This window comes from Ovis canadensis, chromosome 8 (assembly GCF_042477335.2).
Source record: "Ovis canadensis isolate MfBH-ARS-UI-01 breed Bighorn chromosome 8, ARS-UI_OviCan_v2, whole genome shotgun sequence".
Lineage (NCBI taxonomy): Eukaryota > Metazoa > Chordata > Mammalia > Artiodactyla > Bovidae > Ovis > Ovis canadensis.
In genome coordinates this window covers 69,014,206-69,158,384 of record NC_091252.1, presented here as the reverse complement: position 1 = coordinate 69,158,384, position 144,179 = coordinate 69,014,206, and the positions used below count along the sequence as shown (strand labels likewise).

The 144,179-nt window shown below is 39.2% G+C and overlaps 2 protein-coding genes and 4 non-coding genes across 8 annotated transcripts; 1 reads left to right on the top strand and 5 right to left on the bottom strand.

The window, feature by feature from the left end:
• Positions 1 to 49,666: 49,666 nt before the first annotated feature.
• On the bottom strand, positions 49,667 to 85,537 carry RPS12 (ribosomal protein S12). 2 transcript variants are annotated; one of them, XM_069599265.1, is made up of 6 exons: positions 85,365 to 85,537; positions 85,189 to 85,239; positions 84,887 to 85,003; positions 83,882 to 83,984; positions 83,337 to 83,438; positions 49,667 to 49,687 (listed from the first exon to the last, which is right to left on the bottom strand). In XM_069599265.1, exons 2-6 carry the CDS (start codon positions 85,200 to 85,202, stop codon positions 49,682 to 49,684), a joined length of 342 nt encoding a protein of 113 aa, XP_069455366.1. In that variant the 5' UTR covers positions 85,203 to 85,239; positions 85,365 to 85,537; the 3' UTR covers positions 49,667 to 49,681. The 2 variants fall into 2 exon arrangements, with proteins under 2 accessions (XP_069455366.1, XP_069455365.1); XM_069599264.1 differs by lacking the exon at positions 49,667 to 49,687 and adding an exon at positions 82,072 to 82,164.
• LOC138445444 (small nucleolar RNA SNORA33) lies at positions 82,294 to 82,423 on the bottom strand. The gene has a single exon (XR_011258884.1). It is a non-coding gene; the product is annotated as a small nucleolar RNA SNORA33 (small nucleolar RNA).
• Positions 83,092 to 83,199, bottom strand: LOC138445466 (U6 spliceosomal RNA). The gene has a single exon (XR_011258900.1). It is a non-coding gene; the product is annotated as a U6 spliceosomal RNA (small nuclear RNA).
• Positions 83,520 to 83,596, bottom strand: LOC138445445 (small nucleolar RNA SNORD100). Its single transcript, XR_011258885.1, has one exon. It is a non-coding gene; the product is annotated as a small nucleolar RNA SNORD100 (small nucleolar RNA).
• Positions 84,597 to 84,666, bottom strand: LOC138445489 (small nucleolar RNA SNORD101). The gene has a single exon (XR_011258917.1). It is a non-coding gene; the product is annotated as a small nucleolar RNA SNORD101 (small nucleolar RNA).
• An 11,027-nt stretch (positions 85,538 to 96,564) lies between the features above and the next one.
• SLC18B1 (solute carrier family 18 member B1) lies at positions 96,565 to 131,405 on the top strand. 2 transcript variants are annotated; one of them, XM_069598464.1, is made up of 15 exons: positions 96,575 to 96,802; positions 97,705 to 98,047; positions 98,442 to 98,581; positions 109,712 to 109,807; positions 110,122 to 110,195; positions 110,911 to 111,058; positions 113,640 to 113,796; positions 120,078 to 120,214; positions 124,277 to 124,378; positions 125,690 to 125,781; positions 127,257 to 127,352; positions 129,014 to 129,088; positions 130,404 to 130,497; positions 130,592 to 130,644; positions 130,879 to 131,405. In XM_069598464.1, the coding sequence occupies exons 2-15, from the start codon at positions 97,987 to 97,989 to the stop codon at positions 130,943 to 130,945; spliced, it is 1,392 nt and encodes a 463-aa protein (XP_069454565.1). In that variant the 5' UTR covers positions 96,575 to 96,802; positions 97,705 to 97,986; the 3' UTR covers positions 130,946 to 131,405. The 2 variants fall into 2 exon arrangements, with proteins under 2 accessions (XP_069454566.1, XP_069454565.1); XM_069598465.1 differs by lacking the exon at positions 97,705 to 98,047 and having other exon boundaries at positions 96,565 to 96,802.
• The last annotated feature ends 12,774 nt before the right edge of the window (positions 131,406 to 144,179 follow it).

Here is a 144,179-nt window from a genome sequence, read left to right as displayed (position 1 = left end):
CCCCATCCCCAGAGCTTCTGTTGTAGCAGATGAATTTGCATTTCAGGTGATGGTGATGCTGAGGCTGTGGGTCCAAGACCACTATCCTGTGGGTATTAGATTAATTTTGTCCTTAATTTTTCAAGTCTTTTATTCTTTATTTTTCAAAGTCCAGTCTTTCCCAATTTAAAGCCTATACCTTTCTTATTCAAATGAAATTGATATAGTGAAGAGAAAGTCACTCAGTCATGTCCAATTCTTTGCAACCCCATGAACTATGCAGTCCATAGAATTCTCCAGGTCAGAATACTGGAGTGGGTAGCTGAAATTGATATAAGGCATCCAATTAACATTTCAATATGTAGAGTAAAATCTCTGGAGACTTTTGAGTTTAAGCTGCTCAGTCCTGTTCAACTCTTTGTGACCCCATGGACTGTAGCCCACCTGGCTCCTCTATCTGTGGAATTCTTCAGGCAACAGTACTGGAGTGGGTCGCCATGCCCTTCTCCAGGGGATCTTCCCAACCCAGGCCTCCTGCCTGGCAGGCAGATTCTTTACTATCTGAGCCACTGGGGAAGCCTGGAGCCTTGAAGACCTGAGATTTTTTTATTTTTTTCTTGACTTCAATAAATTTCTCTGCCTTACCACAACAGAATTTCTCAACTCAAAAATTCTCAGAATCATGTGAGTAGGTTAAAATTTTTTAAAAAAGAAAACAAAGAAACTAAAACTCCTGAAAACAAATTATCTTCATCATCGTTCTTATTTACCTGAAAGCTTAGATATCTCTCATGAATGGAAATGCTGAAACTCAAACAATTTTCCCCAAAGCATTTAAAGACTCTGGCAGATTTCATAACTAGTGATAGAACAATTGTATTCGAAATGAATTAGCACTCGTTTGTTTAACAAAATTATCGGCAGCAACATGAAAATGGCATATTCTTGCAACAACCTTAATGTTTTATTTTCTTAAATATTTATTCAGTTAGCAGTTACAAGATGTGTTGCGTCTGTAAGGTAGAAATATACCAGTTTCTCAGGAAAACAGCTTTTCCTGGCCTAGGCTTAACAGAAATATCGCTCTGAGAACTCATAAAGAAGACAGTGATAAACAGCACACTTAAGAACATCATTTCAAGAAAGCCTACAATCATTTCCTAAGACTGCTTCTTCTTGCCTGCCTCAATGCTTACTGAGGACAGGATGCCAAATGCAGTTCAGTAAATTAAACACAGGGACAAAGCAATTTGGTCACAGTGTTAACTGTGTGGTAGGCTGGAGACTATTAGAATAATTGGAGACATAGATAAAATGCATATCCTTTCGGCTGTCATGCTCAGTCGCTTTAGTCATGTCTGATTCTGTGGCCCCATGGACACGGATCACACCAGGCTCCTCTGTTTATGGGATTTTCCAGGCAAGAATACTGGAGTGGCTTGCTGTGTCCTCCTCCAAGGTATCTTCCCGACCCAGAGACTGAAACTGCCTCCTGCATTGCAGGCATATTCTTCACCCACTGAGCCACCTGGGAAGTGCATCCTTTTGGCTCTGCTCTCCAAATGTTATTTCCTGTGACAAAAAGCCATGCTAAGGGTTGGGCAGCTGGAAAGGAAGAGGGGAGGCAGTGATAAATGCAGCGAGAGAATAAGGGTGTCTGTCTTCCTGCTGTGCTACTGTCATGGATGTGGGTGTTGTCATCATTGCTGCTGGAGGTGTTGCAATAGTTAGCAGCTTGGAGTGAAAGAAGAAATGATTTATTCCTCTACTTATCATCATTTTGCAAATGTGCAGGCAAACCTGGCCTTGTTTGGAGTCTTTAGCACCAGCTGTGTGTATTTGCCATGGGAGAAGTGTTTAGTTTCAAGCCTGCGTGAAAAAGCTCAAGCTGGTTCAGTTCAGTTCAGTCACTCAGTCATGTCTGACTCTTTGCAACACCATGGACAGAAGCACACCAGGCTTCCCTGTCCATCACCAACTCCAGGAGCTTGTTCAAATTCATGTCCATTGAGTCAGTGATGCAATCCAAACATCTCATCCTCTGTCGTCCCCTTCTCCTCCTGCCTTCAATCTTTCCCAGCATCAGGGTCTTTTCAGTTGACTGAATTCTTCTCATCAGGTGGTCAAAGCATTGGAGTTTCAGCTTCAGCATCAATCCTTCCAATGAATATTCAGTACTGATTTCCTTTAGGATTGACTGGTTGGATCTCCTTGCTGTCCAAGGGACTCGCAAGAGTCTTTTTCAACAACACAGCTCAAAAGCATCAATTCTTCAGCGCTCAGCTTTCTTTATGGTCCAACTGTCATATCCACACAGGACTACTGGAAAAGCCATAGCTTTAACTAACTTTTGACCTTTGTCATCAAAGTAATGTCTCTGCTTTTTAATATGCTGTCTAGGTTGGTCATAGCTTTTCTTCCAAGGAGAAATCACCTTTTAATTTTATGGCTGCAGTCATCATCTGCAGTGATTTTGGAGCCCAAGAAAATAAAGTCTGTCACACTTTCCACTGTCTCCCAATTTTTTGCCATGGTGATGGAACTGAATGCCATGATCTCAGTTTTATTGAATGTTGAGTTTTAAGCCAACTTTTTCACTCTCCTCTTTCACATTTATCAAGAGGCTCTTCCGTTCCTCTTCGTTTTCTGACATAAGAGTGGTGTCATCTACATATCTGAGGTTATTGATATTTCTCCCGGTAATCTTGATTCCAGCTTGTGCTTCATCCAGCCCAGCATTTTTACATGATGTACTCTGGATAGAAGTTACATAATCACGGTGACAATATACAGCCTTGACATACTCCTTTCCCGATTTGGAACCAGTCTGTTTTTCCATGTCCAGTTCTAACTGTTACTTCCTAACCTGCATACAGATTTCTCAGGTGGCAGGTCAGGTGTTCTGGTATTCCCATCTCTATAAGAATTTCCACAGTTTGCTGTGATCCACACAGTCAAAGGCTTTGGTGTAGTCAATAAAGCATAAGTAGATGTTTTTCTGGAACTCTCTTGCTTTTTCGATGATCCAACGGATGTTGATAACTTGATGTCTGGTTCCTCTACCTTTTCTAAATCCAGCTTGAACATCTAGAAGTTCACAGTTCACGTACTTTTGAAGCCTGGCTTGAAGAATTTTGAGCATTACTTTACTAGCGTGTGAGATGAGTGCAATTGTGCAGAGGTTGGAACATTCTTTGGCATTGCCTTTCTTTGGGATTGGAATGAAAACTGACCTTTTCCAGTCCTGTGGCCACTGCTGAGTATTCCAAATTTGCTGGCATATTCAGTGCAGCACTTCCACAACATCATCTTTCAGGATTTGAAATAGCTCAACTGGAATTCCATCAGCTCCACTAGTTTTGTTCATAGTGATGCTTCCTAAGGCTCACTTGACTTCACATTCCAGGATGTCTAGTTCTAGATGAGTGATCACACCGTCATGGTTATCTGGCTCATTCAGATCTTTTTTGTATAGTTCTTTTGTGTATTCTTGCCACCTCCTCTTAATATCTTCTGTTTCTGCTAGGTCCATACCATTTCTGTCTTTTATTGTGCCCATCTTTGTATAAAATGTTCCTTTGGTATCTCTAATTTTCTTAAAGAAATCTCTAGTCTTTCCTATTCCTATTTCTTTTCATTGATCACTGAGGAAAGCTTTCTATCTCTCCTTGCTATTCTTTGACACTCTGCATTCAGATGGGTATATCTTTCCTTTTCTCCTTTGCCTTTAGCTTCTCTTCTTTTCTCAGTTATTTGTAAGCCCTCCTCAGACAACCATTTTGCCTCTTTGCATGTCTTTTTCTTGCGGATGGTCTTGATCACTGTCTCCTGTGCAATGTCATGAACCTCTGTCCATAGTTCTTCAGGCACTCTATCAGATCTAATTCCTTGAATCTATTTCTCACATCCACTGTATAATCATAAGGGGTTTGATTTAGGTCATACCTGAACGGGCTAGTGGTTTCCCATACTTTCTTCAATTTAAGTCTGAATTTGGCAATAAGGAGTTCATGATCTGAGCCACAGTGAGCTCCCAGTCTTGTTTTCATTGACTGTATAGAGCTTCCCCATCTTTGGCTGCAAAGAATATAATCAATCTGATTTTGGTGTTGACCATCTGGTGATGTGCATGTGTAGAGTCTTATCTTGTGTTGTTGGAAGAGGGTGTTTGCTATGACCAGTGCATTCTCTTGGCAAAACTCTGTTAGCCTTTGCCATGTTTCATTCTGTACTCCAAGGCCAAATTTGCCTGTTACTCCAGGTATCTCTTGACTTCCTATTTTTGCATTCCAGTCCCCTATGATGAAAGGACATGGTTTTTTCCAGGTGATTAAATGGCAGATTTTCTGTTCACCTACATGCTTAGCCCAAATCCACTCCCTAGGAAGAATTTTTGCCATGTAAACCACAGGAACTGCAAGGCAACTAAAAGGGCATGTTGTATGACTCTCCAGAGGCAATTCCACTCCCATGTATTGAGTTTTGCAGAGACGCCTGAAGACCTGCTCCACACACATTTGAATACCACTATATATAACCTGAGAAACATAAAGAGGAAAGAAAGAAATGCTATGTTCTGTCATTGTTTACATACACCCTTAAATGTTGTGTGTGTTGGAGCGTAGAGAGGTGAGAGTGTGTCCAAAAGGTACTATGTGTCTTATAAAGAGAATACAAATGGATCCAGAAATGTCTGTGAAGAGGGCCCAAGAACAAGGTGCTACCAAATAGTGCATCCTAAAAGCAAAACTTTTTACTACCGTCTCAATCTTTCCCTCTCAGCCATATGGCTATAAACAGGGAAATGGAATTTAAATAAATAGGGAAGTACAGTTATCATGAATGCCAACTTGGTCCATTTATTGGCACTTAAACAGAGGGATCAAATGCCCAACCCAATTGCTGGTGTCTTAAATATTCCTTTTCCTTTGAAAAAGCTAATAGGAGAGTTTCTTTAGGGTGTGATTTTCTTTCTAATTTGCATTTAATAACTACTTACTTTCTAAGATAACAAATAGGAATTTCTTAATTCTTTATTTAGGGAATTGAAAAATATAATTTGACTTTGACAACTTTTGATTAGATTAACACTGTATCCCAGGAATAAAAAGAGAGGGAGGGGGAGAAAGAAAGGAGGGAGGGAAGGAAGGAGAAAGGAAGGAAAGACAAACAACTTACTGCTCTGGAAAGACCAAAAATTAAATTTTTGTCTCTTTAAATTGTAGTCTTTTGAGTACTGTTTTTGGTTGAGATGAAATATACACATTTATTGTTCACACTATTTAGATATGGAAAGTAGATTCCAAATTAAGATTTTAAATGATATTATAAAATTCTATGCAGAGACAGTTAATATGTTAGCTTTTGAATTGATGTATCATGTCAGGGCCACTATATATTGTGTGGTAAAAATATTAAGCAAGATAATAGAACATTTACTTTTAAGTTCTCCTTTTTATGGAATTTATTTCTCTTAAACATTTCAAATAAAATATTGTTAACTAGAAATTTTGTTTTAACAGCATACATTTCTGAAAGTTAGGAAATTTAACCCACACTTATTTGCATCTTACACAAACCTGATACAAAACAAAAACTTTAGAGCCAAACTGCCTACAATTTTTCCCTAGCTATGTCATTCTCTTGTTAGTGGGGCTGCTGCTGCTGCTGCTAAGTCACTTCAGTCGTGTCCAACTCTGTGCAACCCCATAGACGGCAGCCCACCAGGCTCCTGCATCCCTGGAATTATCCAGGCAAACAAACTAAATTCTTTATGCCTCAGTTTCCTCCTCAATAGATAAAGATAACATTAGTGACTACCTCATAGACCAGTAGGTGGGAGAATTAAACATTTTAACTCATGCATGTAATATATTAGAGCAATGTCTAGCACTTGCTCAAAAATTTCTTAAAATAGTAACTTCTTATTTCATAATAATATTTTATTATGTGTATGTTCTTTAGACACTGTATCTTTTTGTAATATATTTGTGTGAATACTTTTTAATCCCACAATTTTGTTATTTGGCTAAAAATAGAGATAGAGCAGATAAAAAATAATTAGAGCAGATGAAAAATAAATTCGATCATGAAAAATTTATTAGAGCAGATAAAAAATAATTTATAAAAAATCAGGACTCTTAGTTTACTGATAGCAAAACTTCATTTTCCAGAAGACCTTCCCTTAGTCCTGAAGGAGTCTAAAATTTGGCTTTGATACTCAATACAGAGAGAACCTACATACATTTATATAAATAGAGAAAGTAGACATTTCCAAGTAGGCAAACTTTTCAATAATCTTGTTCACAATCACAAAATGCCCTTAAATTGGTCTCTGACTCCCTAAAATCATGTCTGCTTGAATGGAAAAGGAATGCAAAAATAAGAATTCCAATTGAAATGTGAAAGGGAAAGAGAGGAACTCTTCTGATTACTTTCATTAGTTGTTAGATATTCATACCAATATTATTGCCATCCTCTGCCCTCCCCCTGCCTCAAAAGAGGAAAGAAAAAGTTAACAAAGGTAGAGAATTGCTTCTGGCATTAATCCCTCTAGCTGAGATCAAGAATATGGATATCAGTAATCTCCTCTGGAATCACCCCTGTTATTCATTTCAATACCATGATGAAAATGCAAAGGGGAGGGAAAGGCTGTGGGCCCCTTACAAAGAAACTCACAGAAGAAATAAAATGAATGAACACCTACGCCTACTAAAACCCCAATTTCTTCCCATTAGATTAGAAAGCAGAAGCAAGGCCTGTTTTTCTTAGAGTATTTATTCCCTTGGGGGTTTTGCCAGAAGGCAGACTCCTAAGTTATCAAACTCAGAATTTTCCTCAATTCCTTCTTTTTCCAGTTTGCTTCTTGCGGTTAACTCCATTACTACCTTATAGCGATAAACACCTGGAGTCTATCAAAAACAAAGAGAGGTTTATTCAGCGGGTACAGCCCTGCTTGGTGAACACCCTGAGCAGAAACAAACTACATAATATAAGACTTGAGCAGGAATATGTTTTTTATGATGTGCCAGCATAAAGGGGATCAAAGGCTAAAGCCAAATAAATAGCAACTGGGCACCAGCAGAGGAAACATATTTAGACTTTAAAATAATCAAAAACAAACCCAAAGAACACTAACACCCTCCACATTCAACAGTCATATTTCCCCTCTTTTTATACAGGGCTTAAACCTGTCAAGAGTTTTTGAAGCTAATCACTGAAACTCAAGTAGAATCCTGCCTTTCACTGAGGTTGTGACAATACCCAAAAAGACTGGGCATGAATAGATAGACCCTTCCCCCAACCCCACCCCACCTTGTCAAGCCAAGCCCCCCTTTCTCTTTCCTTATTGGTCCATTATTGAATTTACCTTGGCCACGTTATGGAATTTGCCAGCTGACATTAATCCATTTATTGAGCCTGACTCCTCCTTATCTGAAACATCTCTAGGCAAACTGAAACAATCTGTCTGCAATCCACTGATTGGCAGGACAAATTTTTTTCAGTGATACAACCACCTTCCCTCTACCTTGCCAACCTCATTTCATTCTGGCAGAATGATTAAAAGAAGATCAAGATAGCCATTGTTCACTACCATGTTTAATATCTGCAATGTATTTACATAAACAATTTAAAAATATTAGTCTTCTTGGAAGAAAAAAAAAAAATTCAAGAATGAGGGAGCCAGCAGCCAAGAGGAGGAGGTAGATATGAGAGTGGAGAATTGACAGGCTCAACCCTGAGGGCAAAAAGCTACATCTGTATTTGATTTGTCAGGGATTTACATTAGCGAAATTTTAACTCTGCAGATGATACATAAGATTACACTTACAGAACAAGCTTATGCAAATATAGCTTAAACACCATGGTATGTGGCCCAGACAGTGAATTTGGCAGATTTCATTGAGTCTGGTGGCTGGATCTAATAAATTCATTTACATCAAGGATTAGAACATCTGGAAAAGTAGCATGGTGGTTTATTGAAACATAAATAACATTAATTGAAAGGTTACAGGTATGCAAAACACGTCATGCCGGCGATGCAAAATGTTATAAAGCTGCTTCCCTATTCCACTAAAGAAAAGAGAAAAATAACTTGCTAATGTAAACAAAAAAGGGAATTCCCAGGATCCAATTTAAGTGTCCCTTCAGATGTTTTAAGAGTGAGTGAGGCAGCCCAGTTCTTCACCCAGCTTTGGAATGATCCCTCTTTTCCCAACCTGGTCTGCGGTGCCCTCCTGATATACATCTCAGGCACTAATTAGCGGCAGCAAGGTAGTGACATAATTAAATTTATTCTCAGTTACAAATCCCCAAACTGTCATGCCATTTTACCAACAGAAAAGCATGGTTGAGGTCTCCAGCTATTTCTTCAATGAGTTTATTTTTATTTTAGTGCTGTAATGTATACTCACTGGTAACGTGGATTGCCAGTTAATGTCTCGTGGAGTTGGTTACCATGAGCATAATAACAAATTACCCAGAGGAAAATGAGCAAAGATTGATATCATATGATTTAAAAGCTGAGAGGAAAGCTCAGGTGGTTTACAATCAGTTGAGTACCTCAAGATTAATTTATAACTTGGTAACCCATTCAAATTCCCCTTCATCATTTATTCTCAAATAGAAAGATGGCTTAAGCTGTTCAGTCACCCAAAATGCCTCCTGCCTGTAGCAATAGCAAGCCATTCCTTCTAAAAGGATCGTTTTCATTATAAGTCATTATCAAAATGCTGACTTTGAGAACTCATTTAAATGAGGAAATAGGAAATCTAGTATTCTCTCAGGTATGGAGACAGAGTGGAGCCCACTTGAGAAATTCTATGTGGATTTGACATAAAGCAATCAAGCAAAGAATTGTTTAACCAAAATTGAAAGAGAACCCCCAGCAATTTTTTTTAATGAAAAATAAGATTTAAAAGACTTTGGAGAATCACAAGATTTAAAAAGAGAGAAAGAGAAATATTCTAAATGACCTTGTTTCCCATAATAATAAGAAAGTAGACAACATGATTTTTGCCTTTAAAGGAGCTAATAGAGTCAAAAAATAGAAGAAATCTTTACTGACCATGTACCTTTCAACCCTTGCCATCATAAATGCAATCCTTAGAATGTATACAGTTTTGATACTGCTCTTGAAAGTGTTTCTGTCATAACCAGTAACTAAAATTGGTCAAGTGCAATATATTTCCACAGTAAGCTTATTTTTCTATATGGATGTTTAAAAAAGACATTAAAAAGCAAAGATTTTTCTTAAATAGCTCAGTATAATAGACTTATCACAATAAAATAAAATAAGTCATGTCCATTAATTACCATGACTCTCCAAAAAAACAGTAAATTTACTATGTCATTTGGCTGCACAGTGATAGAATATGAATATTCATCAGGGAATATATTTCAAACAGACTGTCCTTACTAATGTAGTTCATCCAATAGGCTATCTCGCTGCCACTCTTCACATGACACAGCCGGCCAACCTGGTATCTTCTGGGGATACCAGGAAGCACAACTTTATGTGTACTGATATTGGCTAGTCTCAAAACTTAGAGAATGGAAATAATGCTTATACATGAATCCAATGCTTAGAAACAGGTTGCGGTCTCCTAACAAAAGGAAGTGTAATCTTGATTATTTTTGACACTGGGAGGGCAGAGTTTAACCAGAAGTGCTCACTGACTCCATTAAATAAAATCACTGAATGGGGTTCCAGTCAGAGTTCCTCCGCCATATTGGCATTTTAGGAGAAAAATACACAGGTGATAAGAATACACTGAGCTCATGCTCAGTCGCTCAGTTTGCAGCCTCATAGACTAACCCACCAGGCTCCTCTACCCATAGGATTTTTCCTGGCTAGAAGACTGACCTGGAGTGCCATTTCCTACTCAGGGGATCGTCCCGCCCCAAGGACTGAACCCATGTCTCCTGGGTCTCCTGCATTGTAGGTGGATTCTTTACCTGCTGAGCCATCTGGGGAGCCCACACAGAGCTCACAGAGGTCAAATTCCAGACGTGTTTCGTGGGACAAGTCGGCCATAGGATTTGTGATTTCGACCTTAGTAAACGAGACTATCTACGGCATCTATGGGCTTCCCAAGTGGGGCTAGTGCTAAAGAACTTGCTTGCCAGTGCAGGAGACAGAAGAGATGCCGGTTCGATCCCTGGGTCCAGAAGACCCCCTGGAGGAGGGAATGGCAACCCACTCCAGTACACTTGCCTGGAGCATCCCATGGACAGAGGAGCCGGAGGGACTACAGTCTACAGGGTCACACAGAGTCAGACACGACTGAAAGGGCTGAGCACACACACACCTGATGGTGCCGCAGTGCCAAGTGACTCCATGCATGTATGTGGCTGCTCAGTCATGTTCAGCTCTGCAACCCCATGGACTAACACACCAGGCTCCTCTGTCCATGGAATTTTTCAGGCAAGAATGCCGGAATAGGTTGCCATTTCCTACTCCAGGCTTATATATATATATATATATATATATATATATATATATATATATATACATACATACATAAAACATACATATAAAACACCCTTAAATTTGTGCTTCAGTTCAGTTCAGTTCAGTCACTCAGTCGTGTCCGACTCCTTGCAACCCCATGAATCGCAGCACGCCAGGCCTCCCTGTCCATCATCAACTCCCGGAGTTCACTCAAACTCAAGTCCATCTAGTCAGTGATGCCATCCAGCCATCTCATCCTCGGTCGTCCCCTTCTCCTCCTGCCCCCAATCCCTCCCAGCATCAGGGTCTTTTCCAATGAGTCAACTCTTCACATGAGGTGGCCAAGGTAATGGAGTTTCAGCCTCAGCATCAGTCCTTCCAATGAACAGCCAAGACTGGTCTCCTTTAGGATGGACTGCTTAGCCATACATAAAAGTCTGTTTACTGCTGTTATGTGCCCAATGGAGCACAGTACATAATAGCTACAAGTTTCTTATAACTTCCACTATCATTTCCAGAAGGAGCTGAATAATGGCAATAGTTATAGAATTATTTAACAATGTAAACTCATTTAATTCCAAAACAAGTAGTAGTAACCAGAGGAATGTGGACAGCTCACCAATACGGGAAAAGAAAACAAGTATTTCTTAGAGAGAAATCTTAAGATGACTAAGAATAATGAGTTTCTGAGACATACAGCAGCATGAGAAGAGCCTTAGACTAAAGATACTCATTCACAAGAGTCAAGAGAATGAAGAGAAAGAGAAAATAGGAGAAAAAAGTTTGTCAAGGGAATGAGGTAAGAATGAGTTAAGAACCATTGAACCTGGGGATTAAGATGAGAAAATATAACCATGAAAAGGATGTGACTTCCCCAAACCACATTAAATATTAATAGAGTTTTTAGGAAGTAAGGTTCTAAAAAATACTGATGTAATGCCAAACTAGTCAAACTGTACAGAATCCTTTTAAAGCTCAATTTTAAGTCCAGAAAGATATATAAAGTACGTAAGAATTACCTTATATAGAATGAAGGAGTTAAGTCCAAACTGTTTTGGATAGAAAATAATGTTAAAGGATATCTGCTTCCACGACTTCCACAGCTACTTCCCTACTGCACACAAACTTCACTGTGACCTCTCCTGGGCATCCGACACATAACAATATCCGGATGTACTTCAGACTCCTCAGATATCACTAGCCAAGTGGTGAACTCATCTCTTTCACTGTCCCCTCCTCCAAAAAGCTCCTCTTTGTCCATAAATGACATCACCATAGTACCAGGTACCTAAACTCAATGCCTCCCTTTCTTATTTTCATTCATGTTTTTGGCCAATAAAACAGTAAATCCTGTTGACTCTGCCTGTTCTATTCCTCTTACATCGATACACCCTCCTAACCACCACCTCGTCTAAGACATATGATCATTTCTTTCACCTGTTAAAGTCATCCACTGGCTCTGCTTTGCCTATAAATAAAAATTCAAATTCCTTGGTGCCGCCTATGTGGTTCTTTACAGTACCCAAGACGGGCATGGGGGTTACTTACTGGGGCTAATGTTTTGCTAGTCTGTGATTCAGAGTGCTTTCGTTCTCTGAAATTTTTTCTCCTCAGTCTAGATTAAAAAAAAAAAAATGACCAGAGCACCTCACCAATCACATTACTCCCCCTGAGTCAGTTCATCAAACCTCTCTATCATATGACATATCATGAATTTTTCACAACTCTGGACATTTGAACATGTTATTTCCTCTCTCTCCAACTAGCAGTCTCCCACCCATCCATCAAGATTCAGCTCAAATATCACCTGCTCTATGAAGCTTTCCCCAACTGCCCAAGGCAAAGTTTATTTCTCTCCACTGCATTCCCATAGCATTTTGGTACTTCTCTCATGAAATATATTTTTCATTTAAAATCTCAATAGCCAGGATCTCCAGGGCCAAGCACAATTCATAGGATATACTTAATGAATGTCTCATGGACAACTGAATCTAGAGGTGTCCAACATGACAGCTCCATCAGAGACAGGTAACAAAGCAAATGTATCAATTAAAATAATTCCTTAAAGACAGATGAAAATCAGTTAAGTGGAAAAAGACTCCCAGAAGATATGATTGGCACAAAACTGAGGTTAAAAAATGAGCTTTAAAAAGGCTCAGAAGAAACATTTTTATTTCAAACCATTACTTACTTTTGACTCTAACCTTGAGAACATTTTTAGCTGAATGACTGTATTTAGACTTCGGCAGGGGGAGGAATCTAAGTTTTTCACTGTTTGTTATAAACCAAGTAGTACACCAACCACCCCTTACCTAGTCTTCAATCTTATTCACAAAATGTGTCCACCTTTCTACCCTACTTCTGAATCCCTTGTTTCTATCAACATTCATGGGCAAAACTGAGTGGCAGTAACTGTTTGGCACTATCACAAAACTGGAGTAGAAACAAAGGAATGAGGGACGAGCTCCTGAGAGCTCAGCCAGCTGAGAACATTCTGATGATCCAGCGGGGATACTGAGAGGCAGGCACCTTCAGGGCTTTGGCAATAGTTTGTTTACCTTCCTTGCTACCACATTTAACACCCAGCCATGCCAATTCCTCTAATGTGTTTCACCCTTTCTTACCTTAGCCTATGTGAAGAATATACTCATCTGTACTCAGAGGTCAGCCCTACCAGCTGATTCTATCGCAAGCCCCAAACATCAGTAACTTTTATTCTAGTCATTTTCATAAGACAGTTCTGTAGTTTGACACCTGTCCTGAGGCTCTGTGATTGACTGTAAGAAAGCTAGTAAGTCAGTTTGTAAACTCTACTTTAGGACTTCCCCAGCAGTCCAGTGGTTAAGACTCCACCTTCCGATGCACAGGGCATGTGTTCAATCCCTGGTCAGGGAATTAAGGTCCCACATGCCATGGGGTGCAGCTTAAAAACATTTTTTAAATTAAAAAATAAAAAGAAACATGGCCCCCAAACTCTTCACATTCTCCTGTTGAGAAGTGGGTCAATGTTCCTTCCTCTTGAATCTAGGCCATCTGATTGCTTGACCTACAGCCAGATGAACTGTTGCTGTGCTTTTGTGTTCAGATCTCAAGAAACTGGAGTTCTACTTCCTGTCTCTTGGGACTCTTGCTGTAGGATCACAGGCACCACGACCCTAAGTAGGCTAAGTAGTTCAAGTAGAGAGGAAGCAAGGCCCCCAGTTCACAGCCTTGACTGAATTCTCAAGCTGACAGCCAGCACCATCTTGCCAACCAACAAAGATTCTTTTCTTAAATGAAGTTTGGTCAGGCTCCTGAAATTTTTCCTAGGCCCATCATCCACCAGATGATGTCTGGCCATACTGGCCTGTCTTCAGTAAGAATCCTGTTAGGTGAGTGTAGCCAGAATCTCCCTTTCCGCTGATGTTTCCTTTTAGTAAATTTCCATCCACTGCCCTCAACCGTGTTCCTTGGCTACAAATTTCCACTTGCCTATTCTGTAATCAGAGTTGAGCCCAATCTTTCTCCCTCTCTGTAAAAGTTCAGTTCAGTGGTCCCTATTCTTATGGTGATGTTCCTGAAAAAAAACTTTGCCTTACCATCATTAATGAATGTCATCTTCAAAGTAAATCCTCCAGACCTCAGGTAACTTCATCATCAGATGCTACATGGAAGAAAGATGAGTTGTGCTTGCTAACCTAGCCCACATTACAAATTCAGGATAAAAATAAATGGCTGTTTTTATTTTAAGCATCTAAATTTGGGAGTGGTTTGGGAAACAACACATGTGACTGATAGAGCGGGTAATTGACTAATGAATGACAAGTGTTCAATTCCAAACCGAGTTTTCATATAAGAAAATCACACTAAACTTAGAAACTATTTTGCTTTAAAAATGTAATTTTAACCTTTTATTCTAGAAAAGTTTAAACCATACAAAAAATAGTGACATGAGTCTATCCACCATGCATGTATCCAAGACCGAGCTTGAATAATTATCAAGTCACAGTAAATCCACCATGAATTTTAAAGCAAATTCAAGATGTTATATCATTTCATTTTTAAATACCTCAGAGTGTGTCTTTAAAAGACAGTAATTCTTTTTAAAACATGACAATACCATTTTCACTCTAAAAAAAATTCACCATAGTCCTTAACATTTCCTTAATACTACTGAATGTCCTATTACTATTCAAACTTCCCCAATTGTTTCTTAAGTGTTTGGTTTGGTTTGGTTTCAGCTTGTTTGTAAGGATCCATACAAATATTTTGTTTGACTCGTCACTTGTGTCATTTTAAAATCTATAAGTTTTCCTTTTAGTTCTATTTTTCCCTTTGTTTTATTTACTGAAGAGCCCTAGTCACTTGTCCATGAAAACATATGTGGATCTAATAATGTTCTAAGTCTCTGCTGAGACACTAGACTACTAGATCCATACCAAAGAATCTAGCTTTTTGGGAAGGGATTCATCTTGGCTGCAAAATTCGAGTCTGGTATAGATTTCTCCATACTACTACAGAATATCTAGGAATAGGACGAGCCCCATCCATAGGCAGAGTAAGAAACTGCTTGTTCAGAATTATTTGAGGAATTGCCTCTACTCCAACCAAATTACCTTCCTACTTGGCCATTGGAATGACACTGTGACTTTCAGATCCATAGACTCATTTGGCTGGGAAGGGATAATGCTCCTAAATCATTATCCTGGAAGAGATTCATTTTTCATATTAGCCATTTCTTACTTCTCAAGGTTTTCTTTCAGTAACCAGATGCAGAAGTCAATTTGATGTTAGGAGGAGGTCATGAACATTCTAAAGCTTGAAATGTTCCAGCAAAACAAATTCATGTGATGTAAGGAAATTAAAGGTAGTCAAAACCCAATGAGTAGCCTGAGATCAGGTATCTCAGAGAGGTGTGAACAGATGTACTGAAGAGACCATAAACCAGCCTAGTTTATGAAGGCTATGTCTTCCTTCACCTTTTGCCTCCCTTCATGCCATTCCCATCATACATGTCCCATTGTGTAGCTAATGTGCAGCTAGTAACTTTTCCCTTAGCAAAAATTATACTCAGAAAAAGCATCTGAGAGGATCTGATACAAACACTTATCTTTTGGTTTTTAAGCCTTATTTTAATTCTAGAGTGAAAGTTTTACTTCTTATTAAAGAAGTTCCAAGCATTTTGGAAGGAGTTAGGCTTGTTTTTATCTGTAAGTCTTCCTTATGCCCTTGTTGGCACAGGTTGTGTTATCTTGGATATTCAAACATTTAAGAAAAATTTGTATGTATATATATACACACATTCTTTATATATATATATAATATATATATAAATATTTATAGAAATATCATATATATATCACTTTGCTGTACAGCAGAAATTTTAAAAAATTACAATTTTTTTTAAAAAAGTTGTAAATTAACTATATTTCAATAAAAATAAAGTTTTCTGATTTGTTTCGATCATAAAATCTACTAAAGGAAGGTAGATGTTATTAGTGTCTGCTTTGGACTTTTTAGGGACTTCCCTGTAGCTCAGACAGTAAAGAATCTGCCTGCAAGCCAGGAAACCTGGGTTTGATCCCTGGGTTGGGAAGATCCTCTGGAGAAAGGAAAGGCAACCCACTCCAGTATTCTTGCCTGGAGAATCCCATGGACAGAGGAGCCTGTGGGGTTGGGGGTCACAAGAGTCAGACACAACTGAGTGACTAACACTACTATTTGGACTTTATAACCTGGGTTAAACATAAATTTTTAAAAACAACTGTAAAATATTCTTTAGAAATTTCCAGAGCCAATCATTTTACTGGCATCTCCTAAATATGGGGGGAAGTTTTGTGGCACCAATTATGCTGGGCTTCCCAGGTGGTTCAAGGGTAAAGAATCTGTCTGCCAATGAAGGAGATGCAAGAGATGCAGGTTCAGTCCTTGGGTCAGGAAGATCCCCTGGAGAAAGAAGCGGCAAACCACTCCAGTATTCTTGCCTGAGAAATCCCATGGACAGAGGAGCCTGGCAGGCTACAGCAGTCCATGGGGTCCCAAAGAGTCAGACATGACTGAGTATGCGCATGCCGGCACAGGCACACACAAGCAATTATGCTACCTAAAAAGTCCTGGAATTATTTTAATGGCAATTAGCCATTCCAGTGTTGGTGGTTATCTCCACAAGGAATTCTATGCTTAGTTCTTTCCTGTCTTTCAATAAGAAAATAATTTTTTTTAATTTTTTTTAAGAAAATAATTTTTAAAGTAACAATGTCTACCCTTGTCTATGTATTTTGTTTAAACTAAGAGTAAGGCTTCTTCCTTAGTTCCTTAGCATTTGCTGGAGTGATGTTGAAATTTTTTATTTATTTTTTTCATTTGTTTTTAGGTATCTAAACTACTAATGAAGAACCAGCAACATACTTGGAGCAAATTATTTTTAACACCTCTCCCATCAACAAAATTATCCCCAGTTGTAATCATGTAATGAAACCATGCAATGAAACAAGTAATAATATGACCAGAGGAAAAAAATGTAAGCAGTGAATTTTTCTTTTACTGAACTTCATGTTAGAAAAAAAAGTTAAATTTTAAAATGTGGGGAAATGTAATGAGTTAATATTTTATACATTAAATACTTAAACATTTAAATGTATTTTTTGAGAAAGAAAAAATTTATACCCACATTAGTCAATTACAATAGTGAATAATAGACAACAAAACATTTTCTGTTTTGGAAGCTTAACTTCTGTAAACTTGTAAATAATTTTATCAAAATCAACCTTTGTATAATCATAGGCAATGTAGTTAGATTCTTTTTATCTATCTTTACTTGTAGTTGATTAAAAAACATTTTTATTCATTTTAAAGTCACGTACGGATGTGAGAGTTGGACTGTGAAGAAGGCTGAGTGCCGAAGAATTGATGCTTTTGAACTGTGGTGTTGGAGAAGACTCTTGAGAGTCCCTTGGACTGCAAGGAGATCCAACCAGTCCATTCTGAAGGAGATCAACCCTGGGATTTCTTTGGAAGGAATGGTGCTAAAGCTGAAGCTCCAGTACTTTGGACACCTCATGGGAAGAGTTGACTCATTGGAAAAGACTCTGATGCTGGTAGAGATTGGGGGCAGGAAGAGAAGGGGACGACCGAGGATGAGATGGCTGGATGGCATCACGGACTCGATGGACATGAGTCTGAGTGAACTCCGGGAGATGGTGATGGACAGGGAGGCCTGGCGTGCTGCGATTCATGGGGTCGCAAAGAGTCGGACACTACTGAGCGACTGAACTGAACTGAGCTTTAAAAAGTGTCTTTCACATAAAGAAAAGTGAAGTTGCTCAGTCATGTCAGACTCTGTGATCCCAAGGACTATAGCCCACCAGGCTCCTCCATCCATGGAATTTTCCAGGCCAGAGTACTGGAGTGGGCTGCCATTTCCTTTTCCAGGGGATCTTCCCGACCCAGGGATCGAACCTCGGTCTTCTGCATTGCAGGCAGAGGCTTTACCATCTGAGCCACCAGGGAAGCCCTTACAAGTTGGTTTGGTTACTGTTCAGCTGTAATTACATATGTATGGGAGCTTCAAATTAGCACATTTTAATTACTTATTCTTTAATAAATATTATTTTATATGTAAAATCTCCTTCAGAAAACTTCCAGTTTTATAGTCTGATCACAAGACACAATGACTCAGCTACACACATTCATTTTTAGAGCATGTTCTTAAAGGTTCTAGATCCTTCTAGCTCACTTTAGGCACAGTTTGTGTTCACAATTCCTGTGATACTATGGCAGTCTTGTTTGTAAAGTACTAGCTTAGAAATAAATAATGAGAGGCTGATGATCACTAAGAGGAAGAAACAGAACTTGAATTACTTTAATTCTGTCGTTCTGTGTATTCACTTAGAGTTTGTATTTATATTTCAAACTTTTCAACCTGTGGAGACATTTGAAAGTCCCTATGCATTGGAGAAGGAAATGGCAACCCACTCCAGTGTTCTTGCCTGGAGAATCCCAGGGACGGGGGAGCCTGATGGCTGCTGTCTATGGGGTCGCACAGAGTTGGAAACGACTGAAGCGACTTAGCAGCAGCAGTAGACCTGATTCCAAAGAAATAAATGCAGCCTACAGTTTCAGCAATGTATTGTGAAATGGAATTTTTATGATTTCAATCAAATATACAAATAGGAAAATTCTTAACCATAAGGCTAAGTGTGACAAAGAATCATAGAAATTCAATTATTTTAAAAACAGGTTGATTAAAAGCTGGTTGTATTGTTTTTAAATTCACTATGGGCAGCACATCTTTTTCTGCTTTCTCTCAAGGCAGACTGCTGCCAGCACCTTGGCTTTGATATGCCACTGAGGAAAGAATAGTAACAATCTGGGAGCTTCACTGGTGACTCGTTGCTCGGGTTCCATCCCTGATCTTGGAAGACCCCCATATGCCATGGAGCAACTAAGCCAGTGCGCCACAATCACTGAGCCTGCGCTCTAGGGCTAGAGCCTGTGCTCTACAAGAGGAGAAGCCACTGCAATGAGCAGCCTGCGCTCCACAACCAGAGAGTAGCCCTCACTCTCTGCAACCAGGTAAAAGCCTGCCCAGCTACAAAGAGACGGCCTGACCACTGCAGGGGTGCTCCGCAGAAAGAGAGAGGCAGTGGAACTTCCCTCAGCAAAGCCGATGGGTCCCCGAGGAGAGGTGAGCCTGCTGTCCGGCAACCCAGCCCCTCAGCCAGCGAGAGACAATCAGACACCACAGGGGTCCCATCTAAGCAGTTCCGCTTTATTGCCACAAACTCTTGGTTTATATAGGCAAGCAAGGGGGTTTTGCGAGTGACTTTCCATAGTTGCACCAATCATGTTAAAGGTCAAATCGTAATATGCCATAGTTGCACCAATCACATTAAAGGTCAAATCGTCATGTGCCTTCATTATAACAGGAGTCTATGGTGCTCAAGCGCTGTCCACGTGCACGGAAATCAAGCAAGCCAATCAAAAACTTTAGCAGATCACGCCCCTATCTCTTCTGCCAGGTGCCATCTTAGCTCTAAACCACAAAGCTAGCCCTTCTTTTTTAAGGTTTCCCATTTAGGGTCCCACAGACCACTGCCTCCTGCTCAATAAACTCAGTAAATATGATATGCTTGAAACATCCTGAAATGATCGGCCCCCTCACCCAGTCTATGGAAAAATTGTTTTACACAAAACTGATCCCTGGTACCAAATAAGTGGGGGACTGCTGCTATACAGGAGACAGTTATGTGTCGACTTGAAGCATAAGCTGGGGCTGTCCAGAAAAAACTTGAAGGGGGAGATAAAAACTGAAATATATGTTCAAAGGTGGCTTGGTGAGGAACAATAGAGTGGTAATAATAAGACTGAGGAATTCTAGTTGGAGAGAGGCAGACAGTGTGTGAACAAAGTGAGGATGTGACACCTGCATGCAAATTCTGAGAGCAATGATCTGATTAAAGAAGACTGCTTATGTGGGGAAGAGAATGTTTGGTAAAATGAGCCAGACTTTGGACAGCTTGAATATTAGAATCAGAAATTTGAGTCTAATATAAAAGAAGTCATTTTAGATATTTGAAGGAAATCCAGGCTGTAAGGAGTCAGTATAAACAATAGTGAAGAGTGAGAAATGGAAAGGCAGGCAAACCATTGTGGTCCAGGCAGGAAATGCTCTCTGTACAAGCTGATTATGGCTGTGAAATAAGGGAGGAAAATAGATATTCATGATGCATAAAGAGATTGATAACAGATAGGATATTAAAAATAAGGGAGAGAAAGATGACTAAATTTCCAAGCCTGGATAAGCATGAAAATCATGAAAAGCCAGCTTGAGAAAAAAGAAAAAAATCTGAGTCCTAAATATTTTAAAAATATTATACAGTAAATGGACTTATTGGTAAGAGTTTAGTCATTAAACATGAGACTTTTCTTGGAATTCTGGAATTAAATTTTCTAGTTCCATGTTTTCAGTATTAAATGCTCAAATAAATGCAGAAAAATATTTGGATTTATTATGAACTCTAGCAAAATAGACTGTTGGTTTGGCACAAATTATTCTTGTTTTTAAAACCAAACAATGGCAGAATGCCATGACTGTGAAACCATTGTGATGCTTCACCAAATCAAAACTGGATGAGAGTGACCATATCAGAAAGCATTGAATATTTATTGTGCCACAAAATTTTCAGTGTACTTACAAAACGTAACTCTTTTGGGTGAAACACTGAAATAACTAGTCAGTCTTATCCTCACTCAGTAATCATTAAACTGTATTAAGTGAAAAAATTGTCAGCAAGTGAATAATTCATAAAATTGAACATAAAACTTATAACTTATGGACCTTTGGATCTACTATATTGCATGTGAGTGCAATCTGAATCCATGTTTATGAAAATAAACTTTCTAATCAGGATTTTACCTTTAGTGATCAACCTTTATATACACTGACTTTTTAAAGAAATTTTTCAGTTTAATTGTCAGTAAATTGTCAGTTTAATCTTCTGATAATTTTTAAAGTGGTACAGTTATCCATTTCCACTTTTTTTTTCATTTATAGAACTTATTTTCAAGATAATTGTACAATATAAATTATAAATGAAGATTTAGCTACTTTGTTTTATTCATTTAAGTTTTCACCAAAGCCACTGTGGGTTTTTTGGTTTTATATTATGTTATGTCTTTTGTCTAAGAAAAATGCCCTTTCATCCCATTTTGTACATCTAAATTTGGATTAGGAAAAGAATTGTGTGCAGATTACATCTTCATTTTTTTCTTATTAATTTCTTATTGAGACATCTTCCAAGTCCAAATAGTAGAGTAAAACATTCTTAAAATGTTGAGATCACAACTTTCTGCTTCACTTGGGACATCCAGAGCAGGGTCAGCACCAGTGGGAAACGTGCGTTTTCTTGAACATGTCTGGAATAGCAGCCTGCTTTGCTCTACTAATCATGAGTAATTTCTTCAGCAGCAAAACTCCTCTTATTTGTCTGATTTTTAATTTTATAAATATTTCCTCATTTTAAAGAGCTTCCAAATTCTGTTAACGTACAACAATATGAGAGCAATGAGCTCTCTTACAAAACTTGCATCATGTTATCATTTCTATCAGAAACTTTGTCCTAATTGTGTTACACGTTCTGCGTAATGACATGTTTTCCTTACCTAAAAACATGGTGATCTCTGAGACTTTTTTTCCACTGCTAACTGTTGAATGAGCTCTGAATTCTGTGGGACCAGCAAAAATGCAAAAGTCTACAGATTTCACCAATTAAGGATCAACTGGGCATGGTTCATACTACAGCAAAATGTTTTGGAAATCTCTTTGCCCTCCTTTCTAAACACCTTCTAGCAAGCACAATGCTGCCTATGACTTTCATTCTCTCAATTATTCATCTGTCACTAGCAAAACTTCTTGAATGTATTTCTTGTCTTTGAGACATAACAAGAGAATATAATGTTTCCTTAGCATGAAGAAATTGGTAGCATGATGGATGAAACTTCAGGAACATTACACTAGCTGGTTGTTTAAGCTTTAATAAAAAACACACTTGGGTCTTCCTTGCTAGATCTGAAACTTTACATGAATTGGTCTGCAAGGAAAACTAAGTACCATTTTTTGGTACATTTGGATTTTTACCTGTAACAATTACTCAGAAAAAGTTATATTTTCTAATTGTTTGCTATTGAAGAGCTTTCTAAATCCTAGAATTGAAAAAAAAAATGTTTCTGAGGTTTTAACATAGTACTTTTCAAATCTGAGCCATATTTAAAACATTTCTCACATATTTTTTAAAAGTTGTTTATCACATCATATAGTTTTATCATAAGTTATTTAACATATATTACAAGTATCAAATTTCAATCTACCTAAAACAGCCCTTCTGTAACTCTCTGTGTATAGACAAAAAAAAAAAAAAAAAAGAGGCCTCAGTTCTATTCTCTAGATCAAGACTTTTGACCCATCTCAACAACTAGACCTGTGGTTTGGTCAATAATTATGGGTTTTTTTATGGGAGCCCTGAAACGTTATATAAAATATGATTCTAGAGGGCAAGGAGGGTGGTCATTAGGTACAAAATATAAAATGAGAACCAAACATGGGCATGAAAAATTTACTGTTTTCCATTTTCACCCCAAGAAAACTTTGAACAATGATGCTTCTTTGTTGTTTCACGTGACTATTATTTAATAATATCTCCATACAGACCATAGCAACTTAAATACATAAAAGATAAAAAATGTATTTGTTTTAAATTATCCATATCAGATAGATTCAAAATTATTAAAGATAACTAGGTGATCCTTTCTTTTATCCAGATAAACATGTCTGTTCCTTAAAAAGTACTTTATTTTAATGTGTAAAGATAAAAAAGATCACATTCATCTCATTGGATGACAATGAATGTATTGTTCACTAATGAAATCAACTCATTTCTGAGATACTTGTGATTTCTTCCCCGATCAGCATGTCACACCAAAGACGGATTACCGTGGCAGCAATTTGTTTCAGATTTACTCTGTCAGTTCAGCCATTGATGACTTGAGACCATCCTTATTTGAGGTTGAAAATAGAGCTTTTTGTTAAGAGGGGAAAAAAAATGTTTGTTTTTTTAAGCCATATTATCTTTCTACTTGACACACATAAGAGTGGTGGATATGACTCTAATGAACTTGAATGCATTTTAAAGTGCTGCTCATGTACACTTGTTTTATGTATTTTTAGTCCCAAGGAGTTTTGATTCCACTGATTACCTTGAAAAAAAAGTCAGAATAAAAATTCAGATACTTCTGTTTCCCACCAAACATTAAAAAGAGATACTTGTACTGAGAACTAGGAAGAAACAATAAAGTAAAGCTTGTGATTTTTCAAATTATATACAGTAGTAGACTGGATCTGCTACTCAAACATTTTGGAAATTCCCTCTTTTTAGTTTAAATGTCATTTTATTTCCAAAGATTTGTACAAAAGCAGTATTTGTGTTACTAGGTCATATGTTCTTCAAACGTATTCTCACTTTCTTTCATCTAATCAATAATGACTCTCAAAAGTTTAATCTGGTACAGTCCAGGTTATTGCATATTAACAATTTGTTAACTAGGTAACATGATTCAAGTCTGACTGTATCTTCCCCCATGTACAGGTCATTGTTTAAATATCTCTTTGGGGTTTTCAAATTAGCCAGTTCTATACTCAGTATTCATATTTAGCTCCAAAGTCAATGCATGGTGGCTAAGTGCTCAGGCTCTGAGGTCCCATGTTAACTGTGTAATCTTGGGCATAAAAGTTAACCTTCTTAAGCTCTACATTACTCAGTTTCTAGGGGCCACTTGTCGTAGTGTCCCCTCACAGAGCTGTGTGAGGATTATATGGGATGTTTTTAAAGAGTTCAGTGCCAGCAATGTGATAAACTCTCAATAAATCCAAATTGCTATTATTGTTGTTTCACATTGATTGCTTTATCCATGATTCTGAAATTTTTCTTAAGCTCCTTTGAATCTAGTAGGAAGTAGTAATTAGTTTTATTATTTCCAATGAGAATGTTTATTTTAATTAGAGTTCTTTTGTGTGCAAACAACAGAGATCAATTTAACATGATAACAAAAAAAGAAAAGAAAAAGAGAGAGAGAGAAAGGAAAGGAGGAGGGAAAAGTGTGTTACAAAAAAGTTCAGGAGTACTGAAGGATTCCTTTCCCTAGAAAGCATAGTCTCTTCTAAGACTTTCTGCCATGTCACTGGGTCCAGTCACTCATCTTCCTTTCCTAACAAATATTTTTTTGAAAGTGGCTCTGCTTCTCATTTTCCAACCCATTGCTTCAATCTAGCTTCTGTCCCCTACGACATTACTGGATCTGTATTGATTTTCCAATTGGACATTTTCCAGTTTTCCAATTGCCACATTTAAGAGAGTTTTCTTCTTAAAATTATTATCTTACTAGCTCTCTCTGCTATACATACACACTGAGAATGACAGTCCTTTTTAGAACCCTCCACCCCATTTATTACCCTTATGCTGCACATTCTGAGTTCTTTTCATAATTTGACACCTCTGCCTTTTATCCTCCTTTATGAGACCTCCAGCCTATGCCTGCCCCATAAATGTCTGTATTCCCAGTAATCTACCTTCCTCATAGTGCTCCACAGGGGTGATCTCATTTTCTGTTAATACTTATCTGCTACTGATTCCCAAATGTAAGTCACCAATTCGACCTTTCCTCATCTCTTCTCTTTGAAACTTTCCTCAATGTGAATCTCCAAGACCTCAGATTCAACACATCCCAAACTATTACATCTTCAGCAGTTAGGGTCTCCAAGGAAATTGCTGATGCACTTGATATAAGATAATTTAAGGAGAGTTGATTATAAAGATACTGTGACAAACATGTTGCTACAGGGGAACCAACAAAGACTGTCCAATAACACATCTTGGGCCAAAGGAATGAAGGGAGGAAAAGTTAATAAAATAATGAAATCTGGAAGGAAGAAAACCTGTACAATGAGAATGTTGATGTCTATGCAGACATCAATCAAGAAGGAAGAATAGGTGGTAGATTTGGAGGAGCAAAAAGAAGATATCCAGCACAATACGTCCTTTTCACTTAGCATCCATTCTCATCTTTTGTTAGGTGAAAAATGTGAAACATCAACACAGGGAATTCAAGAAATCCCACCAGTTACTGTGTAATTGCCAAGTATTATATAATTAGTCTGGACATAACTCCATGTGACTCTTAGAATATTAGCTTAACATGTTCTTCATATACAGTAGTGACTAACGAAAGAATAAAATAAACAGATAACAGCAAATAAAGTGTGCAGAAGTATCTCACAGAATCCAATGAGAGAAATATATTAACAGCTAAGCCTCCAGAAAGAATCAAAGTGGAAACTGGGAGACTCTTGCGAGTTAAGGGACTGTTCTTTCCAGCTCTTCACAGTGTTTTTCTTAGTAGATCTACTTTCTTCTATTTTCTTCTTTTTTGTTGCAGTTCCATCCACCTAACAAGAAATGAACACACGATACATCCAGACTTATACATCTCCTATGTTCAAGAGGCTAACTCAGATGTACACTAACTGTTTTAGCCTCGATATCTCCTGAGACACAATATTATGACCCCAGCTTAAGTCCGTATAACCACCCCTGAACAAATAAGCTCTGCTCATGGACACCTGCTTTGAAACCAGTGCCAGGGAAGAGGAACCTGAAGGATAATCTAAGAATGTCTATTACAGCATAAACTCTAAAAATAGAATCTAGGTCTCATTTATTCTTGCTTCCCTTAGAAGACATAGCTGTTTGGGGGTTATAAAAATACTAAAGTCTGGTTGGTTGATTTTAATTTTCATCAGCAAAGGAAATATTTCATACTTGAGGATTGTGGCTTAATTATTCCCTTAACATTTGCTTCTCCGTTTTGAGTAATTCTGATGTTTCTCCCCGCCACACCCCACCCCGCCCCCCTGACCAGTGTCCTTCCTACTTGTATTTTCCTAGTCTCTAAGAATATATTTTTTTTAATTTCTGATAATGGCTTTACTTGTCTCATTGGAAAAGAACTGGAGAGTATGCATGGCGTTCTAGTTATGATTTCACCATAATGGACCAGTGCAAAATATAGAGGAATTGCTTTTCATTGCCTACCCTATTCCTCACATTGTGCTTAACTATGTAACCATATATACACTTCTGTAGCTCTCTAGAGAATTTTCTCCTGCGCTTGAAAATTCCCTAATTTTATTTTGTAGTAGGTTTTTGTCATCTCCAAGTAACTGAAGAGGAATTAAACTAAATAATAAAAGAATAAAAAGAATCACACATACCACACATATACACATGCATAAATTAAACAATTCTCAGCAATAATATTGCTAGTGATATGGTCAGTATTGTTATTCAGAAGCTGTTATGTTGGCATTATATAAAAGCAAATTAGTAATTAACAAATTAGATCATATTCTAATTCTTTTTTTTTCATATTCTAATTCTAACAAATTCTTGAGAACTAGGAATCACCACCTGTGAGAAAACAGGTACACATTTATCAGAAAGTCTAAAATCCTGTCATCCCGCAGAAACACCAGTATAATTCTATCATAAACAAACTTTCTTTTGTGTATGTGTGTATTGTAGGTAATACAATCCTAATCCTAGATAGGATTTACTTAGGATTTACTTCAAAATAATATGGGAGAAAGAAAGTACATTGGGATATAGATTGAAAAAATACTGGTTTGTCTGCTAAGCCACTTCAGTCATGTCTGACTCTATGCAGCACTATGGACTATAGCCTGCCAATCTCCTCTGTTCATGGGATTTCCCAGGCAAGAAGACTGGAGTGGGTTGCCATTTCCTTCTCCAAGGGATGTTCCTAACCGAGAGATCAAACCTGCATCTCTGAGGTCTCCCACATTGGCAGGCAGGCTCTTCTAGGGCTTCCAAATTGGGGTGTAGATGAAAAAAAGACTGGTTAGGAGTTGACAATTATTTGTTTAATCCGTAGGTTGAATATGAGTATAATCTGAAGTTTCTATATATTTGGAATTAGTCTACCTTTTTAAAGTGAAAATTAATAAATTAATTAAAATGTAGTGTGATGCAATGAAGGAAACGATAAACAGGATGATGGGAAACCTACCTGCATTCTAGTCCCCCATTTACAGTATACAAAAGAAGATGCAAAGTCAAAGACAAATCATTTAACCTCTCAAAGATTTGTTGACTCATTTGTAGAGGTCAGATAAAATATATTAGCCTCAGAACAAGAAAACTAAACCAAATTTTCTATGGATTTAATTATAAGCCCTCAGGACAATTATTTGATAAACATCTTCAAACTTGTCACGACCTCCGTGATTGAAATTATATTACAACAGAACACACTGAAGTTTAATAAGCCAATTCTCCATTGGGTTCAGTGTCAGTTCAAATTATTCAAACCTAACATGGGTAAAATTCATACTGTTAACTGAAAAACACATCTAATAAATAGCCAACCTTTGTAATTTAATCATAAAATTAGGTTTCCACTGATATGTGCGATTACAATCAATTATTGTTTCTAAAATCTTTACTTAAATCAGTATTGAAAACAGCCAATAAGATCTGAGATATTTCCATTCTAATTTTAGGTTAGTTTAATAATTATAACCAAATCCAAATATAATAGAAAATAAAATAAAATAAGCAATGTATTTTTTCAGAATGGAATTTTCAGGATCAACTTTACAAGCAGCCTGTTTTCAAAGATGAATTCTGTTAAAATGAATATTAAAAATATTCTTTCAAATCAGACCTAAATCCACACATATAATGTAGTAAAGAGCTCATCTTTTGAATCTCTCAATTACGTATTTCTGCATCTACTTAGATGGATCTACAGAGCTTGCTTTAGGCTGTAGAATTTTTTCTTGCTTAGTACATTGTACTTACAAATAACCAGAAAAATTTGTACTTTTCCAGTCCAACTAAAAAAAAAACTCATTTTAGGATTTTCCCTTACTCATATACACACTCATTCAACAAGTACACACACATGTGCGAACACACACGCTTTAGTTGTACTAAACTTAATGTGAAATTTTAGATTAGCGTCTCATTTATTGGCAATTCTGGGAAAGGGTTTTAGCTTAATCCTCAGTTAATGAAACCCTTGCTTGTGAATTTCCTTTGTCAACACTGCATTTAATGTATAGTGCTTCATACCTGCTGGATCATCAAAACCTGCAAAGTGATTAGGCTCAATTGGAATGCGAAAGTTGGAAGGAAGGATTTTTGTAATATTTTATAAAAAGAAGTTACATGGGCTGGCTCTATTTAAAAAACTATGCTTCAGCTCCTGTGTTTTTCTGTTAAAAGTAATAAATAGCTATGCTTCAAACATAACAAAGCAGTTCTTAGAAATCAAGCCTGATTGATAGGTAATTCCTTGAGAGAAAGCAACCAGGTCAGATACTGGCTCAGAAAAAGTCTGGCCACTGTTCCTTCTTTTGCTTTGTCAAGGCTGGACACGTATATGGGAATGACTCCCAGAAAATTACAGCAAATGCCTACCCAGACGATTTGGGGAAATGTATATGTGATCATCAAACATTTAGGTTTAAAAAAGCTATCAGTGACTCATACACTATTTTTATATAACCCATTTTCAAAAATATGGGCTATAAGAATATTCAATAAATATGAAATGCCATTTTTTGGAGCTAGAGCAGGTACTTCCAGACTTGGCATTGTCATCCAATAAGGTGCTTCCCAGGTGGTGCAGTGGTAAAGAATTTGCTTGCAGTACCGGAGATGCAAGAGAGGTGGGTTCAGTCCCTGGGACTGGAAGATTCCCTGGAGTAGGAAATGCCAAACTGCTCCAGTATTCTTGCCCAGAAAAGTCTATGGACAGAGGAGCCTGGGGTCACAAAGAGTTGGACACAACTGAGCACAGCACAGCATCAGTTCAGTTCAGTTCAGTCGCTCAGTCGTGTCCGACTCTTTGTGACCCCATGAATCGCAGCACGCCAGGCCTCCCTGTCCATCACCAACTCCTGGAGTTCACCCAGACTCACGTCCATCAAGTCAGTGATGCCATCCAGCCATCTCATCCTCTGTCATTCCCTTTTCCTCCTGCCCCCAATCCCTCCCAGCATCAGAGTCTTTTCCAATGAGTCAACTCTTCGCATGAGGTGTCCATAGTACTGGAGTTTCAGCTTTAGCATCATTCCTTCCAAAGAAATCCCAGGGCTGATCTCCTTCAGAGTGGACTGGTTGGATCTCCTTGCAGTCCAAGGGACTCTCAAGAGTCTTCTCCAACACCACAGTTCAAAAGCATCAATTCTTCGGCGCTCAGCCTTCTTCACAGTCCAACTCTCACATCCATACATGACCACAGGAAAAACCATAGTCTTATAGTAGTATCCAATAAGGGACCCCGGGTTGTTAGCGGAGAATTCCTACTAGCAATGGTGACAATCAGAAGACAGACAAGGGCATTACAGAGATAATCAAAAGCAACAACACTTGGCTGTCAGTCTGAAAAATCTATGATGAAGTTAAAGTTTCATTTTATTGAATAGTATAAAATACAGCTCTTTGATCATAAAGTCTAAAGAAGATTCTACCCTGATCCCTTCAGCGTTGGTGTCTCTTCAAGGAAATGAATCCATAATTTCTACACAGTATCACTTTAAAACCATAATAGATCCTTAAGCAGAATAAAGCAAGAACCTCAGTGTGGAACCAAGAATTGACAGCAAAATAGTAAAATACGATCTGCATCTGAAGTTGGTCTGCTAAAAAGACTCCTTATGTTTCTATGAACAGTTTCCTTATTTAAAAGCTGAAAATAGTATGTCAATGAGTCATGTGCTTTTCAGAAACTATTGCATCTTATCAGTTTGGTAGTTGCCATTTTTATTGAAAGAAAAGCTAGGCAACCGAATAATTATGACTTTAATGCAAAATATTCTATAATTTCAGAGACATAATTACCTTGACTGAACTTCTGCAAACCTTGGCTATGTACCATGCAAAATCTAATGCACACAAGGAACAAAAACTTCAGATGGAGGTCTGCCATTTCCTTCTCCAGGGGATCTTCCCAACCCAAGAATCGAACCCAGGTCTCCTGCATTGTAGACAGACACTTTACCATCTGAGCCACTAGGGAAGAGCAGATGGAGGCCTAACCCCCAGTAAAATGTTTTCCAGCTCTTCAGAAGGACTGGTTAACCTCTTATGCAATGGAACAAGGTTGGATAACCTTGTCTGTCCTTTTAGGAACAAAACCAAGTATTTGTTTCCATGACTTCTGGTCCTGATTTTATCTGCCTATTACTTCAGTTTGTGAAAAGGTAATCTTTTTATTTCTTATAGCAATACTGAAAAAAAAAAAGTGACAGTGTTAGTCACTCAGTCCTGTCTGACTCTTTGTGACCCCATATACTGTAGTATGCCAGACTCCTCTGTCCGGGGAATTCTCCAGGCAAGAATACTGGAGTGGGTTGCCATTCCCTTTTCCAGGGGATCTTCCCTGAACCAGGGATCCAACCCAGGTCTCTTGCACTGCAGGCAGATTCTTTACTGTCTGAGCTATCAGGGAAGTCCCTATAGCAATACTATTTATTAATAATAACAACAACAAAAAATATTCTAGGAAATTTCTTGGCCATCCAGTGATTAGGACTCAGCATCCTCATTGCCTAGAGCCCAGGTTCAGTCTCCAGTCAGGGAACTAAGCCCCATGAGCCATGTGGCCAAGCACAAGACAATGGCGTAAAAATTTTTTTCTAGATTCTTTGTTCTACATGAAGGGATGTCATGATAAATACAACTTTGGGCTTGTTACAAAAAACCGAGAGAAAATAGAGGTATACATACAGGTGTTCACATACCTATGTTTTAGCACCTTATATTACAATGAGGATATTAACTTTTTGAGAAAACCATTCATCAAAAGAGAAAACTGCAGGAAGGGGAAAGGAATATACAGTCCTCTCCTCTGATACATGTGTGTAAATAGTCTCTCATCACTTTATTCTGTCTGATGGCAGAATATTCTGGGACATGTCATGAGACTTTGCCCCACTGTGATTAAAATATCCTTTCCTTTCATGAAGTGAAGTGAAAGTTACTCAGTCATATCTGACTCTTTGCAACCCCATGGACTATACAGTCCATGGAATTCTCCAGGCCACAATACTGGAGTGGGTCCCTTCTCCAGGGGATCTTCTCAACCCAGGGATTGAACCCAGGTCTCCTGCATTGCAGGCAGATTCTTAACCAGTTGAGCCACAAAGGAAGCTGTTTAAATATGGGATCAGAACTCTTTCCCCTCCATGAATTGGGGAAGAGGGAGTGTTGTGCACTCCTTCTTTACAAGAACATTTTGGAATATATAACTGGACTGATTTAAATGGTTGCAATCGGTGCTCTAATATTAAGAGCCCCTGAAGAGCCTTGAGAGTGTGTGGAAGTAAAATCTCCATAAATATTAATGAGGTCAATACTCTCATATTTTGAAGGGTGTGAGTGAAGGTTTATAGGATAAATGGAGCAAAGGCAGTCTAGGCCTGGATGTAGAGATTTTCAAATGTTTACAACACTCCTGCTCCAGTGACAGAGCAAAGCTGTGAACTTACAGTCTCTTTAAAACATGAGACTTTAGCCCATTATTTCCATAGTGGGTATTCTCTCCATTCTTTTACTGCTCCCTGAAATTATTCCTTGGGTTTATAAGTAAGTGTGCATTATTTTAAAAAGCAAAGCAAAAAAATCACAAATAAACCAGTTAAAGCAGCAATTTGAACAGGTAGCACAAACACCCTTTAAATCCAAGCATGTACTCCTAGAAGAAAAGTAGAGAAATTAGGAATTTTAAAAAATCATTCATTAATGGTCAGAGACCTGAAGGAATAAATAAAAGAATGGGGTTCACAAATTTTGCTCTATGATTTCAAACAGCAAAAGTACAAATTCAAACAGTAAACTATAAGATTTAGTATCCATAAGATTAAAACATTACATCTATTTGGAAAAAGTACTCTTTATAGTGAGACTAGAGAGAAAACTTTTCCACAGGTTCTCACAAATAAGACCCTGCATAATGTCACAAACAGCATCCTTAATGTTGATATATCAACAAATTTAATACAGGCATCTTTTTAATAGTCTGTGTTAAAGGCTTCACCTGATGTACAATTTCATAAGCACAGTAAGGGTGAATCTGGGCAGAAGAGAGAGGTAGTAATAAATGTTTTACAGAATTGCAGCGCTCTGTGGCTTCACCTTGGGATAGAATTTAGAACATCTATGAATGGGTAAATAGCATATATTTCAAGCAATATTCCATACATAATCACCTGAGCTTTCAGGGGCTATTGAGTGATACTAATATAAAGACTAACATTCCTGTAAGTACCAAGAGTTACCAAGTAAGAGAAATATGCAACTTTAATGAAAGATAATTCTAGAGGAGTATTGGATTCACAATGAAAATATCAATGTGATATTTTTTATATAATGGAGGGAGAAATTTTAAAAAAACATTTGAGGAACGAAACTTATGTAATAATTTTAAAGTCATTGGAAAATGAGATTACTGATGATTAGAGTAACCATATATTAAAATCCATTGCCAATCTATAATTATTAAATTTATATTGTGCTGGTGCAAGATCAATGGAGCAGAGGAATTATCTAAAACAGATTCTACTGTTCATAGAATATGAATCTGAACTTAATAAATGCTGAATAAGGTCTTAGAAATAAGATTTTAGAAATAAGTGAGAATTTCAAGAAATATCTATAAATTTTGCTGGAAAAAAATAAGCTATTTAGAAAGAAAAAATAATCTGAGATATTCAACAGTCACCATAGCCCAAATAAATTGTAATTGGATATGAAAACTTGTTGTAAAAAAAATTAAAAAATTATTAGAATATATAAGTGAAACCTGTTTAATCTCTTTAGGAGAATGTTTTCTTTAAAAAACATTTAGTAAATGAAAGAGACATACGATAGATGCAATATACGAAATTTGGATTTTGCACAAAACTAAAAGAATATAAGAGGTTTATTTGGGAGACCTAGAAAATTCAAATATGAACTAGATATTAGATATCATGGAATTGTTATTAATCATTTTAATAATATTATAGTTATGTTAAGAATTATTATTCGTAAAATATATACAATAAAAAATTTGTCAACCAAGTGTCTGAAGCTTACTTTCAAATAGTCCAACAATAATAAATAAATCTCTTTCATTGTATGTGTAGATGCACGTGTGTGTGCTTTCAGTCTTGTCCAACTCTTTGTGACCCAATGGACTGTAGAATCCCTCTGTCCATGGGGATTCTCCAGGCAAGACTGCTGGACTGGAGTGGGTTGCCATGCCCTCCTCCAGGGGATCTTCCCAACCCAGGGATCAAACCCAGGTCTCCCACATTGCAGGTGAATTCTTTACTGTCTGTGCCATGAGGTACACATACACACCCCAAAATATACATTCACACAAATACATATATATGTATGTGTCATTTATATGAGGTAGAAAGAATAGGGGATAAAAACTGACAAAACATTGCTAGCTAGTGAATCTAACTGAAGAGCTTATAGGGCTCACTGGATTATTCTTTCATTTTTTCTGTAAGTTTAAATTTTTAAAATAAAGGTCAGAAGGAAAAATTTTTAGTAAGAACAATAGACTTAATGAATTAAAAATGTAAAGCATCTGTATGTAAAATATGATATTTCTAAATCATATGGCAAATGTTATACACTTAATAAAAAGAAGTTTCATGAAAGTTGTCAAGGAAAACAGTAGGACTCTGAAAGAAAAAATAAAATGAGCAAAAGATACAAACAGATGCTCCTCAGAAGAAATCCAAGGGACTAAATATGGAAAAAAAAAAAGTAGGTCAACCTCACTAGTTGTCCAAGAAAATGGAATACTATTTTTCCCTCTAAAAGTAACAGAGGGTTTTGGTTTTTTATTTGTTTTATTTTTAATGATTATACATAATATTACAAGAGTGCAAGGAGAGACATCTTTTCATTGTTGATGGATCTGTAAAATAGTATAGATAGTCTGGAAGAAATTTGGAAATGGTTTCAGAAGCATGAAAAAAGACAAACTTTGATCAAGTAATTATTTGGGGGCACTTTTCTTTATGGTAATAAAAAAATTAGGAAATTGTGTCCTAAAAAATGTCACATATGGCAGTTCTAATGAAGGAAAATATTAAACAACCTCAACATCCACTGTCAGGGTAAAAGGAAACACAACTTTTTCCTAAATGGCACATCCATTTGCCAAAACATTATCACACTATTAAAGACATTTATGAAGATTTTAATGACACAGAAATGTCATATAATAAAATAGTGAGTGGAAAAAACAGAGTATCAAGCTACACATGCAGTCTGACAAAAAAATTCATAAAACCTAATGAAAAATACTGAAATATGATAAAATATGAACAACTGGTACCTTTAAGTAGTGTTATCATCTATGTTTTTTCTATTTTTTTTATAGTAGTTCATATGACTCAAACTTTTCTCTATATCTACAAATGCTGTGAGTGTGATATGAGTAAAATTTATTTAGAAATCTTTGAAAAGACATTAATAAAGAGAAAGAAGAGAGTCTCCAGAGTATTCAGGTAACCGAAAAAACATACTGAAGTCCAATCAATGCTAATATGGTTAACATTTATACATTTATATAGGTGTTTACATAAAAAGAAAAAGAAACAGTTTGAAATAGATCATATACCTCAGAGATATAACTTTTGAAAACTTTTCAGGCAAGCTCTTTTTTTCTGTGTTTTTATAATGGTCTAAATATTTCCTAGAATTTTTTTCCTTGTTTGTTCTGTTTAATTTTCTGTTTAACTTCAGATAAAAGAAGCTGAAAGTTAAGTGAACAGGTGTTACTGAGGCGTTGGGAGAAGGAAGTTGTGATAGTAAAACCTCAAGCACTCTGAACATACACTCCCTCACTGCATCACTTCATACTTCTCTGAGTAAATTAACCTTTGCAAGTCAGAGATAATCAAGTCAATTACCTTAACAATAGAAATGTCTTACATCAAAAATCGGTTTGCTGGTAAAAACAGATGAGCAATTTAAAATTTTCATATATTACATTTTAATCTCCAATTAAAGACATGAAATTAACCTTTGCAAGTCATAGATAATCAAGTCAATTATCTTAACAATAGAAATGTCTTACATCAAAAATCGGTTTGCTGGTAAAAACAGATGAGCAATTTAAAATTTTCATATATTAGATTTTAATCTCCAATTAAAGACATGAACTGGGAAAGCCAATCATTTTGTTTGCATATTGACACTCTTAAAGTGTCCATCTATACCCCATCTCAAAGAGAATGTTCCCTGAGAACCCACTGAATGAGCAGCAAGAAATGAACGATCCATAGCTGATCGGACCAGCGGGACACCTAACCCAAGCAAAGTCTCTAAGATTCCCTTTTCTGGGAACTTATAGTTGAAACACAGAGAGATTGAGTTAGTTTTCTGAGAGCGCTCTACCTGTCCAGTTACTAGATTAGAGACTACCAACTGAAGACTTGCTCTGTTAATGAGCCAAACAACAAAGCCAATCTATGGGGGAAACCTAAAAAATGAATCAGAAACACATAGTGAACATAAGTGTTACACAGGAGAGACAGTTGATTAAGGAGCAGCGGCTTCTGAGGGCCTTCCAGTTCTCTGTTCCAAAACCTCACTCGTGCCTAGTGACACATCGCATCTTTGGTTTCATGAGATATGACTGGATATCTTATTAAAAGTCTCCCTGTATTTAAACACGAAGAAGGCAATGGCACCCCACTCCAGTACTCTTGCCTAGAAAATCCCATGGATGGAGGAGCCTGGTGGGCTGCAGTCCATGGGGTCACTAAGAGTTGGACACGATTGAGCGACTTCTCTTTCACTTTTCACTTTCATGCATTGGAGAAGGAAATGGCAACCCACTCCAGTGTTCTTGCTTGGAGAATCCCAGGGACGGGGGATCCTGATGGGCTGCTGTCTATGGGGTCACACAGAGTCGGCTACGACTGAAGCAACTTAGCAGCAGCAGCAGTATTTAAACAAACTTCAGATGTTATTTTGTTGCTTGCAATCAAAGCATCCCTTGGTAAATAAGTACTTGTCCTTTCTAAATTACATTAAAAGTCGATAAGGCATGTGCTTTTTATCCACCTTTAACAGATTGACTTCCCTGGTGGCTCAAACAATAAAGTGTCTGCTTACAATGCTGGAGACCCATATTCAATCTCTGGGTTGGGAAGATCTCCTGGAGAAGGAAATGGCAACCCACTCCAGTATTCTTGCCTGGAAAATCCCATGGATGGAGGAGCCTATTAGGCTCCATGGGATTGCAAAGAGCCAGACATGACTGAGTGACTTCACTAACAGATTAGGAACTAAATCAAATAATTTAACAGTATGTGATTACTTACTGTAAACCTAGTATTTCAATCCCAGTTCCTCTGCAATCAACTCTTCTGTGTTTAGAAGTAAAGATGGCCAATGCTGTGCTGGCAGCCGATGAACACATCAGCAGAAATCTGCCTACAAGGTGGTATAACTGAATAAGTGCTACATCTAGGTTCTGCTGTAGTAGCACCATGTGGGGAGACCATGGGTGGTCAACTCAGTTAAAAGCAACCGGACCATTAACTTATAGGTCTACCATCGAATTCATAGAAAAAAACAAGGAAATTTTACTTTGATATTACTGTTAACCAAAATGTATTAGGCTTCTATTTTAACCCCACCTACAGTTTCAGTATTGAATGATTTTTGTCATCAAAAGAAAAGCAAATAAAAACACTTTCTAACTCTAGCATTTAAAATTCTGATCTCAGACTTCCCTGGCAGTCCAGTGATTAGGACTACGCACTTTCAACGCTGGAGGTGACGGTTCCATCTCTGGTCAGGGAACTACGATTCCACATGCCAAGAGGCATGGCCAAAAACAAAAAAAAAAAAGAAAAAACAAATGATAAAAAGAGAGAGAGAAAAAATTCTGATCAGCAAACTCAATCAAACATCTTCAATCCTGTCCAATAAAAAAAAAAACAGTCATCTAGGATCTACTATATGCTCTCAAATTTCTATGTGTTGTGTATAACTAAAGATATACAGCTAATTTTCTAATAATTATTTTTTAGATACCATTTATTGGTTGCCTGTACTGGTCTAGGTATTTTACACACATTATTCATTCATTCAACAAGTATTTGTTTTATTGAATATACTGTAGTATACACACTGTTCATATGTGATACTTACTGAATAAAAAGTCCCTGCTCTCAAAAAAATTTTAGGCTTCATTTAATCATCACAATTAACCTGCTGTTGTTATCATTTTTTAAGACCCAATGAGGTTAAATAATTTGCCCAAGGTCACACAACAGATGAAGTATAGCCTAGGCTTCTTAAAATCTCAGACTCTTTCCATTTGACTACAGTCTCTCATTAAATCATTGACTATGGAAAGTGAGCCATATTTATAGCCAGCAGAACACTGTTGAGAAGCTGATAATCACTGATAATCCATGCCAAGACCTTCTCACATATATTAGTTCCTTGATGCATTTACTACAAATGTAGATTACTTCCTGTAAAGTAATGCTCCCATTGAAACCAATGTTTCCTAAAATACTTTAACAAACTTTGAAATTTATCATTGGATTATCACTGGATTGGAATCTGAAATACTCTACCATCAATATAAATAGCATCCCAGAGGTTCACTATAAGATGAATGCACATAATTTTATTAAACCAAATTTATTTTTAATTTGATTCATTCATATATATATACATAGTGTACCACTATTAACTTGATTCATTTGTATATGAATGTACAGTGTATATAGTATACAGAATGTGCAGAATATATAGTGTGCAAGAACATGTCATAGGTGCTGAGATACAGCAGCAATTGGAAAAAAATTCCTACTCTGATGGCATCCACATAAAATATATATTTTGTCATAAGGTAGCAAGTTCAGCAAAGAAAAATAAAGCGTGGAAGAAGGTTGGGCGTATAAAGGACTAGGACTTACAGTTTTAAATAGGCAAGTCAAGGAAGGTTTCATTGAAAAGATGAAATGTGAACAAATTCTTAAAGAAACTGAGAGGGTGAGCCACAAGGAGATTCAAGCAAAGTATACAAGTTCAATATCCCTGACATGGGTGCATCAGTGCTCTTAGGAGTGTCAGGATGAGAGAAGTATCAGGCACCAAACTATATGGGCTTCCCTGATAGCTCAGTTGGTAAAGAATCTGCTTGCAATGTGGGAGACCTGGGTTCAGTCCCTGGGGTGGAAGTTCCCCTGGAGAAGGGAAAGGCTACCCACTCCAGTATTCTGCCCTGGAGAATGTCATGGACTGTATAGTCCATGGGATCACAAAGAGTCGCACATCGCTGAGCGACTTTCACTTTCACTTTCACGGGCCATCGTGGCCTTCTCAGGCAGTGCTAGTGGTAAAGAACCCACCTGCCAATGCAGGAGACTCAAGATACGTGGGTTCGATCCTTGGGTCAGGAAAATTCCCTGGAGGAGGGTATGGCAACCCACTCCAGTATTCTTGCCTGGAGAATCCCATGGACAGAAGAGCCTGGCGATCTACACTCCATGGAGTCACAAAGAGTTAGACACGACTGAGCATCTTAACACAGCACAGCACATAGGCCATCACGAAGGGATTGGCTTTTTCACTCTGAGTGAAATAGGAAGTCATTCGAAATTTTTGAACAGAGGAATGAATTAAATTGCCCATATCTTTTCAATTAATTTTTATTTATGTAAGGCAATTAGTCTAGAACCTTGTTTTTCAAAGTATAATCTCATAGGAATCAGCCATATCAAAATCACCTGCAAGACTATTAGAAAGGCAGAACCTTTGGCCATAGCACAAGCCTCCTAAATCTCAAGGTGATTCTTAGGAAGCACTTATGCCTGTGTCCTAATGCTGGTTTGGTTATTTCTTTAGCATGTAACTCTAGGCAAATCTCTTAATCTCCACACCTAAATTGCTCGTCTCTAAAGTGGAAAGGGTCCCTGCTACACTAATTCAGAGGATTGATTAAAGGATCAAAGGCAATGAATTATGTGAAAGCACTTTGAAATCTATAGAGTGTCATTAGAAGTCTCACCTAAAATGGGCGTTTGCATACAAGGAAAATCCAAGGGGCCAGGGCCGGTGTCTGGAATGTCTTGGCCACAGCCCTCACAGCTGCCTTCACAAGCCCTGTGTATAAACAAAGCTCAGGAAACATCCCACTTGGTAAAACAAATACTCAGGTCTATGAATATGTCATGAATCTGAGTTATCCCAGGAGATTCATGGAGTGCTATCTGATCCAGCTGCTCTCCAGATCAAGCCAAGGAATTTGCCATCATGTCAGTGCACCTGCCACTGCTCTGTGACATTCCTGTTACTTCCTTTCCGTGCTTCCCATCTTTTATCAGCAGAAGACTGTGGGATGGCTGAGGGAACAAGGCAAAGCAGGAGGTAGGCCTTTCTGAGCAGTAGCTTGTCAGGTAAAAGGTTGGCAGGCTCGGAGTGCTCTAATAATGAAAGCAAACTGTCACACAGCCAATTCTTCAGCCCCCTGAGAACTGGCACTTGGATGTTTCTAGCCAGCAAGCCTCCTTTAATGAAAGGCTTAAAGTCATCAAAAATGAACATTCCATTGCTAAAAATTGTGTTCCACAAGACCCTGCTCCTGGAGATGTTTAAGAAAAAAGGATTCTGAGCTCAGGTAAATTGGGACTGTTGCACGCCACCCTGGGTTTCCCAGGTGGCTGGCACAGTGGTAAGGAATCTGCCTGCTCATGCAGAAGATGCAGGAAACCTGGGTTCGATCCCTGGGTTGAGAAGATCCCCTGGAGTAGGAAACAGCAACCCACTCCAGTACTCTTGCCTGGAAAATTCCATGGATAGAGGAGACTGGCAGGCTAAATCCACAGGGTCCCAACGAGTCAGACACAGCTGAGCACACAGACACACAGACACACAGACACACAGACACACACACACACACACACACACACACATAGACACACACCTCACACACCATCACCTCTCCTGGAGCAGAGCATAAAAAGAATCCTGTTGAACTTTGCCTAATCAGCATTTCCCAAATTTACTTGACTGCAGAACACTTCCTAGCAATATTGTCTACTAATACACCACAGTTTAAACAGTAGTTCCACTAAGAACATATCTTAAAAATTACTGCCTTTTTTTGGTTATAATATTTAATGTATTCTTAATAAGCACAGTAAACCATAGCATAGAACTACTTTTGTGGAAATTAAATAGTCGAACCTGGAAGCTACTTGAGTACAGGAGCCATTGTTTTCACTCTCCAACACTTAACAGCACAAGGTATTGAGACAATTCTCAGTGAATGTTTGATAAATTTAAAAAATTCAAAATAGAATCCATTTTTTACATGAGAAAAGATATTCTCACTGTATCATCAAGGATGTGATGAGTATTTATAATGGGTTTTATGTGATGGGTCTGTACATTCAAATAACTTATTTGGGTTGCTGATTTGCTACTACTATAAGTAAAAAAATAAGGAAACATCATCCTTATGATGATGAAACAAGAAATTTATGCAAGAATACCATCAACCAGCACAGTTTCTCAGCATTTATAAAATACCATGTTTCAATATTTCTAAAGAGAAACTTTTTTTAAAAAAGTCTACAAGCAATAAATGCTGGAGAGGGTGTGGAGAAAAGGGAACCCTCTTCCACTGTGGTGAGAATGCAAACTAGTACAGCCACTATGGAGAACAGCATGGAGATTCCTTAAAAAACTAGAAATAGAACTGCCTTATGACCCAGCAATCCCACTGCTGGGCATACACACTGAGGAAACCAGAATTGAAAGAGACACGTGTACCCCAGTGTTCATCGAAGCACTGTTTATAATAGCCAGGACATGGAAGCAACCTAGATGTCCATCAGCAGATGAATGGATAAGAAAGCTGTGGTATAGATACACAATGGAGTATTATGCAGCCATTAAAAAGAATACATTTCAATCAGTTCTAATGAGGTGGATGAAACTGGAGCCTATTATACAGAGTGAAGTAAGCCAGAAAGAAAAACACCAATACAGTATACTAACGCATATATATGGAATTTAGAAAGATGGTAACAATCACCCTGTATGCAAGACCACAAAAGAGACACAGATGTATGGAACAGTCTTTTGGACTCTGCGGGAGAGGGCAAGGGTGGGATGATTTGAGAGAATGGCATTGAAACATGTATAATATCATATGTGAAACAAATCGCCAGTCCAGGTTCGATGCATGATACAGGATGCTCGGGGCTGATGCACTGGGATGACCCAGAGGGATGGGATGGGGAGGGAGGTGGGAGGGGGGTTCAGGATGGGGAACATGTGTACACCCGTGGCAGATTCATGTTAATGTATGACAAAACCAATACAATATTGTAAAGTAAAGAAAAGAAAAAAAGGCAGAAGCTAATGTCATTCTCTATAAAATAGCATGTAATGTGAATTGTAACCCAGATGGTCTACAGGGATTTGGAATCACTATTCAAAATTTATAGTCCTTAGTTATCAAACTGCTAGTAAAGTGGAAAAATACATCCAGGGGGCCTTGATTGCTCTAAATCATGGCTGATGGTTCAGCATCGCATCCCAAACCTCTATCTACACTGTGTCTTGAGAGAGGTGTTTGGAGACTGCAAAACTACCAGAAAAAAGAAAAAAAAAAAAAAAAAACCAGAAAGGGAGGGCTGAGTGCACAGGAGAAAAAATGCATTCAAAACTAAAACCAGAAATGTGGATGCTGATGCTAATAGACTTTCCTCAAGGAGAGAGCCCTGGGTAAGCACGTGTAACTTTGAAGTGACCCACAAACCTCTCCTCTTAAAGAACCTTCTCTATCTCACCCAGATTGTATTTCCCATAACGGGAAATAAAAGCCCTTTGGGTTCTGCTCAAATGAAGGATTTGCCACAGTCACAAGACTAAGTGACTAAATATTCCTAGCAAGTTCATGTATTTATTGCATCTTGCTTTTGGAGAATTTTTTCCTTTTTCCAAAACTTGGCCTTGGAAGGATGAGAGAAATCTAACCTAGGAGCAAAATTCTGGTCTTCTTAGGCTCAGAAAAGAATTTGATATAAATTGCTCTTTTAACAAAATGCCCTTTGTTATAGCCCGAAGGGGAAAGAAAGGTCATTCAGTGCAAAAGCATTTTCTAAAGACTGTTGTAAGGACCCCGTTGGTTTCTCACTAAATCTCAAGGACTGCCTGAGAGTGTAACCCCTTTCCCATTTGTTTAATCATCTATACTATTTTCAAATGTTTCTTCATTGCTACTAATAATTGAACATCCTATTTTTAGTCTAAAATTTCAAATTTAGCATTTCTTTAGTAATTTTATATATTATACCAGATTGTATACACTATTTAGGGAAGCATTTATATGGATACACACACACATATTTACACATAATCTGTCAAACAGTGGTGATGAGAATTGGCTTTGGGTTTTCAGATACACCTATTATCACCATAAATATTTATATAAGACAAACAAAATGCTGATAAAAAACCCAAAGGAGGCTCAATAAAATATACTTTAAGAACATAGCAGACATTTAACTTCTCGAAACTTCAATTTTTCAGATGACATAATTTTAATAACCTGCAACCATAATGTATTATAAGGATTAAAAAAAGATATATTTAAAACAGCCTTATAAATGTTAGCTACTGTTATTGATGCTGCTGTTGTTTTATTATCATTATTATTTTAAACTTTTAAAATTAAAATTATTTTTAGTGAATCCCTATAGATTGTTATTTAATAGAAATTTACCAATTCCAAATATGGAGAAGCAAAAGAAAACAGCTAATGTCACAGCCTAAATAAGAACTAAGAACAAGGTGTTCTATCTGAATTCTGAGCCTATTCTGAGTTCCATGCTAATCTCTTTTTACAATTTAATTAACACTGACAACTCAGCACTTTTGAAAAAAGAATATAACGGAATTCACTAGCAAGTAGGTTACACAAGTTTCCTGGTGACCAAAATTATGTCGTTCATATATGAATTGAATTTATCCAAACCATTGTTTGAATTTGAATATTTACATCAAAATTCATATAAAATACAAATTTATTAAATATGTTGTATGTACATTGTTGTGAATTTCAAGCAGGAAAAAGAAAGGAAAAATGTATATATTTCCCCAAAACACGATCTTTACTTTGTTCTGAATTCTGTTGAGAAAATCAAATAAAAATAACAATATTCCAATCATAAAAGTTTCTCATTTTGCTTTCTTGTTGTTCTAAGATAGTGTCTAAGATTCTGGAATACGGGAAATTTTCACACTATTATTTTGGAAAATAAATACAAAGAATTTTCTACATGTGTGCCCTCTAAGTTGCTTCAGTTGTATATGACTCTTGGCGACCCTATGAACCTTAGCCCACCAAGTTCCTCTGTCCATGGGATTCTCCAGGCAATAATACTGGAGTGGGTTGCCATGCCTTCCTCTGGGAGATCTTCTCAACCCAGGGATTAAACCTGCCACTCTTGCACTGGCAAGTGGATTTTTTACCACTGAGCCACTATAACCTCTGCTGCTGCTGCTGCTGCTGCGTCGCTTCAGTTGTGTCCGACTCTGTGCGACCCCATAGACGGCAACCCACCAGGCTCCCCCATCCCTGGGATTCTCCAGGCAAGAACACTGCAGTGGGTTATAACCTCTATTGAATTCTAAATAGGGCAAAGACCATGCAATAATCTTTATCTTTGAATCCCAAGGCTGAGCACAATAAATATTTTCAGATCTACTGAACTCAGTAGAACTGATCATAAAACTCAGATTTTCAACATTTTTATCTATGACGTGTATGAATACCTTAGAGGTTTAAGATATAAAGTTTTAATGTGCAAATGATACAACATTTGAATGGTTAACAATAAAATGCTATGAATACTTTATAATCAATAGAGCATCTTAATATATATTAAATACAGCAGTTAACAGGATACAGTAGCAGCAATATTAAGTGAGTAAGTCAGAACCATTCGAAACAATTATCCAAAGGTAAATTTAGGAAAAACTGAGTTACCTCCTCTCAAACGAGCTTGTTTCCCCCTTCTAGATACCATTTAAATAGGCAGTGAAATTAAATAGGTAGTGAAATTTAGGAAGAGTCTAAGTAAAGATGTAATATATTTAATTATATCTGATTTTAACTTTTAGGTGAATTAGAAAAACATTGAAAAGGGGTTTTAAAACTTGATCTTAGAGCACATAAAGAGACTATTTCACGACAGTGCAAAAACAATAATAATTTGGCAGAAACAGCACTTGCTGAGCAATCACCAAACAAAATGTGCTGGATGATCATCTAATTTTAAAAAATTGATTGTTCTCTGATGTTGTTAAAATTATAGCAAAAAATAGATTTTGATAGGCCTTTGGCTAGGAATGTTCCAAATTAGAACACTGGCAATTTCTGATCCTTAGACGGGGCCATGAAAACCAGGAGACTCCACCTTACACTTGGCAGCAATTCTACTTTCTAAGCATGAGGATCTCAGGAGACTTTTGAACCTGTAGGGTGGTGGGGACCAAGATGTGGCATCTGGGTTCCCTGGCCATGATTCAGCAAAGGGTACCCATTTCACATCACACAATTATCACAGTGGTAAAGATGATGGTCCCAGCTTCCACAATTTATTTTTTATTTAAACAGTTTATTTCCTGCCATTTCCCACAAAATAAAAAGACCTATTCAGAGGTAAATTTATGTCCTAGAAATTTCTGACATATGTAGAAATGTGAAAAGAGTTAGATTCTGACTATGTAATTTTATCCTCTGTCTTCAGCAAGAAATTTAGAATTTTCTCCAAACTCATACTTTCTTTTAAAATATTGTCATCTCAACACGACAGCAGCTTGAAGGAGTGAAAAAATTTGAGGGCAGGAAAATTAAAACATCATTTTAAAAGATTAAGGACTGCTATGGAGCAGTCTGAGGAGTTTAGAAAAATAGTCCAATGACTAGCATTTTGCCAGATCATTTGCCAAAATGTTGACATGAGAGTTCCCTGAAAACTTCGTCTTAGGTTTCCAAAAATTTCACTGAGGAAATTGCTAAAAGAATAAACAATCCATTCAACTGCATACAGTGAAGGGTAAGGTCCACATCTAGTGTGCACATTTTCTGTTTATAGCTGGGAAGAATTTAAATTACTTGCCTAGCATTCCTTTCTTCTTTTCAAGTATAAACTAACTCAAAAAATTAAGTAAAAATTGATGATCTAGCAATGTTTCTCTGGCTGCCATACAGTATGGGCAATGAGTTCTAGACTCCAATTTATTGGTTTGTCAGAAAGTTTGGTTATTTTCATCAATTTAGCTTTACATTTAACATTCCTCTGCTTAATTGAAACCATGCGGACACATTTGGTTAGCATCCACATTCCTACAAAAGGAAAAAGGGTACTTTGTTTCAAATTCTGCATAGTTTACCAGTAAATTTCATTTTTCTTACAGTAACAATTAAACACACCATTGGCCCTTAATAGCAAAGCCTTTCTGATCCCTATTGTCCATGGGTACAGCCCAGCTCAAGCAAACATCCGGTCAGGTAGAGGGAAAAGCATCATCTATACCTTTGTTTTAATAATTATGTAAATAAATGGTTTTCCAGGGGCTAATCCCAGGGTTTTAAAACATGGCCCTTGGAAAATTGAGCAGTTTATTTAACCCCCATTCTGCTCTACTTGCTCTTCTGGGACCCCCAACCAAAGTGCTGGCTGAAGGACAGGATCTAAAGGGTAAGCTAGAAAGTGCTACACATTATTACCAACTGTTCCTCTTGCTTTTTCAGTTGTACTGTGGAAAATAACTCGGGACTGGTTTATGAAGTGAGTTTAGAGAGGAACAGGTTTCTAGGATTTGGACTTTCTCTGCTTTGGCAAAATAATTCCAAAAAGCCAAAGATACAGCAGCAGGATAACAAGCATCTCTAAAATACAGCATTCTGAGATTGACTCCCAAATGAAAAAAATGATGTCCAGTTGTCTTTACGTGTTAGGGAATACACAGAGAATAAGGAGGAAAAAAAGAAAGTATGATCAAACGGATGAATTAATATGACCACTAATTGACAGTGACAGGTTGTAGCAGTTAGAATTGCCCTTGGGTATCTATGGATGTGTCTCCTGTCTGAGACAGAGCTCTTCTTCTTTCAAGCAAGTATTTAATGAGCACTTACTGAACAGTGGGATTCCTTGGTGGCCCAGAAGGCCACCAATTCGGGAGACCTGCAATTCGGGAGACCCGGGTTTGGTCCCTGTGTCAGGAAGATCCTCTGGAGAAGGGAATGGCGATCCACTCCAGTATTCTTGCCTGGAGAATTCCATGAACAGAGGAGCCTGGCAGGCTATAGTCCATGGGGTTGCAAAGAGTCAGACACGACTGAGTCTCTCACACACACGTTGCACTTACTCTCCTCGGCACTGCTGCTATCGTTACCACTTCTGCGGCCACAGAGAGACGGACATGCAGTGCCTTCCCACATCGCACACTGGAGTCACCTCCAACCTCCCCCTCCTCTTTCTCCTCTTCTTCAGGGACCTATGTGACCAAGCACTGAGGCCAGGGTGTCTGTCTCGCCAGGGACTGAAGCAGGGAGGCCACACTGGTGTGCAAAAAGCCAATAAGACTTGAGCAGCTGAGTGGTTGAGTGAGCCAAGTGCAGTCCAAAGGTCAAGGAAAGAGGAGTCAGGAAGAGAGCCGAGTGCAAGAGTGAGCACAGAGACAGGCCACCGAGAGACAGTTCTCACTAGAGAACCCACTGGCTGGCCTCTTGCCTCTGACTTGCCTATCCTTCTTCCCTATGCACAAAACCAGAGCTCTTCAAGTGTGTGAATACAGTCCTGTCACTGTTCCTTAAACTCTGTGAGTAATTTTCTGTTCATCATCCAGGATAAAATAAAGCTCCTTGGCTTACGATGCTCTTGTGATCAGAGCCTTTCTCGCTGCTTCCACCCTTGTACTCAGGTACTACAGCCATTCTGAACTTCTCTCCGTCAACTTCTGAGCCTTTGCCCGGGAGGTTCCCTCAGAGAAGAATAATCTCCTACTCCATCCTGCTCTCACCACCTCCTTGCCTACAGATATTAGAATTTCAGGTCTTGGTTTAAATGGTACTTTCCTCTAGATGACCTTCCCTGACCCTCCAAATTAGAGTTTCTCAGAGGGCAGCAGTGCTTATTTAAAATATTTCTAGGTCCACTCCATGTTAACTGAATCAAACTTCACTGGGCTGGGGTCCAGGAAACTACATTTTTGGCAAGCATTCTACTTATTCATGTTTTAGGACCAATGATGTTGACTCTGAGATGATATAAGTAAAAATAAACAACCCATACAACACAATTCCCCATCAATCAAAATTGACCAATCAAGACAGATATGACAGTCAAAGTGGACGCCGGCTATCAAGCTCTCATATGTACTAGGCTGTACCAACAAGAACCAGAAGCCCCATGCTCTGTTTCACTGCACCCCATCTTTCTTCTGGACAGAAATATATTGGTTGATACTTACTGAGCACTTCCTTTGTGCCAAATGTTGTTCTATACACGATTCTTACCTCACTTCAATTAATTTTCAAGATAATCCTATAAATTAGATGCTATTATTATTTTCATTTATAAATAGCAAAATTGAGACACTGAGATGTGAAGTCACCTGGCCAATGTCACACAGCTCGTAAGTAGTAAAGCTGGAGTTCGAATGCAGTCTGGCTCCAGAGTCCTATCTTACACTGCACCTTTCATGGTATGTCTGAGGCTTCATTTTACTGCCAGTCTGGTTATTTGACTTTCTCACTACCTTGTGATCTCCATGGGGGCAAACCTGATACATAATGGGCTGTCAATAAGTGTTAGGAGAATAATGGAATCATAATAATTTCATTTAGGATCAAGAAGAGTGGACAATAGAAAGCAGATCAATTGCTTGCATTATCTCCTAGGGTTCTGCAACTTGCTTTTAAAGAACTTCAAGGACAAGGAGCTTGGCAGCTTGTAGGAATTAAGTTGTGGCAACCATCTGAGGGCATTGAAATCCATGTACCCAGAAAATTCCAGCCATGGAATTAACTTTCCTGCTCCAAATATTCTCAGCCAAAGTGATGAATATAAAACTGCCATGCATAGTTTGGCAAGTACAACCATGTCAGAAAGATTAGAACCAATATAGAGGCGACAGGCCTCAATACACCATGGAGTTAATTTCTTAGAAAAACCTCTCCAGAATGCCTGCTAGTGGAGCCAGTCAGAGCTCAACGCCTCGGTAATTAAGCTAGTTGTGTCATGAAGATTTGTCACGCAAAATCAAGGCACTGAGTCATTTTCTCCATGTATAATGTTGGTTTCTTCTCCCAGGGTGGAACACCGTGATTGTCACTTCCCAAAGCTCTGCTCATTCTTAATTGAGGTCCCGCATTCACTATTCATAATTTCTGCAACACAAAGAAAGCGCTACTTCACTTCATCCTCTTCTCCTTCTTACCTTTTCTAGGCCTTTGCCAGCCTCACGGAGATTTTCGCTTAATGCCTTCCCTGACTCCAGTTCTTTACTCTCCAACCCAAACTGCATTTCTGCTAGACAAATAACTTTTCTAAGACCCTTAATTTATCAGGATGCTATGCTTTAAAATTTGGTCCATAAATCAATAGTTCATCATTACCATCAGTATAAAGTTTATACTCCTCAGACTAACTTTCAAACCCAAATATAATTTTACCCCTGTTTTAGCCAAAGTTCCTCACCACCTCCCTTAACATAACTTCCCTGTCATCAGAGAATGTATATGATAAGTACCTCTGATCTCTTCTCTGAATACCCTAAGGTCCAACTAGTGACGCCTCTTCCATTCAGGGTCCTTGGTCACTCAAGTCCATGCAGTCCATTCTCTTTTCTGAACTTCCATCACACTCATCCTTTGAACCAATCCATTTTGACACTGGTCATAGTCTGCGCTGATTTGCAGCTGAACTGCTCCACTTGGCCCACAGCGCTCAGTTCAGTGGGGCTCAAGGACTACAATGCTTGGTGGGTATAATTCAACTTGTAATGAGTCTAAAAGCATTCTCTTAGTGACTTCTTGCTACCTTAAAATTATTCAGATATTTTGGGGAAATCTGACAGTATTTCTTTACTGTAATTCTTTTAATAAACATCAGCATCTTGGTATCCATGTCAAAGAAGAAGTCCAGAAATCAGTGCCCAGAAGTATATCTGGTAGACCCCTCAGCTCAGTTCAGTCACTCAGTCATGTCCGACTTTTTGTGACCCCATGGACTGCAACATGCCAGGCCTCCCTGTCCATTACCAATTCGTGTAGTTTACTCAAATTCATGTCCACTGAGTCTGTGATGTCCTCCAACCATCTCATCCTTTGTCGTCCCCTTCTCCTCCTGCTTTCAACCTTTCCCAGCATCAGCATCTTTTCAAAGTGAGTCAGTTCTTCGCATCAGGTGGCCAAAGTATTGGAGTTTCAGCTTCAACATCAGCCCTTCCAATGAATATTCAGGACTGATTTCCTTTAGGATGGACTGGTTGGATCTCCTTGCAGTCCAAGGGACTCTCAAGAGTCTTCTCCAACACCACAGTTCAAAAGTGTCAATTCTTAGGTAGACCCCTAGGGCTGCAGTAAGACATGGAAGGAGAGTAATTAACCATGAAGAGTGAAAAGTTTTGATAGTGTTCAGAAGTTATTGCACATTCTTTCAGATACCCAGGGAAGCCACATTCTTTCCTAATCCATCCAAACATCCTCATGGTTCTTGCATTGCAAATCTTTGGGATTAGGCCCTATTCTCTTTTTTTTTTCCAAACTCAGTTTCCAAAAGAAATGCTTGAAGGATCCAGCTTTGCCTCTGCACTGAGTGCTCCTAACCTTAATCCTGGACAGCTTCCATTCTAGTCCTCTGAGAGTTCCCACTGTTTTCCATGGCTGGATGAGACCTGGACAATAGTGTATTGTCCCTACTTGGAGTCAGTCTCATAACTGGCCCTCTCCCAGGGTAGGGAAACAACTAGGAAGAGAGATTTGAGGACATAGGAGTTAGAGGATCCAATTTCTTAATGTCACTTTGATCTGAGAGTCTATTAGCTCCAGGCTAGCTGATTTCTGAACCTGCCTTGCCCACCACCACTTCTTACTCCCAGCCCTGACCATTTGCTCACAACAAATTTTGGTGCCTGTGCCACCCAGAACTGGGATCGAAGAAAATGATGGAAAGAAGCACAGCTGACCTAAATAGAGACCATGAATGTTAGGAATAACTGAAATTAGTACATTAAACTGTCATCAGCAAGTACCAAAACTATAGAATTTTTCACTTTTTTGAAGAACCTCCATATTGTTTTCCATAGGGGCTACATTAATTTACATTCTCAACAACAGTGTGGGAGGATTCCCTTTTCTCCAGATGTTGGTAATTCTAAGTAAATATTGGTTGTTAAAAAGCAGTAATAACACAATTTAATTTATGATGCTATTAAAGTGCTACACTTGATATGCCAGCAAACTTGGAAAACTCAGCAGTGGCCACAGGACTAGAAAAGGTAAGTTTTCATTTCAATCCCAAAGAAAGGCAATGCTAAGGAATGTTCAAACTGTGGTACAATTGCACTCATTTCACATGCTAGCAAGGTAATCCTCAAAATCCTTCAAGCCAAGCTTCAACAGTATGTGAACCAAGAACTTCCAGATGTACAAGCAGGATTTAGAAAAGGCAAAGGAACCAGAGATCAAATTGCCAACATCTGTTGGATCATAGAAAAAGCAAGAGAATTCCAGAAAAAACATCTATTTCTGCTTCACTGACTATGCTAATACCTTTGACTGTGTGGATCACAATAAACTGTGGAAAATTCTTAAAGAGATAAGAGTATCAGACTACCTGACCTGCCTCCTGAGAAACCTGTATGCAGGTCAAGAAGCAACAGTTAGAACTGGACATGGGACAACAGACTGGTTCCAAATTGGGAAAGGAGTATGTCAAGGCTGTATATTGTCACCCTGCTGATTTAACTTCTATGCAGAGCACATCATGCAAAATGCCTGGCTGAAAGAAGAACAAGATGGAGTTAAGATTGCTGGGAAAAATATCAGTAACCTCAGATATACAGATGACACCACCCTTATGGCAGAAAGTGAAGAGGAACTAAAGAACCTCTTGATGAAGGTGAAAGAGGAGAGTGAAAAAGCTGGCTTAAAACTCAACATTCATAAAACTAAGATAATGGCCACCAGTCCCATCACTTCATGACAAATAGATGGGGAAAAAGTGGAACCTGTGGCAGATTTTATTTCCTTGGGTTTCAAAATCACTGTTCACAGTGACTGCAATCACAGAATTGAAAGGTACTTGCACCTTGGGAGAAAAGCTCTGTCAAACCTAGATGGAAGAGATATTACTTTGCTGACAAAAGTCCATGTAGTCAAAACTATGGTTTTGCCAGTGGTCACATATGGATATGAGAGTTGGAGCATGAAGGGTGAACACCAAATTGATGCTTTCAAATTGTGGTGCTGTAGAAGACTCTTGAGAGTCCCTTGGACAGCGAGGAGATTAAACCAGTCAATCCTAAAGGAAATGAGCCCTGAATATTCATTGGAAGGACTGATGCTGAAGCTGAAGCTCCAGTGTTTTGGCCACTTGCTGCAAAGAGCCAACTCATTGGAAAAGACTCTGAGGCTGGGAAATACTGAGGGCAGGAGGAGAAGGGGACAACAGAGGATGAGATGGTTGGATGCATCACGACACAGTGGACATGAGTTTGAGCAAACTCAGGGAGATAGTGAAAGACAGGAAAGCCTGGCATGCTGCAGTCCATATGGTGGCAAAAATTTCAGCCAAAAGCAACTGAACAGCCACAACAAGAAAGCTGAGATAGAACAACCTGGTCAGACCACAGTGGCAATGTAAACCTGGAAGAGATTACTGGAGTCAAAAGATTACTTGGAGGTAATGCTAACAATTATCTTTAGAATTAAAAAAAATTTTTTTTCTGCTTCAATTTTCTTTTATACTATACTTCAATAAAATTATAAGAAAAAAACTATAGAAGATTTTGGGGGCTTGTTTTTAAAAATAGGTCGCATTGCTTTTAGAACTAGGAAGAGGGGAAGTGTCAAGTTTTAAGTGAATCATTCTGATTGGATGAAGAGACTAGAGAAGACTTATAAGTAGCACAGTGGTTATCTGGAAAGATTTGCTTCGATAACTATAAGATTTCTAGTCTGATGCTAAAGCACACATTTCTATTGTAATCCTGTTCACTGCCTTTAATGAGTTACTCGTTCATAGAGCAAAGATTAACTGAAATCTAGCTCATGTTTTACTTGTCACAAATCTTTTATCCCTGATATAAATAAAAAATTTTACTCTGTTAGCTAAAGAATCGGAGAAACTATAAACTGGTAGGAAGGACAATCAGCAATAATTCAGAATGCCAGTCCAGCTCTCTGGTGGTTGGCCTTCCTGGTAACATCCTCTACCATCCAGAGTTCATACCTGAAGATCATCTCTGGCCTATACTTCAGTGTTTGGTTCTTTCTTTCCAGAAGGCAATTCTGTTTCCCATATACATTTAATATAGTCATGCCTTTTTGAAAGCAAATTATTATGATGAGATGGTTGGATGGTATCACCAACTCAATGGACATGAGTTTGAGCAAGCCCTGGGAGTTGGTGATCGGCAGGGAAGCCCGGCGTGCTGCAGTCCATGGTGTTGCAAAGAGTTGGACACAACTGAGTGACTGAACTGAACTGATAATGAGAAACATATACACACTTAAGGAGTTCTTATGTGACTCAAGTTTCATCTAGCTAGTGTTGTTGACATTGATAAACCACTCGACTTTGGTTTTCTTTTAGCTTACAAGGTCATTAAACAGGTTCAGTGGAAATACAGTCTATTTGTACAGTGGTGCACATTTGAAGACCCTTATAATTTGTCAATAATTAGACTCCTCCAAAGAAATATTTTACATTTGTTAAGGACTTGACTCCCAAAGGTCTTCTGATTGTGTTACCTGTTATAAGAATAAAATCTGGGCACTTTATCATTGTCAATAATTTTTTCCCAAGAGGATAATCTTTCTGAAAAATAATATCACACATCTATTTTTGGTAACTTAGCCAGGTGTGTGTGTGTTTGTTAGTCATTCAGTCGTGTCCAACTCTTTGCAGTCCTGAGGACTATAGCCCACCAGGTCCTCTGTCCATGGAATTCTCCAGGCAAGGATACTGGAGTGGGTTGTCATTCCTTTCTCCAGGAGATCTTCCCAACCCAGCAATTGAACCCAGGTGTCCTGCATTGCAGGCAGATTCTTTACCATCTGAGCCACCAGAGAAGCCTTAACTTGGCTCTATACCAGATGAATTAGAATTTCTAATTTCTAAATTATCCACATTAAATACAGGTACAATTACGAAAGTTTTGTCAGAATGAGGGAAGAGGTTGGAATAAAACATAAAATGTAAGACCATGTAAAATCTTAAATAAAAGTCTAATTCATTTGTGAAAAAAATATGCAGTATACATTATTGCCACAAACAGTCTGTTTCAATATTTAAATGGCAGTTTTTCTAAACTATTGTTTTCTATATTTTTACTTGTGTTTTTGGCCACTTCACTCTCTATAATCAGGATATCAGTTATAACATTTAAAAGGATCATACGTAATACATTTCAAAGTTTACTATCTTGAAAATATAACTCCCATCGGGGAGTTTAATATGGCTTTCTTGGATTCTTGCCTTTATTGATATTTCATAAGGGTTACATCCATGAGTGAGGTCTTGGAAATCTGGTAACCAACGAATTTTTCATGACACAATGTAACTCCCTTAGCAATGTGGTACTAAAACCAGGGAAGTGACATTTCCCCCGTTATCTTTGGCTGCAGCTATGAGTTTCCTTTCGAAGAGACCACAAAGCAGGACCCAACCACTTTAATAATCCTGATACAACCAGAGTGAGTGAAAGTAATGAGCGCAGACAGAGAAGTTTGGGAAAAGTGAAACGGTAGGGAAGGAAGTCCATGCTTGGAGGCAAAGACCTTCAGTCACCAGCATCAATTTTACACTGGTTTATAAACCAGGATATTGGGGAGAGGGGGGCTGAGAATAGGAGCTGGGAGGACGGTTGTTTTTAATATACTGTTTTTCCTTTTGGTTTTTCCGTTTAATCCTGTGGTGTTGAAAGCACAGCTTTCTCAAAGACAATTTGACCTATAGTCAACATTATAAATCACTCCCTAACCTCGTAAGCCGAGGGTCTGCAATGAAGATCTGTAATCAACACTGTAACTCATTCTTCTAAGCACAGAAGTTTAAAAAAAAAAAAATCCTCTAACCATAATCCTTATGGTCAAGTCTAGAAAACAAGTACAAAGATAAGAGAGCTTTTTTTTCTCAAAAAACTTTTTATACATCAACACTGCTTGAAGCCATTACTATTTCAGCTTTCTAAAATCAATAAATGTAGGGAACATAGCAATGAGAATACTGTGAACTACAGGGTTAACAACTGTCCTACTCTTCAAAATTTAAAACAGAATGAAAATCTTGGTTTTTAAAGTTTCAGTGAATGTAATCATTTTTTCTAGTTATCTGGAACTGTTCCTATGTGTACATCACATCAACCTACCAACTTACTAGTAAACCGGCTGATTTCTGTGAAGCAGTTATACCATCAGCCATGATCTAAGATACAGAGCAGCCCAAGTGAGGTGCCAGGAAAGTGCCAAAGATGACAGCTCTAAGAACATAAATAAGAAAATATATGACAGGAATGTGAAATAACAGTATGGTTCTGGATTTAGGAAACTTTTAGTGTCATTCTATTCTGTATGGATCAAAACAACACTAAATGCTTGGATCTGGGCATTACAACTTTAGATGAACAATACAAAATAAATGTCTACTGGAGAACGATTGGTTTAGAAACCATGAGCTATGAGGAAAAGTTGCATAAATTAATTTTTGTGACAGCTTGGCAAAAGAAAAATGAGGATAGGCTATGGTGATATATGTCAAAAACTAGAAGAGTAGACCAGTCTCTATAACTTCAAAAACACAACCAGGCACTGTTGCAAATACAATATTTTACTCCACATAGTGTAGAAATAAAGTGATAAAAAGAAATAGAGGTGGCTGAGTATTATTACTTTGAGCATCCAAGCAGAGATCCTGTGATCATGTGCCAAGGGGGACAATGAAGAAATTCTTAACTTTTCACCCAGCACTATGATTTTGTGGCTCTCAATGCATGATCCTTTGCCAAACATAACTTTTTATTTAAAATTTTTAGAGATCAAAAAGCCAGAAATTACTTAAAAGTTTCAATGTACATTAAATACTGTTACAAATTATACACTAAAATTATAGGGAAAGGCAATAGAGTCAGACAGCACTTATATTTTGAAACATGTTGATAACAGCTTAGTAATAATACTTCTAGCAGGTGAAGACTATGTTGCATGCAGTATAAGAGGAGAAACAATTTAAATGTAAACAGTGGCACAGAATTTGAAGTTGGCACGACTGATGCTATCACTAACATTGCCTAGATTTCCATATGCTGTTTCTGCATGTAAAAAACAGGGTCACTTGTTTGCTTAGGTTGGACCACACACACAGAGGGATCATTCAAATCCTCTTGCTCTTCAAACTCTCTTGTCCATGTCACTAATTAATCCACTTGCTCATCATTTCTCTAAACATATATATGCCGTCACTATAGAAGGGCATCATGTAAATCCATCTCCTTGGACTCTAAATGCTTTAAAAGCCTTAATGTTTAACTAGAACAGGCTATAACTTTAATAATATTTTCCATTACATTTAGGGAATTACTTGGTAGGAATGGACTAGAAGTTTTGAAATTAGCATGTTCCTTTTGCACGACTTATCTGCAACAGCTCCTCTGGTCATTACACTTCTTCATCTCCACACTTTAGTGACTGCTCCCAGAGTTGGGTGAATACTGAGAACGATAACAATCATTAATGTTTAGGATCCACAGGGCATTGCCCATTTATCTCTATCATTTTTCCTTGATAATTTTTCTTCATAGCACTTTCACAACCCTGATTACAGAGTTGTAACCTTTATCCAAAATCCTTGGTACCACTTAACTTCCAAATTTATATTTTTAGACTTTTTATGAAGGGTTTATGGCATACTCCCATCAGGTTTTGTGACGAATCCTTATAATCAAACACTAACATTCCTTCAATGCAGTGCATGGGCATTCATACCAAGAGGGATAAACAAAGACTACAAATAGCTTCACCTTTCCCCAGGTCACATTCTGCTGCCAGAGAAGTTCAAGTCAGGTCAGGTTTTGCTGCCAACTGAGTTAGGAAATACCTTTCAGTTTGAAGAGCTTTTTGAATTTCAGAATCACAGATAAAAGACTGTGGAATTGTAAATATTTATTCTTGGTCTATTTTCTATCCAGCCTCCCAACTAAGATTTAAGAGCTGTGGAGACCTGAATATTTTGTTTATCTTTTTCATTGTATCTCCAAAGTCTAGAATAAAGACACACAATCTTAATAAATAGCTGTTGAGTGAATGAATGAATGAATGAGATGGTCTGGCACTAGAGTTCTGTCTCATAGAAGAACTCCATAATTTATACCAGATCCTCTCTCTTAAAGACTTCAAATAGTAATACAGAGAGTTTATTATTATTTAAAGAGTAATACAGAGTGGAATACAGGTGATGGACTATAAAGAACCCGAAAAACAAGACAAAACAAATCAACACAAAACTATCAATGGAAGGCATTAAGCAAAAACAATTAGGCAATAAAAGACACAAGCAGAAGCCATGAGGTAGAAACAGAGGAGAGAAGGTCATTCTTTGGTCAGAAATGTTAGAAATAACAGAGACAGTGAGAAAGATGCCGGAATCCACACAAGACTCTAAGACTTGTGATTAGTGACACGATACAAAATGTCCATTAACTAAATCATTATTGTTTGATATTGTTCCTTGCAACTTGACAATATCTTAGATGAACTACATAACTTCTCTGAGCCTCCAACCTTCACTTATGAAATGATGAGTTTGGAGAGGATGGCAAAATTTCCTTCTAAATAAAATGATTATATGCGGTGGTGGTTCTCAAACATTTGCATACAGAGTCACTTGGAGGGATGTTTAAACTCAGATACTGGACTGTACTTCTCAGCGTGTTTTTGTTTTGTTTGGTTTTGTTTTTGGAGGCGCCACACAGCTGGATCAAACTCAGCCCTGGAAGTAAAAGAGCCAAGTCGTAACCACCAGGGAATTCCCCAGGGTTTTTGATTTAAGAAGATTTGGGTAATGATGGAAAATTTGCCTTCTGAAGATGAAGGTGATGCTAGTAGGCTGTTCCCAGGACCACAGAGCAAGGACTGCTGATCTACTACATAAGCAGTATCTATTCTACAAAACACATGTGAGCCATTATCCAAATTCCAGTGCCCTTTGGTGTTTGTCCATCTATAAAGACATGTGCAAGCTTCCCACCTACTTTTGATATTCAATTTAATTTCCAGCCCTGAAATGTGAAAAGCAATGACAGAATTTCTTTTCAATGCGATGCTTCTTTAACCATAAAGCTAATGTTTTTGAAATTAGATGAAACTCATGTTCAATATTGTCTCACAGAGACCCAGAGACAGCCTTGACAGAAGAGAAATTTCAGTATTTTTATTCTCTTTGGACCTACTCATGGCAGCTGCTTATTTTCTGGCATTCAGAAATTTTTAACTTCAAATGACACAGCATGGCCAATCTATGTCCAACTGAGTTTAAGATATTCACAAAGTTGCTCACTTCCCTGGCAAGGTTTTATGAACTGAAAACTTTACAGAATAATTTTGATTGCTCTTAACAGTGCAAAAAAAGAAGCTACACAGCTTGATTTTTTTAACACTCATCAAAATTATCACTAGAAAAAAACATTTTCAATGTGGCAGACTCAAAAGTAAAGTCTCAGAAAATTTAGAACCACCAAATAAATAGAATGACTTCTTTGGGCATAATTATACTTCAAAGAAAGTAAATGCTATTATTCACTTGAAAAGACAAGAAAATAGGTGCAAATCACTGTAAGTGCTCCATAGCTCACTGGAAAATGTCTTGGAAAAATATTTTATTACCAAACGACACCTTGGCAAAGCTAGCCACCCCACTTTCCTGTGGGAGGAAAATTGTGGTGGGGGCAGAGATAGCCTGGGGCAATGTTATAGGTGATTGATCCATGGGTGATTAATTACTGCATACAAATATGGGTGTGACAAAGCATTTAAAAGGCACTCAAAGTGCACATCTGGGTCACCTGATGCTCTTCCGGAAATGAACAATGGATCCCTGAAGACTGAACTATGCATGGTGCCATAGCAGGAAAAAGAAGATGGAAAAGGAAGGATTAAAAAGTTGACAATGATCCTTTTTTTCTGAAGCCAATTTATTTTTCTTTGAGCTAAAAGGATTCTGCCTCAAGGCTGGAGTAAAGCAGCCTTTCCAAGAAGCCACATTTATCACACCAAAGAATAGCATCACAAAGGAGACAGCATGATAAATACCTGGTTTGGGGATCCCAGGATAGAGTGTCCAGAAATGAGGATAAGAATTTATTTATTTCCTTCAAGCCTGGGCTCTAGCTCAAATAATAGTCTCAGCAAAATTTGCTTTAAAATGTCCCATCTATTCATTGGTTTAAGACATTAGATATATTCTTTACATGATGCTCCATCATATTCTAAAACACTTTATAGAGTTGTCCTCTGATCTAAGACACACATGCAAGTTATTTGTTATGGTGATTGCTTGCTTTGCAGGGTCTCTGCCCTTGACCCAATCCTATAGATCAATGTCAGGCCAAGTGAGATCTCCAGCAAGGGATAGCATGAACCCTCTCGCCAAGGTTAGGCTTTTGAAGCTAAAAGTTGGTCCCTGATTCCAGGATCAAACTGACTTGGGTTTAAATTTTATCTCCAGACTTAAAATTGTATGACCTTAAGTGACTTAACCTCTGGAAGTCTCAATTCTCTCCAGTGTAAAAGGAGACTAACTATAAATCATGCCTCAAAGGATGTTTGTGAGTGAAAATGAGGTATGATATATATATAAAGTGTTCATGTCTGGCACATAGTAAGTGTTCAATAAATATAAATTACTATTACTCTTATTTATATCCTTATTTTTTATAGTCGAGCTTCTATCAATGACTGTCCATTAACTCATTTGTCAGATTAATTAACCATATTAATTATTCATTAATTAGTTAATTAATTATCTATCCCATTAATTAATTATCCTTTTCTACTGTTGAGCATAAAGACTCATGCCCAGGGAATTCTGAATGCTCTCAATAGCAACCTACATCTGAGAAGCCTGTACACTGAGTTTTATGCTTAATAAAAGCCAAATAAATTCCTTCCCAAATGTGATTGTGGCACCATAATTCTTATTAAAATTTTGTAACTTAATAAATATTTTATAAACTTATAAAGCAAAAACAAAGAGTTATTATCACTGTGGAAGCTAAATGATATGCTTTGGAAAGATAAGGAGAAAAATGATTTCTGCCAAATTAAGTGACAAAACTACAGAAGGTTAGGGAGAAAGATCAAAATAATCTAGAAAGTTATGTATGTGAATTGCCTCATATGTATATTTAAGATCATTCTGCAATTTAAAGAAACAGAAGTGGAAACTGTAAAGAAGGCATTTTGGATGTTGCTTATTGAAAGAAAGATACTAGAGATCTCTAATCAGCAGACCAGTATGTCAAGAAAATCTTCTGGCCCTAAATCAAAAGATTGACAATGGAATGTCTGTACATATTTTTTAAGTTAAAATCTAATGTTTGGTATATGAATAGATTGTTCCTCCTGACTCCATTGGTATTTTTGAAAGCAAACAATACAACACCACGAGTGAACTCTAATGTAAACTATAGACTTTGGGTGATGATGATGTCTCATAGTAGGTTCATCAATTAATTGTAACAAATGCATCACTCTGATGCGGGATGTTGATATTGGGGAAGCTACACATGTGTGAGGGCAGAGAGTATATGGGAAATTTATGTACCTCCCTCTCAGTTTTGCTGTGTGCCTAAAACTGTTTCTAAAAAAGTAAGCAAAATGTCTTTAAGAAAAGGTCCCATTGCTGGTCCCAACTGAATTTGATATGTGTGCGTGCTAAGTCACTTCAGTCCTGTCCAGTTCTTTGTGGCCCTTTGGACTGTAGCTTGCCAGGCTCCTCTGTCCATGGGATTATCCAGGCAAGAATACTAGAGTGGATCACCATGCCTCCTCCAGAGGATCTTCCCAACCCTGGAATCAAACCTGAGTCTCTTATGTCTCCTGCATTGGCAGGGGGGCTCTTTACCACTAGCGTTACCTGGGAAGCCCAAATCAGATATCAGTTCAGTTCAGTTCAGTCGCTCAGTCATGTCCGACTCTTTGCGACCCCATGAATGGCAGCACGCCAGGCCTCCCTGTCCATCACCATCTCCCGGAGTTCACTCAGACTCATGTACATCGAGTCAGTGATGCCATCCAGGCATCTCATCCTCTGTCATCCCCTTCTCCTCCTGCCCCCAATCCCTCCCAGCATCAGAGTCTTTTCCATTGAGTCAACTCTTCGCATGAGGTGGCCAAAGTACTGGAGTTTCAGCTTTAGTATCATTCCTTCCAAAGAAATTCCAGGGCTGATCTCCTTCAGAATGGACTGGTTGGATCTCCTTGCAGTCCAAGGGACTCTCAAGAGTCTTCTCCAACATCACAGTTCAAAAGCATCAATTCTTCGGCGCTCAGCCTTCTTCACAGTCCAAATTAGATGTAGCATTATTCAAATACTTACTCACTAAGCTGGTTTTAAAAGTTCTAAATTTAAATAGGTTAAGGAAAGGGAACTACTTTAGCAAGTAGGTAGGGACTTGTTCATGTGTTTTCCCACAACCATAGTCAGTCACATAAAATAGTATTTCCTGTAATACATGAGATTCAGGCCAAAAAGTGTTGCCATGAGGTAGCAAAAGAGGGGCATTTGGAGCAGAATTTCTCAAGCATTGCTCTACTAACTGACATCCTCAAAATTATCAGGAGAGCTTTCTTACAGTATAGATTCCTTAGACCCATGTCCATTATTTGGATACAATAATGGGTAAGACCTAGGAAACTGTGAGGTTTCCTTAAAGTTTCCTAGATGCTTCTAATGGGTAACCAGGTTTGAGGAAGGCTAGTGTTGAGCAGTACTGTCTAATCTAAATATAATGCAAGCCACATTTTCTGGTAGCTGCATTTCAAAAGGATTTTCTAGTGGCCTCATTTGAAAAAAAACATTTCTTACTAAGACATTTTCTTTGAATCAATAAGCTCAAAATATTGCCATTTCAACATGTAATCAACATGAAAGTTATTAATAAGATATTTTACATCCTTTCTACTTGTACCAAGTCTTTGAAATCGAGTGTCACAGCACATCTCAATTGGACCAGCCACATTGCAAGTACTCAACAACCACCCATGGTCCAATATGGTTGCCATATTGGGGAGACCAGATCTGAAGTGTAACGGAGTAAATCATCTTAGTGACGTAGACTATCTTAGTGATGGTACTTTAGTTTGATGGTTCACAACTACTAAGTGCTTGAGGCAAGAAAGTGATTAGAAAGGTCAAAAAGGAGAATGAAATAGTACGGAAAATGAAGGATGAATATGATACTTAGCTCTTTGTTAACTGGAAGGTTTTTGTACTGTAAGTTAAGGAAGAGAAAATAAATATTCAAAAAACTAAAATAAAACTAATGTCTATGAAAAGAAGAAGGGGAAAGGTTGGATAATTCTGTTAAACAAAAACTGTCTACCATACAACTCTAGTTTTTGAGTCCAAAAATAAAATTCCTACAGAGTTCATGCTCACCTTTCAGAAACCTGTGGGACAGTAAAGTATGGAATAGAAATATCTCTATGCTGGTTTCCCTGGTAACTCAGTGAGTAAGAATCCACCTGCCAATGCAGGAGACATGAGTTCAATCCCCCATTCAGGAAAATCCCACATGTTGGGAGCAACTAGTAGTTGTGAGTCACAACTACTGAGCCTGTGCTCTGGAATCCAGGAACCACAACTACTGAGCCCACATGCCACGACTACTGAAGCCTGTGTTCCCTCGAGTCGGTACTCGGCAACAAGAGGAGCCTCTGTGATGAGAGGCTTGCGCATGACTGGAGAGTAGTCCCTGCTACCACAACTAGATAAAAGCCTGTACAGCAACGAAGACTCAGCACTGCCAAAAACATAAATAAATAAATTTTTTAAAAAGAAATATCTTTATGGAAAAAGTAAACTGTCCAGTATAAAAGCAACTTATAGAAGCTTTTCCAAATGTTTTAAGCTGTGCACACACTTTTTTCATTTATCACGCTATAATGTTAGTGAAAACACATTTTGGAGGCTGAAATAATAAGTCTGAACAAAGACCTTAACATAGAACTGATGCACATTATCCTTTGGGAATTTAACTAATTTTTTTTTAAGATTTCAACAGTAAAGTATTCTAACCAGGAATATCACAGCGAAAAATGCTATAAATCAAACAAAACATTTGTGAAGGAAAGCTCCTTAATTCCTCACCAAACACTTGTATCAATGAAAAAACAATCAGAATAGAACAAATTCAATGTCAAAGGTTAATACAGATGTGTGAAGTATCGGATTGCAGACGCTTATTATACAGTGTGTAAAAAATTCTATAGGAGCCCCGTGTTTCATCTGAAGCCTAACACTGCACCTCAAAGTATATGTGAATCTAACATATGAACTGCATTTTTTCATTTTCCTCTTACCTAGTGACTTTCAATGGCACAAAATCAGCTTTTGAAGTAACTATGGAGGCATTGATAAAATTCTAACAATTTGATTTAAAACTGAACTCTTTGATTTATGATTCACAAATGCATAAAATGATGCTACTGATCCTCCATGTGCAGACACATCTTTTATTTGTTCACCCAGTAGAGGCACAGGATTTTCACTGCTCTGGAATCTATACTTTTGATCAGGTTAGAAGTGGCCAAGGAAATACAGGATGCAAATTATAAATAAGCAGTAACTTGACAACATGAGCATCTAGTTTATAAATTTATACACGTAAGTCACAATGGCTGTATATTAATGATTGACAGATTAATATAGATTTTTCTGTAACTCCTTTAGCAGTAGATTCAAAAGGTGTATAAAATCACAGCAATTAACTTTTAGCAAAGTAAACAGATATGTATCTCAATGTATCTCTTGGGTAGATTTAATAATTGGCTATTTTCAATTAACAGATTCTAATCAAGACAGCATTAAATAAGCAAAACATTACACTGAGACCAAGTGTTAACTTCCTGGGTTGGTCTGAAAGTTCTTTTAGGATTTTCCATATGATGTAACAGGAAAACCCATATGAACATTTTGGCCAACCCAACATTAATATACTGTAGTTAGTGCTCATTTTTCAGTAGATTTTTATTTACTCATTCAAAGAGTGCTTGTATTTTTAACATGCAAAGCCCTTTGTTAGGTGCTGCACTAAGTTAAAATTATAATAAAGAACACTTAGTTCTTTTCTTAATTTCTAAAAATTGTTTTATTTATGGCATGCAGGATCTTAGTTCCCTGACTAGGAACTGAACCCATACCCCCTACAATGGAAGCACAGAATCTTAACCGCTGGACCCCAGGAAAGTCCCATAATAAAGAAAAATCTGTTCTTTATGTTCAGTCTATGAGCTCTGTGCATGCTTGCAAACACAAACACAAGGCCAATACACACATGGTTGAAAAACTATGCCTCTGATCCCCTGAGTGCCCAGCCTCCCACTTTCCCCGTCACAGGTGAATATCAGGTTTACTCCTGAATTTCTCTCTACTCTTGTAGAACTGATATAAAAACTTGCTCCCAAGTTCTGCAGCGTCTGATTTTTTTTTTCCTTCAGTTTATTTTACGTTCCTCTGACCATGTAAGTGCCTCTTATTTATCCTCCATAGATAGCTTCTCCTTTAGAGCTATTGTGACGCAGGAGAGCTTGTGGTAGTCTGTTTGTTAATCCTATTTTGCAAATCAGTATCATGTAAGTATCAAAGGACATGCTAAATAAATTTAACAATGAAGGCGATATTAAGGTTGGAGGGTGCAGATGCCAAGAAAATAGAAAATATGAGTTATTATCATCACCTCTCCATGAATATTTGACTGGCTGGAGTTTGGTAGTGAAGAAAAAGCAACATCAGTCTATAAACTTCTCCAAAATGTATCCTTACTCATGTTCCTACTTTTGTGATGCTCACCATGGACTTGAACCATGTGACATCAGATTGTTCTATTCTCTATAGGGACTAAGAGGTGACCACGTGTTGTCTGTATCTGGAAAGCAGCAGGATATTCTAACAGAACTGAATGTGGAGTATATAGGAAAGAAATGAGGCAAGTTTGACTCCCAACTTTTTAGCCTGAGCAATTAAGAGGCTAAAGTTGTGATTTTTTGCAATGGGGAGGAATCAGGAAGGAAGGAACTTTTTCGAGGAAATACCAGATGTTTGAGAAGCCTGTTACATATTCAACCACAAATGTCAAGTAAGCAGTGTGAGTATGCTCCTGGAGTTCAGGGAAAAGGTCTGCAACAGACATATAAACTGGAAGCCCTCCACATCTGTGTGGATGAGACCATTAAGAGTGTGTGCGAACAGAGAAGAGATCCGAGGGATGAAACCTGCATTCTCCAACATTGGGTCAGAGACAGGATGAAGAACTGGAGATGCAGACCAGTAAGAAGGAGCCAATGAAGTAGCAAAAAACAGAAGACTAGAAAATATTTCAGAGAGGAGGGAGTGGTCAACTGTCAAATGCTACTGAGAAGTCAAAAAAAGGTAAGGGCTGAGACGTGACCATTAAGTTTAACAACAAAGACATGAGCTTGAGCAAGTTCTGGGACTTAGTGATGGACAGGGAAGCCTGGCGTGCTACAGTCCATGGGGTCCCAAAGAGTTGGACATGACTGAGTGACTGAACTGCACTCACCAGTGACCCTGAGAAGTTTCAGAGAAATTCTGAGTGAATACACGACTGGAGTGATTTTAAGACGAACTGGAAGCAGAACTGAAGACAGAGAGTATAGGCAACTCTTGTGGGTAGTTCTGCTCTAAATGAGAACTGAGTAACAGGGATGATATCTGAAGGGGATTTGGGATCATATGCTTTGCCCATTGACTTTGTCACTCTCCTCTCACCTCAAATCTTCACCTCACCCTGTATGCTGATTCTAGCTGGTGACTTTGCTTATTATAGCAAGGGAAAAAAAAGAAGCAGTCAGGAAGAAACATCAAGTTGCCACCACAATTTTAACCTCCTACCTGCATTCTTATATATTCAACATGAAACCAGTTGGTTTGGTTGTATGCTTTTCTGCAGTGGTGTTTGCCTATGTGGTTCATGGATGGACCAGGAGAAGTACTGTATTAACCAGGGTTAGGGGAAAGACAGCCTGATTGTCAAAGTCAGACTTCCCTGGTGGCTCAACAGTAAAGCATCCGCCTGCCAGTGCAGGAGACACAAGATATGTGGGTTTGATCCCTGGGTTGGGAAGATCCTCTGGAAAAGAAATAGCAACCCACTGTAGAATTCTTCCCTGGGAAACCCCAGTGACAGAGGAGCCTGGAGGGCTAGAGTCCATGGGGGTCTCAAAAGAATTGGACGTGACTTAGCAACCAAACAACACGATTGTCAAAGTCAGGGCCCTGCCGATCTAATAGAATGACTCAATCTTGGTATAATTTGTCAATAAGGGGTTCATCATCTGAGCCACAGTCAGCTCCCAGTTTTGTTTTTGCTCGCTGTATAAAGCTACCCCATTTTTGGCTGGTATAATCGATCTGATTTTGATATTGATCATGTGGTGATGTCCATGTGTAGAGTCTTCTTTTGTGTTGTTGGAAGAGGTGTTTGCTATGACCAGTGTGTTCTCTTGGCAAAACTCTGTTAGCCTTTGACCTGCTTCAGTTTGTACTCCAAGGCCAAATTTGCCTGTTACTCCAGGCGTCTCTTGACTTCCTACTTTTGCATTCCAGTCCCCTATAATTAAAAGGACATCTTTTTTGGGTGTTAGTTCTAGAAGGTCTTATAGGTCTTCATAAACCATTAAATTCAGCTTCTTCAGCATTACTGGTTGGGGCATAGACTTGGATTAATGTGCTATTGAATGGTTTGCCTTGGAAATGAACAGAAATCATTCTGTCATTTTTGAGATCACATCCAAGTACTGCATTTGGGGCTCTTTTGTTGACTATGATGGCTATCCATTTCTTCTAAGGGATTCTTGCTCTTAAATTAAAGAAAGTAGGGAAAACCACTAGACCATTCAGGTATGACCTAAATCAAATCCCTCGTGATTATACAGAGGAAGTAGCAAATAGATTCAGGGCATTAGATCTGCTAGACAGAGTGCCTGAAGATCTATGGACGGAGGTTCGTGACGTTGTACGGGAGGCAGTGCCCAAGGCCAGCCCCAAGAAAAAGAAATGGAAAAAGGCAAAATGGTTGTCTGAGGAGGCCTTACAAATAGCTGAGAAAAGAAGGGAAGCTTAAAGGCAAAGGAAAAAGGAAAGATATACCCATTTGAATGCAGAGTGCCAAAGAATAGCAAGGAGAGATAAGAAAGTTTTCCTTAGCATTCAATGCAAAGAAATAGAGGAAAACAATAGAATAGGAAAGACTAAAGGTCTCTTCAAGAAAATTAGAGATACCAAAGGAACATTTCATGCGAAGATGGGCACAATAAAGGACAGAAATGGTATGAACCTAACAGAAGCAGAAAATATTGAAAAGAAGTGGTAAGAATACACAGAAGAACTATACAAAAAAGATCTTCATGACCCAGATAACCAAAACGGTGTGATCACTCACCTAGAGCCAGACATCCTGGAAAGCGAAGTCAAGTGGAACTTAGGAAGCATCACTATGCACAAAGCTAGTGGAGGTGATGGAATTCCAGTCAAGCTATTTCAAATCCTAAAAGATGATGCTGTGAAAATGCTGCACTCAATACGCCAGCAAATTTGGAAAACTCAGCAGAGGCCACAGGACTGGAAAAGGTCAGTTTTCATTCCAATCCCAAAGAAAGGCAATGCCAAAGAATGCTCAAACTACTGCACAATTGCACTCATCTCACATGTTAGCAAAGTAATGCTCAAAATTCTCCAAGACAAGTTCAAAGGTATATGAACAGTGAACTTCCAGATGTTCAGCCTGGGTTTCAAAAAGGCAGAGGAACCAGAGATCAACATCTGTTGGATCATCAAAAAAGCAAGAGAGTTCCTGAAAAACACCTACTTCTACTTTACTGACTACAACAAAGCCTTCGACTGTATGGATCACAACAAACTGTGGAAATCTTAAAGAGATGGGAATACCATCTGACCTGCCTCCTGAGAAACCTGTATGAGGTCAAGAAGCAACAATTAGAACTGGACATGGAACAACAGACTGGTTACAAATCGGGAAAGGAGTACAACAAGGCTGTATATTGTCACTCTGCTTATTTAACTGCTATGCAGAGTACATCATATGAAATGCCAGGCTGGATGAAGCACAAGCTGGAATCAAGATTGCCAGGAGAAATATCAGCAACTCAGATACACAGATGACAACACCCGTACGGTGAAAAGTGAAGAAGAACTAAGGAGCCTCTTGATGAAAGTGAAAGAGGAGAGTAAAAATTTTGGCTTAAAACTCAACATTCAGAAAACTAAGATCATGGCATCCAGTCCCATCACTTCACAGCAAATGGATGGGTAAACAATGGAAACAGTGAGAGACTTTATTTTGGGGGGCTCCAAAACCACTGCAGATGGTGACTGCAGCCATGAAATTAAAAGACACTTGTTCCTTGGAAGAAAGAAAAGCTACAACCAACCTTACAGCATATTAAAAAGCAGAGACATACTTTGCCAACAAAGGTCAGTCTAGTCAAAGCTATGGTTTTTCCAGTAGTCATGTATGATGTGAGAGCTGGACTATAAAGAAAGCTGAGCGCCAAAGAATTGATGCTTTTGAACTGTGGTGTTGGAGAAGACTCCTGAGAGTCCCTTGGACAGCAAGGAAATCCAGTCCATCCTAAAGGAAATCAGTCCTGAATATTCACTTTCAATACTTTGGCCACCTGAACAAAGAACTGACTCATTGAAAAAGACCCTGATGCTGGGAAAGAGTGAAGGTGGGAGAAGGGGATGACAGAGAATGAGATGGTTGGAAGGCATCGTGGACTCCATGGACATGAGTTTGAGTACGCTCTGGGAATTGATGATGGACAAGGAAGCCTGGTGTGCTGCAGTCCATGGGGTCGCAAAGAGTTGGACATGACTGAGCAACTGAACTGAACTGAACTGAACTGAACTGAACTGAATCTTGGTAGAACTGCCAAGATGGCAGCAGCACACAGTAGCTTTAAAGTTCAGGGATTTCTTAAAACCTGCAGCTTCCATTGACTATTCCTTCTACATTTTGCCTCTACACTTAACGAAACTTACTCTTCTTAGCCCATATCACCACTTGTAGTTACGTATTACCTACTCAGTATATAAAGTAGCTTTCTATTTTATTTCTTTTCTAAGTTAGCCTAAATTATAATGGGAAGACTGTTGGTTAATCTATACCATACGTATTCCCCATCATAATATTCAGTTGTCATCCTTCCAGGATAAAGAGCCTCCATTTCAGCCTAATCATTCTTGGCAGTGTTTATATCCCTAATACACAAAATATGGCTACAGTTCATAGTCACATCTTCATTGTTAAGCACCATTTGAACAAAATATCTTACTAGGCATTAGGGAAAGTACATAAGAAGAATGTTTCCTACCTTCAAGAAACTCTTACTCAAGTATGCAATTTATAAGTTAATATGGGCAGCACAAATGGGCAACCAGAAGGAAGGACAGGGAAAGAAGAGTGATTATCTGACCTCTGTGCTCAAAGACCTAAATTGTAACTGAAAACAAACAAACAAACAAACAAAGAACCCAAAGTCAAAGGGTTTTCAAGGAAAAGACCAAGATTTTCAAAATACTTATTTTGTTTCTTAGGCAAAAACAACAACAGAGTAATTCTACAGAAATAAAGTGAACACATCGTGTTAAACATCCAGTATATTAGCACAGAGCAAAATTTTCTTGTTTGGGAAATACTGCTCGGAATAAAAGTTCCAAATGACCACAACCAATGCTCTTAACTCAACACGCATGTTATCTATGGAGGTATAAAGCCAGTTGAGAGCTGAAGCCAAGAATAGAAGTCTGAACAGACATAAACTCCCACTGGGCAGAACAGTTTTCTATAATTTTTTAAAATAATCTTCAGACCAGCTTCTATGAATCCCTTAGGAACAGGACCCTAATAAAGTCCATGGCCTATGAAAGCTATTTATAAAACTTTTCTGAGAAGGTTACACAAATATATTGTCTCAAGCACTGTGTAATGAAAAGTTATAACCTATTCCTTAGAGGATATCCAAGTTTTTAACAGATCTTAAAGCTATCTTTATGTAGGTTAGGGATTTGCAAGGAAAAAGTAGTCTGATTATACTTTTTATATGTATTCAAATCTGCTGTGATAATTCTTTATCATCATAATAACCACCATCATTTATCTTCTAGACACTAAACTAAGGACTTTACATATATTTTCTCAGTTAATCTTCACACACACACATACACACAAAACTGTGAAACAGTAATAGTATTTCTATTTTAGAGAAAAAGAATGGGGATTTAAGTAAACTTAATGACTTTTCTAGCATCTCATAATAACTAACCAGCGAAACCAGGATTCACACCCAAGCCTCCACCCCAATCACTGACCATAAAGCCAGTGTGGGCTGAGCAATCACTATGTGTATGTATGTGTGTGTGTGTGTGTGTGTGCACGCATGAGCACATGCACACACAGCTATACCCTTATCAAGTGGTATGGACACTATAACAACCTATACTAACCAATCTGATGCCCAGACATCAGCCTTACAAAAACACCAAAAACCTGTCAAATCCCATTTTTAAATTCGTCATATGTCAAAAGGGATGAAAATTAGTACCAGTGTCTTTATTTACAATTATTTAATGGGGAGATCCAGCATATTGAAAAAGAAATGTGGAATGGGTTTTAAAATCAGATATTCCCTCCCTACTAAGTATAGGCTCAGTGGTAAAGAATCCATCTGCCAATGCAGGAGACAAAGGTTCGATCCCTGGGTCAGAAACATCCCCTGAAGGAAGAAATGGCAACCCATTCCAGTATTCTGGACTGAGAAATCTCATGGACAGAGGCGTCTGGTGGGCTACAGTCCATGAGGTTGCAAAGAGTCAGACACAATTGAGTGCACACACACTAAGTATGGAAGCCAGGATAAACCTCTGACCGCATTATGATTAAATGCCTATGGTTTTCATTTATTCAAATTCACACTCAAGTCATTATTTCTGATAAAGTAATCCTGCCAGTGATATTAACTGCCAAGCGGTAAACTAGATTTCAAGTTCATCTGCTGAATCCATAAATGCTATATTTATGCATTTGTTAACCCAAGATTTTAATGGAAAAAATGAACATATTAATAAAAATGCTTTATTTAGAACACACAAGTCAAATTTATGCCATTAAGGAAGGGTTGCTTTCTCAAAATGGGGCCAGGGTAGGGGAAAGGCAAGCACTACCCAAAGCAGATTATATGCAGATACGAGGAAATTAAAAATGAGAAGTAAATGAAAATGAGCAACAGAAATCCATATTTCAGAGGTAAGGTTTTTGGGAAATATCTCCTAAATGAAACTTTAAAGAATATAGAATTCTTAAATGAAAGTTGAGGCTGGAATGCAACTCACCAAAGTAAAATAATCCTTTGAATCTTTTCTCTTCTAACCAGAGTAAAGACCTAAGTAGCAAGAAAATTTCTCAATTTCAGCCCTCATTTTCTCCTCTTTTTCTTAAAACCAATACATGGTAATCTGCCATGGTTAAGTTTTCTGAAAGAAGCTAAGAAAGTATACAAGTTCTTCACACACATGCAAATTTATGTATATAGATAGATAGATAGATATAGATATATAGAGATATTGATATATATGTATTTCAGCAAAATATATCCCAGTTGCACACTGCAGGCTTGTATTCCTTGGAAGCCGGCCCCTCAAGGAAAGCAAACTGGATACTAAATAGAAGCTGAGGTCTTAAGATCTTGAGGTCCATAGATTTACCAATTTCTCTCCTGTACTAATATTGCAACAAAACAGACAGTAATAGTGCAAATGCATGCATGTAGTTTTTTCGGCCTGAGATCTGGGTTCCTTATTCCTTATTATTAAGATCACTTTAGAAATTTGAGAAGAAATAAGGAAGATGAGTTTACTGTTCTTAGAAAATTACGACTCCATAGGAAAAAAAAATAGAGATTAGAAATCCCCCCAGCTGGGGAGTCAAGGTCTTAGGCATGTACAGCTTTCTAAATCCCATAAAAATCTCAACATCTGACCCATTTCATTTTTACAAGGGAAGGGGCGATTGCTCTGGAAAATATGCGTAAAAATCCGCAGCATTCACAGGCATTAACCAGTTTTATTTCACATTTGTTTCCTGTGTATCCTGCTTGATAGACACACTGCAGCACCTGCTGCTGTAAGTCTGCTCTCCGTCAGCTTCCAGCCTTCTCAGTCGAAAGCATTGGTTTGCGCTGCTTTTCCCACAGCTGAGGTCATGCTGCCCTCTTCTGGTCACTGCACAGAATGTCCTGAAATGACCCTCGAAAGGAATGCAAAGTGGAGAACTAGAGATTGTTGTCTCGTTTATAAAGTGTTTTTCAGCCAGTAAATTAAAACCAATTTTATTCAAGATGGCAATGCTATAATAATTTTAAATTTGGTATGTTTTAGATAGAAGCTATTCCTGAGAAGTTTTGAAGTCTTTGTCTAAACATTAAATTGATAGCTCTGATATTTTTGAATATGGCTTTCATATTACCTAAATTTTAATTATCTATTTTGTACAATGTAAACAGAAATAAAACATTTTAAAATATTAAAAATAACAATCATGTATGGTAAACTGTAATATTGGCTAAGGCATTCTATTTCTCTCCAATGAATCCAAATTTAGAAACACTCAAAGGGAAGCAAGGAAGTGGAAGACAAAAGCTAACAACAACAGAAATTACACTGTAATTTTATCAAAGCACAAATACAAGAAAATAAAGGCACTTTTCAAAAGGTTCGTCTCTAACTTTCAGAATCTGAAAACATATCCACTAGAATTCCATATCTCAAAAAAATAGTTTTTCTTCTGCTCTTGTTATCACTACAAATCAATAACTGGCATATTAATGCAACTGTCTCTCCAGATTTTTGTGGACAGGAACTGCATGTGAGTCTAGCCTGAGAATCCGTGTCTTAGGCTCATTCATCTTAAAGAGATCTTTAAAAAGCAGGTTCTTCTCGGCAAACATTAGCAACATTCTGTCAACACTATGGAATGGATACCTAATCCTGGATTATTTTTTAAAAGTCCAATTCCCCTAACAACCAATTATAGATAGCAATATTCCTTTATTTATAACTGCTTCTAAAAATTACGTTAATTTTTTACTTTATTTGATGGCAAGGCAAAGAACTAGCTGTAATCTTTTGTAAAATACTCTCTCATGCTTTCACCTTCAGGCAGGTTTTCTTCACATCACTCAATCCTGGACAAACGGCTCCCCTCATCTTTCCTTCTCTTTTTAAGGCACATCGTTGAATGTGCTAGTTGACCTGTGTATTAAGGGCCCAACAAGGATTCTGTTGTTAAGTCCCTAATTCAGGAGACTCCATTGTCCTACATCACTGCTGGTGGCCTAAATTGAAGGGAACAAGTGCAGATCAGGAAAACACTGCACAACCTCAAAATACATAGTGCAAATGATGGCCTGAGGGAGATGATGCTTATACATAATGGCTTTGTAAAAGACATTCTTCCACATCTGTACACACCTCCATGGAAGCTAACAAATTGCCCTTGTTAGCTTATTTTTCAGGCACTAAAAAGCGTTTCTGGACTCATAGTATATTTATGGTCCTCATCCCTGATATTCTTCATCAATACACCCATATCAATTTACAAAGTATATTCCTTCCACATACATTAAACAGACAATACTTTAATCTTCAACAAAATGACAGTTCCTATCATCAGTTTAGCCACATGTCCAAAGGCTTCTTGGAGCATATTCTGGGATATGGGGCTCTGTCCTCTCAGATGGAAAATGAGGGAACCAAAAGAGATCATTTTTCAGGTCTTTCCAGCTGAAAAAATTCAGGTTCTAACTGCAGGTAGAGTCTGCAATGGGAGACTTGGCCTTAATTCCCAGCTCAGTCCTCTCTAGTCAAGACAGAGCATCTTTTCCAGAAATACAGGAAGAAAGTAGCAAGGCCACATTTTGGTCAGCATACACAGTTACTTCTAGAAAATAACACAGCCAGTAGTGATACTACTAACTCTAGAGAATAATTTACCACAGTCACCATTAATGATTATCTTAGATGATCATATTAAAGAATATCACTTGTGCCATTAAGTAGAAGACTTTGTCTAAATCCCTAAATTTTGTATCATTTAGAAATAAGCTGAGAGGTAATCATGATGGATATTATAGAAATATAATGGGTTTTTTTTTTATAATAAATGAGTCATCTTAAATAGAATCCAGAACCCAGAATTACGTACAAACCTCTTCCTGGTAGACCCTCTTCAAAGGACTAAAATCAAACATGAAGCAGTTTGGGAACTGCCTAGGACAGCAAAATGTCAAGACAAAAGAAATGTCTGTATTTCTTTTCACAGTTGTTTAACTTTCATTATCAAAGTACCAAATCAGAAATCAAGGAATCATAGAATTATAGGAGTAAAGGAACAGTTTACATGCTGTTCCACTCAACGCTACATCAGTTCACTTCAGTTGCTCAGTCGTGTCCGACTCTGCAACCCCATGAATCACAACACACCAGGCCTCCCTGTTCATCACCATCTCCTGGAGTTCACTCAGACTCACGTCCATCAAGTCCGTGATGCCATCCAGCCATCTCATCCTCTGTTGTCCCCTTCTCCTCCTGCCCCCAATCCCTCCCAGCATCAGAGTCTTTTCCAATGAGTCAACTCTTCACATGAGGTGGCCAAAGTACTGGAGTTTCAGCTTTAGCATCATTCCTTCCAAAGAACACCCAGGACTGATCTCCTTTAGAATGGACTGGTTGGATCTCCTTGCAATCCAAGGGACTCTCAAGAGTCTTATCCAACACCACAGTTCAAAAGCATCAATTCTTTGGCCCTCAGCTTTCTTCACAGTCCAACTCTCACATCCATACATGACCACTGGATTAACCATAGCCTTGACTAGACGGACCTAAGTAATGTCTCTGCTTTTGAATATGCTATCTAGGTTGGTCATAACTTTTCTTCCAAGGAGTAAGCATTTAATTTCATGGCTGCAGTCACTATCTGCAGTGATTTTGGAGCCCCAAAAAATAAAGTCTGACACTGTTTCCACTGTTTCCCCGTCTATTTCCCATGAAGTGATGGGACCAGATACCAGGGGTTTTGTTTTTGTTACCTGTTGTTTATATGTTAGGGAAATTTTTCTTTGGTTATTTTCCAGTTTAGATAAAGCAATAAATAAGACTTTGCATCTCTTATCCAAACTGGTTGGTAACTGCCAAACGTGAATGCCTTACTAGGAAAGCAGAGTTGAACTGTATAGGTGGAGCAAAATATCTTACTTTGCTGCTGAGAAAAAATTTCAACACGTAAGTACAAGTCTGGGGACTGGCAATGATTAAAGCATACAGATACCATTGCAGTTGAGACCCACCAGGGACAATAACTACTGGGGCAGTACCCAATGCAATAGAAGTGTGACTGGTCAGCTAATATGCAACTAAATTACATTTATTTTCAACTAATGATTTCTAATGTTAAGTGAATGCTGACCTTCTAAAATCAAAGGTGAATGGTGACATTCTTTTTTAACTGAAGAAAATAATGTGTAGAATAAATAAATCTTTTTAGCTATTTCATAATAACCTAAATATGCATCATTTCCCTCTCTCCCCCTCTTCCTCCCCTCCCCACATCTCCCTCTTTCCATCTCTCTTCCTGTCTCCTTCTCCACCTGCCCATCACTCCTCTCCAGTCTTGTCTTTCTCTGCCTTCTTCTCTCCTGCATCCCTCAGAAATATAGCTTGCTTTAAAAATGTTACCTTCACTTGCACAAATAATCTGTAATCTTACTTGAAAATGGAGAGTCCTGAGATTCATCCAACAGGCAGGTTTCTGCTTCATTAAAGACACTGTTGTCCACTGTTCTACTAGCCTGATAGGAGAAAGGTCCTCAGAAGTTTTACCAAAACACAGAAATTTCTTTGAAGAGAAGCTCATTTCTTAACCTGTCTTATTTTTACTACCACCCAAAAGGATAGTTTCAAACTGTAACTGAATGTTAGCTAAACCTCCATCTGCCCTGCAGTCTATTAGCAAGAATCCACAGGGCAGCAATACAACCTGGGACCATTTGAATGAGCCTCACTTTACACAGCAACACTAGGCAGGCAATAATAAAGGTAATAACAAGTTTTATGCCTTGACCAGTAATTTAAAAATCTAAAACAATCTCACAGTTTCCTCTCCACATAGGGCTTTAAACTTTGCTTTTGCACGTTAACATCATCCGCATTATCATTTTCATATTTTCCTGGAAATAAAATTATAGACTCTTTACATGACAGAAATCTGGAATCAAATTTTGAACTGGATTATTTTATTTCAAAATGCAGCTTGTGGATGGAGATAGAAAAGGTTTTATTTCTTCTATAAAATTATACATGTATATTCCCTACTAAAATAATGGCATAACTGTTATCACTTTATGATCCACGTGTGGGTAGCTACCTCCCAGCAAGACACAACACACACACATTTAGCCACACATCTGCTGACCCGTGGAACTCACTAAAGTATATCCAAGCATCAAATCTAAAAGAGAAGACAGGATTTTTAATTTGCAGCGTTTTGTATATTAATACTTTATTTTCCCCTTACGGATCTCATATTTATTTTTTTATGTGCATTTTGCTCCTTTTAACCTGGTGTCAGCCCTGCAAAATGTCACAAGCCTTGACCCCGTATTTCTCTAACAAGCCAACCAGGTTCAAATGGGATTTTTATATCTGTTTGTAAATTTTAGTTGGGGGCAGTTGAGAGAAGGAAAAATAAAGACAAATACTACATTTGTGTAAGGTTTAATTCACATCAGTTGTACAATACTGTGCTGTTGGCATGTGTCTCAATAAATAGGCTTCAAAAAGAAATTACTGCAGTGTAAAAATAGTTTCCCTGAACTCATGTGCTTTTTACTGTTCCCGGGTCTCATAATAGCTTTTAAAATTATTTTTTCAGACTCTTAGAGCCATGTACCCCATATTGTGATAAGATATGTTTCTCTGCCCTGCTCCCCAGAGGACAGTTGGAGACAGGGGAAGTTGAGACAATTTGGCACCACCCTAGTCTAGAAGAGGCCCAACTTGGAGTCACCCTGTTGCCAGAAAAAATATATATATATAAGAAATTAAAGTGTCAAAAATGGTTGAGGAATTTAAGCCTATGAAGAGAACTCTCAAATTAACTAAACATAAATTGGCAGTTCATATCTACTCATCCGACAGAAAGTATTTGAATGCCTACCACACCAAGTGCTATTCTAGGCACCAGAGATACAGCTCAGAACAAAGTCAGTGCTTCCATGGAGCTATACCATGGATTATAATCCAGAGTACAGCTGTGGCTTTGCTGCTTTTGAAATTATGCCCATTTTCCAGAATAGGTCTGCTCTGAAACCTTTTGGCTTTCAGGTGGCATCAGATAAATTCTTGGTATAGTGCAGAGAAAGAGGCTTAATAAGAATATACAATCGACTATCACAGAGCAAAACCTCTTCCTCTAGGAACATGTAGAGTTTCAATATCTTAGTTGTAGTTAGTCACCACTATTGACTTCCCCAGCTAGGGAGTGTGGATTCTGCAATATCACGACAAAAAGCAAGCGCAACCAGAAATAGTACACTAAAGCCCAACAATTTTCCAGGGGTGCTAGAAGAATCTTTTTCTCCTGGGAGCTTGCAATACAGTCTATGCTTATCTTCACACGGATAGGTAGCTCTGACACTAGCTTCTTACCGCCCTCTGCTGGCCAGGTCTGAATTCAGTCTCTTAAACCTGTCCTGATGCATCCAAGCGCTACGTGTTCACAAAACATAAAAAATTGTTAAACCTTTATATTAATGCTACCTAAAATTAACCTTAAGAATATCTTGTACCATTCTTTCATTTCTTCAAGAATTTTTTACTAAAAATGCAATGCACATTAAAGCAAAAAAAAAAAAGCAAAAGAAGCAAAACATCCACCTTTCCAGAAACAACCATTAAAACCTTGATGTATAACTCTTTCGAAGAAGGCAATGGCAACCCACTCCAGTACTCTTGCCGGGAAGGTCCCATGGATGGAGTAGCCTGGTAGGCTGCAGTCCACAGGATCGCTAGGAGTCAGACACGACTTCACTTTCACGCGTTGGAGAAGGAAATGGCAACCCACTCCAGTATTCTTGCTTGGAGAATCCCAGGGTTGTGAGAGCCGGGTGGGCTGCCATTTATGGGGTCGCACAGAGTCGGACACGACTGAAGCGACTTAGCAGCAGCAGCAGCAGTATAAATCTTTCTTCTGCAGGGATGTGCCCTTATATTCCTTTAATTTTTACAAAATGTGGTCTTACTGTACATATTGCTTTTTAAATTTCTTTATAGATGAGTGTACAAAGAGCTGGGCTCAAGGAAAATGTTAGGCACAAGATTTGAATGCACCCTACACTTGATCGATAGTGGGAAGAGAGTGTATTTAACCCAGGGGAAATAATATGTGGTCATACTGTACTGTACTTATTTTTAAGCAATATTTTTAATCAAATGCCCTTCCACTCTGTCCTTATAGTACCATAAAATCCCACTAAGATGTACCCTTTATCATCAGAAAATGCAAGGTTAACGGAATCTTCCAGGTTGGCGGAGCCATGGAATAACCACCAGTCTTAACCTTGTTTCACAACCCAGTTTAGTTAACAGTAAATTTGAGGCTCAGCTTCTACCTACAGAAACACTTTGGTTTCTTCTCCTGTTCATTGCCTTTCCAAAGCCAATGTGCCACTGAAAACAAATTAGGAATGTATGTGGTGACGGTAGTCACTGAACATAAGTCAACACTCTTAAGGACGGTACGCTTCATACAAACTAGGAGAGAGCTTAGAAAACTGTCCATTTTAGTGCAGGTCTTAAAAACTCAGGGTAACCCACCTCTCTCATTTCTAAGTCTTTTCAGACAAAACCCAGGTTGCAATGCAATTCTAATCAGCTGACTGTGACTCGGCCTTGTAGGTTTTGGATAAAAAGCTAAAGTATCTCACACGTGATAAAGCATTAATTTAGGTGTGCTTATGCCATCTGAAGTGTAAGCTGTGCTTTTTAAAAAGGGTTAAAGTTTTTGCCGAGAGCAACATCACCACCAGTCCTTCTGAACACTGATATATTATTTATGTAGCCCAAACTGATCACCCTCTGGGAAATTCATCTTTGACTTTGATCCCCAACTACTCCTCTACCCCCAGCACCTGAGCACCTGCAATGATCCAGACTTCCAACAGGTTCTCGCTGGGAGGTTGGGAAGGTGTGATGGCCTTTTGGGTACCTCTACAGCCCAGCCATGACACCTCCATTGCTCTTAGATATTACCGCTTCAAATTCTGCCTTGTGGATTGAGCATCATGAGGACTCCAGCTGGGACAATGCCCTATCCCTCTGTGCCATCATCCTGCCCCATCCTCAGCCTGGAATGAAGGCCAAGATCTTATTTCCCCTCCTTGGTTAAATATGCTCTCTTCCCACTATCGATCAAGTGTAGGGTGCATTCAAATCTTGTGCCTAACATTTTCCTTGAGCCCAGCTCTTTGTACACTCATCTATAGAAGAAATTTAAAAAGCAAATTCAAGCACCATATTAAGGGTTAGGTTAGTCTTCAGTAATACTAACAGATATTTCCATGTTTCCAGGCTTTGTAACACCTCTGCCTATATAGTGGTGAAAGGTTGTTGCTGAAATGAAAAGACGGCCAGGATTTTTTGCCTCCAGAGGAGAATTCAATCTGGGGCGAGATGAGCTTGATCGTTCAGAGCTTTGTGTAATAAAGTTTCATCAAAGTATAAAGGAGATAAAGCTTCTGACATAGGCATCAGAAGGGGGCAGAAAGAGTACCCCCCTGCTAGTCTTCAGCTGGATATATAGTAACTAGCGTCTGTTAAAGAAAGAAAGGAATGTCTTAAAACTCAGAATGGCAGCAGGCCCTTCACCCATAAGATGCATTTTGGGATAACCTTGGCATCAAATGGTTCATCCTGGGCCATAAAATGATTAACTTGAATCTTGTAGGACAGATTACCATACAAATAGTTTTGTTTACATAGATTAGGGGAACAATAACTGAGTATAACATACTGGTTTGTCAAGTAGGTTGAGCCATGAGGCGGAACTGACTTGAAGAGAGTTTGGGGTAAACGCATAGCACATTAGCGCAGTGTGCATAAGACAAACACATTAGCAAACATTTCTGTAAGAAAAATGCATTGGTTATCTCAAGGTTTGAGAATAGTTAACTTCAGGTGAAACCAGGTGTCATTATGGCAACACAGTATTTTAAGAGAAACCTTTTAAATTTGTATAAAGAAAAAAATATCGCTAGTTTGTTTCCTCTTGCCACTTGAAATAAAAATGTCTGACACTTGCAGGCTATTTCCTCCTTTTGGAGACCCCTGGCCTTCCTGTTACCCTCTCAGTGGTTTCATTGCCTCAAGAGGTCTCAGCCTGATACAGTGTTTTTACAGTTTTTCTATGGATGTCCTGGTTGTTCTTTGTCAAGAATTTGAAGTGGCTTATCAAAAATACACATACTAGAATTTCTGATAAAATCAGGACCAGGCAAAAAATTAGGAACAGGAAAAAAACTGCCATGGAGGTTATCTTGCAGCTCAAGTGAACTGGAAGTCTCTCTCTCCCTCTGGGAGAAAAAACCAGTATCATGTCATGGACTGGCCAGAATTCCTTTGGTAATGCCAATTATTTTCCCCACTAAAGACACCTGCTTCTGCCCTGACATTTTGGATGAGCTCCCTCATATAAACCTGGGCTTCCCTGGTGGTTCAAATGGCAAAAGTGTCTGTCTGCAATGCAGGAAACCCAGGTTTGATCCCTAGGTAGGGAAGATCCCCTGGAGAAGGAAATGGCAGCCCACTCCAGTACTCTTGCCTGGAAAATTCCATGGACAGAGGAGCCTGGTGGGCTACAGTCCATGGGGTCGCAGAGTCAGACACAACTGAGCGACTTCACATATAAACTACAGACAAGTCACAACCAGAAATCACAACTGTAACTCTTAGAGCTGGGTTTTGAAGGATGCGCCTCAGGAGAGGTAAAACAGGTTATGAAGAACGTCACTTCACTGCAACTGAGCAGTGCAGACCCAACACGGGGGCCATTGAAACCTGGTGTCTATGGGCTGTGAAACAAGGTAGAAGCAGGAGCAGAGGACACTCAAAGGAACTAGCTCGGGGAACACAAGCTAGCTAATTAGTGCAGAGCCTAGTAAGGCCACTCAGTCTAGATCAATGAGCTCTTCCTCCTGCTCTTAAAGTCGCTCAGTGTCCCAACTCTGCAATCCCATAGACTAGCCTGCCTTGCTCAGACTATGGAATTCTCCAGGCCAGAATACTGGAGTGGGTAGCCACTCCCTTCTCCAGGCCAATACAGGGATTGAACCCAGGTCTCCCACAAGGCAGGTGGATTCTTTATAGCTAAGCCACCAGGGAAGCCCCTTACTCTTACACAAAAAAGGGAAAAAAATCAGTTGTTCAGCCACTGAGTCCTGTCCAACTCTGCGACCCATTTACTGCAGCTCGCCAGGCTTCTGTCCATCATCTCTTGGTGTTTGCTCAAACTCATCAAGGGATTTGTGCTATCATCCTGCCCCATGATGGACAGATCCATGGGACTGCAGTCAGACACAACTGAATGACTGAACTGAGAGTAACAAAGGCCAAACAAAGCCTTCCTAGCACTAATTTTGAGAAGGGCCAGAGTCAATATGAAAATGCACATTGCAATAATTCTATTTTCCCTAGCCTGAATTACACTATTTCCCATAAAAGATCACATATGGTTTTCCCACTGCATACTCAAACGGCAACACAGTACAGAATCTATTAAGATATATAAAGAAACTGCAATTAAAACCAATTCCTTTTCCCACATGCCCTGTCACTGCATATTTAGACTGGTAGAGAAACTCAAAGTACCCCACTTGGTTATCTATAAGGGAATTTCATATTCCTACAATCTCAACTTCACTCAGGCTTGAAGTACACAGATCACCATTGCCTTTCCCTGAGAATTTTGGGGACTTGAGCACATGAAAGCACGTTTCTGTGGCTGATATTTAAATAAAAAACCCCGACCTGCCCTAATGGGCATGTACAAAGTGCACCTGCACTTCATGTACCTTCTAGTGCCCCCCCCGGCCTAAATCCAATCCAGTCCCCTTTCTATTTTGCTGATTTGTCCAGTTTACTTTTCTAGGCTATAGGTTGGCTTGTCAGTCATAAATATCCACCCAATAAAATCCTGACCAAGCCTATCTTCACTTGGGCTCTTCTACTTGCCAACTGAAATTACTTACTGGTTGGAAAAAATGCTTTCACTTAGAAACCAGGACAAACAGCATGCATCCAGCTATTTTGCAATGAATCTTTTGTCCTTCATTAACACACTTTAATTTTACTGCCCCAAATAAAAAGCCAGAGATGGAAAACAAGAACTCAATTTTTTATTTCATCATTTCTTGCATTTGAAGTACTCCTCGATGACATCCTTGGCCTGAGATTCTTTGCCATAGTCCTAAAAAACAAATGTGATTTTACTAAAATTTACAAAGCCCCAAGTTGTTAGCACTAGTTAGTGAAGCTTTACAAAAAAAAAAAAAAAAAAACCAGCACATCTTATGAAGTATTTCCCACCATTAAAATGTCTTGTAGCCATTTTCAGGGACCTTAATGACTTCAATGTCTTTAAGGCTCGTAACATGGCTTTCCTATTGCCAGCATTTTTAAAATTTCTGCAGAAACACATTCAGGTAAGCAGATTTTTTGGCTGGCTTAATTATGGCTTATTTCCTTTTTCTGTAAGACTTTCTACATCTGTTGAGAATTACACCTTTGCTTTTATGTGATTTTTGACTTATTGCAGGGTTAACTCATTACTGACCAGGGGATTTTTGCTGAAACTAACACCTGTGGCCTGGCCAAAAACTGTTGTTTCATTTACACTTTGAGAACTAGTACATTCAATATTTATAATGGATACAACTGTATTATCCAGTACCATGAGTTTCATTTTCACTTTCTACATCAAAATCAATCACTAAGATGTTTTTGCTTGTTTTCAATCTGCCTGTGATGTGGGAGACCCGGATTTGATCCCTGAGTCAGGATTACTCCTGAAAGGGAATGGCTAGCCACTCCAGCATTCTTGCCTGGAGAATTCCATGGACAGAGGCTCTTGGTGGGCTACAGTCCATGGGGTCTAAAGAGTCAGATACGACTGTATGACTAACACACTGAAAAACAATCATCTGACACACTAATGTCACTTGTGCAGAAGATATCTACATAAAACTCATTCAAAAATCCACACAAAATTCCACGTTGTCATTTCTGACAATTTTACCGTAACATGTTTGTGTCTGTAATATACACAAGGATGGGACAAAAATCTAACCACAAAATGTAACAGTCATACTTTGTATAATGAACCCTCAATCACTTTTTAAATATGGAACGCTTCACGAATTTGCGTGTCATTCTTGCACAAGGGGCCATGCTAATCTTCTTTGTATCGTTCCAATTTTAGTATATGTGCCGCCGAAGCGAGCACTCAATCACTTTTAATCTCTAGAAGTTTTGCATGGTAATGCAACTAGTATCATTTCTCCGAACAGACACTGATATACACCTTGTGTTAAGCATAGTTATCCAATACAACATTTATGCCAGACATAAATATCAACTTACCTTAACCACCACACAACTGCAACCAACCACTTTACGGGGTTTTCCCTCTCTGTCAATTTTACAGAGGCCTACCCATTCCCCTAGTTTCTTGTTGTCATCAACCTATTAGGGGGAATAAGAACAAAAATAAATCACCACACCAGTAGGCACTAATACTACTGACAACACATTAGATGAAAGGTGGCTGCAGTCAGATAGGGTGACATGGCAGTTTCCTCACCACGGTTCAGTAGAGGGAGCCAGTTGTCATCATGTACAGCCCAAAGAAACCTATCAATACCCTGCGCAGGTTATCCTCTATCTACATAAAACTAGCATTTAAATCTTCAGGAATAAAAATGCTTCCCTAACTAGCTTTAGCATAGCCAACAAATGCCAAGTTTGTGATGCTTTTCAGACCTGCAGAAAAGAGTTCTTTACAAACTTTCTCTGGTATGACAAAAATCATTATGCATAGCCTTTAAGTGGACACAGGTCTGTAACTGGCCTAATTTACAATAAGCTAATTTCTCTTTCAGAAAAACAAAATCCAAAGAGTAACTTACCTTAATCAGGTTGATTTGATGCTCAGCACAAAGGGCCTCCACCAACTTGACATACATAGGCTCATCACAGTTGGATGCAAGCACACATAGATGGGCTTGGCGCCTGAAATACAAAATCCAATAGCAGAAACTAAAATTCGGGTCTAAATCCACCTGCAGTCTGTGTAAGAGAATCATCTTTGCACTGGATACACTGGCAAAAACCTAACCAGGCATTGGGAGAACACAACTTCAGTTTGATGTAGCTGCCAGAAAGCATATTATTTCTTTACTTTCATCTGTCTACAGAACCATCTAATCTTCAGCAACTTGTAAAACTCTAAATTTCACATATAGCAATTGTTTAACTGTACTGGGCCCAATCTAATATTGCACAGTATTTTCCCGCACAATAGTAAAGAGAGATTTCCAAGAGAGTCTGGTCCCCTTGGCAAATTTACCCCAAATTAATAGATTTATATTCATTCAGCTTAGCGGGCCTTAATTTTGGCTTTAAACCTTAACAGTTGTTTTGCTAAGATAAGCAGCCCAAAAACCTCACTGATTAAATTTACAAGTATTTCTCACCCACACTGACCTTTACAGCTACTGCTTACTAACTTCAGGCTAAATCCAAACGTTTCTGCCACAGTAACTTAGTGGTTTAAGACTCCAAAGTTCAAAACGAAGGTTCCCATCTATTCCCGAACAGTGAAATTAGCCCCCAAACCTACAGGTTTGTCAGACTGTGAGATTTCACTCATAGGAGTGAAGGGGTATCCGACAATTTAAGTCATCATTCAAACACTGTAGTTTTATTTCAAGAATCAAACGTTCATCCCCATTCAAAACCCACACACTCAGCGGGCCATTAGAGTTCTGAGCTGATACCTTTTCCTATGTTTCCTGTAGAACGGATGTCATTCAGAACTTTTGTGCTAACACCATGAACTTCACGCTTTCTTCCCTCGGCTGCAGTTTTGCTCCGGTTCCAACAACCCACAGTATTGAGACTGATACACGTACTTGTCTAAAGCTTTCGCAGCTTCGCGAATTCCACGTGCTAAGCCATCGTGGATGAGGGCGGTCTTCAGCACCTCTTGCAGAGCAGTATTAACGTCCATTACACCTCCAGCAGCAATGCTAAAAAAACAAAAAATTTAAGTTTTTTAGTGTGGTGAATTCTCGCCCACCATCTAACGCCTTGGACTCGGCAGTAATCAGCAAGGTAAGCCAGATACGCTTACGGCTCCACGGAACATCTAGAAACCACGCTACCGGGTCCAGGCCCCCGCTTTGCCCGCCCCACCACCCAGCCCTGGGCTCACCCTTCCTCGGCCATGGCGGTGGGTTACGGGTGGAGCCGAATCTTGAATGCACTGCAAAACAAACAGCAGTAAGTTACTTAAAGAAACGACCCCGATTAGCCCCACACCCTCAACGCCAACTCCAAATAAAATGCAGCCACGCTGCATAACCAACACTCCTACTTTGCCCCACTCACCCCGAGCCTCCGCCTCCGCGCGGCTCCGCGGCGGCAGGGAAAGAGAACAAATGCGTCCGCATGACGGTATTTAAGGGTTTCCCAGGACCCCTGGTCGCATGCGCACTCCCTTCTATGGAAGAGCTGGCTCTGGCAATGCCGGGCCTGGAGAATTTCTGTTTCCGGATTGAGGCGGTCCTGAGACAAGACTCCTACTGACTTTCTGACTCTGCTCGGCCGGTCATTGGCTCACGAAACAGGCACTAATGCGGGCAACTTCTTAACGTCATTTCCTGCTGGAGGCGCAGCCTGCGGAGGCCCAGAGAGCTTCTACGGAGCGCGAGAAGGGCCAGGCTCTGCTGTCCGCGCGATCTCGTAAAGCTCTCGGAGCCCTGGCAGCCCAGGCTGAGGCGGAAAACTAATTTTAACCCTTCCTACGCCGTAATTGTAATTTCCTGTCGACCCCGCTAACTGGGCCTTCCTGAGCGGCACACTCTCTCGCTTCGTTTCTAAGTCACTCTGAATGTTCGTGAATTTGTCAGTCTGTGGGTGATCGCGCGCGTGCTTGTGTGTCCGTGTGTTTTCCTGAAACGACAGACACGTTTTCGCTACTTCTGAAGCACATCTCAAATTCCACTTTGCTGACCACTGTTAAGTGAAACCCCTGGCCAGCCTAGTGATTGGTTACGGTTTCCTAATGTAGTTGGTTCTAAAAGAAGTTTTGGTTTGGGGGTTTTTGATTTTAAGGTTTTGTTTTGTTTTTAACACTAAATTGCCCCGTGGATTCGTAATCCCGCCCAAATCGGGATTCAGCAGGTGCATTTGAAGCAGTGTACCAAACATAGGGACAGGGTCTGGGAATACAGAGAAAACGTAGTCTGAGAAATCCGGCGTTAATTTCGCCTTCCAGGACTGGCGGAGTTAGTGGAATCTTCTCTGAGAAGTCAGTTTTAACTTTGACTTTCTCGGAAAGCAATATTCTGAATTTTGCATTGACTGACCATTCCCCCACCAGCATTTCCAACGCTAATGAAATACATGGTAAAGAAATACAGCCTGATGCCATTTCTTGTGTTCTAACTTCCTCTTCTGACAAGTAGCCAAGATAGCAATTAAGCGTTTGATAGGTGCTAGCACCTATGAATCCAGCGAACAACGAAGAGCAAACAGATAACGTTAAATTCTTGAGTACTGTGAAAAAAATATATATAAATGAGTAACATGTTCAGACTGTGAGGTGGAGTTAGCCAGAGTAGTGATATACTGGAATTTTAATCCATGTTGTTCAGTATTAACTTTCAAGCTTTTGTTGTATAAATGTTGAACCTACTTATTTCCATCCATGCTGCTGCTGCTAAGTCACTAGCTCATCCTAAAAAGTTGTTCACTTATTCACTTAACTATTGAGCTTTTGGGCGGGGGTGGGAGGGGGCAGAGTTTATAAATATGAGTATATTTATTCCTGCTGCTCTCATGTTTTTGGTGAGATTAAGATTTGAGGCAAAGTTGATAACACCTGAAGGCCTCAGGGGAGTTAATAGCTAGAGTCACTCTCATACTGGCAGGTTATAATGCTTAGTGTACACAAATATGTGTCTGAAATACCTATGAAAAACAAATTCTAAAGTTTGTGTGTTTTAGAAACGTTAACGATAATAGGTAATTTTGTTTAGATGTCAGTTTATGTACTAATTATTATGTTTTCTCCCTTAAGTATCATCGAAACTTCATGTGGTAGTGGTGGTGTTAGCCCTTTTAATAGGGAAAGAAACTTAGGCTTAAGGAGTTGCCCAAGCTACACAGCTAGTAAATGTGGAAACTGGTATTTGAGCCCATTGACTTCAAAGCTGATGCTTCTAACCCTTCAGCCATTTGGATGATTGCCCAAATGTGAGAGGGAGATCAAGATTTCAAAGATAACTCTTGACATCTCACATTTGGCAATGATACCACTGGTTCTACCTTCATCATGTAAAAAGTCACATAAACAGAGAAAGGGAATATTGCAGTGTCAGGCAGAAAAAGAGACAGCAGTAGAAATCTGAGTTTCTGAATCGTCTTAAGTGTAGATGTACTAGTTTGCTAGGGCTGCCATAACAAAGTATGGCAAACTGGTAGCTTAAATAACAAAATTATTTTCTCATAGTTTTGAAGACAGGAAGTTTGAAATCAAGGTATTTGCAGGACTGGTTACCACTAAAGGGGGAAATCTGTTCCACGCCTTTCTCTTAACTTCTGAGGTTTGCCTGCAATCTTGATGCTCCTTTGTTTGTGACAGTATAACTCCAGTCTTCACAGGATGTTCTCCCTGTGTGCATATCTGTCTCTGTGTCCAAATTAATTATATAAAGAATAATTCTATTTCCAAATAAGGTCTTGATATGGGGTGCTGGGGTTGGGACTTTGACCTATATATTTTGTGGGGACACAATTCAACCCGCGACAGATGTCAAAAAAGAAGGGGATGAAGAACAGTTTAAATAATAGGAAAGATCTCTGTGTTGAACCGAAAAAAGGTTTACTTGAAAGACCAAAGGTGGGAACAGAAGCTAAACCAGTGCACAGGAAAGATTTTATATCAGGGAGTGGTGGGGCCTAGCTGAGTTGAGTTCAAATTCCAGCTAACTCTGTGGCCTTTGGCAAATGGCTTATTTTTCTGAGTCAGTAAAGTGATAATACTAGAATATTGTGAGGAGTAAAAAGAGATAATTGTTAAAAGTGTTCACCACTGCCTGTGAAGCAGTAGCTCTTGTTGTTCGGTCTCAGTCACGTTCGACTCTTTGTGACCCCATGGACTGCAGCACGCCAGGCTTCCCTGTCCATCACCATCTCCCAGAGCTTGCTCAAAGTCATATCCATCAAGTCCGTGAGGCTCTCCAACCATCTCATCCTCTGTTGTCCCCTTCTCCTTCTGCCCTCAATCTTTCCCAGCATCAGAGTCTTTTCCAGTGGGTCAGCTCTTCACATCAGGTGGCTGCAGTATTGGAGCTTCAGTTTCAGCATCAGTCCTTTCAGTGAGTATTCAGGGTTGATTTCCCTCAGGATTGACTGGCTTGATCATCTTGCTGTCCAAGGGACTGTCAAGAGTCTTCTCTAGTGACATAGTTACTTACCTTATAAATAACTTCACAGGAGAATACATGGAAAGGTTCTTAATATAACCTTTCTCCTGTCCTAAAGCATCTAGCATTTAGTACAGTGACTTAACATATTGGAGTTACTAAACCCGTGTGTACTGAATGAATTCATGGAATGAAATAAGATTAAAGAAGCATCTGGATAGTCAGCACACCAAAAAGAAAGCCATGTTGACATCTACTGTGACAAATTAATGCCTGTTGTGAGCTAGTTGGAAGCTATGGGAATCCCAGAAAACCACTTTTAATTTGAAAGCTTTTAAATGTTTCCACTTTAGGGAGTAGAAATAAATATAATGGATGGACATGGAAGCTAAAAACATGAAAACAACTCAAAACTATTATCCCGCTGAAGCTCCAGAACATAGGTCTAGCCTCGGCTTATGTAGCATATGATTTTAAACATATTGAAGAAAAATAATTGTAGCTGAAAAATAGCTGCAGCAAAATCCAATTATATCAAAGGATGAATCAAAGGAGAAAGCAGTTGGTGAGAGGAAACAGCATAAAAAAGAATGCAATAGATGAATGAGAGTGGAGTAGAATAGATTAATGAAGTCTCTAAGTAGCAGTTTGTAAAAATAATGTAAGTTTTCTGAAGTCTTACTAAAAATGTTTCCTCAGCCCTTGTTTTTCTTGCTACCAGATGCTACCCAGAGCTGTCTGGGTGCTGTGGCGGCTCACCACAGGCTTGGTTCAGGATTGGTAGGAACGAAACAATTAGAGGCAATACTTAATGTTCATGAATAAACTAATTATAAACCAGCAACATGGGCAATTTATAGACCAAGTAAATAGTGGCTAATGGAGCAAACCCTACATTAACATTAAATTTATTCACTTGGCCAACAAGGAGAACCTGGGTGTGCAAAATTCAGCTCCCAATACTGCTTCCTATAGACCAGCTCTGCTGTTATCTGTGTAACCTTTTTTTTGAAAAATGGGTCCTGATGCTCTAACATGTACTCGACAACTGCAGTTTTTTTTTGAAGAATCATTGGAATGAAGCCAGGTCTGCTGCTGTGCTTAAAACTAGAGCTATATTAAAGGGTGCGGTGGGGGGTGTGGGGGGGGGGGTGGTGGCTGCTTCCCTGGTGACTCAGACAGTAAAGAATCTGCCTGCAATGTGATTTCTGGGTTGGGAAGATCCCCTGGAGGAGAGCATGGCAACCCACTCCAGTATTCTTGCCTGGAGAATCCCCATGGACAGAGGAGCCTGGTGGGCTACAATGCATGGGGTTGCAAAGACTCTGACACGACTGAGCAACTAAGCACATATACTAAAGGGGAAAAAAAAGTCTTTCTTACACAACCAGTTTTAACCCCAACAAAGAAGTTAAAAGTCAGACTGGTAATTAAGAATTCTTCGTATAGACTCCACTCTATACTATTTTCTGCCTCTGTAGTCTTGGTTAAAGTACTTCTAGTCTCTGGGTCTCAAAAGTGCTTCAGCTATAAAATGAAGTAGAGAATTGATGAGATGCTCTTTAGCACATGGTTTGGACATTCTATGTCATCATTTAAACACTAATCTTAACTTTAAGTAAATGTTGAGTAAATCTATGTGGTCTGCCATAGTTATTTTGCAATGTTGTATGACTTCAGCCACATGGCACTTAGCTGTAGTTGCTGACAGCTTCCCTCCCATGTCTCTGGATTACAAATGGTTTCTTTATTTGTAAATGACAACTGTTCCTTTTTGATATTAGGACAAGGCAATGGCACCCCACTCCAGTCCTCTCGCCTGGAAAATCCCATGGATGGAGGAGCCTGGTGGGCTGCAGTCCATGGGGTCACGAAGACTCGGACATGACTGAGCGAATTCACTTTCACTTTTCACTCTCATGCATTGGAGAGAGAAATGGCAACCCACTCCAGTGTTCTTGCCTTGAGAATCCCAGAGACAGGGGAGCTTGGTGGGCTGCCGTCTATGGTGTTGCACAGAGTCGGACACGACTGAAGCGACTTAGCAGCAGCAGCAGCAGCAGCAGCAGCAGCAGCAAGCATGTTTAGTATAGAAAATTTGGATAATACTGTATCAATTATAGTTCATTGCATGCCACAGAGTAACCTATGGTCTACATAAACCTCCCCCACCCCCGCCCACTGCCAAATGAATATACTTTATAGCAACTAGTTGGCTCTGAGAATAAAAGGGTTTGCTGAACAATCAGGTTTAGGGTGTCTCCAGAGATTTTGGTTACAGGAACTTTTACAAATTATTTTAAGTTAGTGCTTCTCAAACTATCTGGCTAACTATATGACTAAATGAAGATCTTTCACCCAATCCATCACAGTTAAATAGTTTAATAAAATACAATAAATATTCATTACTAGTGGTTTTGCAAGACTAACCCTCTTGCAGATAACAAATGTAAGTCTAAAAAGTTTAGAAACAACTACCTGCAGATCCTGGAGGATGGCCCAAAGCAGACAGAAGCGGAGAGTGGGGTTGGAGACTGACACCTGGGAAAAGGAATGGCCCTGGCTGCATTCCCACGTTTACGGTTTTCAGTATGAGGGGAGCCCCCAGTCAGCGCCACGTGGAACAGCTAATAGTCAGAGGTCCTCGATTTTACTGCCTTGAAAACCAGAGGACAGAGTTTAGAGCAAACACAGCTGCCAAAAATGGAGGGGAGGGGTAGTCCCAGGAAGGAGAGAGCCAGAAAGGTGAAGACCAGTGTTCTGTGTAGTGATTCTGTGTAGAGACTCAGCTAAATCTCTGATTGGCCCCTGTACACATGCATAGTGTTCAGTGTTGTTGTTCAGTCACAAAGTCCTGTCCAACTCTCTGACACCCTGGACTGCAGCACACCAAGCTCCCCTGTCCTTCACTATCTCCCAGAATTTGCTCATATTCATGTCCATTGAATCTGTGATGCTATCTAATCATGAAGTTTGAGCCAAGGTAGCTTAACTCTGCTGAAATTAGAAAAGAAAAAGCAATCAATATTCTTTGAAAGAACACAAGAGAATCCAGAGTTTCTACAACATATTATTCGTGATACATTATTTTTCTGCTGTTAATTAAAAATACGTACAACTATTAATTAAAAATACATATAACTATTTAAAGCAAAAAAGTTGTAATGCTTACGAAAACTAGAACATAAATAATTGGAAGCTGACACTGGATAACTGGACCTATATGGTGGTAAGGTTCTCATGCTTTGCATGAAGTGCTACGATATTAACTCAAAACAGACCAGAAATGTTAGGAATGTGTTTTGAAAACACTAAGCAACCACTAAAAAATAACACAAAATGACATAGCTAAAAACACAATAGATAAATGCCAATGTAATTCCAAAATTTGTTTTCAGTTAAACAAAAACACCATAAGAAAGAAGAAACTAATTAAAAAAAAAAACAGATGGGAAGATATAAAACAAATAATAAAATAGTAAACTTAGGGGACTTCCCTGGTGGCTCAGTGGTAAAGAATTCGCCTGCCAGTGCAGGAGAGATATGGGTTTGATCCCTGGTCTGGGAGGATCCCACGTGCTGCAGAGCAGCTATGTGCCACAACTATTGAGCCCGTACTCAAGCCGTAACTACTGAACCCACGTGCCACAACCACTGAAGCCCCCACCCCTAGAGCCTGTGCTCTGCAAAGAAGAGTAGCCCCACTTGCCACAACCAGAGGAAAGCAGAAGCATCAATGAAGACCTAGCACAGCCAAAAATAAAAAAGTAAATAAAAATTTAAAAAATAGTAGACTTAAATCCAACCATGTCAGTACTCACCTTAAATCTAAACAAACTATTTGCTCAAATTAAAAAATAGAGATCATTAGAATGGATTTTTAAAAAACCAACTATATTCTATTAGAGATGCATTTTTAATATCCAAGACATGGATAGGTTAAGAGTAAGAGGATGGAAAAAGATATATACCATGCAACCAATAAACACTGGATGTGATTTTAGGCATGTAGTCCCTGAGTGGTATGTACAACCCTCCTGATGTGTTACCAAATAACTTATGATAAATTCATTTTCTGCTCAAGTGAACAGAAGTCAGTTATTATACTAGAAACAGGGAACCCTGATTGATACAGATACTATAAAGAAAAATAAAGAAGGATGAAGGGACAAAAGGTTATGGAGCTATATTTTGGGTAGAGGGGTAAGATTGAACTCAGAGGAGGTAACACTTAAACAAAGACCATATTATTATTCCATTTTAGTTTGTAAAGAAAAAAAAATGTTTCATATGTGTGTATATATGTCTAGATGAACATGCAAAAATATGAATAGATAGTTGTGGTAGGCTGATGATGGATCCCAAAGATATGTCCACATTCTAAATCCCTACAAGTTATAAATGTTACCTTTTGGAAAAAAGGGGCCAGGTGTGATTAAGTTAAATATCTTGAGATTAAGAGGTTATTTTGGATTTTGTGTCAGTGAAATTGATCTTGAACTATTGGCCTGCAGGGCTGTGTTATTTTAAGCTGCCAAATTCAAGGTTATTTGTTACAGTGGATGCAGAAAACTAATAACATGATAATATTTTCCATGAAAACACTAAGGATCTGGAAGGAGGATTGGAAGGAGAGTTTAGATGTGAGAGGAAGATAGGAGTATGAATATATGTACCACAAAATCTTTATGTAAATTAAAAATAGTTGTAAAACAAGAATATACATTTTATGAAAATATATACAAACAAATTTTGTATTAAACATGCAAGAATGATTGTTGATGGGGAGAGAATGGGACTAGGGATACAGAGAAAGAGATGACAACAAATGAAAAATTCAGCTGAAGGATTGATTGGAAGATGAAGTTAAGGAAAATTCTTATAAGATAGAGCAAAAAGAGAAAGAGATGAAAAGTAGAGTAATAAGTAAGAGGACCAGTCTAGCAACCCAATAGCTGCATAAAGAACAATCTGGAAAGCAAGAACAACAACAACAACAAAAAAAAACAAAAGAGAGAGAAAGAGTGAGAGAATGCAGTCATCAAATAAGTAACTCAAAAAAATTCTCTTCTATGGTTTGATGTTAGATTGGAGCAAGAATATAGAGTAAAATAAGATTGGAGAAACTGGCAGGGGTTAGATCAAAAAGATTCTGGAGTCCACTTTAAGAAAACTTTGCTAGAGCTAATCCTATTTAGTGTCTCTACAGGCTCTCCTTACCTACTTGCTTTCCCAGAAATATTTGCATAATCTTCAAGACACACTGTAATACAAGTAAACAGTTCTTCCAATATGTTTCTCTTACAGAACTCATTGCATTATAATAAATTGTTAATCAGTGTCTGTTTTATCTGCTAGAAGGGAGTATATATGTTACCTAAGGGCAGAAACTGGACGGGGCTCACTTATTTTTGAATTCACAATGCCTGGCACAGGATAGTAACTCAATAGTTCTAAGTTATTGTATTTTACCTTGGCCCCAAATTAAGAATTTTCCATTTCTTAAACTTTAACCCTTCCCAAACAGTAAATCCTACTTTTGCATTCCAGTCCCCTATAATGAAAAGGACATCTTTTTTGGGTGTTAGTTCTAAAATGTCTTGTAGGTCTTCATAGAACCGTTCAACTTCAGCTTCTTCAGCATTACTGTTTGGGGCATAGACTTGGATTGCTGTGATATTGAATGGTTTGCCTTGGAAATGAACAGAGATCATTCTGCCATTTTTGAGACTGCTTCCAAGTACTGTATTTCAGACTCTTTTGTTGACCATGATACTCCATTTCTTCTAAGGGATTCCTGCCCACAGTAGTAGATATAATGGTCATCTGAGTTAAATTCACCCATTCCAGTCCGTTTTAGTTCGCTGATTCCTAGAATGTTGACGTTCACTCTTGCCATCTCCTGTTTGACCACTTCCAATTTGCCTTGATTCATGGACCTGACATTCCAGGTTCCTATGCAATATTGCTCTTTACGGCACTGGACCTTGTTTCTATCACCAGTCACATCCACAACTGGGTATTGTTTTTGCTTTGGCTCTATCCCTTCATTCTTTCTGGAGTTATTTCTCCACTGATTTCTGGTAGCATATTGGGCACCTACTTACCTGGGGAGTTCCTCTTTCAGTATCCTATCATTTTGCCTTTTCATACTGTTCATGGGGTTCTCAAGGCAAGAATACTGAAGTGGTTTGTCATTCCCTTCTCCAGTGGACCACATTCTGTCCAAAATTACTGCAGATGGTGACTGCAGCCATGAAATTAAAAGACACTTACTCCTTGAAAGAAAAGTTATGACCAACCTAGACAGCATATTCAAAAGGAGAGACATTACTTTGCCAACAAAGGTCTGTCTAGTCAAGGCTATGGTTTTTCCTGTGGTCATGTATGGATGTGAGAGTTGGACTGTGAAGAAGGCTGAGAGCCAAAGAATTGATGCATTTGAACTGTGGTGTTGGAGAAGACTCTTGAGAGTCCCTTGGACTCCAAGGAGATCCAACCAGTCCATTCTGAAGGAAATCAACCCTGGGATTTCTTTGGAAGGAATGATGCTAAAGCTGAAACTCCAGTACTTTGGCCACCTCATGTGAAGAGTTGACTCATTGGAAAAGACTTTGATGCTGGGAGGGATTGGGGGCAGGAGGAGAAGGGGACAACCGAGGATGAGATGGCTGGATGGCATCATCGACTTGATGGATGTGAGTTTGAGTGAACTCCAGGAGATGGTGATGGACAGGGTTGCCTGGCATGCTGCAATTCATGGGTCGCAAAGAGTCCGACACAACTGAGCGACTGAACTGAACTGAAATAGTAAATCAGCTGAAGATAAGTGAAGCCTCTATTTTTTGTGTGCCAGAAAACTGTCAGGGTGAGAATAACATAGCAGCCTTCACTTTCCAGAGCCAAGCCCTCCACATACTTTATCACCAGTGCTCACAACCACTCTCCATGACAGGCATTACAATCCCAGTCACACAGATGGAGAATCTGACCTGTGACGCAGAGTCACAATCAGCTAGTATAGACATCCCTGGATATCCAGGGATATCTGTTCCGGGACCCCCCAACACAGATGCTGAAGTCCCCTATGTAAAATGGCATAGCCTTTGCATATATCCTATAGCACATCCTTCTATGTGCTTTAAATCATTTCTAGGTGATTTATAATACCCAATGCAATGTAAGTGTTATAAATGAAATTTAAATAATTTACAAATAATTGCTCCTGCTTGGCAAATTCAAATTTTGCTTTTTGGAAGTTTCTAGAAAAATTTTTTTTAAATATTTTCAATTTCTTTCCTCCTTATTTGAATCCCAAGAATGCAGAAGGAGGGTATGTCCTGCTGAGAACAAGTGCCTGAACTGAACTTCAAGCCTCTCCTTCCAGAAGTGGTTTTCCCAGCAATTCCACCATGGGTCTTCAACATTCATTATAATTCTTGCATTTTTTTTTTAAACTCAGAATACTTCACATCAGTTAATTCATTTCCAGGTTACTAATGTCTGGCTTCAGTGGTTACAAACACTACGCCATTCACCCATTCTAAAGAATAACTCACTCAATAAAATGTTCTGGCTACTCTCCGCTTCTGAGATGGGCTGCATTCTGCCTATGGAATATGCATCTCTCTAAATAAACTTGATTTTACTTTAGAAAAAAGAGTCGTTATAAACCTAATTTTCTAATTCACATTTGCATTTTTAAGTTTCACAGTCGTGTCCGACTCTTTGCGACCACGGACTGTAGCCCGCCAGGCTCTTCTGTGCATGGGCTTTCTCAGGCAAGAATACTGGAGTAGGTTGCCATTTCCTTCTCCAGGGGACCTTCCCCACCCAGGGATGGATCACACGTCTCCTGCATTGCAGTTGCATTCTTTATTGTTGAACCGCCAGGGAAGCCAGTTTTCAATTTTATGTACTACCTATCTTTTCTGTGTCTACATAAGCTTCCTTTCTTACTCTTGGTATTCCTAAATTTCACTCATTTTAAGATATGGGGTTCAGTTATATGAAATACAGACTTTTTTTTTTCTTTCCCACACAGAAAGAAAATGGACAAGACATGAGTGTTTGTGGATAGGACAGGTCCTGGCTGTTGGATAACAGGCTGAGCCTTAAAAAAAAAAAAAAAAAAAAAGTCATTGCTCCGCCCCCGCCCCGCCCCGCCCCGCCCCGCCTCCGGGAGCTGGTCTCCGTTGTCCAGATCTGCGTGGAATTCTGAGCCGCGCTGTCCTTAGGCAATCCGGGATGTCTAGGCCGCGCTGAGCGGTGGCCGTCTGCGCTTCTGCTCGTTCGAGGTCGAGTCCCAGGGGCTTGGACCCGGGAGCCGAGGCGCCGGAGACCGCGCACCGCATATGGACTCACCGGGAGACTCCGAAGGCCCACGCCCCCCAGGAGGTGACGGAGAGCCGAGGGCCAATTGCCCCTCTGTGGCTTGGGTTCTGTGTCTTTAACAGCGATTGAATTGCCTTTAGCTTGGTTTGTTTTTGAGAGATTGGAAAAGGCAGGGTCCTGGCAGTGGGTGTTTTTTCTCCCTGGAAAGGGTTAAAGTTTGGCGTGACAGGATGTGGTCTCTGATGACTTTCTGTGGCTCTGTTTTTAGGCAGTGTGTGTGTTTAAGAACGCATTCAAATAAGTATGCCCTTTCAGTTCATTTCAGCTCAGTTCAGTAGCTCAGTCCTGTCCGACTCTGCGACCTAGGAAAACGCAAATGGTGACATTTCCAGCCCCACTGTTATCCCCCTAACCCCTTTAACTCTTTCAGTTCCTTTCCTCGTCCACTACCAAAATTTTTAAAACTTCTTAAGACTTCTGTTTCACGGATTTCTTTTTCTAGACAACAATGGCAACCTCTGAAAATACAGAAAATACAAAATATATTTTCTTAAACTTCTTTTTTCTCAAAACCCCTTATAATTTTAAAATTGCAAATAGATTTACTGGGTGTTTGGAATTAGTAATTGACCTGATGTCTTTAAATGAAATGGTAATTTAGCCCTGGGAATAAATATTAAATTAATTGATGCAGAAGACCAGGAATTACTGTAAAACACGACTGATTTATAGATTTATGACACTTGTTTTTCCAGGAGCTGCCACTAAGTATTACTTCTCCAGCTGAATGATTTAGTTTGTTTTTTCCTACTTACACTTCCCTTGACTTCAATAGTCTTTCTGCTGTTCAGTCAGTAAGTCATGTCTGACTGTTTCAGATTCCATGGACTATAGCCGGCCAGGCTCCTCTGTCCATGGGATTCTCCAGGCAGGAATACTGGAGTGGTTGCCATTTCCTTCTCCAGGTGATCTTCCTGAGCCAGGGATCGAACCACATCTCCTGCTTGGCAGGCAGCTTCTTTGCCACTGAGCCACCTTAATAAACCACTAACAGGAAGTGGTTAAAACATGATTGAGTCCATGTAGCACACGAAGCTGGTAACCTGTGAAAGTGGACTTCCCTAGCGGCTCTGACAGTAAAGGACCCACCTGCAATGAAGTAGACCGGGGTTTGATCCCTGGGTCGGGAAGATCCCCTTGGAGAAGAGAATGGCTATCCTCTCCAGGATTCTTGCCTGGAGAATTCCATGGACAGAGGAACCTGGCGGGCTACAATCCAAGGGGTTCCAAAGAATTGGACACAACTGGGTGAGTAACACTTTCACTTTTCAACCTGAGAAACTACATTACTTCAGAGGACAGTACCATTTGGAGAGCATCCTGTGGCCTCATCATTCTTGAAAGAATCTATTAAAGGTGAAACAAATAAGCCTTAAGGTGAAGGCAAAACAAAGCAGATGGTTTGATAAATTCTGCACTGAAATTCTAATAGGGAACAGTAATGTAAATGAAAGTGGTATGTTTTGAAAATTGCAGTGATAGACAAGGATTGTGTTACATTAGACCAAATATGATATATTCAAAATAGCCTTTAGCTCAGCAGATATTACCTTCAGAGTACATTGTCTGTACACAGAAATTTCTGTACTTTGGTCAATAGCCCCAGTTACATGTCTTTAATTGCAGCCTATTTGCTTTCAAGGTGATGGCCCTCCAGGAGGTGCAATGGAGACATCCAGGCGGCTTTCAAGAGAACAGGTTTTTGTACTGATATCAGCAGCTTCCATTAACTTAGGTTCCATGATGTGCTATTCTATCCTTGGACCCTTTTTCCCCAAGGAGGTAAGACATTTTGATATTCGTATGAACTATTGATGTTTTTAAAAAGCCGTTGACAAATTTCACTTGACAGTATAGAGAATGTGAAAACCTGCATATAGCAAAGATAATGTATAGAACTTAAGCCAACAGAAGAATTCTTATAGAATATTTGCTACCAGAAGGAAAAAAAATTAGTCATAACATCATCTTGAGAAGTAATTCACCTAAATATAATTGACCTTCTGGAGATTACTTTGCTTACCATGAAGTCTGATTCATCTGTTTGGCTTCTGCAACCGATTAAAAAAAAAAAAAAAAGGAAGTGCACTGAATAACTGAGATTTCAATGTTATTGCGAAAGATCTATATTAAGACAGTTAAAGTTCCCTGGATTTTGGGTTTATGAGTATTTTGGAATTAGGAAGACACGGTCCACTCCCTTTTCTGAGTTGAATTTCGTATGAAATTTTATATGGAATCTAGTTGCAATATTTGTGCCAAGAAGGAATTCTGATTAATATTGATTCAGTTCAGTTGCTCAGTCGTGTCCGACTCTTTGCAACCCCATGAATTGCAGCATGCCAGGCCTCCCTGTCCATCACTAACTCCTGGAGTTCACTCAGACTCACGTCCATCGAATCCTTGATGCCATCCAGCCATCTCATCCTCGGTTGTCCCCTTCTCCTCCTGCCCCCAATCCCTCCCAGCATCAGAGTCTTTTCCAATGAGTCAACTCTTCGCATGAGGTGGCCAAAGTACTGGAGCTTCAGCTTTAGCATCATTCCTTCCAAAGAAATCCCAGGGTTGATCTCCTTCAGAATGGACTGGTTGGATCTCCTTGGAATCCAAGGGACTCTCAAGAGTCTTCTCCAACACCACAGTTCAAATGCATCAATTCTTCGGTGCTCAGCCTTCTTCACAGTCCAACTCTCACATCCATACATGACCACAGGAAAAACCATAGTCTTGACTAAATGGACCTTAGTCGGCAAAGTAATGTCTCTGCTGTTGAATATACTATCTAGGTTGGTCATAACTTTTCTTCCAAGGAGTAAGTGTCTTTTAATTTCATGGCTGCAGTCACCATCTGCAGTGATTTTGGAGCCCCCAAAAATAAAGTCTGACACTGTTTTTACTGTTTCCCCATCTATCTCCCATGAAGTGATGGGACCGGATGCCATGATCTTCGTTTTCTGAATGTTGAGCTTTAAGCCAACTTTTTCACTCTCCTCTTTCACTTTCATCAAGAGGCTTTTTAGCTCCTCTTCACTTTCTGCCATAAGGGTGGTGTCATCTGCATATCTGAGGTTATTGATATTTCTCCCGGCAATCTTGATTCCAGCTTGTGTTTCTTCCAGTCCAGCGTTTCTCATGATGTACTCTGCATATAAGTTAAATAAGCAGGGTGACAATATACAGCCTTGAAGTACTCCTTTTCCTATTTGGAACCAGTCTGTTGTTCCATGTCCAGTTCTAACTGTTACTTCCTGACCTGCATACAGATTTCTCAAGAGGCAGGTCAGGTAGTCTGGTATTCCCATCTCTTTCAGAATTTTCCACAGTTTCTTATGATCCATACAGTCAAAGGCTTTGGCATAGTCAATAAAGCAGAAATAGATGTTTTTCTCGAACTCTCTTGCTTTTTCGATGATCCAGCGGATATTGGCAATTTGATCTCTGGTTCCTCTGCCTTTTCTAAAACCAGCTTGAACATCAGGGAGTTCATGGTTCACATATTGCTGAAGCCTGGCTTGGAGAATTTTGAGCATTACTTTACTAGCATGTGAGATGAGTGCAATTGTGCTGTAGTTTGAGCATTCTTTGGCATTGCCTTTCTTTGGGATTGGAATGAAAACTGACCTTTTCCAGTCCTGTGGCCACTGCTGAGTTTTCCAAATTTGCTGGCATATTGAGTGCAGCACTTTCACAGCATCATCTTTCAGGATTTGAAAGAGCTCAACTGGAATTCCATCACCTCCACTAGCTTTGTTTGTAGTGATGCTTTCTAAGGCCCACTTGACTTCACATTCCAAGATGTCTGGCTCTAGATTAGTGACCACATCATCATGATTATCTGGGTCGTGAAGATCTTTTTTGTACAGTTCTTCCGTGTATTCTTGCCACCTCTTCTTAATATCTTCTGCTTCTGTTAGGTCCATAAGTCCTTCTAATTATAGCATTTTATGTGATGTTCGGGTCTATGGATATTGGCACAGACACAAAGAAATAACCCCTGGAGAATCCACCTGGAATCTGGAGGTTGGTGAGGTGTAGTATGGAGGAAATGACACTGTCTTGGCTGGGTGTACACAATATGCCTGTGTGTTCTGCTTCATGCCCTCTTTGAAAGCCTCAGCTCATGATGCAGGGGTCCTTCCCAGTTCTCTGACTTCTTTGATAACGTGTGGTCCTTCCTTCTGTGTGCTACAAAAGACGATAAACATGGCTTCTCTGCTAAAAGAACAGTAGTGCAACCCTCTGCCCATTAAGTTCTTTTTAGTTTTCAGTGTACTTCCCAACATGTTTATTCCATTTGGTTTCTGGAGCAACTCTGTAAGATAGGCAGAATAGTCAGAATCCCATCCTATTGCAAATGAAGAAACAGACCCCAAAGTTAAGTGACTGGCCCAGTTCGGTTCTGTTTACTAAATGGGAGTGGGATGTTTAACTATTTCCCACCCTAGAGTGTGCTAGGTATTGGATGTATTAGGGCTGGAAAAAAATCAGGAAAATGTCCCTCTCTCATCTGTCCACTGGGAGGGAAAAAGTATGAAAAGAAAGTTGCAGAGTATTTGAATCTCCTTGAAGAGGATGTCCAAGGTTTAAGGAGACTCTAGGGAAGGGACTGGTTAATTTTGCGATGAGTGAGGCTGACAGATGTGGGAGGGAAGGAGAGAAGGAGTAATACTGAAAGGGACTTGGCAGGGTAAGCCCAAGGTGAGTCTTAAGAAATGTTAGTTCCCAAGGTGAACAAGAGAGGCAAGTGTCCTCTAGGCTAGAAACTCACAGGAGACAGTCATGAAATTAGCAAGGTAAATAGCACGTTCTTAGGGAACCATGGACAATGGTGGGGCTTGTGTCTGGGTGCAGTAAGGTCCATGGCAACTGAGGATCTGAAAAGGCAGGTTGGTGCTCAAATGCAAGCAAGGGTCCTTCTATGCAGATCAAAGATGTCAGTGAGAAGTCATCAGAGATATTTGGGCAAGACAGATTAGACTGGACAGATATGGATTTGGGGGAAAGAAAATGAGGAATGGAAGCTGTGGAATTAAGACAGAGAAGAACGGGAGTAGTGGCCAGCTAGATAGAAGAACATGTCCGATTTAGCTGGAACTCAGTGAGAGTAACCAGTTAAGATTTTTCTTAGTGAAATACAGTGGAGAAGGCAATGGCAACCCACTCCAGTACTCTTGTCTGGAAAATCCCATGGACAGAGGAGTCTGGTAGGCTGCAGTCCATGGGGTTGCTAGGAGTTGGACACAACTGAGCGATTTCACTTTCACTTTTCACTTTCATGCATTGGAGAAGGAATTGGCAACCCACTGCAGTGTTCTTGCCTGGAGAATCCCAGGGATGGGGGAGCCTGGGGACATGACTGAGGCAACTTAGCAGCAGTGAAATACAGACAGGAAAAGCAGGCTGTGGGTGTGTGCTTTCTTTCTTTTTCCTTAAGCGTTTGATTTAGTTTTTTGCTTGCAAGAGGCGGGAGAGAGAGCATTCTAACTTTAAAAGGCATAGACATGAAGAGTGAGCTCTTCTTTTTCATTTTTAATAAAAGCATTAGAGTTGACAAACACACTGGCAAAACTTGCTCTTCCCCCTATGTATTCTGTTATTCATTACTGTTTTGTTTGTGTTTAGTTGCTAAGTTGTGCCCGACTCAGTGCAATCCCATGGATTGTAGCTTGCCAGGCTCCTCTGTCCATGGGATTTCCCAAGCAAGAATACTGGAGTGGGTTACCATTTCCTCCTCCAGGGAATCCTCCTGACCCGGGGATTGAACCCTCATCTCCTGCATTGGCAGACCGTTTCTTTACCACTGAGCCACTGGGGAAGCCCCATCATGCTTCTTGTTAACAAGCTAATTAGGTCAAGGAAAAACAAGGTTCTTCTTCTTAACTTGTGGTATAGAATTAATGTTTCTACTCATCCTTTTTCTGGCCCCCTCCTCCTTGGGCAGAGGATAATGAATAAACTATTGTTTTTGACAACCGTTCTTGCCATCCTAACATGCAGTAGGATCCGCATGTCAAAAGCAGTATTCAGTTGCTGCTGTGGTGTGTGATTCTAGAACGTGCTAAGTCCCCATCCCGCTTTCACAGAGAATGTGGGAACCTGTGCAAGATGGAAACTGGTAGGACTGCTATGACCAGGACACAAGTAACTTTTGCAAGTCTGTGTCCTCATCTATAAAAGGGGGCCAGCTAAAAGTACATCCCTTACTTGTTTGAAACCATATAGATCAGCATGGCTCATAATGAGGGGCCAATAAATGTTAGTTGCTGTAACTACTATATAGTTACTATATAGTCTCAGCCAGACTTGAGAACTAAATAACTTTCAGATCTATTAAGCAAACGACATGGATATAATTTGACCTATGAATGTTCTTTCTACATCTTTTTTTTCGGCCACATCTCGGCCACTGGGATCTTAGTTCCCTGACCAGGGATCGAACCTGTGCCTCTTCCATTGGGAACATGGAGTCTTAACCACTGGACCACCGGGGAAGTTCTTGTTTCCACATCTTAATTGACCCCTTTGATAACACCTTCCCTTTGAGTTACCTATTCTATGTGATTAGGGCTGCTATAACAAAGTACCACAGACTGGGGACAACAGAAATGTATTGTCTCACGGCCCTGAAGTCCAAAATCATTGTCATTGGTAGGGTCAGTTCCTTCTGAGGGCTATGAGGAGAGGATCTGTCCCAGGCTTCTCTCTTTGGCTTGTAGGTGGGCAACTTCTCCCTGTGTCTTCTCACATCATCTTCCCTCTACACGTGCCTCTCTGAAGACACTTCCCCTTTTTACAAAGATACGAGTATTACTGGGTTAGACTCCACCCTTCGTGACCTCTTTCAACTGGTTACTCCCGCAAAGACTTTCTCTCCAAATAAGGTCACCTTCTAAGTTGCTATGAGAAACCTAGACAGTGTATTATAGCAGAGATACCACTTTGCCAACAAAGGTCCATATAGTCAAAGCTATGGCTTTTCCAGTAGTCATGTGCAGATGTGAAATTTAGACCATAAAGAAGGCTGAGTGCCAAAGAATTGATGCTTTTGAACTGTGGTGCTGGAGAAGACTCTTGAGAATCCCTGGGACAGCGAGGAGATCAAACCAGTCAATCCTAAAGGAGATCAATCCTGAATATTCATTGAAAGAACTGATGCTGAAGCTGAAGCTCTAATACTTTGGCCACCTGATGCAAAGAACTGACTCACTGGAAAAGACCCTGATGCTGGGAAAGATTGAAGGCAGGAAGAGAGGAGGGTGACAGAGGATGAGATGGTTGGATGGCATCACTGTCTCAATGGACGTGAGTTTGAGCAAACTCCAAAAAATAGTGAAGGACAGGGAAGCCTGGCATGTTGCAGTCCATGAGGTCACAAAAAGTCAGGCATGACTTAGTGACTCAACAACAACAGCAGCTGAAGTACTGAGAGTTAGGACATCAGCATAAGAAGTTTGAGGGACACAGTGAGCCCCCTGGCACCCTGTGACGCTTGATGTGGTAGAAACATGGAATCCATGTTCCTGTCTACATACAGCATAACCTTTGGCTAGGATGCCAGTGAAGACATTTTTCATAGTGAGAGCTCTCTTTTCTCTATACCATTATCTCGTATGATGATTAGTGATGGAAATAGTTAATCCTGAGTCTCATCAAATTATGGGCCGAAATCCCACCCAAGCAGTCTCGAGAATGCTTTAGCTTCAACTTCTCCACTCTCTCCCACAACCAGGCACTTAGGGACTGCACTTCAAGGGTAGGACGTGCTTCCCAGGGTGAGAGGGGCTTTCCTTCGTGTAGTTTAGCAAGAAAAGTAGAGTTCACCTGGACTTCCCTGGTGGTCTAAGAGTTAAGACTGTGCTTCCACTGCAGGGGGTACAGGTTCAATCCCTGGTCTGGAAGTTTCACAAGCCATGTGATAGGGCCCAAATTAGAAAAAGATAGAGTTCACCCATCTGGATTCCTGTGATATGATGCTTTGCAAAATGTAGGATTTATTTAGAAACACATGTAAGAATATATTTTTTTAAAGACAAAGATTGAATGATTATCATAACTTCCTATAGGAAGTGATAAACTTATTTTTTATCTTTAAATTGTAGTTAGAGTGAAAAGATAAATAAATATAATTAAGACTGTTGTGGATGACAGATTGTAAAGGGAGTATGTGTGTACACACACATTTCTGTATTCAGAGTAGAGTGATTTGTGGAAGAGCTGAAGCTCTGGGAAAGGATGAATCTAAGTCACATCTTCTAACTATATTCACTGCTGGCTCCTGTGTGATGCATAGAAGGTGCTGGATAAATGACCACTGACTGCCCGAGAGGACAGATGTGTGTTTCAGACTTAGTGCTTCATGGTTTGCCAAGTTGCCAGTCTTATCTTAAAAAATTAAACTCATATTTTAACCCCTTAAATGGTTATACCTAGAACCTGATCTAAGGATCCACCATAATTCCAAGGTTTTAGAAAGGTTTTCAAACTTCTGTCTATTCAGTTGTACAACACAACTAATAGTAGCATTTGAAGTTCAAAAGAAGTAGTTTTAGAATAAGCACTGTATCCTCTATAGCAATTGGAGAATGTAATGGCAGCCCACTCCAGTATTCTTGCCTGGAGAATCCCATAGATAGAGGAGCCTGGCAGGCTACAGTCCATGGGGTCATAAGAGTCAGACATGACTTACTGATTAAAGCACCAGCACCAGCACCACCTGTAGCAAATTTGGGAGCCATGATAGAGTAGTCTATAAACAATCATAGGAACCATTGATGGGCGACAAATTACTCCAGATGTTTCAGCAGCATGTTGGGAGGAGAGGGAGCTTCTTTCATCTGTGTCATTGATGTCAGGAAAGGAAATTTTATCTTCTGCGAACTGTTAGGTAGTTGGTATCAGAAACAGAGAACTGAATGGTTTGAACGGTCCTTGGGATGACTCATGTACTAGCTTAAGGAACTTTCTGTTAGATTTTTTTAACCAGCAAAGTAAAGTGGTTGTTTGGGATTTTGGGGGGGTTTTTTAGTGGCATTTGATCCTGTAACTAAATGTGACATTGAGTTGGAAAAGCTTCCTCCCTTGGGTTTCACCTTTATGCTCACACTGCTACCACACTCACAACACATTTGACACCAGATGTGTAGGTCCTTTCCCCACACCAAGCAATTCTCTGTGACACCAGTTGGATGTCCTACCATTCAATTCAGTTCTGACACTGGTCTGTATTAGCCCAGACCCCACAAGTTAAGAGCTCAGTCCCACAAGACTGCCCTCCGCTTCAGATGCCAATTGCAAGTAGTAGGTCTCCATGTTACCCCCAACTTCTGTCCAACTTGGCTACAAGTTACAGGTTCCCATGTGTTGTGTGTGTATGTGTGTGTGTGTGTGTGTGTGTGTGTGTGTGTGTGTGAAGCTTCTTCAGTCATGTCCAACTCTTTGTGACCCTATAAACTATAGCCCGCCAGGCTCCTCTGTCCGTGGGATTCTCCACGCAAGAATACTAGAGTGGGTTGCCATGTGCTGCTCCAAGGGATCTTCCCTACCCAGGGATTGAACCTGTGCCTCTTGTCTCCTGCATTAGCAGGCGGGTTCTTTACCATTAGCACCACTTGGGAAGCCCTCCCATGTGTTAGGGAAATTAAAATGGAGGAAACCTTGTTCAGGCTTCAGAAGCAGGAGAGTGGGCCTCTGACTTACTTCTGACCTGCCTGGACACCGCGGATCCTGCCTGCAAGCACAGCTAGTGCTTAGATAAGAAAAGGAGTGGGTCTTGGAATTCTTGAGCCTCTGAAAATCTGGCCAATCCCTGGGGTCTAACAAAACCCTATGATTCACAAAGCGAAACAAACTGGCAGTATAGACGTTAAAAAAGAACCCCAAAACCAGAGCTGCAGCTTTGCATGCAAACTGATGATGATATCAGTTTGAGGCCTGGGATTATAAGTGGAAGCCCCCTAACCACAATTTGAAGTCTCACCCATGGGGTGGACACACCACTCAGGACCCTTTCCCATTGTGACTCCAGATTGCTATTAACAAGAGACTTGCCAGATCTGTTCAAGTCTGGATGTAGGTTGTTGGTGTATTGTCTATTAGTTCTGTCTCTCGTTTCTATTTCTTTTTTTTTTTTAATGACTGCATGTTGAAATTAAGTCAAATCTATAAAAATAGAAATTATTTATTTGTGTGTAATGAATGGTTTCTTCTGTTAGCAAATCCTTTGAACTTATAGGTAAAACTTTAGGCAAGACAGAGTGACCCTCCCACTTCTCCAGCTAGGATTCAGTTACTTGCTGGAATGGCTTCCACAACTCAGGGAAACACTTGCTTAACACTATTATAAAAGGATGTGATAAAGTATATAGCTGGGCTTGTAGATGGAAGAGATACAGAACGGGAGGTATGTGGCAGCCCCCACATCCCGTGCAGGTGAGCCACATTCCCAGATCCTCCATGTGTTCACCGAGCCCAGAGGTCCCCAAATCCCACACCTTAGGGATTTTTATGCGGACTTAATCACATAGGCAACTTAATCAGTTTCCAGCCCTCTCTGGAGAATGGGGTGTGGGACCAAAAGCTCTAAGCTTCTAATCATGGCTTGGTCTTTCTGGTGACTAATCCCCAAGCAGGAATCACCAAGAGTCACCCAGGAGATGCCAAGGAACTAGGCGCTTGGTGTCAGGAACCAGGGTCAAAGACCAAATATTAGAACATTATTACTCCTAGGGCTCTTATCACTAAGGAAGTTACAAGGATAGTCAGAGTTCTATGCCAAAAACTGGGGGCAGAGACCAATAAGTATATTTTCTATGAACTCAAAGATACCAAAAAGAAAGCATTTCAAGATCAACTGTTGGCTTAGTTCTACAGGAGATGCAGAGCTTACATTTCCTACACCAAGGCTTTTTGTTTTGTTTATACTCTAATTCTGATTTTGGCCTGCTAAAGCTAACAATTCTTATTTTGGTTGAGGGCAGACTTCACTGAGGTATCATTGTTATACAAAAATTTACACTTATTTAATATATGTATATTGATGAGTTTGGAAATATGCACACCATCTATGATGTCATCACTGCAATCAAAATACTAAACTTATTCAGCACCTCCAAAAAATCCCTTAGGTTTTCTTGTGGACTTTTTTTTTTCTTCTTCTTTTTGTGGTGAGAACATAACATGAGTTTAACAGAAAATTTATATCTAAAGAGCTATAATTCCTCACTGCCCCCTTCCCAAAGTCCCTGACAACCACCATTCTGTCTCTGCTTTTATGAATTTGGCTATTGTAGATACTTGATACAAGCGGAATCATGCAGTGTTTGTTCCTCTATGAAGGCTTACTTCGTTTAGCGTCATTTCTTCAAGATTCATCCATATTGTTGCAGATGCCAAGATTTCCTTATTTTTGAGATGAATAATATTTTGTGTTATGTATATACCACATTTTCTTTGTCCATTCATCTGTCGACGGACATTTGGGTTATTTCTATATTATCTTAGCTATTTCTTAGTTGTTTCTGTATTATCTTAGCTGGTGCCACAGTGAGCATGGGATTGCAAATATCTCTGAGATGCTGCTCTCAATTCTTCTGGGTATATACACAGAAGAGGAATTGTTGGATTATATGGTAGTTCTGTTTTTAATGTTTTGGGGATCCTCCATATTGTTTTCCATAGAGGCTGCACCATTCTGCATTCCTGCCAACAGTGTATAAGGGTTCTGATTTCTTCACCTTGTCATCAACACTTGTTATCTTCTGTGCTTTCAATTATTTCTCTCTATCCTAACTGGTGTGAGATGATATCTCATTATGACTTTAATTTGCATTTCCCTGATGATTACTGATCTTGAGCAGCTTTTCTTATACCTGGTGGCAGTTTGTATGTCTCTTTTTTAGAGAAATGTCTGTTGAAATCCTTTTCTCATTTTTACGTCATGTTCTTTGTGGTGGTTTTTTATTAATAGATTATTGAATTGTAGGAGAGTCTTACATATTTTGGATATTAGCTACTTATATGGAGATGGTTTACAAATTGCTTTCTCCTATTCTGTAGATTGCCTTTTCACTCTGTTAATCGTTTTCTTTGCTGTGAAGATTTTTAGTTTAGTGTAATTCCATTTGTTTGATTTGTCTTCTTGCTTAGGTTTTTGGTGTCAAATACAAGAAATCATTGCCAAGATCAATGTCATGACCTATATGGGAAAATAATCTAAGTAAGAGTAGACATGTGTATAACTGATTTACTTTTCTGTACAGTGAACTAACACAACATTGTAAATCAACTATACTCAAATAAAAATAATTTTTTAGAAGCCCCCCGTCCACCATTTTCTTCAAAAAGTTTTAACAGTTTCAGATTTTATGTTTAAGTCTAGTTTGCTTTGAGTTTAGTTTGTGAGTGCTATAAGATAGGGATCCAGTTTCATTCCTTAGCATGTGGATGTCCAGTTTTTCCGACATTGTTTGTTGAAGAGAATATCTCTTCCCCATTGTGTGTTCTTGGCACCCTCATGGAAGATGAATTGACCATGTTTGTTTAGGTTTATTTCTGAGCTCTCTGTTCTGTTCCTTTGATCCATATGTCTGTTTTTAGGCCAGTATTGTACTGTTTTAATTACTACACCTTTGTAATCTATTTTCAGAATCAAGAGGTGTGGTACCTCCAGTTTTGCTCTTTTTTCTCAAGATCATAAAGTTAAGTGAGTGAATTATTTTCATGTCAGAGAACTAAGTTTTACTACCGTTTCCTTTCCCTTCTTGGCCTGTTTATTCTGAAATAATAATCTTTGAAATTGCTTTACAGATAACGGTTACAGGAGGATGATCCTCTGATCTAGTAGCTCCATTTTTTCCCATACTGTTGCTAATTTATCTTTCCAACTTTTTCTTTTCTGGTGTTTTTTTTTTAAAGGCTGAAAAGAAAGGAGCCAGCAATACAGTTATTGGTATGATCTTTGGATGTTATGCTTTGTTTGACTTTCTGGCATCTTTGGTATTTGGAAAATATGTAAGTATTAATTTTTTTAATGGTGTAATGAGTTATTCTAATTACAAGTCTAAAATTTCCACTGGTGCAGAAATAACCAGCATCTTATGTTATGAACTGTGCTTCAGTTGACAGTTCCATTCTTATGGTTGATTGATTTTTAACTTCTTCCGTGTTTGTAAGAATGCATGTTGTCATTCCACTAAAGAATTATGTTTTGTTAACTGTATATATATTCCCCAAATCTTCTGTTTCCTGTTACAGTGGACTTGTTTATGTCACTATAGACTTGTAGCAGTCATCAATTTACCACTTTTCTTTGACATTTATTATAGCTTGTACAGATTGGAGCAAAATTTATGTTTGTAGTAGGAATGTTTGTCTCAGGAGCAGTTACAGTTCTCTTTGGGTAAGTCATGTTCTGATATGTTTGGGAGCCTGAACAGATTTCCTAATTTATCTTCAGTTTAAAATGTTAATGTTTTCTTTAAATCAATCATTACCATTGATTATCAAATGCCTGGCATATGAATAATGGTGAAGGGCATTGGATGGTGTGGAGAATGAAATGAATGACATTGATCTTAAGAAAAAAATCCTCTAGGGGATTACCATTAAGTTGGCTGCTGAATCTGTTCTTTAGGACTTCTGTGACTTGAGTGACAGAAACTTCACACAGTTTTCTGAGTCACAAATTTTTTTGGCTTAAGCAAAAAAGTGAGTTTCTTGTCTAAACAATCAGCTAAAGAAGATCAGAATGTAATGTTAAGATAATGTTATCAGACATCTTTCTCGGGTTCCTGATTTTGCTTTTTTTTTTTTTTTGCTTGGGGAAGACCTAAATCTAAGTCTTTCTGCATAGCTTCTTGTTAGATTGACTCTACATTTCTTAAAGGCCTACTAAGTATTATTATTTAAGACATCAAATATGTCAGTAGAAAAGGGCAATGAGGCTGTTATTATGACTCGAATTCCTCCTACTAAAAATATAACATAGAAACTCTTAAGAATTCATATTCTAAAGTGGCTTATTTTAATAACTATGATTGAAGTGTTACTGTTTTCAGTGAGTACAGTTAAATAAAATCAATTTGGCATTTGAGGATTGTCTTATTCTTTTTTAGTCTCTTGGACCAAGTTCCAGAAGGAGCAGTGTTTATTGCTATGTGTTTTCTGCTGAGAATAACTGATGCAATCAGTTTCGAGGCAGCAATAACTGCGTCGTCTTCTATTCTTGCCAAGGCTTTTCCAAACAATGTGGCTACAGTACTGGTAAGTATCTTATACACTTTTCCTATTTTCCTTTTAGTGTAGCTAAAATGTTTGCTTGACCTTTCAAGCCAAAGCTGGGGCCCATTCTTCTAGACCTGCTTTTTTTCTACTCTCTGTGTTTGTTACCTTTTACCCCAGTTTCTGCTATGCCCAGTGTCCGAGTCCCCAAAACTGAGAGAATAAGACATCCACAGCAATGCAAAAGCATAAAGGGGTTTATTGCTAGCTCGAGCCAGAGCTCCTGTCACATCCAACACAGTGGAGTAGAACAAGAGCCCGGAGCCCAGATGTACAGCAGTATTTATAAGTTTAGAACAAAAACAGGGAGTTGGCAAGGGTTGATTGGCTGCAGGGGTTTCCTGGTATTTACTGATTGGCCAGTTATTATCCCTCTGATTGGCCAGAGTTATCATCCCCGGAAGCCCCAGAAGCATGGGGAAGCATGACTCAGGGATTATTTTTGGCCTAGTGCACCTCTCTGAGCCTGTCATGGCTCTGGTGAGGTTGTAACAGTTTCTACTTTCAGCAGCAGGCTGTCAATAAATGTACCCTTAGTCTTACTTAGGTGCTTTTCCTGGGCTTACAAGCCCCTAAATGGGCAAAACTAAAGACTCTTTTTTAACCTCTTAAAAAAAAAACCTCCTTAGTAATGTTTGCTATCTCTCTCTAGCCTAGATTGTGGCTGGGCTGCCTGAAGCAGATTTATACTACAGTCCTGCTTGCACTTTTCCCAGAGTCATGGAAAGGATCTTAGAGATTGTCTCGAATTCCTTATGTGCTTCTGTGCAGTGGGTCTGAGGATGGACTTCAGTTCAGTTCAGTTCAGTTGCTCAGTCCTGTCCGACTCTTTGCGACCCCATGAATTGCAGCACGCCAGGCCTCCCTGTCCATCACCAACTCCTGGAGTTCACCCAAACTCATGTGCATCGAGTCAGTGATGCCATCCAGCCATCTCATCCTCTGTCGTCCCCTTCTCCTCCTGCCCCCAATCCCTCCCAGCATCAGGGTCTTTTCCAATGAGTCAACTCTTCGCATGAGGTGGCCAGAGTATTGGAGTTTCAGCCTCAGCATCAGTCCTTCCAATGAACACTCAGGACTGATCTCCTTTATGATGGACTGGTTGGATCTCCTTGCAGTCCAAAGGACTCTCAAGAGTCTTCTCCAACTTACTTTACCATAAAAATCCAGAGCCTGGTAGCATCATATTGACAAACATTCTCATATATTGCCCAGATGCCTTGACATGGAGTATTAGTGACATAGCAGATTCTTGTCCCAGCTTTTAGCGGCTGCATTCTCTCCTCTGGACCCAGGCATTCCTGAAGGACTCCTGGTTTGTATATGAAAATAGGCACCACCCTCAGCTTCCCTGGTGGCTCAGAGGTTAAAGCGTCTTCCTCCAATGCAGGAGACCTGGGTTCGATCCCTGGGTTGGGAAGATCCCCTGGAGAAGGAAATGGTAACCCACTCCAGTATTCTTGCCTGGAGAATCCCATGGACGGAGAAGCCTGGTAAGCTACAGTCCATGATGTCGCAAAGAGTCGGACACGACTGAGTGACTTCACTTTCTTTTCTTTCTTTCTTTCACTTTCTTTTCTTTCTTTCTTTCACTTTCTTTTCTTTCTTTCTTTCACTTTCTTTTCTTTCTTTCTTTCACTTTCTTTTCTTTCTTTCTTTCACTTTCAGAGACCTCAGATCTAATCAGCTCAGTACCATGTTCCCTCATTTACCCATATTAATACTACAGTTTGAAAGTTTTGACCATCAGGTAAACTATTTGCTGTATAAATATAAATATGCACACTTTTATTAAGTATATACCCATATATATTTATACAGTTAATGTAAGTACATATATCTGTGTATGTATTGTATATCTGGATAAATTCACTATAGGTTCTAAGCAATTTGTCATGCCATGCTGGCCACTGTAACAGATATACTATTTCCATTTCCAAAAAGTATATTTTTCAGAAGGGGTTCAGAAAGATGCTAGTTGGTTGACATGCTCTGTAAAACAAGGTTTTGTGGCTGAACATGTTTGGAGTAGGGCTTTGCTGTCCTGCAAGTTAGAGCTGGTCAGTTCACATTAGCATGAGTTGTTTTCATTTTATGTGTGAACAGACTATAACATTTGCCCATTTTCCCACAGTACTGCTGATTTGTCTCATGCATTAATAGTTGCTGTCATGGTACTTTTGGGAAATTAGTCTTTTGTCAGTACTTTTTCCCCAGTCTTCGTTTGTCTTTTTTGTTTTTTTTTTTTTTGCTGTCCATAGTTTTTCATATTTTCATGTAACCAGAGTTATCAGTCTTCTTTTGTGTCTTCTGAGGTTTTATGCCATAATTAGAAAATTTGCTTCACTGTAAGGATTAGGAAAAAACTCTATATTTTCTTTTTCTAGTACTTTTATCATTTCAATGTGCATGTTTAAATTTTTGGTCTGTCTTGGATGTGTGTGGGTGGTGTGTGTATAAATTGTAAAGTGGATAGAATTTTTTTCAGAACTTTCCATTAAAGCTTTGTTCATTTTTCAAATGAAACATATTAACTCAATTTCTTTTGTTTTCCCATTTTTAGGGAAGTCTTGAGACTTTCTCTGGACTGGGACTAGTGCTGGGGCCTCCTTTGGGTGGCTTTTTGTATCAGTCCTTTGGCTATGAGGTGCCTTTCATTTTTCTGGGATGCATAGTTCTGCTGATGGTTCCCCTCAACATGTATATTTTACCCAATTATGGTAAGATCTCATTTATTGTTCATTTTAAGAATCTTAAATTTAAGTATTTTTATGCCTTTGTAGGAGACCAGTGTAACATATACACTCTTTCATTTTATATAACCACTAATAGATTTGTAGTGTATGCGAAAGAATCAATTCTTTTTTCAGAAATGTTACGATAGGCAATTAGTTTATATAAATTGTCATAAATTCTTTCTGACTTATAGAACTAGCAAATATTAAATTTCTTATCATAAAACATATGCAATGCCCACCAGATATCTTCCTGAATTCTAAATTAAAGATTCTTTACATCTTTTAATGTAAAGAATGTTTCCATTACAAGGCACTGTGACAGGAGGACAAAGTTAGACCTTCCTTCCGCAGGTTTCTTGTAGCTGTGTGTGCAGCACAGCTCAAGTGTGAGGACTCTGGGCCACATCAGGCAGTAATGGGAATCATCTTGGCTCTGAAGCTTCATGCTCCATAGGAGTCAACCTATCCCATAACAACGCCGTAGGCACAGCTGCCAGGGTCTCCATGAGGCACATTCTGGGTACAAGAGTCCCCAAGCTCAGGGAGGCACAAAGCATCGAGTATTGATGGTTAGTTTATAGTTCCTTCTGTACAGATGAAATTTACCAGTCAGGGATGACTTTCATTATAAGCCAGATTGCTGAGTAATGGGAGTTGGCATTTTACCATTATCAGATTCCTGCTGCGACACAACCACCAAGTTAGCTGGAGAGCTGGAGGAGAGCCTGTCATCTTTCTGTGCATATTGATGGTTGTTTCTGTAGTCAGGCATCCCGGACTGGCCTTCTGTTGGGTTCACAGGTGAACACTTGGCTATTAACTAAGAGACTGACACCAGGTCAGATTCTCTTGCAGTAGGGGAAAGGGTTCTGTTTACTCTTTATCAATAACATCATGTAGGGGAAAAAGATGGCTTACTAGTTAATTGTGGAATGTGGCATTTAGAACTTCGGTGATTAAGCGCTGGACTTGCCCCAGCATCAGTAATTCTTTGAGTCCTGGCCTGCTCTCCTCATCTCTGCCCCTCACTCTCACAACATGGTATCTTTTGAAGCCCCTCGAATCACTGTCAGCCTAGTTACTTGGTACTTACTTCTCTTTGTTCCTGTTATTCCTCAATTAAACTTTTCCTGCATCTTTAACTTAAAGCTCTAGTTGTTGTTCATTTGCTCAGTCATATCTGACTTTTTGCAATCCCATGGACTGCAGCATGTCAGGCTATCTCCTGGAGCTTGCTCAAACTCTTGTCTATTGAGTCAGCAATGCCATCCAATCATCTCATCCTCTGTCGACCCCTTCTCCTCCTGCCTTCAGTCTTTCCCAGCATAAGAGTCTTTTCAAATGAGTCAGCTCTTCAAATCAGGTGGCCAAAGAATTGGAGCTTCAGCTTCAACAACAGTCCTTTGAATGAATATTTAGGATAGATTTCCTTTAAGATTGACTGGTTTGATCTCCTTGCAGTCCAGGGGACTCTCAAGAGTCTTCTCCAACACTACAGCTTGAAAGCATCAATTTTTCATTGTTCAGCCTTCTTTATGGTCTAGCTCTCACATCCATACATGACTACTGGAAAAACCATAGCTTTCACTATATGGACCTTTGTCAGTAAAATAATGCATCTGCTTTTTAATACACTATCTAGGTTGGTCATAGCTTTTCTTCCAAGGAGCAAGCATCTTTTAATTTCATGGCCGCAGTCACCATCTGCAGTGGCTTTGGAGCCTAAAAAAATAAAATCTGTCACTGTTTCCATTGTTTGCCCATCCATTTGCCATGAAGTGATGGGACAAGATGCCATGATCTTCGTTTTTTGAATGTTAAATTTTAAGCCAGCTTTCTCAACTCTCCTCTTTCACTTTCAAGAGGCTCTTTATTTTCTCTTCAGTTTCTGCCATTAGGGTGGTGTCATCTATGTATCTGAGGTTATTGATATTTCTCATGCAACCTTGATTCTAGCTTGTACTTCATCCAGCCTGGCATTACTCTGCATATAAGTTAAATAAGCAGGGTGACAATATACAACCTTGATGTACTTCTTTCCCAATTTGGAACCAATCAGTTTTTCCATGTCTGGTTCTAACTGTTGCTTCTTGACCTGCATACAGATTTCTCAGGAGGCAAGTAAGGTGGTCTGGTATTCCCTTCTCTTTAAGAATTTTCCACAGTTTGTTGTGATCTACACAGTTAAATGCTTTAGTGTAGTCAGTGAAGCAGAAGCAGATGTTTTTTCTGGAATTCTCTTGCTTTTTCTATGATCCAACAGATGTTGACCATTTGATCTCTGGTTCCTCTGCCTTTTTCTAAGTTCAGCTTGAACATCTGGAATTTCTCAGTTCACATACTATTGAAGCCTGGCTTGGAGAATTTTGAGCAATACTTTGCTAGTGTGTAAGATGAGTGCAATTGTGAAGTAGTTTGAACATTCTTTGGCATTGCCTTTCTTTGGGATTGGAATGAAAACTGACCTTTTCCAGTCCTGTGGCCACTGCTGAGTTTTCCATATCTGCTGGCATATTGAGTGCAGCATTTTCACAACATCATCTTTTACGGTTTAAAATAGCTCAGCTGGAATTGTATCGCCTCCACTAGCTTTTGTTTGGCCCACTATGCTTTGTTTTGCTTTCTAAGCCCCACTATGTTTTTATGAACAAAATGGTTTGGCAAGCTTTCTGTTTATCTAAGTAAGGGTCTTGTATTTAGATGGAATGGGGAAAACTGATATATATATTTTTTAATCTCACAATTTATAATGTTAAAGGTATAAATATAGATTTAGGTGTTCCGATTAAGGAGTACCTTTAAAAATTACTGTTTTAGGAAAGCTTATAGGTAAGGCTGGAAAGTTAAATTTCCTTTTATTTTGATGATATTGGCAGAATTTTGTATTCTGTAAGTTCTACTCCACTCGTTTTTTTCCTTTTAAACCCATAAACACTGTGGATTTGGGTTACTAAGAGTCAATTTCAGCCCCTTGCTGTCTCTTATCCTTTATATCTGCTTGCCAAGTCTCCTCTTCTGTATTGTGCTAAAGAAAAATCCTGTGTCGCACCCCCCCGCCCCCCCCCCCCCCCCCCCCCCCCCGCCCCAGCCATGCTGTTTGGTGTGTGAGATCTTAGTTCCCTGACCAGGGGACCAGGGATGAACCCATGCCCCATGCTGTGCAATGCAGAATCTTAACCATTGGACTGCCAGGGAAGTCCCTGAAGAAATATTTTTAAAACACAGTCATGTACATGACAATCCTCTTTTTTTAAACTTTTTAAAATTTATGTTTTTAACTGGAGGATAATTGTTTTAGTATGTTGTGCAGATTTCTGCCATACAAAAATGTGAATTAGTCATTAGTATGCACATATCTCCTTCCTCTCGAGTCTCCCTCCCCCCACCACTCCCTCCTTCCACCCCTTTGGGGATGCCTGTGTGTGGTGCTCAGTCCCTTTAGTTATGTCTCACTCTTTGAGACCCTGTGGATAGTAGCCTGCCAGGCTCCCCTGTCCATGGGATACTCCAGGCAGGAATACTGGAGTGGGTTGTCATGCTCTCCTCCAGGGGATCTGCCCCACCCAGGGATCGAACCCACATCTCCTGCATCTCCTGTGTTGCCAGTGGATTTTTTTTTTTTTTTTAACCACTGAACCACTGAGGAAGCCTCCTGTAGGGATGACAGTCCTCTTAAGAAAAATGCCTGAATCCATGAATTGTGAGCTTTACCTTGAAAGCCACTAGAAGCTGTTGTTAGAGGTTTCTCAGGCAAGTCATATGAGCTGGACTGCCTCCCACTTCCACTCTATCTGACTCCGACTCATCCTTCAAAACTTAATTGTATGACCTCTTCTGGAAAGTTTCCCTGAGCCCTCTCAATCAGTGATCTAAATGCTGAGGCAGGAGTGCCTCAGTGCTCCGCATCCTTCCTGTCCCTCCACACCTGAAGGCCTCTCCACTTCCTTACCTCTCAGAGCAGCTTCCTGTGGCAGGCATTGTCAACCATGGAATCATGTCCTCCAAGAAGAATGTATCAGAATTGGAGGAAGCAGAGAGATTGCTTAAGGAGGTTGGAAAAGCTCCCTGGGTGATTCTGCTGTGTGTCTCTAGAAACAGGTATCACCCTAAGTTTTCATTACTTGGGCTTCTTCAACAGCTTAGCTAAACTCATGATGTGTTCATTTTCATGGACATTCCTGTATGTTCTTATGGTGATAATCCCCTTTCCCACTTTGCATGCAGAGAAAGGGACTATTTATTTCATAATACTTTGTCTTATGCCATAGACCCATAATACTTCTATATACACAATAAATGTAATTGATTAAAGTTGATCCTTTATCATTGTTATTTTAAACATTGGTAATACACAATCCAAAATCCATAACCAGTCAAGTCTCCCTGCTGGCCTGCCTCACTGAGCCACATGGTGGGCTTAGCCCTTTTCTAAGTCAAATCAGTAGCGAAACAGGTTGGGTTCACATTTGGTTCATCATTGACTATTTGGCTAATAATTAAGAAATTAGCCCTTATCCCTCTTATCCTGACAAATATAGCTGGACCACACTTGATGCTTCTTTTGTTCTTTGCTTCCTACCGAATCATTATTTACCAAGAATTTATTACATAATGAGTTCTGTTGAAATGAGGATAGCTCAGTGCTGCTCTGGCCCTCAGAGCTTCGTGGCCTAGCTCACTGCACAGTCTCCTAACTCGCCTCCTGTCTCTATTTCCCAGGAGACCACAGGTGTAGCTCTTTGAACTGCAAGTCTGATTCTTGTTTGAAACCTCTAGTGATTTCCTGGGCTTCTTAGCCTGCTTTACAAAACCCTGCATCATCTTATCACTACATCCTTCTGCGGTATGATCTCTCCTCCCGACACTCCAATGTCCACCCTCCTTCTTTATTTTTGCTCCTTCATTTCCTCAAACAGAATACTTTCCCCTTGCTTTCGAGTCTCACAATGAGCCATTCCTGGATAATATGCCTGGGTTATTCTTTCCTCCTTCTTTGCTTGCTCATCTCAAGCTCATCCTTTAGACAGTAATTTAGATATTACTACTTTCATAAATTCTCTCCTAAACAGCTTTCCCTCTCTTTTAGGCAACCCTCTCATATGCTCCAATTGCTACCCTCCTAGCTCCATCCTGGCTCTCACCACACCTTTTGGTAACTTCTCTGTGAGGTCAGGATCTGAGTTTGTCTTCTTTGGCTTTATGTGCCCAGTGATTTGGCATGATATCGGACTCAGCAAAGATTTTGTTGAGCACATTAGTTGGAAGATAGGAAAGTCACCCAACAATAAACCATGTAAGATGAAATGCAGTTTAGGTTGCTCGATTACATGGTAATGGAGGTAAAATTTGCAGGATGCTTAGGACCAGAACGAGGCTTTACAAAGTGGCTAGAGATTGAAAAATTGGCAGGGGAAAAAGAAGGGAGTTATAGGATATGATTGGAGGCTTGGGAACAACCATGCTTGATGCTTGGGACAATGAGAAGTTGTGTTGCTGCTGGGGAAATGGCAGCACCTGAGGTTGGTGCTTCCCTATAGCTCAAAGGACTTTCCTGTAGCTCAAACGGTAAAGAATCTACTTGCAATGCAGAAGACCAGGGTTCGATCCTTGGGTTGAGAAGATCCTCTGGAGAAGGGAATGGCAAGCCACTCCAGTATTTTTGTCTGGAGAATCCCATGGACACAGGAGCCTGGCGGGCTACAGTCTGTGGGGTTGCAAAGAGTTGGACATGACTGAGCAACTGACACGAGGTTGGCTCTCAGCTGACCTTGATGCCAAATTGAATGTACTTGTGATTCACTAACATCCCTTTCAATCCAGTGTTTTTCTGTAAGCAGAAAAAATAGTCTTGTGTTCTTTGATTGACTCAGATTCCTCCTCAGCACACACACATTGTTGCCTGATAAAGCGTCTGGTTTTTCCTACCACCAAGGGCAACTTCATGTGTTCTCTCTCCCATCTGGGGAAAGCCTTCCAGATGATGACCTATAACCAAGACCACTTCTCCTCATACTCTGATTCCAGTTGATTTTTTTTTTTTTTAATCTGAGAAATTATTTCTTAACTACCTGGAAATGGCCTCTAGGTTTGAATAACTTATATGCAAATGTTGATAATGTGCAATTTTAGGCAAACTCAGAGGCATGGTTGTTTTGATTACTGGATAAAGATGGCGTTACCAATTTTACTTTTGAAAATAGACTGAAAGATTAAGTTCATCAGTATTAATTACTCTAATTTCTTTTTAAATTTTTACCCCAAAGAGTCTGATAAAGGGAAACACTCATTCTGGAAACTCATCACTTTACCCAAGGTTGCCTTTTTATCCTTTGTCATCACCTCATTCAGCTCCTGTTTTGGCTTCCTTGAGCCTACACTGTCCCTCTTTGTTTTGGAGAAGGTGAGTAGCCTGGTGATGAAAACTCCCCATTGTGGTAGGTGCACATAATTGCTTGTTCTCAGGCCCTGCTTGCTAGAAAGTTCTGGGTGTGGCTTTAAGGAGGAGGCAGAATGAAATCTATACATCAAGAGAGCCTGTACCTTCCCTCTGTGATGTCCCTATAATTAGGGGTCTGATTTGTGTAAATGAAAGATGCCTTTCATCTGGTCTCTTTCTCCTAGGCTTTGCTCTAGTCATCATAGATCTGGCTTGGGCAGCATCCTGACTACTTAACAAGGATACTTTCCTCTGTTTTAATTCCATTGAGGCATTTGAGGTTCTGAGTGGCTCATTTAATGTGAGGTGTCCTTCTTTTCTAACAGATCCTCTCTGGATCCATTTACTTTTAGTCTATTGCATATATGTGAAAGACTATGAACTGTACTGATCTGAAATGGGAGAAAGGAACCAGGAGTCTCTATTTTTTTTAATGCTGAAAATGACTGAATTTTAAAGTTGGATGTCATAGCAATTTGTTCTTTGATATTTTTGAAAAAAGATTGTTAAGAAATAATGCAATAGAGTATATTACTGAGTCTGATAGTTAATTATACTAGAGAGTTAATCTGTGTTTATAAAGACAGAAATCTACTAGCTGCAGCTCATGTTCACTTTGAGGCCCCAGAATGAAGAAAGCACCATTATCAGAAACACAACCCCTTCAAGTCACTCAACAGTTTGGGGGTATTCTACAGGTAAACTTGGGGACTGTAATTTTACTGTCAGGCCCAAGTTTTGGAAAATAATATAATATCACAATTAAGTAGTGAGCATCTATGAGGTAATGCATAAGAAAAATATCTTGTGTTTTCAATGACACATTCCATTCACATTATCAACAATGAGTCTGCTTAAGAGTCATTTTTCTTCCTTTTAAAAACTCTGTCCAAATCTTGAAAAAAATTGTAACAATCTTTCATAAACCCAGGTTGCTCATGTCTAACTTATAAAAATCTTTAGAAATGTACTTTCCTGTTTTTCTGTCACATTTTTTTTCCTGTTGCCCTTTTTCTGCCTTATCTGTTGTTTGAATTGACTTTTTACTGTCCCGTCATTGGTCGACCAGTCTTTTAGGGAAGGAAGGGGTCCACCCCATTTTAAAATCAGAAGAGGATATCTCTGACTTTTATATCTTGCTACTGTCTTTAAAGGGCTAATTTTTAGTTTGAATTATGTCATAAAAATTGTTAAAACATATACTGACCTAAGTAGATCCCATGTGCTTAATTAAAGACTAGTTACTATGGACAGAGGTTCCCGACATTGTACAGGAGACAGGGATCAAGACCATCCCCATGGAAAAGAAATGCAAAAAACCAAAATGGCTGTCTGAGGAGGCCTTACAAATAGCTGTGAAAAGAAGAGAAGTGGAAAACAAAGGCGAAAAGGAAAGATATAAGCATCTTAAAGCAGAGTTCCAAAGAAGAGCAAGAAGAGATAAGAAAGCCTTCCTCGGCGATCAGTGCAAAGAAATAGAGGGAAAGAACAGAATGGGAAAGACTAGAGATCTCTTCAAGAAAATTAGAGATACCAAGGGAACTTTTCATGCAAAGATGGGCTCGATAAAGGACAGAAATGTTATGAACCTAACAGAAGCAGAAGATATTAAGAAGAGGTGGCAAGAATACACAGAAGAACTGTACAAAAAAGATCTTCACGACCAAGATAATCACGATGGTGTGATCACTCACCTAGAGCCAGACATCCTAGAATGCGAAGTCAAGTGGGCCTTAGAAAGCATCACTACAAACAAAGCTAGTGGAGGTGATGGAATTCCAGTTGAGCTATTTCAAACCTTGAAAGATGATGCTGTGAAAATGCTGCACTCAATATGCCAGCAAATTTGGAAAACTCAGCAGTGGCCACAGGACTGGAAAAAGTCAGTTTTCATTCCAATTCCAAAGAAAGGCAATGCCAAAGAATTCTCAAACTACCACACAATCACACTTATCTCACACACTAGTAAAGTAATGCTCAAAATTCTCCAAGCCAGGCTTCAGCAATACGTGAACCATGAACTTCCAGATGTTCAAGCTGGTTTCAGCAAAGGCAGAGGAACCAGAGATCAAGTTACCAATATCCGATGGATCATGGAAAAAGCAAGAGAGTTCCAGAAAAACATCTATTTCTGCTTTATTGCCTATGCCAAAGCCTTTGACTGTGTGGATCACAATAAACTGTGGAAAATTCTGAAAGAGATGGGCTTACCAGACCACCTGACCTGCCTCTTGAGAAACCTATATGCAGGTCAGGAAGCAACAGTTAGAACTGGACATGGAACAACAGACTGGTTCCAAATAGGAAAAGGAGTACGTCAAGTCTGTGTATTGTCACCCTGCTTATTTAACTTCTATGCAGAGTACATCATGAGAAACGCTGGACTGGAAGAAACACAAGCTAGAATCAAGATTGCCGGGAGAAATATCCATAACCTCAGATATGCAGATCACACCACCCTTATGGCAGAAAGTGAAGAGGAACTAAAAAGCCTCTTGATGAAAGTGAAAGAGGAGAGTGAAAAAGTTGGCTTAAAGCTCAACATTCAGAAAACGAAGATCATGGCATCTGGTCCCATGGGAAATCCCATCTATTTCATGGGAAATAGATGGGGAAACAGTGGAAACAGTGTCAGACTTTATTTTGGGGGGCTCCAAAATAACTGCAGATGGTGACTGCAGCCATGAAAGACGCTTACTCCTTGGAAGGAAAGTTATGACCAACCTAGATAGCATATTCAAAAGCAGAGACATCACTTTGCCAACAAAGGTCCGTCTAGTCAAGGCTATGGATTTTCCAGTGGTCATGTATGGATGTGAGAGTTGGACTGTGAAGAAAGCTGCTGCTGCTGCTGCTAAGTCGCTTCAGTCGTGTCCGACTCTGTGCGACCCCAGAGACGGCAGCCCACCAGGCTCCCCCGTCCCTGGGATTCTCCAGGCAAGAACACTGGAGTGGGTTGCCATTTCCTGAGCACTGAAGAATTGATGCTTTTGAACTGTGGTGTTAAAGAAGACTCTTGAGAGTCCCTTGGACTGCAAGGAGATCCAACCAGTCCACTCTAAAGGAGATTAGCCCTAGGTGTTCTTTGGAAGGAATGATATTAAAGCTGAAACTCCAATACTTTGGCCACCTCATGGGAAATGTTGACTCATTGGAAAAGACTCTGATGCTGGGAGGGATTGGGGGAGGAGGAGAAGGGGACAACAGAGGATGAGATGGCTGGATGGCATCACCGAATCAACGGACGTGAGTTTGAGTGAACTCCGGGAGTTAGTAATGGACAGGGAGACCTGGCATGCTGCAATTCATAGTGTCTCAGAGAGCTGGACACGATTGAGCGACTGAACTGAACTGAACTGAACTGAAGGAAATTAAGGAAAATGAGAATGACTCAGATAACCAATAAAGGCATTTATATCATGTTGGTAACAGTAACAGAGTTATGAGGTAGCTTACTATTATAAAAGCCAAAGTGTCATACCATCTAATTCTTTAATTAGATATTAATATCCCTTTGAGATGGATAGAGTAGATATTATCGTCAGTGCTTTTTACAGCAATGCACTTTAGTCTGTGGACAGACAGCATACCTGGGATTGTTGTTTGACATGCAGATTCTCAGGCCTCTTCCCAGACTTTTTGAATTAGAAATTCTTGGCCTGGGGTTCACAAACCTCTTATAACAAGTTCTCCAGGTAATTTTTTGTGTATACTAATGTTTGCAAAGCACAGGTTGACATGTAAAAATGCTGTGGTTCATAGAAGGATAATTATACAATATTCACTATCAAATGCTAACAAAGCAAAAACATCCTGTATTTCTGACCTCTGGTTAGGTTTCTTCTCCCATAATGAAAAAACAATCTGTTTACAAGCGTAAGACAAAAATCACGAAGGATGCTAAATGTTAGTTGTAGCCTCTTGGCAGGTGATAAGAGCTGAAGAGATGCAGAAGGAAAAGATAGATATATATATATTTTTTTAATGACTTAACCATGTAACTTTAACATGGGATTTCTTTTACAGTTTAATTTACCAGCTGGATATGTGGGACTGGTATTCCTGGGTTTGGCATTATCCTATGCCATTTCTTCACCACTGGTGGGCCTACTCAGTGATAAAATGCCAGTATGTACACTTCATTGATATTTAAGAATGACTTTTGTATGCCTGGTGGTTGTCCAACTGTACTTCTGGAGTTCTGCAGGGCTACTGATTAGAATGAACATATTCAAATTTTTTAAAATGTTATCTTTATTGAAGTATAGTTGACAAACTTTAAGATATTTGAAGTATACATCATGGTGATTTGGTATCTCTACACTTTGTGAAAGGATTCACTCCATCTAGTTAGTTAATATATCCATCCCCACAGTTATCTTTGTAGGGGAGGGGGAGCAGTGAGAACATTTAAATTCTTAAATATTCTTTTTTTTTTTTTTTTTTTGAGCTGATGGAGAGGTTTCAGTGTGAGGTCTCAGTATGTTCCAACTTGTCATCACCCTGAGCAGATTCACTTTTTAATTGCTTCAGCTGGGAAAAGTGGAAGCTTATGCCAAAACTGTTGAAAAACTCCTGAATTAGATTTTCTAAAGGAAAAAATTCTCTTGATGAAAAAAAATGGATTGACCTTAATAATCAGGACAGAGCTCAAAGGTACTTATGACTTGACCAACTTGAAAGGATAAAATGTAGTTTTTCTACGGGAGTGAAAGGACTGGTCATGACAATATACATTATTATCCCAGAGCCACCCTGAAAGAAAATTTCTTCTATTCTCCTTTAACTAGGTTTAAATGATTCAGTCTAGATGACTAGTATAGAGAGCTTAGTACTATTCACCAAGTCTCAAGCTTCTGTGATACTAGTGCTTATTTTCATGTTTCCCCTCTTTGTTGCACGTGGGTATATATTTATGAAGACTGATTATGTGGAGATTACTTGGTAATCCAGGTGACAAGAGGCAAGTGTCTTAAAGTGTTTGGAGCTTAGTTTTAAGATGTAGCCGTTTATATAACTGAACGGATGTCATACCCTTGTAATGTTTAGCCTGCTTTTCAGTAGTTTATAAGAAAACATTTTATTTGCTACTTTTTAAAATGTGAATTTTTCTAGATAATGCATCTACTTGGTTGTTTCTTGTGGTGACTGCTTCTTTAAAATTATTATATTTGAAACAGTGCATCATTTGCAAAAATCCACAATATACTCCCATTCCAAGGGATCTTGTCCTTTGCTCATACCCTGTCTTGAGGTATACTGATTACACTTGCTTTTGTGTTTACCATCTACCCTGTTTTCTCTTACATGTAAAATTTTGTTTTCTTCAATGTATTGATTTTTTTTAAATATCATGATTTGTATTCCTTGACGATTTCTTTATATTCTTGGATTATGGGAAGTTTTAACCTCTAAGTCTCTTTGGACTTTCTTTCTCAGCACCTAAGGAAATGGCTTCTGGTTTTTGGAAACTTGACCTTAGCAGGTTGCTACATGCTCTTAGGACCTGCCCCATTCTTGCACATTAAGAGGTAATTTTTTTTCTTCTTGCAAATTTTCAGCCAAATATTATTAAGAATTATTTTTAAAAATTTTGGTGTAACACTGATACGCTTAGTATCTTTGAATCTTATTATTTAAATAATTATCAGATTTAGGACTATATTGAAATATTTGTTTTACTGACAGTATTTACTGTATGCTAGCAATGGTCTAAGGGAACATCAATGCATAAAATCTATATCAAATGAGAAAAACGCTTATTTTTCCTTTGTGTTTCAATTGCAATTTGTACTTTATTTTAAAAATAGCATTTGTTATCTACCTTTAGCTGATTGTTTGTAGAATACACTTTTTTTCTTTTCACTACTTCTTGCTCCTTGAGGTAGGAACTAAATTTTTTTTGTTTCTGTGTCATCCTTAGTATATGGTAGCTGCTTACTAAAGCTTGTTTATTATAATTTCTTTGCTAAAATAAAGTGAGCTACTTAGAGCTTTTTAGGTACCTCTGGGACAAAACATGACGTGGAAAAAAGCAAGGATTTCAGAGTCCTTCATGTTTGGGTTTGTATTTGGACTTTCTGCCTTCTTTGGTGTGTGAACTTGGGTAACTCATTTAACTTCCAAGAGCCTAGGTTTTCTTATCCACACACACACACACACAAAACAGGTGATAATAGTACCACTGGAATAACTTTCTAGGCTCAGGATGGAGTCACTCCAGCCCAGGGTGCCATATCAGCAAACCAAAGCTTAGAAAACTTTCATGTCCCTGTACATGCTCCTCCTGACCAGAAAGCAGTATGTCCAGTCAGCCAGTCACCCCCAAATCGCCAACCCTGCTCTGGCTTTCTCACCCCAGACAAGATAGGCTGTGTGGCCCTGGGCAATCAGATATTTTCTGATTTTCTCTTCCTTGTTCTTTACTCTTTACACTGTAAAAGCTTCCTGCCTTCCATCCCATTTTGCAGTCCTCTGAAGGAGACCATACACCTCATGAAGTGTTAAGTAAAGTTCGCTTCTATCACCTAGATTGTCTTCTTTGATTGTTTTAACAGACTCACATGGCAGGGTTGCTGCAAGGATTCAAAAGAACAGTGGATATGAAGTAACTGACGTAGGGCCTGGCATGGAAGGAATAGCAGGTTCCTGTCACTTCCTTTACCACATCCCTTCTGTGCCCTTTTTCAGTCGATGGAGTTTTAAAACTAAGTGCTTGAAGGAGTGACGTTAACATTGACATTTTAATCAACTTTGAAAGGATTTTTTACGGTGATAAGGCAAGTTGACTCCAGGCATGTGACATGTGTGGCCAAAGACCTTGGGACAGCAGAATGAATGGATTTTTTTTCCATCAAAATGTAGAGATCAGATGGGAATAAGAATCAGACTAGTATTGTAATCTGTGAAAGGAACTTCTGCCAAGATCCTGCCTGCCCTTTTTGGCATGAAGCTTTGTTGTCTCTTTCAATGTTAATTTTTTTTTTTCTCTAAAACTTTTTTGCAGTCAACTCTGGTTGTTGGTGCTGATATTAGTCATAAATGGTATCTCTGCTGGAATTGGCTTGATTCCAACTTTCCCAGAGATTCTCAGTTGTGCACAGTAAGTTACTTCCATTGCTTGAACTGTTGTAATTAACAGTAAGCGTCACAAGCTTTCTTGAATTTCTCAATTTTGTAGGATGTTGGATATTTTTTTACACTACTAAATCTTCATGATTTCATGTCACACAATATTGTTATAATATTATAAGCAACTATACAATAATATAAATGATGATATAGAGTAATGTTAATACAGTGGTAGGTAAAATGGGTTGTGGATAGGAGCTTGGCTCAGTTTACACCTTGGTACAGATATACTTTTTAAAAGTCAAAGCATATATATATGTATATGCATAACTGAAGCCCTTTGCTGTACAATAGGAATTAATACAACATTGTCAATCAATCATACTTCAATAAATTTTAAAATAAAGCCAAAGTACAGTGGAAAGACCTCAGCATCATTTCCCTCTCACAATGGAGGTCCATACAAGGACACAGAGTCACCAGGTAAAATGATTTTAGCACCAATTCCAGCGTGTGTGTTTCCTTCCCTCACACCACCAAGCACTTCTCTGAAACCAGGTGGGTGTCCTGCAATTCAGTTAATTCTGAAACCATTTAGCTGGAGATAGCAGCAGATCCCACAGGTTAAGGGCTCTCTCTGCTTCAAAAGCTAATTTCAAGTGCAAGTTGTTACCTGTGCTTCTGACCCACTGGCTGTAAATCAGCAGTTCCCATGACTTGGATCTGATTAATTTACTAGAGTAGCTCATAGATCTTAGGAAACCAGTTCGCTTGTCAACAGTCAGATGACAAGATACAAAGGGCAGTGAGGTCCCATGCAATGGAGCCTCTATCTGGGCCCAGCACTGTGGCACGTGGAAGCATTCTGGCTTCCCAAGCTGGGAGCATTCTGAACTCAGTCCCTTTGGATATTTATGAAAGCTTCATTACATAAGCATGGCTGATTAAATCATTGACCAATTGGCAATTGATTTAATCTCCAGCCCCATTCTCATCCCTATGGGGAAGGGATTTGTGGGGCTGAAAGTTCCAACCCTCTAATCCATATTGATTCTCCATGCAATGTGGGTGCTGGTCCCAAAATCATCTCATTAATACAACAAAAGACACTTTTTTAAAAATAGCTTTCATCTTTTAGGAAATTCCACAAATTTTAGCTCTGTGCCCGGAATGGGGAAGAAGACCAAATATATCTTTTTATTATGAAGTACTGTACCACACCAGGCATTTGTACTTAGCCATCAGTCTTTAGTAGATGTGATGGTGAAGAACACAAAGTGAACTTGAGCAGGAAAATAACTGTTGGTTCTGATGTGCCAGTTCAACAATGCTCATAGGAATAAGGGGCTGCTTCTGTACTTTCTGAAAGTTGCCCATTGTTCTCTTTACACGTTCGTTTCATTTTAAGATTTCTTAATTGTATACTTTAATAAACATGTAATGTAAGTGGGTCATGATTCTTAATATTATATCCTATATATACAGTAGAAGCATTTCTAGAAAACCCTGCAGTAACCATAACTAGGAGAATATCTTCAAATTAGGTTAACTTATTTTAGAAATGGAGTGTTCTTGCTGTTGAGTTTGTCCAGATTATCCCTGGTTTGGTTTAGTTCATCTACCATACACTATTCCTTTGTTTCATGTAAGTTTCCCTTTTAACCATGAATACACTCTTGTTTCTTTTTGCAGTGAAAATGGATTTGAAGAAGGATTAAGTACCCTGGGACTTGTGTCAGGTCTCTTTGGTGCAATGTGGTCAGTTGGGTGAGTAGCTTTGGAGTTTAATTCACACTTGTAAGTTGGAGACTACTATTCCCATTTTACCGATGGAGAAATTCGGACACTCAGAGATCAGATGAACTGTAAGAAGCTGCATAATTCTCTTAGGGCAATGCTGCAGTTTTGACCCATGCTATCTGACTTCAAGATCAGTGGTTATACCAACAGTTTTAACAAGGTGACCACAATGATCTTATATACTTTGTCTTATGTAAGTGATATTTTAAAGTTCTTTTAACAGGAGCATGTCTCAGGTTTAAAGATGTATTCATTTATTCATTCATTTTTGTATCTAATTTTTACTCTGTACTAGGTTGTTGTTCAGTTGCTAAGTCGTGTCTGACTCTTTGCAACCCCATGGACTATAGCCTGTCAGGCTCCTCTGTCCATGGGATTTCCCAGGCAAGAGTACTGGAGTGGGTTGCTATGCCCTCCTCCAGGGGATCTTCCCGACCCAGGGATCAAACTCACATCTCCTGCGTCTTCTGCATTGGCAGGCAGATTCTTTTCCTTTGAGTCACCAGGGAAGCCCACTCTGTACTATACCAGAGAGAGAATTATATGCTAGCTGTATAGCTATCATCAGTCAGTATGTACTGAGTTATTTTAAATACAAATACCTGGAGAGAATATAATAAAGACTCTTTTGAATGCATGCCATCCTTTTAAAATTCTCATACAAGGCACCAACTTTTCAGAAGCAGTCATAATTTTAGGATTGTTTAAACATTTCAAATATCATCCTTTTCAGGTAGAATTATTTTCTTACTTTCCTTGTGGCTCAGCTGGTAAAGAATCTGCCGGCAATGTGGGAGACCTGGGTTCAGCCCCTGGGTTGGGAAAATACCCTGGAGAAGGGAAAGGCTACCCACTCCAGTATTCTGGCCTAGAGAATTCCATGAACTATACAGTCCATGGGGTTGAAAACAGTCAGACACGTCTGAGCGACTTTGACTTTCTATTTTCTTACACCTAATGCCCTGTTCAGGGTTTTCCAGGCGACACTAGTAGTAAAGGATCTGCCTACAAAGCAGGAAAGACAAGGGTTTCGTCCCTGGGTCGGGAAGACCCCCTGGAGGAGGGCATGGCGACCCACTCCAGTATTCTTGCCCGGAGAGTCCCATGGACAGAGGAGCCTGACAGGCTACAGTCCATGGGGTCACAAAGAGTCGGGCAGGACTGAGCAATTTAGCATGCACACACGCGTAGTTTCAATATAATGAATTGAAGAGGTCACATAGCCCATAAGAAATAACTTTTTTTGGCTCTATTTAATCCTCTTTCTTCTTTCCGTTGTTAGTGCTTTTGTAGGACCAACGCTGGGGGGATTTCTCTATGAGAAAATTGGTTTTGAGTGGGCAGCTGCTCTACAGGGTCTCTGGGCTCTGACAAGCGTGAGTATTAGTCTTTTCCTTTCATCTTTCTTATGTTTATGGAAAAACATGACTTGAATAATTGATGTTAACCATATCTTTCATTGTGTTAAAGGGACTAGTGATGGGCTTGTTTTACCTGTTGGAGCACTCGAGGAGAAGGAGGAGGTATGGTCAGCTCTGGAGCTCTTTTCCTCCCTTTAAAATTTGGCTTGTGGGAGTGGAAAACAAACAGTATTTTACACCCATTCTTCCAGTCTGAAGATCTCCGGGCACTCTGTGCCTCATCACTTGATAGACACATATATGGAAATAGTTAGGTAGTGATGTAGGTACTGAGTTTTTTTTTTTTTTTTTAAGGTGAGAAATATTGAGGTTGGCTTCTTTTTTCCTTCAATATAGATCTGAACTTCAAAATATCCTTGGCACAGAGGAGGAACGGACTGCTCTCCTGTCTGATGAAAGGTAGCCTTAGGATTTCAACCAGTACAGGACTGGAAGATGGATGCTTCTGGCCTTGAACATCAGTGTTGGACTTTCTTAATTTTTATGCACAAAACTCCGTGGACTTCACACCAGCATCCTGGAAATGTTAACATAGTTTTGGGTAATCCTGTGTTGGGCTACACATCCTGTCGTCCTGAAGAACTGGCCTACTGAACCAGTCATATTTGAAATCTTAAATATGAGAGGAGTCATTGAAAATGAACAGAAGTTGGTGGTTTTGAGTGGCTAGACTTGGCCTTGAAGATGTTGTTGACTCTAGGTATCCTGTTTCATCTGTTTACTTTTTATTGAGTGCACTGATTCTGTGAATGTACCTTTTTTATTAACAGGAAAAGAAATGAATTTATTTGACATGCCTATAAGTAATGTAAAGATAACTCAAAATATGTAGAATAATTACTGTGAAATCAGTTTTTAAAATAGTTGCTTTCTCTGTGTCCTGAGTTTTTGTTTGTTTGTTTGTTTTTGTTCAAAAAGCAATTTCCAGCCTATGGTATAAAAACTCTATTGTATATCATGGCCATCAGCTCTTCTAAAAATTTTGTTTGTGTGAAAGATACAAGAATAATATCACTTAGCACTTCCAATTTTGTAACATACTGTGAATTAGGATCTTGATTTATAAATAATGCTTGGTTTAATGTTATTCATTTCTCTTAATATCTCTGTTTTAGTTCTAACATTAAAAAAATTAAATATTTCCAATAGATGTATCCCATTTCCAGAGCAGGTGAGTCCACAGGAATACTTGTTCTGTGTTAGGGAAGGGGTTCCTCTGACGTCATGTAAAATCCATGTCGTTGTTTTGAGTGAATCTCTGCTGTGCAACTCTCATACCTCCTGATCCATTTTCATAGTGTAGTAGCCACATTTACCACCATCCCCAATTTTTTAGTAGACTAAATGGTTTTTCATCTATTTAGTAATTCAAACATATTGAATGCCTTCTCTAAGCAGACATTGTGCTTGGTATTACAAAGTTAGCTGTGATCAAGATAAACAGTCTAGCCTTTATGGAACTAATATTCCAGTGAAAGGGATAAACAATAAATACCAGAATCTCTATCTATGACAGAAAAAACCCGGTGATATGAAAGAGTAATTGGCTGGAGTTGATTAGGTGTGAGGATCCTCCTTTAGATAAGGCCTCTCTGTGGAGGGGCTTTTGAACTGAGATCTGAAGGATGACAGTGAAGCCGCCATTGACAGGGAAAAGCCCTCCTCAGTTTGTACAAACAGGCTTGACATGGTCAAAGAGAAGGCGGCGGTGGTCCACAAGGCTGGAGACCAGTAAACAGAGGAATTTGGAGAGGTGGGGAGGGGGTGGCTTTTGAATGGAGGATGCCAGAATTTGATTCATACTTCAGGAAGCTCATTGTGTTTGCATACTAGGGGCAGAGGGAGATCTTTGAAAGCTTTGAGAAAGTCATTAATGAAGTGGAGAGAAAAGGACCTGTTTGGAAGTGGAAGCAACAGGGCTTGTTGATACGGAGAGAGGAGAGGGAAATTCAGGACGACTCCTAGGATCCGGCTTGAGGGTATGGGCGGGTAGCGATGCCTCTTAGTAAAATGGGGAAGAATGGGAGCAAAGCAGGTCCTGAAGAAGCAAACTAAAACTTGCCCTTTCAAACCACTAGAAGGGGGGGAAAAAAAAAAAAGATCACAACACCCAGACTGGATAATACGTACAGAAACTGGACCTAAGGACCATTTCGGAAGGCTGCTTGGCATTAATTCCCCAAACTGAAGATTCCCAAGCCCAATGAACTCTTCATTCCCCTCCTTCCTCCAAGCCCCGTAAGGCTGAGAACTCCAAAGGGTGGTCCAGGGCGTGCCAAGCCAAGCACAAATGGCTTATCACTCCTCCCCCGCTTGCTGGAGCGGCACTAGGACTGTGACCCCGGGCCGCTGCACGCGTGTGCAGAGCGGAAAGGGCCAGGCCCGGAGCATCCTGGCTCCATTCCAGTGCTTTTCTTCCTTGGGCGAAGGCTAGAGGAAAATACGGGGCTGCCGCTCCTCCGCGCAGGGGTCCAGGATGCCGCCGAGTGCCTGCAGTTCCCAATTCTGCCACGTAGGACCGGTATTAAAGCACCGCCGGGACCCGTCAGCAGCTCAAAGCAGGGCAGTGGCGCGCAGCTTGCACCGCCCCGACCTGGCGTCCAGACGTCACTCAGGACTGTCGGCCTATTACCCTTAGCGCGCTGCTGACTGTTGGAGAGAAGTTCAAAGTCAGCGCAAAGATTCCAGGCTGTCTGGCGAGAGAAGTTTTTGTTCCCTCTCCCAAAACACCGCTGTCCATACGTGCTGTGGGTATTGGAGTATTTAAAGCCACTTTGTACCAAACCAACTTTGCACTTTCCTCATGTTATGATTTTGAAATATTAAAATAAATGACAGAAAGGTTAGACGTATGAGAATTGATAGAACTTTTAACAATGAAACCAAGAAGTAGGTCAAAACTATCAAGGGGAATCGTTGTGTTTATTGCGACCCCATGGGCTGTAGTCTGCCCGGCTCCTCTGTCCAGGGAATTCTCCAGGCAAGAATACTGGAGTGAGTTGCCATTTCCTTCTCCAGGGGATCTTCCCCACCCAGGAATCGAACCCAGGTCTCCTGCATTGAGGCAGATGATTTATCGACTGAGTTGTGGTCTTCTAAATGTAACAACATGTAACAAAAGTACCCAGTTTAAAATAACTCTTTTTTTTAATGAGGCTGAATGTAGAATATAAGTAAAAAATATCTTTTATGTTAAGATCACATTGCACCCTATACAAATATGACAGACTAATCCAAAGAAAAAATAAACGACAAATAAATAAAAATCACAGATTTTTAGAAATTAAACTTAAAAAAATTTGTGATAATTGTTGATTCACATGTAGTTATAAGAAATAATACCCAGAGATCATCTTATTCTTTATCCAGGTTCCCACAATGGTAACAGCTTGTAACACAGTACAATATTATAAACCAGGTTACATTGGTAGAGTCAAGATAAAGATTCCCAGTCTTCAGATTGCCCAGGCTGCCACTTTTCTTTCACACCTACTCCTTCCTTAATCTCTGGCAATCACGAATCTGTTCTCCATTTCTGTAATTTTGTCATTTCAAGAATGCTGTATAAATAAAATCACGTAGTATGTTATCTTCTGGGATCACCTTATTTCTTTCAGCATAAGATTCTTGAAACCCATCCACATTGTGGCGCGTGTCAGTAGGTCATTTCTCACTGAGTAGTATCACGTGATATGGGCATACAGCTGGGTTGTTCATCCATTGAAGGGCATTTGGGTTGTTTTCAGTTTTCAGGTAAAACAAAGCTGTTATTAACATTCATGTACAAGTTTTTGTGTGAAAATGTCTTCTCTGGGATAAATGCCCGGGAATACAACTGTTGAGTTGTAATGTAATTGCATGATTAGTTTTCCCCCCATATAACCCATATGTTTTATATAGGAAATTAGATTTGGATAATAAATATTAAATGTTATACATCAATGAAATATTCTATTTACTTGCTTATTAAGTTATCCAGATTTAAATATGTTAAACATACCTTCTCATATCTAGCTGGCAAGAGAGGTGGGTAACAAATACTGCACTGCCAACTGATTTTCATTAAATACAATTAATAAGTGAGAAGTAAAGAGCTGGTATCTTTTATTTATATACAATCATTGCAAAAGGGAATGATCTAAAGACTAGTTATGATTTTTTTTTCCTTTGGTATCAGTCTCACATGTCTTCAATTTATGAAATAAACATGCAGGAGAGTAAAACTCTGAAACAGCATACTTAGAAAAAGTAAAATGCTATCTGAAGTATTAACAAGTGAAACAAAACTTCACATATTCAGTTTTCCATTAAGAACAACTTGCAACTCTTAAAATATTTGCACTGTTTTCCGTCAACTACAAATTGGCATTTGCCATGGGTACTTACCCTCTATCTCTATGAAGATTAAATTATTTGCTGTCACCTCTACTGAGTTTCAACACCCTCTGAAAGGAGTTCAGTGTGGAGAGCAAAAGTGAGGCACTCTGTGCTCAGGGGGAAAAAAACTGGCAGGACAGGTCTTCACATCGTTAGACATTTTCAGGAGCCTATTTTATGAGGCCAACTCTTGTATCTCCTCATATCTAGAAAAGCACTAAAATCCTTCATGGTGGAAACTGTTCCTCCTGACTAGCAGAAAACTTCTGGAAAAACATGTGCTTGATTGCATGTATTTCCCCCTTCACCAAAATCATGTATATACTGACCTTCCTCCATCTGTCTCTTTGAAGCAGTTTCTCAGAGCTCTCTGAAGTGCAGTCTCCCAGGCTGCAGTCCTCATTTTGCCCAAAATAAAACTTAACTGGCAACTTCCATGTTGTGCGTTTTCTAAGTTGACTTTATTTCAGAAAATCGACAGATCCACTTTGAATCCCAGTTTATTTATAGGTGACAATCTAAGAAACATGATGTTCAGTAACAGCTTGTGGTTTATAGTTTAGTGCAATTGCATCAGCAGTACCAAAATAATCTGGAATGTATTTCTTACTGATCATGGTCAACAGTAGCACAACAAATGCAAAAAGCAGTACATTATTATCATTTTTAAGTTTTCATCATTCAAGGTAAGTTTGAATACCAAATCAGTTAAGTCACGTTGTTATATGTTTCAAAAATTACAGCCATGAAATCAGTTGTTGGCTGATTTCAGTTTCTTGTTGGCATAAAATCAATTTCAAATCAGAATTTGAAAAGAGCTTTTTTTTTTTTCTTTTAAGAGAATTAAAGCCAGTGTAGGTAAATATTTTGTTTGAACATGTTGACCTGAAACAAATAGATGGCCAGATATTTCTTCCAAAAATATGGGTTTATTTGGAATCAACAGAGAACTGCAATTCGGGGTTCGTAGCTATGGTGAGCCATGCACAAGTCCCCACACAGCAAGGGAAGGAGAACACTTTTATAAAGGGAAAAAGGAAGTTGGAAGGGCTCTGGTAAACAAACAGGCCTTGGGATTTCATTGACAGAGTCCTTGCCAGGAAAGAAGATGAATTTTTCTTTTCCCCATTGGGCTCTGCTATCCTTGCAGGGTATGAGAGCTTCCCCCTCTGAACTTCCAACTCTATTTAATTGAGATTTCTGCTTACTAAGTTTTTGCAAACATCATATTAATACTTTTCATTCAAACTTTTAAGAATTTAAGTGAAATGAATGGTTATATTCATTTCCTCTGTTGTTTTCTCCTGCTATTGCTGGTTTGCTGTTGCCTCTTTTATTCATGTATCTGATGACCATCAGAGTTACCTGGTTGTCAGTGGGTCCATTCCTAAGAGCTGGGTCCAACCTGCAGATCTGGAACACAAACAGTATGAGGACAAGGATGTGCATTACGTACCACTGCCATCTGGTAGTAAGGAAGTTGCAAAATTTAATTACATGCATGCCACTGCAAACTCTCTGAAAGAAAAAATATACTTGAGGTCAAACACATTATTAATTGGAAAAAAAATAACTGCACAAGAAAGAAAGATCTCCTCACACTTTTTCATTCCTGTACCTGGTGCATTTATCTTGATTTGTTCTCAGGACTCAGAGGAGCAAGAACTCCCAAACAGATTCAACGTATTAATTGATCTTCCATATAAGCAAATTTCACTTAGCAAAGCCTAAGATTTGGATTCTGAGTGGGTCAAAGCAGACAAACACAGACTTCAGTTTTTCTTCTCTGTCTTTGAATTTAGTCACTTTGGTGAATGGCCCAGCCTACAAGAAATGGAAGATGCTGGTCGTAAGGAAGTTTCTCCCTCACTGAGACCTCTAAATCCTCCACAAACATTTGCCTGACCTCTTCTAGCACAGGGAACAAGAGGCTGTGGGAGGTACTGTGACCTCACCCTCCTTCCAAGTATGACTGTCACTCAGGAGGGGTGGAGCTGTGATTAGTTTTTAAAGCAACCCCCAAGCGGTTTTCCAGAGCAGTTGTATCATTTCACAATCTTCCCAACAGTGATGTATGACTAACCCAGTTTCTCAGTAAGTTTTTTTTTGTGTGTATGTTTAAATAAATAGGTTTAAATAAGGTAAAGTAAAATAATAGAGTGATGCATGATATAGGAAGTTATTGATCAGAGAGCAAATCTGTGGGACTGCTAGGGGAAAAACCATCCAGATGAGCTCATAGAAATGGACTGTAAGTTAATAATTCCAAGAGAAGCCATTCAGGTCAGGCTGACGTTAGAAGACAGGAAACATGAATGATTTTGTGGAAATGAGAAAATACAGAAGTGAACTAATTGACATTCTTTTAGCAAATTAGTGGCCAAGAACAGGTAGGCATCTCACCTGGGAGATTTAAAGACCTGTGTCAAAGCTGTAGTGGGCATTACCCTCACCAAAGGGCCTCCACCTTTTGAGTGTGAGATAATAATAACAGCAAAAGCTATTCAGCCCACTTATCAACACTTTCCAGCTGAGAGAAATGTAAGGAGAGGATGTGTAACAATTCTGTCTTCAGGGTTCATACTTTAACTATTATCCAATATGATCATGACACTCATCAATACAGTGGGAAAAAATTCATGCCATCTAAGCAAATAGTAATTAGATGCAAGACCATGCAGAATTTAGTTATCTCTACCTGGAGGGAAGTCCAAGAGTGGATAAGTTTTACAATAGAAGAAAAATATGCTAGAGAGAAAGAATATGGAATAAATGTAAGAGTCAACTTTAGTTAGGCCTTGAAGGCTAGGAAGTGCCCAGCTTCTATTGTTCTATTACTTCTCCTGGCTATTTTGTCATTGTTCAATAGAAATCATGTATTGAGGTGACCGAAAAATTCACTTGGGTTTTCAGTAACATCTTATGGAAAAAACTCAAATGAACTTTTTGGCCAACCCTATAGTTCCATCTGGCCTCTATGACTGTTTGAAAGAAAAACCCACTAATCAGAGTTGGCACACTAGAATAATATACATACTCCTTTTCCTGGTGCCTAAGGTGCCCCTGGTCACCTGCTCTCTATACAGAAAGTAAACCAAAACAGAAACTCAGAGGTGACTGAAGGAGCTACAGGTCATGGAAAGAAGAAAGCAGATAGGATCCAGCCAGGGGTGGGTGGAGGATTTCACGTAGACCAAACCTGTAAGCAATTACCTCAGGCAACAAACATGCTTTTACACATCCTTGCCCATGAAGAACAGGGTAAATTATTGGCGAATTATTGTGGTGCCCTCATATTGCTCAACAAAACAGTAAATGTACCACTGCTTGATGCTATTCTATTTTTAACCTATCTTTTCATTTTTTCCCCCCATGTAAGTACCTGCGATTTCAGTTTTATTTTTATATCCTATGTACCCTTTCAAATACAAAAAAAGGTCTTAATGACCCAGATAGCCAATGGCATGGTCACTCACCTAGACCCAGACATCCTGAAGTGTGGACTTCAGTGGGCCTTAAGAAGCATTACCATGAACAAAGCTAGTGGCTGTGACGGGATTCTAGCTGGGCTGTTTCAATTCCTAAAAGATGATGCTGTTAAAATGTTGCACCCAATATGCCAGCAAAGTTGGAAAACTCAGCAGTGGCTACAGATCTGCAAAAGGTCAGTTTGCATTCCAATCCTAAAGAAAGGCAATGACAAAGAATATTCAAATTAGCATACAATTGCACTCATTTCACATGCCAGTAAGGTAGTTCTCAAAATCCATCAAGCTAGGCTTCAATAGTACATGAACCGAGAACTTCCAGATGTACAAGCTGGATTTAGAAAGGCAGAGGATCCAGAGATCAAATTGTCAACATCTGTTGGATCATAGAAAAAGCAAGGGAATTCCAGAAAAAAATCTACTTCTGCTTCATTGACTATGCTAAAGCCTTTGATTGTGTGTGTGTGTTCATTTGCTTCAGTTGTGTGCGACTCTTTGCGACCCTGTGAACTGTAGCCCACCAGTCTCCTCTGTCTGTGGGATTCTCCAGGCAAGAATCCTGGAGTGGGTTGCCATGACTGTGTGGATCACAGATTGTGGAAAATTCTTCAAGAGATGGGAATACCAGACCACCGTGCTGATCTCCTGAAAAACCTGTATGCACTCCAAGAAACAACAGTTAAAACCAGACATGGAACAGTGGACTGGTCAAAATTGGGAAAGGAATACAAAAGGCTGTATATTGTCAGCCTGCTTATTTAACTTACATGCAGAGTACATCATGCGACATGCTGGGCTGGATGAATCACAAGCTGAAGATTGCCAGGAGAAATATTAACAACCTCAGATATGTAGATGATACCACTCTAATGGCAGAAAGTGAAGAGGAACTAGAGAGCCTCTTGATGAGGGTAAAAGTGGAGCATGAAAAACTGCTTAAAACTCAACATTCAGAAAACTAAGATTATAGCATCTGGTCCCATCACTTCATGACAAATAGAAGGATAAAAAGTGGAAACAGTGACAGATTTTATTTTCCTGGGCTCCAAAATCATTGCAGATGGTGATTGCAGCTGTGAAATTAAAAGACACTTGCTCCTGGGAAGAAAAGCTAGACAGGACAAACCTAGATAGCATATTAAAAAGCAGACACATCACCTTGCTGACCAAAATCTGTATAGTCAAAGCTATGGTTTTTGCAGTAGTTATGGTTTTTCATGTACATATGTGAGAGTTTGACCATAAAAGATGGATGAACTGATGCTTTTGAATTGTAGTGCTGAAGACTCTTTAGAGTCCCTTGAACAACAAGGAGATCAAACCAGTCAATCCTAAAGGAACTCAATCCTGAATATTCATTGGAAGGACTGATGCTGAAGCTGAAGCTCCAATACCCTAGCCACCCAATGCAAAGAACCAACTTATTGGAAAAGACCCTGGTGCTGGGAAGATTGAGGGCAACAGAAGAGGGTGACAGAGAATGAGGTGGTTGGATGGCATCACCAACTCACTGGACTGAGTTTGAGCTAGGCATACTGCAGTCCATGGGGTTGCAAAGAGTCAGACATAACTTAGCAACTAAACAACAACACTTTCAAATGCAGGCTTCTACATCTGCCTGCCCAAATAAAAAAGTGACTTTGATTTAGGTCCCTTGGATTCATGTCATTTGTGGCAGTCATCCTGACCTTACTGAAAGCATTGAATCCAACTGTCTTAGTTTAGGCTGCTACAAGAAAATACCATCAACTGGGTAGTTTAAAACAACAGAAATTTCTTTCTCACAGTTCTGAAGGCTAACTTCAAGAACAAGGTGCTGGCTGATTCCGGTCTGGTAGGACCCACTTCCCGGTTCATAGATGGTGATCTTCTCACTGTGTCCTCATGTGGTAGAAGAGACCAAGTGCTCTCTGGGGTTTCCATTATAAAGGCAGGGATCACATTCATAAGAGCTTCACCCTCATGGTCTAATCACCTCTCAAGGGTTTCACCTCCTAATACAATCACACTGAGGTTTAGATTTCAACATACCAATTTGTGAATCTGTTTGTGGGGGGAACACAAATATTTAGTCTATAGCACCAACTAAGAGACATTTCAGAAGTTCCTGTTGGTGAAGTCAATGAACTTCTGGCAGAGTTGGATTAGAACAAAATAAAGGATTTGCAAGTGAAATCATTAAGAATAGAGCTTGTTACTCTTTTTCTTTTGAGGACAGCGTGGGAGCATACTGATAGAAGCCAGATCAAAGAGACTTCTATAGCTTATCATATCATGGTCCTAAACTTTTGAGAGCGAGAAAACAGAAGGGTAGTTTGAACCATCTGAAATCACTGTTACCAGAGGTGAAAAACAGGAGGGAATTAGCAACTTCCTATGCACAACCCTTCCATCCATTCTAGGAGAACCAGGCTGGAATCCTTACTCTCTAAGATTCTGTCTTGGTTTGAGTTGCTTGAACTGTCTGAAGAGTTGAACACCCTTTCAAGTGCAGAGCTGGAGGAGCACCTCATTTGGGTGGGACATGACTCCAAAACGTGGTTAAAATTCAGGCTGGTTCTGCTTAAGTTCAGGCTGATTTGGCTCAAGCAGCATTTTCTTTCTCAGAGACTGAGTCGGAGAGGCATGCTGAAGACCAAAGCGCAGCCCCAATGAGGACAAAACATTGTCCTTTACCACTAAGTACTTTTTTGAGGGTACAGTATTATCTTTTTTTTTTCTTTTTGGTGTTTAGTATCAAAAGAAAGCAATTTGAAAAGAAAGGTCTGGTTTTTCTGTTTTGTTTACTTATTTTTGATGCTATTCTTGCTACATATGAGGAAATGCCATCGATGACTGTACATGCTATTTCCAAATCTTTGTTAATGCTGTTTCAGCCTTGGAAACCAGGAAGTGCTGAGGCTTGAGTCAGAGCCAGGAGCTACTCCTTGCCTTTCTGGGCCTTGGTATTCTTATTGTGCTCTCACTGCCCCATGGATGTGCGTCTGCCAGGTGCAGCTGTGCATGTTCCAGGAGTTGGTGCCCAGGTGCTGTGTTCCTAATTTCATCCTCAGCACAGTGCCTCAAATGGACTAGATCTTCAACTGAAAAATAGTGGTTCTGGGTCCCTAACATAAATTGTCTCCCCTTTTTGTTAATTACTGTCATTCCATCATAGACTTGCAGAGGACTTTCATGCGTCTTTGACTCTCAGGACAACTTTGTGAAAATGATAAATCATGTATGATTACCTGAACTTTTAGGTGAGAAATAGAGGTTCAGAGAAGTGGAATACAAAGCAGAAACTACATGTCTAGGGAATTCCCTGGTGGTCAAGTGGTTAAGAATTGGTGCTTTCACTGCAGTGAGCCTGGTTTCAATCTCTGGTTGGGAAACTAAGATCTCACAAGCTGTGTCGTACTGTCAAAAATGAGAAAAAGGAAAAAAGAAAAGAAAAGAAGCTACATTTCTACTCTTCTTTCTTATTAGAGCCAGAAAACCAAGCTCAATTGAGTACTATTTTGAGATGATCAGATCCCAATTAGAAACAAATATTTGAGCTCTGCCTAGTTTTTATAGTGACTCTTCATTCAAAACTTTGAATTGATTGGAACTTGTCACTCTTGTAATGAATTCCATTAATCACAAACTGGTAAATTAGGGAATAGATCTTATCAGCAATAAATTATAATTAATCAATGTTCCCCGTGGCCAGGTAACATTATTTTATAGCTGAGTTAAACTAAAGAAGTTAATTCAGCCTTACTTAAGCAATCACATTTATGAAGATGAAAATGTAAACTCTTAAAGTTCTCTGTCCTGAATTTGGTGAAGATTTAAAAGTGTATCAGCTACTCTATGGCAAATGTTTGTAAAACTCATTCTCTTTTTCTTATATATTATAGATCTTTCCATATTTAAATTGCTTTTTCATTTGCTAGTTTCCGACTCTTCCAATATTTTGTTATTCAAATTGTCAATTTTTATGAGACAATTTTGAAATGCTACAGAGAAAAAAGGGAACTTCATCACCTTGACTTTGCATCAGAGACCATTTCCCCTTTCTCCCTCCGGCACCTCTGATAAACAAAACACTATATCTCTTGTGTATAATGACAAAGAGAGAAAAACATCCAGGAAATCTGAAGACACTGAGATTCGAAAGACAGATAAGACTGTTTCTGTTCCTACCCTCCAAAAGTAAAGATTGTTTGTGTATTTTCACCAGCTTATCTAAATACTACTAAGCGAAAAAGATACTGTTACCAGTTGGTGAGATTAAATGACGAGGAAGTAGATCATGACCAAAATTATACTGGTAGAAATGCAAGAGCTTAAAGGCCTCAACTACATTTTTTTTTTTGTATATAGTATCAAAAGAAAACAATTTTAAAAGAAGGGCCTGGTTTTTCTGTTTTGCTTCCTTATTTTTGATACGTCATCCTTGCTACCTATGAGGAAATACCATCAATTACTGTTCATGCTATTTCCAACAGCTACATCAAATATTTGTTCAATATTTAGATTTACCTGTGATCTTCCTAAGATGGTCATTTTGAATAGGACTCCTTAAAAGATGCAACTGAATGTTCAGACACCTGGATACAGACGTTAAACTAGAATACGGACGCATGCATAATGTCTTAGGTATCAGGAAAAGATTCTGGAATAAAGAGTGAGAAGTTCTACGCCTTGTTTTAAATCACTGTCTCTCTATGCCTCCAATTCCTGTCCTATAGTGTTGTTTGTGTTACACACTCTCTAGACTCTAAAGGCACTCATGATTTACTGTATGAAAATAGATGATAAAAAATCTCTTCACATTATCCACTAAAAGACTTGAACATTTTTCTAAAAAATTATTTACAGTTTTCTATTCTATATAGGTAATAAGCCAGCATCCTCTGGGTCATGGAAAAAGCAAGAGTGTTCCAGAAAAACATCTATTTCTGCTTTCTTGACTATGCCAAAGCCTTTGGCTGTGTGGATCACAATAAACTGTGGAAAATTCTGAAAGAGATGGGAATACCAGACCACCTGACCTGCCTCTTGAGAAGTCTGTATGCAAGTCAGGAAGCAACGGTTAGAACTGGACATGGAACAACAGACTGGTTCCAAATAGGAAAAGGAGTACGTCAAGGCTGTATATTGTCACCCTGCTTATTTAACTTATATGCAGAGTACATCATGAGAAACGCTGGACTGGAAGAAACACAAGCTGGAATCAAGATTGCCAGGAGAAATATCAACAACCTCAAATATGCAGATGACACCACCCTTATGGCAGAAAGTGAAGAGGAGCTAAAAAGCCTCTTGATGAAAGTCAAAGAGGAGAGTGGAAAAGTTGGCTTAAAGCTCAACATTCAGAAAACAAAGATCATGGCATCCGGTCCCATCACTTCATGGGAAACAGATGGGGAAACAGTGGAAACTGTGTCAGATTTTATTTTTTGGGGCTCCAAAATCACTGCAGATGGTGACTGCAGCCATGAAATTAAAAGACACTTACTCCTTGGAAGAAAAGTTATGAGCAACCTAGATAGCATATTCAAAAGCAGAGACATTACTTTGCTGACTAAGGTCCGTCTAGTCAAGGCTATGGTTTTTCCAGTAGTCATATATGGATGTGAGAGTTGGACTGTGAAGAAGGCTGAGCGCCGAAGAATTGATGCTTTGAACTGTGGTGTTGGAGAAGACTCTTGAGAGTCCCTTGGACTGCAAGGCGATCCAACCAGTCCATTCTGAAGGAGATCAGCCCTGGGATTTCTTTGGAAAGAATGATGCTAAAGCTGA

Excerpts from the sequence above, each read along its gene's own strand:
- RPS12 (XM_069599264.1), bottom strand. Across the intron at positions 83,439-83,881 it reads ATCAAATCAACCTGATTAAG|GTTGATGACAACAAGAAACT; the intron begins GTAAGTTACTCT and ends TCCCCCTAATAG. Across the intron at positions 82,165-83,336 it reads GCAGTTGTGTGGTGGTTAAG|GACTATGGCAAAGAATCTCA; the intron begins GTAAGTTGATAT and ends TTTGTTTTTTAG.
- SLC18B1 (XM_069598464.1), top strand. The coding sequence starts at position 97,987 with ATGGACAGAGGAACCTGGCGGGCTACAATCCAAGGGGTTCCAAAGAAT. Across the intron at positions 120,215-124,276 it reads CCCTCTTTGTTTTGGAGAAG|TTTAATTTACCAGCTGGATA; the intron begins GTGAGTAGCCTG and ends TTTCTTTTACAG. Across the intron at positions 130,498-130,591 it reads GTCTCTGGGCTCTGACAAGC|GGACTAGTGATGGGCTTGTT; the intron begins GTGAGTATTAGT and ends ATTGTGTTAAAG.